Source organism: Amborella trichopoda, chromosome 6, assembly GCF_054954075.1.
Source record: "Amborella trichopoda isolate Santa Cruz 75 chromosome 6, AtrichopodaSantaCruz75HAP2 v2.0, whole genome shotgun sequence".
NCBI classification, from domain to species: Eukaryota; Viridiplantae; Streptophyta; class Magnoliopsida; order Amborellales; family Amborellaceae; genus Amborella; species Amborella trichopoda.
Genome location: NC_142341.1, coordinates 20,487,093 through 20,631,271, shown reverse-complemented (window position 1 = coordinate 20,631,271; position 144,179 = coordinate 20,487,093). Strand labels below are relative to the sequence as shown.

Here is a 144,179-nt window from a genome sequence, read left to right as displayed (position 1 = left end):
TTTTACTCCATTACCTTTTTTTATTTTATTTACTTCATTTGTTTTATCATTTCATTTACCTCTTTATTTTATCTTATTTCATTTACTTCATTTATTATTTCATTTGATTATTTTATTTTACTGTACCTTCTTTTATTTTATTTTATTTATCTTACTTTATTTATTTTACTTTACCTTATTTTACTCTTTTATTTCGTTTATTTTATTTTACTTTATTTTATTTATCTCATTTATTTTATTTTACTTTATCTTATCTTATTTATTTATTTTATTTTACTTTACCGTATTTTTTTTGCCCCTTTTTATTTTACTTTACTTCATTCCATTTTATTTTTATTTCATTTTCGACAAGTCTGGGTTTTCGGGCCCGCTTGTTTGGACATCTCACGTGTATGTCTGTGTAGGAACGCAGAAAAACGAGTCAAGGGAGTTGAAGCCAAACCGGCCTGGGGGGCATTCTTCGTGATCTAAGGGGGTACCCACATTAGCTAACCCGAGCGTGTCACGAATCCACGTGAGGTAAGTCCTGCCTCACAGCCCTAGTTCCTGTCTCACCAGTCAGTACTCTTGCCCGTGTCTTCTTTACATAGTTCCCGAGAGAGCGGTCTCATGTCCTAGGTTCATCTAGAACCCGGAACCACGCCACCAGGTCAAACCGACCTGGAAGGCGAGATCAAGGCATCTAACCCGATGCTTTTGCCCATGGTAGCTGGTGATGCTACCACGCCCCATCATTTTTTGTGTCTTTTTCTTCTTTTTCTTTTGACACTTTTACCCATGGTGGTCGTTCGGGTTTTCACCATGTCTGTCTTTTGACATTTTTATCCACAACTCCCTTTCGGGTTTTCGTCATGTCCGTCTTTTCAGAGAGAGAGATGAAAAGAGGTAGAGTACTTGAGCCCTTGTCTTGTGGTGTGGCAAGCAGTTGAGGCCTCAATCACCTCTAACGGAGTGACGGATCCCTTTTCGCTTCTTAGTCCTTGACTAGTCAGGGGCTCATAGTTCATCGTCCTCATGATGCGATGAGCCTGTTGACTATAGAGACTCCAATCAGGGGAAGTTTTGGCCTCTAAACGGGATGGGTTCTTTGAGATCTCATGTTTGTCATAGCTCCTTGATTTTGGCATAAATCCCTCCTGGGGTTTTGAAGCGGTCCACCTTGGAGGTGCGTCTTCGACTTTGGCCTTCCCTTTTCGCAAGACTTTCAGTTGGTGTTTAAGACCTCGAATTTCCTTTGTTAGCTTGACAAGTGTAACCTAGCTTTGATGGCGGGGCGAGCAATCTTCATTTGGCTTGCCTTCCACTAAGGAATCAGGGATGTGCAAGACTCTTAGAGCGTCGCATGCTTGGGCTGGCCCTTGGGTCAGATGAGGGACATCTTCTTCTTTTAGCGAGGTTGAGATGCTAAGGATCCTGTGGCCTGGCTGTTGTGAGGCTTTTGCTTCGAGGAGTGCAATAGGGATGTGCAAGACTTTCTGCTGGTCTGGCGTATATGACTGCAATACTCCCATGGCTTCCTTGGGCTCGACAGTAACCATTGGTTCAGTAACCAACGAGGGTGACTCTGAACCGGAAGAGGAGGGGAGAACCTTGCCTTCAGGGGAAGCAGGTAACAGTTCAAGGAGAGGACATGGAGTGTTGGGGTGGATAGAGGTCAGAGGGAGGATTTTGCCTTCGCTCTCTTCTTCCTTGAACATGTCTAAGAGCACTCATCCTACATCCTTAGCGTGTTCGTGAGGGGATGGTTCCGCTCTTCTTACAGATCTCTGATCAGCATCCTTGGGTTCTTGGGATGATATCGGATCTATGTAGTAATACTTTGCATCGGCATAATAAGTCTCAGCGATGGGGAACAGTCTTTTGTCAGCATAAACTATGTACTGACTCCCATCCCGGCTGTACTTAAAGCATTGATGGAGCATGGACGGAACCACCCCTTGGTCATGCATCCAAGGGCAACCGAGGAGGATGTTGTAAGAGGTGTCAGTGTCGATCACATGAAACTGGGTGTAATCATTTAATTCACCAATCTTGTGACGAAGGCGAATAGTGCCAGCTAGCTTTTCTCTCGACTGATTGAACCCTTGAACTGTGATGTTCATTGGTGGGAGGTCATCTGATCCTAACCTTAGACAGGTGAAAATTCTTCTCGAGATGAGATTAACTGCTGATCCTCCATCTAGCATAATTCGGCTGATGGGACACACATGTAACTTGCTGGTTACAAAGCGAGTCCGGTTGTAAAACTTTCCACCCAATTGAAGGTCGTCAGTTGAGAAAGTGATAACCAAACAATTGTTTAAAATTGCAGGGTCTACTTCGATGGGCTCTACTTCGGTCTCATATAGCTCAGGGTAGGATAGAGCTTGGACAAGGGCCATACAGTAGTCTCTTAAGAGCACAAGGGCATCATAGACAATAAGAAGGGTAGGGAGTTTCCTCAGGTGCCCAACCACGTCATACTTGACCTTATCATTGTCAACATTTTGAGCTCCTAGACCCACCACGGGTCTGGGTGGTATGGAAGGTTGTGGGGTAGGCTTAGGTAGTGGAGGTTTGTTTTGGGGTACTAGTTGACTTTTTTGTGCAACCGGTATGGATTGGAGAGGTTGTGAGGATTGGGTAGGTAAAGGTTGCGCAACCGGACTTGGTGCCGATTGGTTAAGTTGTGCAGCTGAGCCTAGTGTGGAATGGTTAGATTGGGTGATAGGAGTAGGTGTTGGTGGAATAGAGGTTGATGGAGGTTGAGGGTTTGGAGATGGTTGGGTGTATGGAACCAATGGTGGTCTCGGGTACCTACAGAGTGGTGGATTGGTTGATGTCTTAGGGTATGGGATGATTGGCGAACCAGGGTACTTCATGAGTCTCGGTTTCTGTAAGAGGGGCTGTAATTTCCTGCTTGACCTTAGAAGTGTTGGTCACTTCTTCAGAGATCTGCACCATGTGGCATGCTTCGTGAGAATGGATGCTCTGCGCTATTGACTGTCTCAGCCGTTGTTCGAAGTTTGGCTCGGGAGGCCATTGGGCTCCCTTGGCCTTTGGATTCTTGTGTCGCTTGATGAGCTCCTCAGTAGTGGGAGGAGGCTTCTTGTTGGCTCTAGACGCCATGGCATCCGTGACTGTCAGGAACCTAGCTACTTGGGCCACGGGCTTCTTCAGCTGTTTTCGATGCGGCTTGCTAATGTTCCAACTTTTCAGCTCTTTATCAAGAGCAGCAAAGTTTGGGCATTTAAGGGTTGTACTTGCCAAAGACGTGTTAGAAGACGAAGAAGAAGAAGGGTTAGAATAGTTGGGGATAGAAGATGGGGAAGAGCTTTTAAGGTCGTCTTTCACACCCCCGCCTCCTGCTCCCTTGTCGTACTTGCCGGAGGGTAACAGGGTATGGGACTGCGACCAAAGGTAGCAAATGCCACTCAGGTGGGAGTGTGCTCAATGCTTTTGTAAACAGGGAATCAAAGCAAACCACGAAAGAAAACAAAACTCCAAACATAACCAACAAAGGTTGGGCAAACTAAATCCAAAATATATACAAGAGCTCCAAAATTATTACAAATATATCCAAGGCACTAAAGGCCCAACAACAGTTACATAATTCCAAAACAAAATAACTATATGGCCAAACTACCATCTAAAACCTACAATAAAAAAGAAGCTTCCTCGTCAAGTTCGGGGCTCCAACCTTCAGCTGCGATCACCCAACCGTCCGTCCTCGAACCGCGGGTTATCACTCTACATTGAAGACTCTCAAAGGGATGAGCTATGAAGCCCAGTAAGTATATCAAATCACCAGGCATTCTTGCCTATATACAACCGTTCCCAGAAGTCATGCACGTTTTACAATATGGAGTCATGCATCACAGTTCTTTTTATTAGTAATGTGTTGTGAGAAATTTCTTTTCATGCTGGAGTAAGCAAAAATCAGGTATCAGCTATCACATGAGCTAACAGTTTATCAAATCTTTCCATCAAAATAACATATCAATAATTCAGGAAAACATATAATAACTGTTGGCAATCCTAATATCACCAATTCTTGAAGTAGAAGCCCTATCTGTCAGGCAAAGCCAAATCCCATTGCATAGGACTTCTACCATTATTCAGGAGGGAATACAATGACAAATGGATGACCCATTTTGTAATGTCTTCATACACACACCCAATCCTCAGCATGCTTTAGGGCTTTTGATAGGCGGTAGCCTTGCAAGACATGACCCTCATGTACTTTCTACCTGGAGGGCGTTACACCACTAATGGATGACCCGTTGCGCAGTGCCATTTATACATATATTGGGGGGCGCGACCCTCCCACATGACTCATATCCTAACTCCCTTCCTATCATCGGGAATCAGGGAAAGATCTCAACTGCCGTCATAACTTTCGTATCATGTCATATCACAATATTAATGGATACCCCATTGCATAGTGCTTCATATCACATTTGTGGCATGTCTTATTAAAACCATGTACATTCAATATTTCATAAGCATGTCTTATTACAATCATGGGTAGTCAATATTTCATAAGCATGTGTTATTATAACCATGCACATTCAAGATTTTATAAGCATATCTTATTACAACCATGCACATTCAAGATTTCATATGCATGTCTTATTACAACTATGCACAATCAAGATTTTCATAAGCAGGTCTAGTTGCAACTATGCACATTTGAGATTTCATAAGCATGTCTTATTACACATTCATCACTTCATAGCAGAGCAGTAATTCCATTGTCATAGTCTCATAGAAAAATGAGCATAACTTCCAATCCACAAGGAGTTTGGTAATGGTTCCAAAACCATTTTGAAGATAGAGTCATTCATCTTTCATTTAGAAGTGGTTTGGCCTCATTCTGAGACATTTTGGTCAGTAAAAATTTCTACACAAGACATGTGATAGTATTGAAATATTTAGCTGAAAATCCAGTGATATCCATGCAGAAAAATGAAACTAACATTCTAATCACAGAGAATTTAATCATGCTTCCAGGACTATTTTCAAAATAAATTCATACATATTGCAGTTAGAAGTGGTTTGAACTTATTCTGACATGATTTGGTTAGTGAACAATATTACACAACAACATGTAACAGTTCTAAAAAAAATTCCTGCATTCACAACAGTGACACCATCAAAGAAAAATGGGAATAATTTCCAAAAAGTTGGAAATTTTGTTTTGATTGCTAAATCATATTTGAAATAGAGTAACTCATATTTCATTAAAAATTATTTTGATCTCATTCTAACATGATTTGGTAAGTGAACAATCTTATACAAAAACATGTAAAGTTCCTGGAATTTCTTTTCATAATTCTGGCATGTTTTTAGCATATAGCTCATAACTTTCCAATAAAAAGATATATTGATATAGGGTCTTTTCCCTCTAAAAATAGACTCAAATAGATACTTCTTTACAAAATTTCATAATCAATATAAATAATTTATGTGCTCAAACAATTACTCAAAAAGGGGTCAGAATCCTGGAAAAATGGAGTGCATACCTAACAAAATTTCAGAAGCCGCTTTCAACAATCACATCCATGTCCCTACTCAAATTTCATGCTTTAACAAATACGTTGAATATGCATAAAAAAAGGCATAAAACATGGGATCTTATATCCACTTACCTTCACCAAAAGGCTCAATGATCTTCCACACTGGCCAACCTTTCAGGAAAGGTTACAAGCTTGAAGTTCTAAGTGTTAGAAACGGGAGGTCGTGGGTGAAAGAGAGAAAAATCTTGAGAGGGGTGTGAATGGAGGTACTTATAAGCAAAGAGGGGGAGGCAACAGGTAGGTGGCATGTAGGGGCACACAAGTGGCATACAGTGGCAAACATATGGCATTCAGTGGCATACAAGTGGCACACATGTGCCACATGACACTCATGAAAGAGCAAGCACAGAATTTCCCTGGACTGCTCTATACATTCACTCTTGAAAGTGTCGCGAACAGCAGTGACGCGCACGGTGGCAACAGGCACGACGGTAACACGCACAATGGCAATGCGCACGTTGGCTTCCTCCTTTGCAGCAATGCTCATGACAGTAACGTGCATGGTGGTGTCACACAGGACGGTGACATGTATGATGGTGACGCGCATAACGGTGACGCGCACGGAGGTGTTGCTCATGGTAGTGTCACGCACGGCGTTGACGGGTACACAATGACATGCACGGCTGTGACACGCATGGCGACATCCTCGTCACGCATGGTGGCTTCATCGTCACGCATATGGCCTCCTCGTTACTCACCATGGCTTCCTCGTCACCCATGATGGCTTCCTTGTCACGCACGACGGCTTCCTCGTCACTCATGGCAGCTTCCTCGTCACGCACGACGACTTCCTCGTCACGCACACTGGTTCAACTCTTCCTGTGAATGGTATTGCCACAAAACACAGACCAGAGGGATCTCCTTATTACGCAATACTTGCACTCTTATATCTAGTATTTCAACTGGTTTCTTGATGAAGGTCAGGTCTTCTCTGATTGGAATCGGTTCATATTTCAGAATGTGGGATGGGTCGAGTTGGTACTTCATTAACAGGGATACATGAGAGACACTGTGGACGTTCACTAACTCGGGTGGTAGGGCAAGTCGATAAGCCATGCCTCCAACTCTTTCCATAATTTCAAAAGGTCCAATACAATGCGGGCTCAACTTCCCTTTCTTGACGAATCTCATAATGCATTTAGTTGGCGACACTTTCAAGAAAACCTGATCACCTACCTCAAACTCGAGGTCTCTTCTTCGGTTATCGGTGTAACTCTTTTGTCGACTTTGAGCAGTGTTGAGCCTCTCTGAAATCAAATAAATCTTTTATGAGGTCATCTGGACAATTTCTGGTCCTAAAATCCTTCTTTCACCAATCTCATCCCAACAAGTCGATGGCTTGCACTTTCTTCCATACAGGGCCTCAAAAGGCGCCATCTGAATACTGGCTTGGAAGCTGTTATTATAGGCGAATTCAACCAGGGGTAGCTGATCATCCAAGCTTCCCTTGTAATCAAAGACACAAGCCTTAACATATCTTTCAAGATCTGAATGGTCCTCTCTGATTGTTCATCAGTCTGGGGGTAGAAGGCAGTGCTAAAAGTAAGTTTCGTCCCAAGGATGATCGCAGATTAGCTCAAAATCTGAAGGTAAATCTAGTGTTCTTGTCGAGCACGATGCTGACTGATATTCCATGTGACCCCACTATTTCCTTGATATATTACTGGACCAATTTATCCAAGGTGTACGTTGTGCGGATTGGGGGTAGCTTTGGTAAGCTGATCCACAACGACCCAATACTATCATGGCCAGAACTTGTTCTAGGCAAACCAGAGACAAAGTCCATAACAATGTGCTCCCATTTCCATTCTGGCACGGGTAAGTGATGCAACATTCTGGTGGGTCTCTGATGCCCAACTTTCACTTGCTGGCATGTCAAGAACTTAAAAACAAACTGTGCTACTTCCTTTGTCATATCATTCCATCAGATAGTTTTCTTTAGGTCCTGATACATCTTAGTACTTCCAGGATGTATAGTATAACGAGAGCGGTGAGCTTCCTCCAAAATAGCTCTCTTTACATCCTCATCATTTGGGATATAGACCCGATTATTGAATCTCAACAAGTTAGCACTGCTCATAGAGAAATAATCTTTCCTTCCCAGCTTCATCTCTTCCAAAATTTTTATGACCTGGGGATCCTTCTTTTGTGCCAGCTGGAACTGTTGAAAAAGCTGGGGCTCTATCCTTATGTAAGTTGTCATACTTACCCCATCACCAAGGGGCGGAGCTGGGTGCCATCCCACTACATCCTCTGACAACTTCATCTCTCGGACCATCAGATGGGCCACCGATATTAAGGGCTTTCTGCTTAAAGCATCTGCTACCACATTAGTTTTGCCCGAGTGATATTGGATAGTACAATCATAATTGTTCAATAGGTCAATCCATCTCCTTTGCCTCATGTTCAACTCCTTCGGGAAAAACAGGTACTTGAGGCTCTTATGATCTATAAATACCTTAAATTGGGCTCTATAGAGTTAATATCTTCATATTTTCAAGGGAAATACTATAGCCACAAGATCTAGAAGCATCATGTAGAACATCACCTAAAGAAGGTATGGTGGTAGTTCATCAAGATGATTTTCTTGCTTGTCTTCTTCTTGTATTGTCACCATGTGGGATGCGTCAGCTGCCCCAAATGCCTTATTGAGGCTGTCGAGCTGTATTTCTCCCTTTTGGATTAAGGCCTAAATGTGATCTTTGAGAGTGAAGCAATCCTGAAAAGGGTGCCCCAACATTCTATGATAGGCGCAGTAATTCTTGCGGGTGACAAAATTAACATCTTTTGGCCTTTCATCTCAGGCAAGGCGATCATTTATTGCTCTATCAACATCCAGAGTAAGGTTGGGATCCACTTCTTATTGAAGCTGTAGACCTTCTTTCTCTTATTTGCCCAATAGTCCTCTTTATAAAGGTTTGGAGGTGGATGCACCTTATTATGGGACTGGGGTTTTTGTTGGCTTGCATGAGGTGTCCCCTGAGTATTTGCAGGGTTCAACCCCTTAGAGAAATCCAGAGTTTGAGGAGAGGCCTTCTTGGGATCTGATACAGTGACAATGATACTGATCATTCCTTTCTGTTGATTGCCCCGAGAATTGGGACGAACATTACCGCTGTTTCAGTTGTTTCTCCTGTTTGATGACTACGTCTGGGGCCAACCATGATGCTTGAAAAGGCTTTTTATACGGACTGGAGATCAGATCCGATATAGAAGTTGGGTTTGAAGCTTCAACATGCAGGGAGATCTTTGACCGCATGTTGCACACACATGTTTGGATTGCATCAATTTGAGGCATGGGGGTAGCTTGGTGCACAACTAGATCTCTCCATCCTGCAATGAATTTATCCACAGGTTCATCTGGGCCCTGAGTCAATGTGAGAGCTCAATAGCCTAGACTTTTCTTTCGACGTCATAGAAGCGCTTATAGAACAAGTGCTCCATTTCTTCCCAGGTTTGCACTGAGTTCAGGGGAAGTCGGGCATACCACTTAAATGCGGCCCTCAAGAGTTTCAATAAACTGACGGAGAAGAAGCGTCCCATCAGCTGCTGTCTCTTGACATGCCAAATAGAAATGGGCAATATGCTGGTGAGGGGAACTTGTACCGTTGGAGAGATGGAGTCTCCTCTTTTGGTACGGGGAAACGGGAGCTGATCAATGTAGGAAGGATAGGGCTTCTGATATAGGATTGTATCTTGCACGCCCAGGATATGTCTGCCCCGCAAGCTTTAGGTGACCATAACATTGATGTCGACTTATGAGACTTGATGAGGGGAGGAATGATCATGCGAAGGCGGTGGCTGCCTCAGGACCGGATCTGCTGGATGAGGAGAAATGGCCTCCTGGTGAGATGAGTTTCCAAGGAGCTTGGTACCTTCCATCAGCTCGATCTTCTCCCTCATCCTACGCATTGTATCCTTGAACCAATTCATGCGGTCTTCTTGATCATTGTTGGGTTCCTCAACGACCATCACGCTGATTGTCTCTTCAGGAAGATTGATCTCTTGTGCGGTCAGGGTCTTACGTACCTGTCGGACTAGGTGTGACAGGTCAGTCTGCTGGGGTTCGACATGCTCTGATTGAGCTAAAGCTTTGTATGCTGATCGGGTCAAGATCAGTTCATGACGGTCTTGAGACCCCAGGGGCTGCAAGGTTGGGTCGTCTCCTACGAGACTGACAATCATGCAGGATTCTGACTCTTTCACCTCAGGCTCTGCTGCGGCCTGTAGTGGGTAAAAGGGGTTCTTGACCAGGGAAATAGCAGGCTTGCTTGGTGAGAGTGTCTTGGGTTCGTTTCTCGGCACTATTCGCCTGCCTCGGTCATGCTTGACTCTCAGGCTCTGGTATACTTCTCTCTAGAACTGAGACCAGGATTGTGATTGTGAATGGTCCGCTTTCTTCAAACATGACCAGGCAGTCTCCATAAGGTGAGGCAAGGTATGCGGGTTAGAAACAAGAGTCATCTCGGGCTTCTATCTTGGCTTGGGGAGAGATGGGGGATGGAAGACCTCATCACCCAAGGGAGCCTTGCCCCGAGCTCTTTTGGAGGCTCCAATGGTAGGGTAGGTTTGAAGAGGGTACTGCAAGAGGGTACTCTTAGGTTCGAGTACCAGGTCTTGAGTGGTTTGATCGAAGGAGAAGGGATGAACAAGGGAGGAGATAGCTGCCAATGACCTTTCGGTCGAGAGCTCGAGGTAGTTTGTGGTGCATGTGCGTCCTTTGAAGAAGGATTCCGGGTGACTTGAGGGTCAACCCGGGGTCGAGCAATAGGTCGGGCCTTAGAAGGCCGAGTATCGCGAGCATGTGTTTGTGAGGGATTGGTCTTGTGACCACCCCTCACAGAGTGCGCAGATATGTGCAAAGAGGGACGACGAGAGGGTCGTCTCTTGTGTGCTCAGGCAGGCGCCGCAATAGGGCTGCCTCGAGCAGTGAAATGGACATGCAGAGGGTGTATGGGGCCAGGTCCGAGCAGACCCAAACTCGGACTGTGGTTCTAGGCAGCTTGAAGGTTGCCCCGAGGTGTGACTCGAGTGGATGGACCACGAGCTCTGGTGCGTGTGTGGGTGGCGGTGACCTTTGGGCCTCCTCCTCGATGTGTCGAGCCTCTTGTTACAGGGGCCCGATGTGATGAAAAGTGCGGGTTGGCCTTACGACGACCCGCAAGAGCACTGACAAATGGGCTGCCATTTACTAAAAAGGAAGGGACAACCTTTCAGCTGCCCCAAGCATTGGGACTAGCACGTGACTTGCTGGTAGTAGGGTGCATGCGGTGTGTGGTGGCTAGGGTGCATGCGGTGTGTGGTGGCTAGTGTGCCACTAAGACTAGGAGATGGGGAGTGAGGGACTTTAGATCGCTCCTCACAACAATCTTGGTGAGGATCTGAGAGCGCGACACTAGGCCAACCCTCTGAAGGAAAGTTTGGAACAGGGTTTCTGGAACCTGTTCTCGGGAAGGACTCATGAGTGCGAGGATTAGAAAATCCGGGACTTGGATGAAGGGGTTGAACAACCTTGACAACATGTATGTGTTAGTGAGTAGGAAATAGAAGAAAGAAAAGCCAAACAAGGACGATCCGACTATGGGGTAGCGTGTCCCTAGTGGAGTCGCCAAGCTAGTTAGGTGCCTCGATCTCGTCCTCTAGGTCGGGATGACCTGGTGGCATGGCTTTGGGTTCGAGATGGACCTGGGACTTGATATCGCTCTCTCTCGAACCACGTAAAGGAGATGCGGGTAAGAATACCAATCGGTGATAGATGAATTTTGGTCGTGAGGCGGGACTCACCGTATGTGGGTTCGTGACACACTCGGGCTACTCGTGTAGGCACCCTCTTAGATCATGTGGAATGCCCCCCTGACCTGTGGCCTGTTCGGAATCACCTCCCTTGACCTGTTTCTTCTTTCTTGCAACCACACACATACATTATAATACAGACAAGTGGGTCAAAAGACCCCACCTTGCCTTTGAATGAATGCACACAAGAATGTATAATCGAGGGGAAAATGAGGGAATGACGCCATTGGGTCCATGTTAATTGGACAGCCTTCCAGCATCTTCTCATCAAGGGACCTACAACAGGTGGATGAATGAGGGAAAGGTGGTGAGATGAAGAAAGTAAATGAGGAAAAGGAATAGAAAGAGGGGAGAATAGTGAGGGAATAGGGAAATGAAGAAACAAAGACCAGTTTGGCTTTCATCTGGTTCTTTAGAGAAATAGAGTAGAGAAAGAAAGTAGAAACGAAAGCTAGTTTGGATTTCACCTAGCTCTTCAGAGGTAAAGAAAGAAAAATATTTGTTTTTATAGAGAAGAAGAAGAAAAAGAATAAGAAAGAGGGTGAAGGTTAGCTGAGTTCTTGCTAAACCTTCCAAAAGGGGAAAGAGATGAAAAGAACGGGAGAAGAAGAGAGGAGAAGTGAGAAAAGAAAGAGAAGAGGGTGAAGGCTAGCTTGGCTCTCGCTAAACCTTTCAAAAGGGAGAAGAGATAAAAAGAATGAGAGAATAAAAGAAGAGAAAAGAAGTGAGGAGAAGAGAGAAGAAGGTGAGAAGAAGGGAAGAGACAAATGTCGTGCACGATGGTGTACCCTGCCATGCCAGACAAAGAGAGAAGAGAGGGAAATGTCGTGCACGGTGGTGTACCCTGTCGTGTTTGACAGAGAGAGGGAGAAGAGAGAAATGTCATGCACGACGGTATACCATGTCGTGCCAGACAAAGAGACAAGAGAAAGAAATGTTGTGCACAGTGGTGTACCCTATCGTGCCAGACAAAGAGAGAGAAGAAAGAGAAATGTCATGCATGGCGGTATACCTTACTGTGACAGATAGCGAGAGAGAAGAGAGAGAAATGTCATGCACAGTGGTATACCCTGCCATGTTAGACAGAGAGAGAAGAGAGAAAGAGAGAGGACACATTTGACATGGTGGCCAGACTGACACGTTGGTAAGACTGGCACGACAGCAAGACTTGCATGACGGCTAGTCTGACACGACAATTAGACGGGGCACGGTGGCTAGACTAGCACGACGATTAGATTGGCATGACGGCAAGGTTGGCATCATGGTAAGACTGACACAGCGACATGAATAGCACGACGGCAAGACTGACACGACGGTTAGTCTGGCGCGGCAACTAGATGGGCACGATGACTAGACCGACACGATGGCTAAACTGGCATGACAGTAAGACTGGCACATCGGCAAGACTGACACGACAGCAAGACTGGTATGGCGGTTAATTTGGCATGGCAGCTAGACGGGCACGGTGGCTTGACAGGCATGGCAGCTAGACTGGCACGCGGGAAAGGCTCAGCCTGCCATCCAGTTAAGCAAGCAAAAGAGAGAAAGAGGAGAGGAGAGAGAAAGAGAAAGAAGTAAGGGGAAGGAAATAAAAAGAGAGAGAAAAGAAAGAAGAAGAGAGAAAGGAAAGAAGAAGTGAGAGAAAGGAAAGAAGAGAAGGAGAGAGAAAGGAGAAAAGAGAGAGAGGGAAAGGAGAGGAAGGAAAAAAAAGAGAGAGAAAGAAGAGAGAGAAGAGAAAGAGAGAAATAATAGAGAGAAAGAGGAGAGAAGAGAGAAAGGAAAGAAGAGGAGAGAAAAAGGAAAGAAGAGAAGGAGAGAGAAAAAGGAGAGAGAGGAGAAAAAGAGAGAGAAAAGAGGAAGAGAGAGAAAGTACAGAGAGAAAGAGGAGAGGAGAGATAAAGTTACCTTGGCCCTAAGGGTACCAATCCAAAAATCTTCTCTCTCCTCTCTCTCTCTCTCCAAGTAAAGAGAAACGTGACCCAAGATTCAAAGAGAAGCCTAAATTTTTTATTAAGCAAAGAAGGGCCCATTACATGAGCACATCACGTGCTTAAATAGATTTTAAGTCTAAACATGGGTGGATGCCTAATTCTTAACCTAATAATAGAAAAATAGGAATTAAATGAATTAAAAAAAAAGAAATTTGGGGCAAAATGACAATTTTATCCCTCATATACAAATCCTGAAATTCCAATTAAGTCGCTGTCATGGCCATGCAACCGTTACGATCTTTCGAGATTTGTTCGAGGTTCTTTTGGTCTTCATCCGGCCAAAAGATTATCACTTTCTTGATCAGCTCGAGAAGACAGTCGTTTTGTTACCCATTTCGAGTTATGGATCAAACTTTTGGTCCACAATCATGAGATGTAAAAATCATGAGAAATGTGCGATCTTTGATTCGCCAACATGCCCGTTTCTCTGTGTTTTTCCATGATGTCTTCATTGTATTTTAACGAGCATACCATCATGAGTGTTTGGCAATGAAAGTGGCTCGATTTGGTATCCGAACGACTGTTTTTCAAATTTTGTATTTTGGTTAGAGTTTGGTTCTCGGTGGTCGAAAATTGCAGTAACTTCAACGCCTTATTGTGGTAGATCTGACTATCCATCATGTGTGAGGTTTGGCTCGAATAAAGCTCATAACTTCGTGCTCGCAATGGATCTGGTTTGAGGCCGATCCATCGTGCAAGCGTCGTGATGTGGCCAATCGATCTAGTTGCAATCCTGTTGGAAAATCTACAATCTTGCCTTGAATCACAATTTTCTCTCTAGTTTTTCTCCTGGCTTGGGCCACGACATAGGTCGTGCCACATATCGAAACGCTCGGGTCGACGAGACGAACATGGTCTCAAAATTTGACCTTGATCTGATCTGGGACGAGAGCGATATAGCCTTTCAAAATTTAGCCCAAAACCCAAAAACACAGTTTCCATTAATGGAAACTGGTTCACTGATGGTGCACGGTAATACTGTGTGACCTACCTGTTTTGGGTATTTTGGCGATAACATGGTCCAAAAATGTCTGATCAAACTGAAACTTGGTCCTTAGGGGTTTTTAGACGTTTCGGATCCAATGGAGGTGGTCCGACAGTAATTTGACGCTTCAGTGATAGGGATATAGGTATAAAGTCTATTTTCAAGTCGATAGAGGCCGATTTTCCAAAACTGTTTCTGTGTCTACACTGCCTTAACCTCGTCGGATTGCGATGAAACTTGACAGGTGTTCTTAGGAGACCTTTAGGCACATTCTTGAACCTTCTTGGGCCATTCCTATACTGTAAATTATTGTAGTTCTGGATAAGGGCTTATTGACCTACGACTTCTGTAGTCGATAGGCATTTTGGTACTTGTGGACCTAGGTCATGAATTTCTCTGTCCTTATTTGCATTCGAGGATACAAGTGTTCAAAAATACCTTCAAACATATAGATCTTGGATTTTTCTGAGCCCATAATTTAAGCGACCCCACTTTCTCAACCTTTTTAGAAAATAACTCATTTTTGCTAAGATTTGGGCAAATCTCATCTTAGAGATCGGTGTAGATCCGAGAGTAAATAGACATTCAAGAGTTAAATTGTCACACATTCATGCACACACAACAAGAGGAAGGAAAGAGAGAGAGAGAGAGAGAGAGAGAGAGAGAGAGAGAGAGAGAAAAAAATGGAATGATATAGAAATTGATCCCAACCTATGACAGCCAATGGAACATTAAAACCCCCAATTTTTAATGTATACAAATTTGCAAATTTATGCGATCTAATCAAACCATAGAATTTTGAGTCTTTTGTATTAAGAAATGATCGAGTTTGTGATACCTAAAACGATGTCAAAGTTTGTTAAGACCCCTAATAATGGTGAAATCTTATCCATTCATTTAGATGGAAAGATGAATAATGAGTAGCTAGGATGAAGCTAGCTCTCTCATAACGTCGATGATCTTTATCAAATGTCCATATTAGGGGCACGTTTGGTTTCTTATAAATTATTTTCTTAGAAATAACTAATTTCTCATGATTGGTTTGTCACATGAGCAAGAAATCTTTTTACCCATGAAATTAATTTCCATAAAAAGTGTTCAAAATCTAAGAAATTGGAATCGTACCTATATAGAAACGATTTCAATTTCTTTTAAAATAATCAGTGGGGTGTAAGTAAGGTTGCCATTGGGTCGGGCAGACTCGAGGTTCGGCAAAGCTTGAAAATACTTTTGCCCGCCCCTATAAGACCTGGCTTGAAAAGTGTACCGAAAATCCCACCTCGCCCCTGAATATCCACTATCAAAGCCTGGCCGAACCTAACCCAACCCGAACAGAATATATTGGGCATATGCCCAACTTGACCCATTAAGAAGCCCCCACTTTTTGTTTGTTTTTTTTTGTTTGTTTGTAGTAAGACAAAAATATTTTTTTGAAACTTTAAAAATAATATTGGGCTTTTAGACAAAGAAAGATATATTGAGCATTTGGAGAGAGAAAGAGAGATTAGGATTTTAGAGAGAGAAAGAGATATTGGTTTTTCGAGAGAGATAATGGGTTTTAGAGAGAGGAGTCATTGGGTTTTTAGAGAGCAAGAGAGATTGATTTCTAGAGAGAAAGATAGTCTGGTTTTTGAGAGAGAGATTGATTTTTAGAGAGAGAGATAAATTGGGTTTTTAGAGAGAGAGATTAATTTCTAAAGAGAGAAAGAGAGCTTCGATTTTTAAAGAGAAAGAGAAATTGGGTTTTTCAAGAGAGAGAGAGAATGGATTTTTAGTGAGAGAAAGAGATATTGGGTTTCTAGAGAGAGAATGAGTTTTAGAGAGAGCTCTAGAGAGAATAGATTTTTAGAGAGAGATTAATTTCTAGAGAGAATGGATTTTTAGAGAGAGATTAATTTCTAGAGAGAATGGATTGTTAAACAGAGAAATAAAGATTCTATTTTTAGAGAGAGAATGAGTTCTTAAATAGAAAGATAGATTGGATTTTTTGAGAGAGAATGAAATTTAAATATAGAAAGAGATAATGGGATTTAAAATAGAAAAAGAGAGATTGAGTTTCTAGAGAGAATGTGGGTTTTTAGAGAGAGAAAGAGCGATTGGATTTCTAGAGTGAGAGGATGGACTTTTAAAGAGAGATAATAATTTTTAAAGAGGGAAAGAGTGATTGATTTTTTAGAGAGAGAAATAGAGAATGGGTTTTTTAAAATAAAAAGAGACATTTGGTTTCTAGGGGGAGAAAGAGAGAATGAGTTTTAAAAAGAGAATGAGATATTGGGTTTTTAGAGAGAGAATGGGTTTTAGAGAGAGAAAGAGAGATTAGGTATAGAGAGAGATGGGTTTCTATAGAGAGAATTAGTTTTTAGTGGGATACTAGATGGGTTTCTAGAGAGAATGTGTTTTCAGAGAGAGAAATATGTTTAAGGGTATTTTTTAACACTTATATCCCCATTACGAATAAAAAGAAAAGCAATATGTGACCTAGGTCTGTAAGTACAAAAATTCATGCGGACTATGAAAGCTGTAGGGTATAAGCCCTGATCCATGAGTGAAATTTTCAATAGTTTCAGAATGGCCCAAGATGGTTTAAGAATGTTGATAAAGGTCTTTTAAGAACACCTACTGAGTTTCATCATAATCCGACGAGTTTAAGGCAGTGCAGACGCAGAAATAATTACAGGAAAATTAGCCTCTATCGCCCTGAGATAGACTTTATAACTACAACCCTATCACCAACGAATCTAACGACCATGGAACCATTTCCATTGGATCCAGATCGTCTGAAAACCTTAGGGACTAAGTTTCGACTTGATCAAACGTTCTTGGACCAAGTTATAACTAAATTACCCGAAATAGGTGGGTTACACGCTATTATTGTGCACTCTCAGTGAATCAGTTTCCATTAATGGAAAATGTGTTCATGGGTTTCGATCTCAACTCTAAAAGGCCATATCTATCTCATCCCAAGCCGGATCAAGATCAAATTTTACGGGCATGTTTGTCTTGTCGACCCGAGCATTTTGATATGTGGCACGACCAATGTCGTGGCCCGAGCCTGGAGAAAAACACAAGAGAAGATCAAATTCAAGGCAAGATTTCAGGTTTTCCAGCAAGAGAACACCTCGATCGAGTGGCCACATCATGGCGCTCGCACATTAGACTAACCCAAAATCACACCCATTACGGGCATAAGGTTCGAGGCTTCATCAGAGCCTAACCTAGCACGTGATGGAGGGTCAGATTCGATGCATGACGAGTACGAAGTTGCTGCACTTTTCGGCCTCCGGAAACCAAATTCTGATCAAAAGATCAAAAATGGAAAATGGTCATTTGGGCACCAAATCAAGCCATGTTAGTTGCCAAGCATTCACGACGACTTGCTCATCGATATTCAATGAAGAAATCATCAAAAAACACCGTAAAATGGGAATATTCTTTAAACAAAGATTGCACGTTTCTTGTGATTTTCGCACTTCGTGATCGTGGCCGAAAGTCCCAATCCGTGGCTCGAAAGTGGTATCAAAACGACCATCTTCTCGAGCCGATCAAGAAAAGAATCATCTTTTGGATAAACGGAGATTGGAAAGACCCTGAACTAACCCTGGAAGATCGCAAGAGATTTTGGGCATAATAGGGACTCAATTGGAGTTTTTTGGATTGATGGTGCACGGGCAAAATCGTCATTTTGCCCCATTTTCTTAGAATTTCTTTAATTCACTTAATTGTCAATTTTTAGCAATTAGGTCAACTTTTGATTGTACACTCATGTTTGGGCCCCATTTCTATATAAACGAACATGCACCTCATGTAATGGACCCTTCTTTCAGCAATAAAAAATTACATTTCTTCATTTGAGTTTTGGGTCACGTCTTGGAGAGAGAGAGAGAAGAGAGAAGACTTTAGGCGGTACCCTTGGGCGTAAGGTAATTTTATCTCTCCTCTCTTCTTTCTCTCTACTCTTTCTCTTTACTCTTTTCTCTCTCTTCTTTCTCTCTGCTTTCTCTCTACTATTTTCTCTCTCTTCTTTCTCTCTATTCTTTCTATCTTCTCTATCTCTTTTCTTCTTCTTTCCTTTCTTTTTCTCCCTCATTTCCTTTTCTTTATTTTCTCTTTCCTTTTCTCTCTTTCTTCTTTCCTTTCCCTTCTTTTCTCTTTCTTTTTCTCTCTGCTTCTTTCTCGCTTAATGTTCCTCTCAGTTTGTTGCATGCGTACTGCCAAGCGTGATGTTCTCTTCCCTCTTTGTTCATTACGCATGGCAGTGCAAATGCTAAGCATGACTTTCTCCTCTCTCTCAGTCTGTTGTGTGCGGTAGTGCGTACTGCCAAGTGTGACATTTTCTTCCCTCTCTATTCATTGCGCACGACAGTGCAAATGCTGAGGGTGACTTTCTTCTCTCTCTCAGTCTGTTGCAGTGTATACTGTCGAGCGTGACATTCTCTTCCCTCTCTGTTTGTTGTGCACAACAATGCAATGCCAAACTTAACTTTCTTTTCTCTTTCAGTCTGTTGTGCAAGGCCGTGTAAATGCCGAGCATGACACTCTCTCTTTTGTTTGTTGCTCGTAGCAGTGCATTTTACGGAGTGTGACATTCCCTTCTCTCTCTCAGTCTGTCAATCCATTGCGCAAGACAGTGTAAATGTCGAACATGACATCCTCTTCTTTCTGTCTATTGCGCGCCATAGTGCATACTGCCGAGCGTGACGTTCCCCTTCTCTCTCTTTGTCTGATGCGCACGATAGTGCATATTGCCAAGCGTGATGTCCTCTCTTCTCTTTTCTCTCTGTCACGCGTGGCTGTAAGCAACCCTAAGGGTGACCTTTCTTCCTTCCCATTTCTGCCCTGCATGGCATCACACACTGCTGAGCACAATATTTTTTCTATTCTTTCTCCGTTTTCTTATTTGACCAGTGCGCTGGCTGAACCTTGTGTTGTTGTGTCAATCTTGACGTTGAGTTGTTTGGCCGTTGTGCTGGTCAAGTTCCGTGCCCGTCTAGCTGCTGCGCCAGACTAGTCACTACGTCAGGATAGTCGCTCTGCTAGTCTTGTCGTGGAATAGTCTAGCCATTGTGCTGGTCTAGTTACCGTACCGGTCTAGCTATCACACAAGACCAGTCATTGTGTTAGACTAGTCACCGTGTTAGTCTTGTCGTCGAGTAGTTTAGCCGTTGTGTCGGTCCAGTTACCATGCTTGTCGAGCTGCCACGTCAAATTAGACATCGCGCTAGTCTTGCCATTGCGCCCGTCTAAGCCGTCGGGTTAAACGTCTTCATTCTCTTTCCTCCCTTCCCCTCTGTATTTGGAAGGTTCAAAGAGAGCCAAGCTAACTTTCATTACTTCTCCCATTCTTCCTCTTCTTCTTCTCTCTGCAAAAATTTATGTTCTTTGCCTCTGAAGAGTTGGGTGAAATCCAAACCAACCTCTGTCCAACTTTTCTCTGAAGGACAAGTTGAAAGACATGCTAGCCTTTAAACTCTTCTTTCCTTTTTCTGTCATTTTTTTTATCTCACCCGTTTCTTTCTTTCTTTACTATAAGACCTTACTAAAAGTCCTTCGTCAAGGAGACGGCGTAATGCTGTCAAATTGACATGGACTCTTTTATGTTATTTCTTTCACTTCTCCTCGAGCACACACGCACGTGTGTGCTCACCTTATGATAAGGTGAGGTCCTCAGACCCACTTGTCTATACTCTAATATGTGTATGTGTTTTGCAGGTAAGAAGAAAAATGGTCAAGGGAGGCAATTCTGAACCGGCCACAGGCTAGGGGGCATTCCAACGTGATATAAGTGGGCGCCTATGCGAGTTAGCCTTAGCGCATCATGGACTCATGTGAGGTGAGTCCCACCTTGCGAACCTAATTTCTCTCTCACCAGTTGGTATTCCAGCTCGTGTCTTCTTCACACGGTTCATGAGAGAGCAATCTCAGGTCCCGGGTTTATCTCGAACATGAAACCGTACCACCAAGTCAACCTGACCTAGAGGCTAGATCGAGGCACCTAACCAGCTTGGTGACTCCAATGGGGATACGCTACCCCATCGTTGGGTTGTTCTTATTTGGCCATTATTTTCTTCTGTTTTCCTGCTTATTAACACACACGACACACACGTCTTCTGGGTTGTTTAACCCGTTCGTTCGAGTTGGGGACTTTATGATCCCCACACTCGTGAACTTTTCTCAAGGACAGGTTCCTTGAACCTCACTCCCGACCTTCCTTTTGAGCAAGGACCCAGTGTCACGCTCCCATTTTCTTGCTTGGATTGGTGTGAGGAGGACTGAAAAGTCCCTTATTCCTCATCTTCTAGCATTGGTGGACCCTCCACTAAAGCACCTTGCATGGGTGGCAGACTAGCCACTGCACATAGCATGCACCCTGCCACCGGCAAGTTACTTGTCGTTCCCACTACTCGAGGCAGTCGAAAGGCAATCCCTTCCCTTCTTGCGCATAACAGCCCAGCTGTCAATGCTCCTGAGGGTCACCGAAAGGCCCCCCTCATGTTTTTCCACATCAGGCCTCTATAACAAGAGGCTCGATACATGAAGGAGGGAGTTCTACGGCCACCACTTCCCACACGCACATCAAGGCTCGTGGTCCATCCACTCAAGCCACACTTCGGAGCAACCCTCACTGTCTAGGTTCGAGTGTTCTCGGACCAGGCCCCCTGTATACCTGATGCTGACATATCACACTACTCGAGGCAGTCCTCTGATTGCTCTTAGCCAAGTACAGGAGAGATGACCCCCTCGTTGTCCCTTTTAGCACAAGGCTGCTCACTCTGTGAGGGGTGGTCACAAGGCCAATACCTCACAAACACACGCTCGTCAAACTTAGCCTCCTAAGGCTGAACCTACTGCTCGAGTCTGGGTTGACCCTTAGGTTGCCCGAAATCCTTCTTCAAAGGGCGCCCACGCACCGCCACCACAGATTGCATCGAGCTCCCGACTAAGAGGTCACTAACAGTTGTCTCCTCCCTCATTCGTCCCTTTTCCACCGGTCGAACCTCTCATGATTTGGTATTCGAAGGCCTTTTCAAAGAGTATGCTCTTGCAGTACCCTCTTCCGACTGTCCTGACCTTTGGAGTTCATAAGAGAGCACGGGGTAAGACTCTCTTGGGAGATGAGGTCTTTCATCCCCCGTCTCTCATCAAGCCCAGACAGAAGCCAGAGCTAGCCCCTATCTCTGGCCCACATCCCTTATCGCAAACGATGGAGACGGCCTTGTCATATTCGATGACAGAGGACCATTCCCGGTCTCAGTTTTAGAAGGAGATATACCAGAGCCTAAGAGCCAAACATGACCAGGGCATACGAATAACACAAAGGGAAGAACCTAAGAAGCTTGGGGCAAGCCAGCTTGCTGACCTCCTTGAAGAAAATCCCTTCCACCTCCTACAGCCTGGAGTAGAACCTGGAACTAAATCGTTATCAGCGTCATAGAAGACGACCCACTCATGTAGACCCCATAGTTCAAAGACTATCATGAACCGGTCTTGACCTGATCAACATATAAGGCTCAAGCTCAGTTGGGGCATGTCGAACCCCTATTGACTGACCCCCCACAAGTAGTCCGAAAGGCACGCAAGCTGCTGATCACGTAAGGGACCGATCTTCTTGAGGAAAGGGTTAGTGTAATGGTCATCGACGACCCTAATGATGACTAGGAGGATTGAATGAACCGTTTTGAAGACATGATGCATAGATGACGGACAAGATCGAGCTCATGGAAGGTACTCGACCCCCTGGGAACTCATCCCACAAGGTACCAATTCTCCTCATCCAGTCGAGCCGATCTTGAGGCAGTCATATCCTTCACACGACCATTCCTCCCCTCGTCAGATCTCTCAAGCTGACATTGATGCTATGGTCACCCACAGTTTGTGAGGAAGGTAGATTTCGGGCATACAAAGCCCAACCCTTTATGAGAAGCCCTATCCCTCCTATATTGATCAGCTCCCGTTTCCCCCTAATTACCAAAAGGGGAAACTTCTGCTTTTCAATGGCACGAGCTACCCGCATTAGCACAATGCCCATTGAAAGGGAAGTTCAAGCTATCGAGCTTCTCACGTTGACCCAGGACCTAGATGAACCTGTCGACCAGTTCATTGCAAGGTGGAGGAATTTGGCTGCACACCAAGCAAATCCCATGCCTTAAATTGATGTAGGCCAAACCTGTGTACGCAACATGGGGCCAGAGATTTCCCTGCATGTTGAGGCTTCGAACCCAACTTCCATATCAGACCTGATCTCTAAATCAGTTCGTATAGAGAGCCTCTTCAAGCATCATGGTGGGCCTCAGACGCAATCATCGAATGGGGGAAACAACCGTAGCTCAGGCAATACTCTATCCAATGCCCAGGGCAATCAACAGAAGGGACTGGTTAGTGTTGTCATCACTGTATCAGACCCCAAGAAAGCCTTCGCTCAAACCCTAGAGTTCTCCAAAGGGGTGAACCCTATAAATGCTCAAGAAGCACCTCAAGCAGGGCAACAACAACCTCAGGCTTACAAGAGGGTGCCTCCACCTCCTAACCTCAATGGGAAAGATTATTGGGCAGAGAAGAGAACGAAAATTTATAGCTTCAATAAGGAGTGGGTCCCAGCCCTTCTCCAGATGTTGCTAGATCAATAGATGATCATCGTACCTAAGTCGAAAAAGTTAGAAGAAGCCGATCTTGTCACCAACCTGAACTACTGTGCTTACTATAGAATATTGGGACACCCTGTCCAGGAATGCTTCACCCTCAAGGATCATATTGAAGCTTTGATCCAGAAGGGATAGATACAACTCGAGAATCTCAAGAAGACGTTTGGGACAGCTGAAGTAGATCACGTCGTGATAGTAAAAGAAGAGGACAAGCAGGAATATCATCTTGAGGACCTGCCACCAGATCTTCTCCAAGTGTTGTAATGCATGATGCTCCAAGTTAGGGTCTTTGCACCAAAGTCATCCGTACAGCCCAGGTACCTCCCTCGAGGGACCAGAAAACTGTGGCATCCATATCATTAGATATGAGGTCACGGTCTAGATGAGTGCTTCCCCTTTCAAGCCATAATGAAGGAGAAAGTACAAGAGGAGCACTTCATTGCCATCCCAGACGATTATGCCAGACTGCCGTCACTACAGGTCATTTGAACACATACCTCCTCTGGGAATGCACAGCTTGAGCCTTTTGATCTAGATGAACCTTCAACTTCCCAACCATGGCAAGTCTATCAAGGACAGGACAGAAACAGGTCCATGAGAAGGGAAGCGGTTCACAAAGCAAAGCCAGCTCCTAAATCGCATGAGCTTGATTAGCCTGCCCCTGTTCATGAAAAAGAAGGTAAAAGGAGACAAGTACCAAGGGCCATTTATCAAAAGAAGAAAATTCCTCAGCCCCAGACCATGGTGAAGTTTCTCGAGCCCCTTCCTCTTTTTCTGATTCGGCGGGATTTCTTCCCCAAGTCAGGCATTTTCGCTAATCAAGACTCGTAGTCCAGTCGGGCACACATTCTTAAGCCTTCCTCTTCTCAGGTTCTCAAAACATCCAATAAGGTGAAGACATTAGAAGCACCTCCCAACGGTCTAAGCAGTGTGAAGACTTAAAAGATCCCCTGCACACAACCAATCCGGTAATGACGCTAAAAGCTACCCAGATTGGTCCAATCTGAGTGATGAACTTAAAAGCTCTCCCTCATCCTCTGCTCCCAGTTCCTCTAAACCTTCTTCTTTTTCTTCAAGTACAACTCCTGAATGTCCAGACTTTGAGGCCCTTGATAAGGAACTGAAAGGTTACAACATCAGTAGGCGACATCGAAAGCAAGTAAAGAAGACGGTGGCCCAAGAAGCTGGATTCCTGATAGTCGCTGACGCTTTGGCATCTTGAACCAACGTGAAGCTTCCTCCCACCATTGAGGAACTCAGCAAGCAGTGAAAGAATCCCAAGCTCAAGAGACCCCAATGGCCTCCTGAGACCGACTTTGAGCAACGATTGAAAGAGTCGAGAGGGCAGAGCTCCCATTCTCATGAAGCATGCCACACGGTGCAGATCTTTGGAGAAGTGACCAACGCTGACCTAATCAGCCTAAGGATAGGCAGGAAGTTGTAGCTGCTCATCCAGAGGCCTCTACAGCCCAGACTTCTGAAGTATCCTGGTCCGCCACTCCTCCCATTCCTTAATACCCAAACTAGTCTATCACCACTCCTCAAATACCCGGGACCACCACCGGTTCCATACACCAATCCATTTTCAAACTCTCAATCTCCATCTAACCAGTCCATACCAAGCTCGGCTCCACAACTTAGCTAGTCGGCACTAAATCCTGTGGCACAACCTTCAACCCAAACCTCACAACCTCTTCAAACTTAGCCGGTTGCACTGTAAAGTCAGCTGATGCCCCAAAACAATCCTCCATAACCAAAACCTACCTCTCAGCCTTCCATACCACTCAGACCTGTGGCGGGTCCAGAAGATAAAAAAGCTGACGATGAGAAAGACAAGTATGATGTGGTGGCTGTCTCTTCCCAGTTGACCTGGGTGGCTCACAATTCGCTTTGTACGCTCCCTCTCCTTGAAGAAAACCCTTCCTCGGTCAAACAAGAAGCTGATGCGATTATCATGTTTCATATCATCAAATCCTCATTCGAGGAGGAGATGTCAAGAGCATGGGTACCTGCGTTTGAGGTTAACGAAAAACCCTCGGGATCACCAACTGAGGAGGAGGTAGAAATCTAAGAAGCCCCCAAGGAATGGGAAGAAGGTGGGCAGGCTACAACCAATGATCTCGAGGAGATAAACTTAAGAGATGAAGTTGATTGAAGGCTGACTTTTATTTCGGCCAACATGTCACTGGAAGAGAAAGGAAGTTATACTGCTTTCTTGCATGCAAATCGAGATGCCTTTGCCTGACATTACCACGAGATGCCCGGTCTTGATCCCCAAATTGTGGTGCATTGACTTGGCATGAACTCATCTTTCAAGCCGATAAAACAGAAGTCGAGAAGATTTCAGCACGACCTCTAAATGCAGGTCGATGCTGAGTGAGTAACCTCAAGGAAGCAGGCTTTATCTTGGAAGTCAAATACCCGAAATGGCTCGCAAACATCGTTCGGTTAAAAAGAAGAATGGGCAAATCAGGGTCTGCATTGACTTTTGTGACTTGAACACTGCCTGTCCGAAAGATGACTTCCCGTTGACATTCACAGAAATGCTTATCTACTCTACAACCCATTGCCAAATCTTCTCTTTCATGGATGGATACTCAAGGTATAATTAGATACGGATGGTGCCAAAAGACGAAGAGGCCATCACCTTCCTGACTCCTAAAGGTATCTTATGTTACACGAAGATGCCATTCGAATTGAAGAATGCTGAAGCCAGGTATCATCGGGCAATGACCATCATTTTTAAAGATATGCTGCACAAGGAGGTAGAATGTTACGTTGACGACTTGGTGGTAAAATATAAGAACAAGGAAGTTCACATGCGTGACCTTGAACGAGTGTTCGAACTACTTCGCTAGCACCAGCTAAAGATGAACACCTTGAAGTGCACATTGGGTGTACATTCAGAAAAATTCTTGGGGTTCGTTGTCAGGTATCGAGGGTTGGAAATCGAACCTGCCAAGATCAAGGCAATCAGATAAATTCCACCGCCAACAACACTTCGACAGCTCCAGTCTCTACAGGGCCAGCTTGCCTATATTTGAAGATTCATCTCCATTCTCTCAGGCCGTTGTAAGCCTTTTACACACATGTTGAAGAAAGATTCTACTTTCATATGGGATGAGAGATGTCAGGCATCCTTGGAGGATATCAAAGAATATTTGCTAAGCCCTCCGGTACTCTCTATGCCAGTGTTGGGAAGGCCTCTGATTTTGCATGTGACTGCCCTCAATGAGTTACTTGGTGCACTCTTATCACAAAACAATGAGGTGGGCAAAGAAAACGCTTTGTACTACCTCAGCCGCAACATGCAAGGAGCTGAGAAGAACTACCCAGCAATCAAGAAGATGTGCTTGGCTTTGTTCGTCGCAGTCTAGAAGCTTCGCCAATACTTTCTTGGCCATGAAGTCCAGCTCATTTCAAGAGCCGATCCCATCAAGTTCCTTATGACGTGCCCTTGCTTGTCAGGGGGTCTGGAAAAATGGTTGCTGTTACTGATGGAATTCAACATCATGTACGTACGACATAAGTCCGTCAAAGGTAAAGCCTTACCTGATTTCCTAGCAGCACATCCCCCATTGGCAGAATCCCCCCTGTCAAGTGATCTCCCTGATGAAGAGGTGTTTTGTGTAGAGCAACCTTATGATTGGACAATGTATTTTGATGGGGCCTTTCAGTCTAAACGAGATGGTGCTGGCGTGTTGTTTTTGACTCCTCAAGATGGTGTTATCCCCTTATCCTTCTCTCGCACAGAGACGGACTCACATAATGAGGCCAAATATCAAGTGCTCATAATTGGGCTCAAGATTGCCTTAGACATGAACTTGGAACGACTGGCCATTTTTGGTGATTTTGAGCTGGTGATACGACAATTTAAAGGGAATATACGATGTGAGAAAATATAGCCTCAAGCCCTCTCATGACATCGCTAAAACTTTGATGGCAAACCTCGATGACCTTTCCTTACAGCACATCCTTAAAAGATTGAATTCCCAAGCTGATGTCCTAGCCAAGGTCAAAGCCACCATCCAAGTCTCCCCAAAGGAACCCATGCCCATAGGGGTAGCAGAATGGAGACATGTTTGGCTGGTCAAAGATTTAAATGGGGACAATGAAAGGATTCTCTTCCCAGAATATCGTCCTAATCCATTCAGGGCACTCCTTGCTGCTAAGGATGCTCTTGAAGTAAAAAAAACGGCGAATCGGGATGAGAAACGAGAGGAAGAGACCTTTGATCCGATATGTGCTGAGATTGAGCAGGTTGAGGATTGGAGGGAACCCATAATCAACTTTATTAACACGAACGGCTACCAGACGATCGTATTGAGCGCAACAACGGACAAAGAATGTCCACTAAATACACTCTTCTTGAAAGCAACGCTCTCTTCCGACATTCCTTTGATGGAATCCTCCTCAGATGTATCGGCTCAAAGGGGGGGTAGAACATGTACTAGAAGAAGTGCATGTCGAGATCTGTAGACTTCTCTAGTCAGGACCCAAACTCTATGAGTGGATACGTAGGCTGGGGTACTACTAGCCATCAATGGTCGTAGACTCGTTGGCATACACTTAGAGATGTCAAGTGTGTTAAATGCGCTTGAATCTCACTCACCAGTGGCTGAAACCTCTGCATCGTAAGGTGATGTCATAGCCTTTCTCACATTGGGGCATGGACATTGTAGGACCCATCAACCCTCCGTCAGCATTGGGCCAAACCTTCATTTTGGCTGCCACATATTACTTCTCCAAATGGGCAGAGGCAATTCCCCTCAAGAGTGTCCCTGGGACAGTAGTGGACAACTTTGTTCAACATCACATCATTTACCCACACGGTGTGCATGACCGTATCATGTCAGACAATGGTCCTCAGTTTAGAAGCCAGCATATCAATCGCTTGGTTAACCAATTTTGTTTCGAGTGGAAGTACTCCACTATGTACCATCCTCGGGAAAATGGTTTCGTCGAAGCTTTAAATAAGACTCTTTGCAATGTTCTGAGGAAGTCAGTGTCTAGCACAAAGAAAAATTAGCACAAGAAGCTTCCCAAGGCCTTGTGGCTTATCGTACCACCACTCGGAGTGCTACTGACTATGCTCCCAATTCATTGGTTTATGGAAGTGAAGCGGTACTGCCCCTCGAGATTCAACTCCCTTCGCTGTGCATTGCCGTATATCATAATTTGACCGAAGATGGTCAGGTTAAGCTTCACTACCAACAGCTAGATGCGCTCGATGAGAGAAGATTCGAGGCCCAGCAGAACCTTGAAGTCCTTCGGGGGACGATGAAGAGGGCTTTTGAAAAATCAGTCAAAGTCTGCTCATTCACTCTTGGTGATTTATTCCTAGCAGTAAAATGACCAATCGTTATACATGGGTGATGCAGGGGGAACTTTGAGCCAAAGTGGGAGGGCCCTTTTGTGATCAAGAAAGCCTCGCCAAATAGATTTTGTATACTCACTAATCCTGATGGGAAGGAAGCAACGCCTCCTATCAACGGGTGCTACCTGAACTACCCATGACTTATGGTCTCGGAGGATAGACCTTAAAACATGCCATCAGGTCTTAGCATGTGACCATAAAACACACCATCTCTACGATCCAAAAGGTGTGACCTTAAAAATGCCTTCTTGAAAAAGACTAGCGTGGAGAAAACCCAAAAGGTGCCATGGGAAAAACTGTCCAAAAAGAAACAACGTGGCATGGTACTGCCATCTTCCATCATGAGTAAAAATGTCAAAAGATGGACATGGTGAAAACCCGAAAGGGCATCGTGGGAAAAAGAGTCAGTAGAAGTAAGAATACAAAAAAAATAAGAAATAAATGGGAGACAATCAACATAAAAAAGCAATGTTTCCTTTCAATTAAGAGAAGTTACAAGTTACAATACGCTTAAAATGTAAAAAGGTCGTCAACATTGCTTTGGCATCTGAGGAAAAGAGAACAATTGATCGTCAATGTTGCTCTTGCATCTGAGGAAAAGATAGCAGTTCATCACCAGTGCCGCTCTCACATCAGAGGAAAAAGTGAAGGTCTTTAGATTGAGTATATCAGCTGATCAAAATAGACCCCTCTGGCAAGGAACTAACCTATGATGGAGAGGAACTGGCCTATGATGGAGAGCACGACCTGATTATAGTAGGTACCCTTCCATAGAACAACCTAGAGTTCATAATTGTGCTTGAGGACTTGGCTTCCAACAGACTTTGTCAGCCAGATTGGGTCTCCCCTGGCCGATCGAGAGCCCATGAGAATGCCAGCCTTTGGCAGATTCTCCCTAAGACCTTGACATTCTGCAAGACCTTCAAGCCGCCGCTCATGCCTCTTAAAACACACACCGCTGTGCACGCAACCCTCTGTGTGTACTCACCGCCATGCGTAGGCACTACCATGCACATTCTCACCACAGTGCGTGCTCATTGTTGTGTGCTTACTTATTGCCGAGCACATTCGCTGCTGTGCATACTTTGCTACAGTATGTGCCTCAATGATCTCTACTGATACTGCTGTCGAGCATGCCACCATAGTGCTGCCATGCACAAATTGCTGCCATGCACAGCCCTCTGCTGTTGCACCCATGCCTTTCACATGCCCTTTCATACACGCCTTCCCAAGCTGGTCTGTCTGTGTGCGCACCAGCAGGTTCAGCCCTCATTACCTTTCCATCACCAGTAGGAAACCACTTTTGGTTCCCAATCCCTTAGTGAGTCCACCTCACACAAATGGCGACCCATATGATGATCCAGTTACATGACCTTAAATTGTAGCGATGGTCAAGTTGCATGACCTTAAACTATAGCAGTGGTCTAGTTTCATGGCCTTAAACTGTAGCAATGGTCCAGTTGCATGACCTTAAACTGTAGCGATGGTCCAGTTGCATTACCTTAAACTGTAGCGATGGTCTAGTTGCATAAACTTAAATTGTAGCGATGGTCCGATTGCATGACCTTAAACTATGGCGCTGGTCCAATTGCATGACTTTAAACTGTAGTGCTGGTCCAACTGTATGACCTTAAATTGTAGTGCTGGTCTAGTTGCATGACCTTAAACTGTAACAATGGTCCAGTTGCATGACCTTAAACTATAGAATTGGTCACGATATATGACCCTAAACTATAGTGCATGTCCTAGCCGCATGATGATAAACTACTTTGCACACTGGTCAAGCTATATAACTCTAAACTACGGTGCATGTTCTGGCCGCATGACAATAAACTGCTTTAGACAATGGTTCAGTTGCATGACCTTATATTGTAGTGCACGTCCTGGCCCCATGACTATTTGTAGACATTTTTCAGCACCATGGGTCCTCAATGCGGAATAAAAAGAGAAGCCGTTCAATAAAGCCTAACAAACAGTGGAAATTTTGACAGTCTCAGAATGACCCCATAACTGGTCAAGATCTTCATAAGGACTCCAAAAAGTCTCTTGTCAAGTTTCATCACATTCTAACATGTCTAAGGCAGTGTAGACAAAGAAATAGTTTCAACAGAATCAGCCTCTAGCGCCCTGAAATAGACCCCTATAACCCTACTTTCAGTATGTCAAAAAGTTGTGGGACCACTGTTATTGGATTCAGCACGGTTGAAGACTCAAGAGATCAAATTTCAGCTTAAACAGACACTTAAAGAAGACGTTAGGGGTAAAAGATCAAAACAGGAGGAGCCACACACTATTCTCGTGTAGCTACCCTGCAAGTAATCACCATTAAAGGGGCAGTCACAAACAGTGACTTGCGACACTCATATCTCACTCATCTAAGGTTGGATCATGCCCAAATTTTGTAAGCGTATTTGTCTCGTCAAGACGAGCGTTTCAATATGTGGCACACCCCGTGACGATGCTTGAGTACGAAGGAAAGCTAAAGAGAAGTTGCTTATCCGTGAAGGAAGTTGCAGGAAAATCAACAGTGACACATCTGGCTCGAGTGGCCAAATCATGACGTTTGTGAACCCGATCAATGTGAAACCAGTTGCATTACGTGTATATGGTCCATGGCTATCACTGGTCCAAACCCAACGCATGATTAACTGTCAGATTCCACACATGAAGCCAATAAAGTGGTTGCAAATTTCGGTGTCGAAATTTTAGATTCTGGTAAAAACTCAAAAGTTACGAAATCTTCGTCTGGGCATGAAATCGAGCTGCGTTTGTTGCCACATGATTGTGACGGCATGCTCAGTGTGATCCAACAAAGAAATCACAAAAAAACATCAAGGAACGAGCACACCATCGATTCGAAGTTTGCAAGATTCACTCAAATTTCAAGTCACATGATCGTGGCTTAAAAACATGATCCATGGCTCGAAGTTGGTATCAAATTGATCACCATGCCAAGCCCTACAATAAAACAATCATCTTTCGGACAAATAGGCACCAGAGCAACCCCGAATCATCTACGAAATATCACTCACATTCTAGGGCCGCAGCAGTGACTGTTCTGAAAATTTCCCCAATTGTTAAGAAGAGGAAAATCAGTCATTTTACACCCTATTTTCCTATTTTATTTAATTTAGTTAAATCTTAATTTTCAACAATTAGATTTAATTTTAATCAATCCACCCATGTTTGGGAAAACCTCTATATATATATCACGTACTCTCATTGTACAAGGACCAAACTTTCTTAATAAAATCTCTATCCTTTCTCATTGTTGGGTCACAACTGGAGAGAGAGAGAGAGAGGAAGGAGAGAGAAACATATGGGATGGTACCCCTCAGCTTAAGGTAAATCTTTTTCTCTCTCTTCTCTTCTTTCCTTTCTTCTCTCTCTTCTTCTTCGTCTGAGTTTTTCTTGGAGGCTATGCGCGGTAGTGGAAGCATACCTCTTTCATTCTTTCTTTCCCCACCTGTGGTTTCACAGGTTGTGGATGGCGATGAAAACGCCATGCCGAGTTTCTTTCTCCCTCTCTTCGTTCGTCTATGTTCTCAACAAGGAGTGCAGATGGCGATGTTTATTGCCACCCGCAGGGGTCTGACCCTGTTGTGCGCTTATCACAGACGCTGATGCCTATCGTCGCCAGTGAATGGTAGTGGCAATACCTATCGTTGTCCTCAGGTTTCTCTCGCGCTCACTGCCTAATGCAGACGGCGATGCTTATCGCCACCTGTAAAGGGTCGCAACGATGCCTATCGTCATCCGTAAGTTTCTTTCATACGCTCGACGTCTATCGCCATCCACGAGCTTCCTTCATGGGCTCGGTGTCTATCACCGTTTGCAAGCTTCCTTTCGTGCGTTCGGTGCTTGTTGCCGTCCGCAGGTTTCTCTTGCATCCCACTCCAACCGTCATGTGCTTCATAAGGAACTATCGCCACGCGCTTAGTAGGAGATTATCACAGCGCGCTCCAGAAGAAGCCATCACTGCCACGAAGGGATGTGCTGCCTTCTCGTGTTGTTAACGTCGATGCTTAGTGTCGTCTGTAGTTCACTTCTCACCCTCTAGCCATGAGCAGCAGCGTTCAGTGCCGTCCAAGGGCCGTGACACTGTTACTCCGTAGTTGTGGGTGGCGATGCCTAACGTCCTCGGGACCCCATCTCTTCGTCGACTCACACCTTCTCTTCGTATCTTCTCTTCTCACTTGACTGAGGGTAGGCTTAGTCTAGGACTACCATAACAATCTGGCTGTCGAGCAGTATTGTCGTCTTGCTGGTCTTGAGTACCATGCTCGTCTTGCTGTCACACCAGTTTAGGATAGTCATATCGGCCTTGGTTTTGAATAGCATTATCGTCGTGCCAGTCCTGAGTATCATGCCCATCTTGCTACCACTCTTAGTCAGTCACTGTCTAGCTATCATGCTAGTCTCGTACCTGCATCAAGTTCTCTTCTCTTTTCTACCTTTATTTGAACCTTCCACTTCATCACCCTAACTTCACCATATGAATGTGCATTGCCTTAAGACAAGGGTGGGTCCTTCAGCTAACTTATCTTGCAAGTTAACCATGATAATGTTATACAGAAAACAAGGAGGTTGCAGGTCAAGGGAGGCGATTTCGAACCAGCTGAAGAAGCTGGGGGATTTTCGTCATGTTTAAGAGGGCACCCACATCAGTCCACCCAAGTAAGTCACAGACCCAGGTGAGGTTGATTCCCACCTCACATATCAAATTCCTATCTCACTATTTGGGCACCTGCCCTTGTTCTGCAAACAAGGTTCTCGAGAGAGCGATCTAAGTCCCAGGTCTTTCGAACCCGAGACACATGTCACCCGATCACCTAGATCTGGGTAGGTGAGATCGAAGCATCCGACTAATGACGTCAAACTACTGTCCTTAGCTCCTGGTGGCATGACCTTAAACACGCCTTCATACACATGTGTGGTTAGCGTCTCGGGTGGCAAGCGTCTCGGGTTTCGAGGGAAGACCTGGGACATTTTTGAGATTGCTTTCTCGAGATCCTCATTCAAGAACGGGGGCAGGTGTTACCAACCGGTGAGAAAGGAATTTAAGGTGGGTTCGGGACTTACTCGGGCTAACTCGCTTGGGAGTCCTCTTAGATCACGAAGAAAGCCCCCAATAATAAAACTGGTTCGGAATCGCCTCCCTTGGCTTTTATTCTTCTTGTTTTCTCCAATCACACACATATATGACAAAGGTTATAAGACAGGTGGGTTAGACCTCACCCTTTTCCTCTTTGATGAACGTACACAAGCATGCGCATCCAAAAAGAAGAAGAGAATAAAGACAGGGAAGAGAAGAATTTGACTGAGTGAGAGGATTAGAGCGGTGGCTAAGCTGGTGAATAATTGGCCTGACGTGTTAGTAAAACGGGCTCAGTAACAAAGACAAGCTCACAGGATTACTACTAGACGTCATTACTAGTACTGACTAGCTAAGCATGATGGTCAGTCTGGTGGCAATAAAGCGGGCCACGTAATCATGGCACAACAACAATATGGCTAGATGACAGGACTATCATGAGAGGCTAACCTCAATCCCTCTTATTGGAATGAAAGAGTAGCAGAATGATGGTTATGAGGAAAGGATAAGTAATGAAATAAGAGAAGAAGGGAACACAAAGGAGGGAGAAAAAAGGAAGAGAAGAGTATGAAAGATGAGAGGATAAGCGAGAGAGAGGGAAGGAAGATGCAGTCGGCACTAGGCATTACCTACGGTGTTAGAAGGAAGAGAGAAAAAACACAGTTAGTGCTAGGCTTCGCCGACTGTGCTATAAGAGGAGGAGAGAGAGAATACGCAGTCGACGCTAGACTTCACCGTCTGTGCAAGAACAGAAGAGAAGAAGAGAACTAGCCGACGCTAGGCTTACATCGATTGTGATGGGAGAGAAGCAAAAGAGAGAAATCAAGCAGGCCCTAGGCTTCGCCATCTTTAATAGAGGAGAGAGATAGAAATCTAGTCGGTGCTAGGCTTCGTTGACTGAGAGAGAAGAGAAGAGAGAGAAGTTCAACCGATGCTTGGCTTCACCGACTATGATAAAGAGAGAGAAAACTCTAATCGGCTTTAGGTTTTGCCGATTGTCACAGAAAAAAGGAGAGAGAAATCCAACCGGTGCTAAGCTTGACTGATTGTAACAGAAGAGAAGAGAGAGAAATCCAACCGACACTAGGCTTCACTGGCTCTAATAGAAAAGAAGAGAGAGAGAAATCCAACTGGAGTTAGGCTTCATCAACTATAACAAAAGAGAAGAGAGAAAAATCCAACCGGCGTTAGGCTTCACCGACTGCATTACAAGAGAACGGATGGAGATTGAGATGAGAAGAAGAGAGAGAAAGAGATAGAGATGAGAAAGAGGGGAGAGAAAAGCTAGAGATGAGAAGAAGTGAGAGAAAGAGATAGAGATAGAAATGAGAAAGAAGGGAGGAGATAGAAAGAAGGGAGGAGATAGAACGAGAGGAGGAGAGAGTAAGAGGGGAGGAGAGAGAAAGAGGGGAGGGCAGAGAAAGTTACCTGCCCGAAGGGTACCAACCCTTTTCTTTTCTCCTCTCTCTCTCTCTCATCGGGATGTACTCACAAGCTTAAGAAAAAATCAGACTTTTATTGATTGATCCAAGAAGAATGAATCCATCCTTTGTATTGAGGCATTGCCTGTTTATATAGAATTGGGCTAAAACATGGGTGTATGCTAAAAAACTACATAGAATTGAAGATAATTACAATTTAAATGAATTTAAAGAAATTCTAAAAATGGGTGTAAACTGACTGTTTTGCCCCTACCTAACAATATGTGGAATTCCAAAACAGTCACTATTACTGTCCAAGAACTTGCGTGATCTTTCATGGCTGACCAAGGGCCGTTCTGATGCTCATTTGATCAAAGGATTAATGTTTTCTTGTTGGGGCTCGGCATGACGATCAATTTGATACCAACTTCGAGCCATGAATCATGTTTTTGAGCCATGATTATGAGACTTGAATTTTGGATGAATCTTGAAAACTTCAGATCGATTGTGTGCTCATTCCTTGATGTTTCTTCAAGACTTATTCACTGAATCACATTGAGCATTGCGTCACGATTATGTTGCAACAAACGTAGCTTGATTTTGTGTCCGGATGAATATTTTGTTATCTTGAGTTTTTGACTAGAATCTTGAACTATGGCTGCTGGAATTTACAGCAGCTTTGACACCTTTGTGTGTGAAATCCAATCGTTCATTGTACGCGAAGTTCGAACCAGAGATAGCTTCGGACCTCACACAAATAATGCAATTGGTTTTATACCAATCGGGTATGCAAGCGTTGTGATCTGGCTGCGCGAACGAGGAGTGCTGCTATTGAATTTTCTACAACTTCCTTCACAGATCAACGACTTTCATTTAGTTTTTCTCTCTGCTCGGGCGTCGTCACGGGGCGTACCACATATCAAATTGCTTGTCTGGATGAGACGAACTTGCTCGCCAAATTTGGGAGCGATCCAACTTGAAATGAGTGAGTTATAGGCTCCGAAAGTGACTGCCTGTGACTATAAAAATAGCCACCTTTAATGGTGTTTTAGTGTAGGGTGGCCACATGGGAATAGTGTGCGGCCTACCCTTTTCAGTATTTTACCCATAACTTTGTCTTAGATTACCTGATTAAGCCAAAACATGACCCATAGGAGTTTTTGACCGTGTTGGATCTAATGGCGGTGGTCCCATAGTTGTTTGATGTACCAAAATTATAGCTTTAGCTACGAGGTCCATTTCAGGGTGCTAGAGACTGATTTCGCTGAAATTGCTTCTTTGTGTTCACTGCCTTAGACATGTCTGATCATGATGAAAATTGGTAAGTGGTCTTTTGATGTTCTGATGAAGATCTTGACCAATTCTAGGGCCACTCTGAGGCTGTCATGAATTTCAACTGTTTTGTAGGCTTTATTGACTTGCTTTCTTATCAGGGACCAAGGTGTTGAAAAATACGTTCAAACAGCTTGCCCCACCGAGTGTTGCGCTTCAAGAGAAGAAAGAAGGACAATCATTTAAAAAATTTTCTTCGGCTTTTACTTTTTTTCTTCCTATCCATAGGACCAAGTGAACGCCGAGGTGATTCACATAATGGTGTAACTAGGCTGCTCATATGTAGGGATGCATTGTTCGTGGGTCCGTCTGTGGAGACTTTAAGTGAGAAGAAAATTTTTTAGGGGATCTTGTCGAAGTCCTCACCTTCATGTAGACTATTGGTGTTTCCGAAGCTGAGGATTTGAACGAACCTCATCAGTTAGAATTATGCCCATCTGACAATTGAGTGCCATGTAGAAGGGCATTGTTCCCATGTCTTGGTTCATTTGTTTTATTTTGGTCAGCACTATTTGCTGCTATACCAGGTTTGCTTATGACATTTAAAGTATCACTGTAAGTCTCGTCTACCGAGTCCAGTCGAGGGCTGGTTTATTAGTTGATCCTGAAGGTCTAGGAGTGCCGGCTAGGCGAGCTGAAGTCTTTGGCAGCTTTCACCCTTTCTTTGTCAGTTTCTTGCCTTTGGAGTGTTTATTTCTAGAGTATGTTTGTGACCTCGTGGGAATAATGTTCTTCCTCATGAGACTTGTCTTTCTGTCTTAGCGAGTCTTCTGTCTTTCGAGTCCTTTTGCAACTGGACTCAGGCTGTCAGAATATTTTCCTTGAAGCTCGTATTTTTTATTCCAGGCATTATGTTACCAGGGATTTTCTTCTTTTGAGTGAGGGTTGAAGCCATCTATTAAGGTGAGGGCTGCATCAACTTGTTTATTGGTCCAAGCGTCCTTCATGGATTTTTGTTTGAACTTGGGAAGCGGTGCCATAGAGACGGTTTTCACCAACTTCTTTTTATTTTGGGGCTCTTTTACCCATGATCTCTCGACCATGTCCACCCTTTTCGTCCAGTTTTACTCACGGTGCCCTCTCGGGTTTTCACCATGCCTGGTTTTTTTTATTCACATAACTCTTTTACTCATGGTTTCGTGACCATGCCTGTCCGTCATTTATTCTCATAGCGTTCCCTTGTTAAGGTATACACCATGCCCATTATTCATTTTTCTGTGAAGGCGTGTTTAAGGTCATGCATTTGGGACCTGCGCAAAACAACTTAATGTCATGCGGCCTAGACGTAGACTATAGTGTAAGATCATATAGCTAGATTGCGATGGTAATGAATGACAGTCTGTGGAGGCCACGGAGTGAGTATAGATATGGTTTGGCTCACTTGGGGAAATGGCATTAGGCTACCTATGAACGATGGATGATGTATGAAATGTGAGTGGATGATGGTGACCCACTAACTTATAACAATTATGGATGGCGGGAAGGTTCACCGTTTTGTGAGCACGGGTGAGACTCACTGAGGAATGAGGTACAATGACAAAGTGAATGAACTTACTGGGGAGGTAGTGAAGGTGGCCCACATACACTAACGGGTAGGCTAGGGAAGGCATACGTAAAAGTGGACATAAAGGAGTGTGCGCGTATGTGGGGGCAAGGTTTAAAAGGTCATACCTCCGGGACGAGATCCCCTAAAAACAGTTTATCCCCTAAAAACCTTGCCCCCAAAACAGTTTATCATCATGCAGCCAGGACGTGTACTATGGTTTAAGGTCACATAGCTGGATCTTGTTTATGCAGTTTTAAGTCATACAACTAGGACCGTGCAGTTTAAGGTCGTGTAACTAGACCTCCGCTACAGTTTAAGGTCATGTAATTTGGATCATGCAGTTTTGGGGTCATGCAACTAGACCAGCGCTGTGCATTTTTGGGTCATGTTGCACAGACCGTGCAGCTTAAGGTCGTGCAACTAGACCTCCACTACAGTTTAGTTTCATATAGTTCGTACCATGGTGCTGAGATTTTTATCGTCATGCGGTTAGGACCTAAACTATGGTTTAAGATCATACAGCTGGACCATGGTTATGCAGTTTAAAGTCATATAACTAAGACCGTGCTGTTTAAGGACGTGCAACTAGACCTCTGCTACAGTTTAAGGTCACATAGTTTGTACCATGAAGTTTTGGGGTAGTGCAACTAAACCAGGGCTGTGTAGTTTAGGGTCATGCAGCACAGACCATGCAGTTTAAGGTCTTGGAACTAGATCTCTGCTATAGTTTAAGGTCATATAGTTTGAACCAAAGCTGTGTAGTTTAAGGTTTTGCAGCACGGACCATGGTTATGTAGTTTAATGTCATACAACTAGGACCGTGCGGTTTAAGGTCGTGCAACTAAACCTTCGCTACAGTTTAAGGTCATATAGTTCGGACCATGCAGTTTTGGGGTCGTGCAACTAAACCAGGGCTGTGCAGTTTAGGGTCATGCAGCATGGACTGTGCAGTTTAAGGTTGCGCAACTAGACCTCCCCTACAGTTTAAGGTCATCTAGTTTGGACCAAAGCTGTGCAGTTTAAGGTCGTGCAGCACAAACTGTGATTGGGTCGCCATGTAGGTGGAGTTCCATGGGGAATAAGTCTGTGGATGGCAATCCGACTCCCTGGGGATAAAATTGTTAAGGCCATCCACAAACTGAGGGCTCAGATGGAAATGGTGACTTGATGAAGGATCGTCAATAGAAGCGGACTTCACTAGGGCTTAGGGGGGTAAGCATACTCCTTGGGGTGAAAGATGAGACTCTATGGAGAATAGATAACCCGACTTCCTAGGGATAAGATAGCTTGGTGCGAAACAGACCCACTGGGAATTGAAGAGGTAAGAATGACCCTACCTCCACTACGGATAGTGGGGTGCAGTATGAGTGTGACTCTTACTGGGGGATGACAAACAGTGACTTGCTCCTGACTCCATTGGGGATGATAGGTCACGACCTGGGTACTACTCCATTGGGGATGAGAAGACATGGCTTGGGTACTACTCCACTCGAGATAGTGGTAGGACACACAAGGTTTCAGCGTAGAGTAGGTTACAATAGGCTACTTGAAATACAGCCGGTGCCAGGTGTAGCGATAATGGTTTCTTGTAAGTTTTCAACTGGTGCTGAGTTCTAAAAAACACAACATGTGCTGGGTTGTTAAAAATTTTGTCGGCATTGTGAACAACCCGTGATATTGTTTACACACAACTGGGGCTAAGTTAACCGATGCTAGGGTTGTTTGGAATTCACTTGGTGCCAAGTCAACCGACGCCAGGGTTGTTTGGAATTCTCCCGACCTTAAGTCAACTGACATTAGGGTTGATTGGAATTCACCCGCCACTAAGTCAACCAGCGCTAAGGTTGTTTTGAATTCACTTGGCGCCAAGTCAACAGGTGCTAGGGTTGTTTGGAATTCACCTGGTGCTAGGCATGGATCGATGAGAGTTACCTCGGGCCTCGAGTCAAAGCCCGACCCAGCTGCAATAGGGTAAATGTATTGCTCCAATACAGTAAAGGTATTGCTATATTGGGAAACATAACCGTTGTTGACCACATCAGTAATTTGGTAAGAAGAACCAACCATTATAAAGGGCTTGGTGGTTTACTCTCAAAGTTGCTAAGACACTGGATCAGTGTCGACCGAGTTACTGTTGCTCCAATACAGTAAAGGTATTGCTAGAGACATTAGTAATACCTGGCTTCTTGGGCATGGAGAAGCAGGAATCTCTTTACTAGATCGTCATTTTATTGGAGGTTTCTTGATGATCGGGGCTATGTATGACGAGTTCGTACCCCAGAACTCAGTCATATTCGATGGTGCTAACTTGAGAGATGCAGAGCCGCCTGCCAGTCTTCAAAAGATCTTCGAGGCCTTTCAGTTGATTGCAGACCGGTCCAACAATGGCAGGGTTACCCTCACAGAGTGGGTGAAATTCTTTTACAAGGATTATCTTGAAGGTGGTCAGCGCACCCCAAAAGGGAAAGGGAAGGCAGTTGCAAAGGAGACGCCTCCCGTATATAACCTCGAGACCAATGATGACCGTGTCTTCTTGACCTCATATTTGGCCTTATTTTTGTGCAAATTTTTGCTTCCTGACTGGGGGGACGACATTCATCCAGGCGTATTGTTTGTGGCCTGTGACATGGTTAGAGGGCATGAGTATGCCGTCGCTCAGCCAATCTTGTGCAAGATATACCATGGCTTGGGGGCCATCTCCCGTGGAAAGGACTTCAGAGGGAAAGAGGGAGGGAATGGGATTTTAGGAGAAGAGCCATTTCTCGGGGATTTTAAAACTCCATTCTCTGTGCATTACGTGTACGGGTGCCTAGGGGCTTATTACCCTGACACCTACAACAAGAATCAATGCTTGGGAGAAAGACTGTGGCCCTTCTTGAAGAGGATTTCCAACCAAAGGGCCATCATCCATACCCCAGGGGATGTCTGGGGTCTATTTGGGAATGATTCTTTGAACATGAGGCGGGTCTCCTTTTCGGTCGGGAGCTTCACCGACCGTGCTTTCATTGATGAGTTGGGGAAGGAGCTGGACGGTGCTCCAACAATGATTAAGGAGCTCATGTTCATTCTGAGCATCAGAGCGAGAGTCTTACCTTATGGGACTCTGCACAGTGCCAGTTTAGAGGGGTATTTTGCTCACCGCTGCGCCCGTAAACATGGGCTTGATCAAGGCTGCTCCTTCTCGATGTTTTTCGAAAAGCGCTGGAGTATGGTGAACAAGGGGAAGATGGAAGAGTTTGGAACTTTCCGAGAGTGCTGGTTGCCAGAGCATATACAGACCGCATGGTCTATTTGCTTAGAGATGACAGAAACCAGCAAATATGTGTTACCTCACTTCGGCAGAAGGGTCCGCACGACCAAGGCCTATGTGAACTGGGGGAGAATCACCAGCAAGGGATATTGGGATAAAGATCACCCTTGGAAAGGGGTGAATGGTAACTGGTGCCAGGATACCACGCAAAGGAGACTGGCGGATGCTCTTGCTCCTGGTGCTGTATTCGTCTTAGATTATCCCTCTCACTGACGAGCTTTAGGGCTTCCGCGCGAGATAGCAATTGATGAGGCCTCGCCATAATTTCTTGCAATGAAGACGAGGACTAGGATTGTCTTCGACAATCTTAGTTTCATCTTCGAGTGGGATGAGTGGCGACAAGTCCCTAGTTATGAGAAGTGTCCCCCACAGGACTTGAATGCCCTAATCGGGAGTTGTCCCCATAGTAAATTGGCTGGAGGGCCTTCTCAGGGAGGTGGATCTGATGTAGCTGCTCCTACTTTGGCAGGGGGGAAGAAAAGCAAGCTCTCGACCGCTACTGATACTCATGCCCCGCCTTCAGTTAGTGGGCGTACTCGGAGGCGCAAGAGTGTCAAGCCTTCTATGATGTCCGAAGTAGGAGGTAGCTCTTCCTCTTCTGATCTTTTAAGAACTACTCCAGTATCACCTTCAGCACTCTCTGGACCATCTTCTGCTTCTTGTGAATTTTTTTCTTTTTCTTCAGAAACTGAGGCAGACGACTCCGGCCGTTTTGAGCTCATTATCATTGCTTCTGATCGAGAGGTGACTCCGGATCTTGTGGAGATGCCCTTGACTCCAGGGGTAGTTTCTGAATCAGAGGCGGCTCAGATGGAGACTGATGAGGATGAAGGCCCTAAAACGACTGCTCCAGCTAGGGGCTTTGATGTTGATGTGGACTCCATGCATCAGGAGCTTAGTGCCCCGACTAAGGTAGGGGATATGACTCAAAGAGGAGAGCCTAAAGTTGATGTCATGCCTGAGCACTAAGAGGTTGCTTCCCCCGTGGGCATAGGTCATGAAGATGAGGGAGTTGAACTCTTTGTGGCCGAGGTTCTGGCTGTTGAAGGTGCAAGCCAAATGGAAGAAGCTATGATTAGAGATGAATTGGCTGGCAAAGGCCAAAGAGAAGAGGAAGTTCCTGAACTTGCTAATGCTGATGTGACGATTAAGGAGGATGAAGAGCAAGTAGAGGTCCCCACAAGAGATGGTCAGAACAGCAAGACTGACATTGAGGAACCTAGGTAGATTGAGGCTGGGGCTGCCTATGAGTCCGAGGGGCAAGCTCTTGGCTTTGCCCTTGTTTCAAAGGAGCCAGTCGCTCAGATCGCTATTACTTCAACATGCCCAGTCCTTGAGGTCGAGGTTTCTTCAGCAGTAGTGATCTCAGCAGCACCAACTAGGCCTGCTGTTAGTGATGTTTCTAGCATGATTGCAGACATGCTTAGAGCAGGCCTTCAGGGCTTGCTGCATCTCAATGAGCTGGGCGAAGCTTTGGAAAAACTGAGGGAGTTTGCTGCGACTACTGCGGTCGACAGTTCCCCAGAAGTGCTTTCCCATTTTAATGTAACTCTAAACGAGTTGCAGAGCTGGCGGTTGGGAGCGCTACATAATGTGAAAGAAACTTGTAAGCTAGCCTCTTTAGAGGAGTCGATCTTGCATCGTCGTGAGAAGATAGATGCTTGCATCGAGAAGAAGGCCATGATAACTGGTCGTCAGCAAGATCTCAAGAGGGAGGCACAAGGAAGCTCAGAGGAGAGCTATGGAAGCCTCTTTGGTTGAAGATTTGTTCGAACTCAATGGCACAATTGAGTCGGAAACTGTGGCGATGGCAGAGGAGATTCAAATGGAGGTGAAACTGAAGGAACGTGTCCAGGGCACCGAGACTTCTCCTGCAGTACCCAGTGCAGAGATCAATAAGATGATCGATAGTTTCTAAACACGTCATTTCCTTTTGCCAGTACTTGTAAAATTTTTAACTGATGAATAAAGTGCTTCCCTCTTTTGATTGACTTTGCTGGATGATTTCATTTTCTCCTTACTTTTGCTGCACCTCATGTTATTTCTTATTTGAATGCCTCTCGACACTTTTATTGCCCCAAGAGGCTAATACCCTAGGCCTTGTTTAGCCCCATGGTCGGCGGCCGTGGCTTGGATAGCTTTAAACTGGGGAGTCGTCATTTTTTCTCCTCTTAATGTTTGATTGACCAAGGGCTGATAGTTCATTTTCCTCATGATTTGGTGAGCCTGGTCGCTATAGATAGTCTAGTAAGGAGGGCCTCGGCCTTCATTAGTGGTGCATTTACCTCAAGCTCATCATAACTTTTAGTCTTCGGCATGAACTCCTTGAGACGTTTTGAAGTGATACGCATTACCTCCAATTGACTCCGGAGACTGCGAACTTCAGTTCTTAAGTTTGCTAGGGAATCTTGCTCTTGAGGGGAAAAAAGTTTCTCTTTATTGGGCTGCTCCCCTCCTGAGAGTTCAGGTTTCCGCTGATCACTAGTCTGAGGAGCATCCTCTATACTTATAGCGACCGGAGTTTGAAAAATATTTCACAGCGGCTGTCGCACTGCTTCGGCTTTCAAAAGCGCAATGGGGATATGCAAGTCTCCCATTAGCCGCTATTTCTTGACATGCTACTTTGAATAGGGAAATCTGCTCGTTTAGGGACGTGGTTCCGTTGAATAAAGGAAACTTCCCTTTCTTATAATCTGAGGGAAATGGGATCTGATGAATATAGGGGGGGTATGGCCTTTGATAAAGGGTCGCACCCAGTATCTCTGGGATTTGTCTGTTCTTTAAGCTATGGGTGACAATAGTGTCAATGTCTGTCTAAGAGACGGGATGAGGGACAAAATTTTCGTGTGAGGTAAAAGGAGGGGGCTGTAGTGGAGGTGCACCATTAGAGTGATGGGAATTGACCTCATGATTACTCAACTAGCGTGCAGTGTCTATATGATTGGTATTTTTCATCATTGCGCACACCATATCCTCAAACTTGTTCATGTGCTCTTTCTGTGCTTCACCAGGCTCTCTTACAACGATTACGCTGACCATTTCTCTATGGAGGCCAACGTTAGTGGCAATTGAGGGCTTGGGAACTTGATGGGTCATACGTTGTAGGTCAATCAGTAGGGGGCCAACATGCCCTAAATGAACTCAACTCTTGTATGCTGATCGCGTTGGCTGGGTCTTCTTCTACGACAGTAACCACAACACAGGGCTCATGGAGCTCTTCTTCCGGCTTGATCGTATGAAGGGGGTAGAAGGGATTCAGGTGAAGGGGATTGTTAGAAATTGTTGTTTTGACTGCCTTCGTCACCTCTCTAGTCAAAATTTGCAAACCTCTATCGCGTTTAGCCTTGAGGTTTTGATGGAGCTCGTGTCAAAATTGCGATCTAGGTCGCGGTTGGTCAGCTCTTCTTGCACATGAGAGAGCTGTCTCCATCAGGTGCGGCAATGGATGAGGGCCAGAGACTAAAGTCCTCTTGGGACGGGGAGGATGAAGGACTTGATCTTCCATTAGGTTAATGCCCTGAGCCCTTTTATGAGCTTCAAAGACACGACAAAAGTGGTGGGGTTTATTCAGGATGGTACTTGTGGGGAAAACCTTGAAGTACCATGGTTGAAGGTGCTTGCTTGAAGAAAGAGGAATAGGAAAGAGCAAGATTGAGTCATGGGAAGGCCCTAGTCTAGGGTGAGGGGACTTCTGAGATGGTGATGCATGTGCGCCCCTCGAAGAAGGATTATGGGAGATCTGCAGGTCAGCCCGAGCTCATGCAAGTGATCGGGCCTAAGGAGGCCAAGGACTATGAGCAGGTGTCTGTAAGAGGATAGGTATAGGCCTGCCCCTTCCAGGGTACGCTTGTGTGTGCAAAGTAGGAGGATGAGGAGGTCGTCTCCTATGTACTCGGGTCGGCCTAATGATGGCGTTGCCCCGAGCAGTGAGATGCAGGTGATCAACGTGCGCAGGACCTGACCTTCGATCATGGACACCGACTCGAGGTTACAGAAGGGTTGCCCTGAAGTGTGACTCTAGTGGGTAACCCACAAGTCTTGTGGTGTGTGTCAGGGGTGGAGACCGTGGGGTTTCCACCTCGATGTGTTGAGCCTCTCGAGATAGAGACCAATGTTGAAGAAATGTAAGGGGTAGCCTATGGCGACCCACATAAGCAATGACAACTTGTTTGCCTTTTGCAGAAGGAGACTAGGCAGCCTTTCGGCGTACCTTAGGAACACGACCGGCAAGTGACTTGCTGGTGGCTGGGTGCATGCTGTGTGGGGCAACAAAAGTGCCACCAATGCAAGGTGCCTTGGTGCAGTTTCCACCAGAGCAAAGAGATGGGGAGTAAGGGATTTTTAGGTCCCGCCTCACATCGATCCAGGTTAAGACCTGAAAGCTAGACAAGGGGTCATTGCTCAAGAGGATGGTTGGGAACAAAGTTGAAAGAACTTGTTCCCTAGGGACACTCTCGGATACAGGGATAAGAAAATCCCCGATCTAGATAAATGGGTTAGAAAACCCACAATCCATAATAAAATGTTAAAATATAATGAAAGCAGATAAAGAAGAAACTAGCCAACCAAGAACGATCCGACTAAGGGGTAGTAAGTCCCCAGTGGAGTCGCCATGCTGGTTAGGTGCCTCGATCTCACCCTCTGAATCCTTTTGGGGATTGGGCGACGCGCATCTCAGGTTTTGAGGGAAGACATAGGAAGTTTTTGAAATCGCTTTCTCGAGAACCTCATTCGAGAGCGGGGGCAGGTGTTACTAATTGGTGAGAGAGGAATTTAAGGTGGGTTCGGGACTTACTCGAGCTTACTCACGTGGGCGCCCTCTTAAATCATGAAAAAAGGGCCCCAGTAATAAAACTGGTTCGGAATCGCCTCCCTTGGCTTGCATTCTTCTTGTTTTCTGGAATCACACACATATATAGGAAAGGTTATAAGACAGGTGTGTCAAACCTCACCCTTTTCCTCTTTGATGAACGTACACAAGCATGTGCATTCAAAAAGAAGAAGAGAAGAAAGACGGGGGAGAGAAGAATTCAACTGAGAGAGAGGATCAAAGTGGTCGCTAAGCTGGTGAATAATTGGCATGACGTGGTAGCGAAACGGGCTGAGTAACTAAGATCGGCTCACAGAATTACTATTAGATGTCATTGCCAGTACCGACTAGCTAGGCACGATGGTCAATCTGTCGTGGTAATAAAACGGGCCAAGTAATCCTTACACAACAAAATTACGGCTAGACAACAGGACTACCATGAGAGGCTAACCTCAATCCCTCTTAATCGAATGAAGAGTAGTAGAATGATGGTTATGAGGAAAGGATAAGAATGAAATAAGAGAAGAAGGGAACAAAAAGAAGGAGGGAGAAGAAAGAAAGAGAAGATTATGAAAGATAAGAGGATAAGAGAGAGATACGGAAGGAGGACGCAGTCGGCGCTAGGCATTGTCAATGGTGTTAGAAGGAAGAGAGAGAAATTGCAGTCGGCACTAGGCTTCACCAACTGTGCTATACAGAAGAGGAGAGAGAGAATACACAGTCGGCACTAGGCTTCACCGACTGTACCAGAAGAGAAGAGAAGAAGAGAACCAGCCGGCACTACACTTGCACCGGTTGTGATGGGAGAGAAGCAAGGGAGAGAAATTGAGCCGGCGCTAGGCTTCGCCAACTGCAATAGAGGAGAGAGAGAGAAATTAAGCTAGCACTAGGCTTCACGGATTGAGAGAGAAGAGAAGAGAGAGAAGTCCAAGCTCCACCAATTGTGACAGAGAGAGAGAAAAATCCAACCTGCGCTAGGTTTCGTTGACTGTCACAGAAGAGAGGAGACAGAAATCCAGCCGACGCTAGGCTTTACCGACTGTAATAGAAGAGAAGAGAGAGAAATCCAACCAGCGCTAGTGTAACAATCTTAAAATGTCAAAAAAAAAAAAAAAAAAGGAGAAAAGATGCTTTTAAATAGGTGATGGTCTGTTTGAGTATGATGGTCCTTGGGGACCATCACTATTTTCAAAAGTTTTTACTTTGGTTTAAACTTTTGCTTTTGCCTGCTGCTGCTTGCTGCTTGCCACGTCCTTTAGTGGACGTGGTTTTCGTATGTTAAAAGCAGACTCTTAACGCGACACCTCAGGTATGAGGTAGAGCGTAATAAAATAACATAATAATACGTTATAACAATTTAAATAGGGAAGGTGAGCACTCCCACCCTAGAAAATTTTGAGATCTCTCTCTTTCTGGTCAAAACACAGTGAACTCCTCTCTCGAACAGAATTTTTATTGGAAGCTGCCTCTCAAATATTTGTGAGTAAGTGACATCGTCTTCCTGAAAAATAGTCTGTTTTTAATAAATAGTGATATTTCCGTCCAGGATCTTTATTTTATAAGTTTTGTGTGTAAGTGACCCCATTGTCACAAAAAATAATCCATTCTTTTTAAAAATGAAATGAAATAATTATTTCTGCTTATTATCATAAATTTTAGGCGCGATAAATTTTATGTGCACGTGACCTCATTATCTTGAAAAATAATCTTTTTAATAAAAATTGTGATATTTTATCTATGTTAGAAATTTTGAATGCTGTAAATTAGAAAAATAAATTTATTTATTTTTCTTGTTTATTGTTAGAAATAAATGTGATATTTCTGCTTTTAGTAAAATTGTGATATTTCTTTCTACTGTTTTGAATATTTAGACATTGTAAAATTCATGTGCAAATGACTACCTTATTATTTAAAAAAATTGACATTTTTGCAATTGATTATAGTATTGTTGTGAAATGTTTATTTGTGGATTGATATCCCATAAATTGTGATAATTCCGTATTTTTGAATTTTTATAAGAGTTTTTCTATACATATTAAATTGGCAATTATGCTAGAATGCTTTGCAAACTGCTACCTTTCTAAATTTGAGCCCAAAATATTTGATTGGTTATTTTTGAAATGTTATAGAGAGTGACTGTTATTAATGGTTTAAGTGAAATTCAAATTAATGATTTCAGTGATGTGTTGAGTACATGATTGATATCTTTCAATCATGATTATTTTTAGGATTATGATGATCACTTACTGAGTAGCCAAACTCATCAAACTATGGTAAACATTTTTCAGGATAACTGCGGATTCATTTTGAGTGCTAGTCAAGATCAACCTTGGAAGATACTGTTGTTGTGCTAGCTTTCTTTATTTACTTTGTAAGACCTCGCCACTATAAATTTGTCCTATCAATAGATGTATATATGTTTTGTCTGTCACATATCAGGAATAACAGTATTGTAAATTCTTGGGGTGTGACAATTATGGTATCAGAGCAATAGGTTTAAGATCCTTAGAAAAGTTAAAGAGATTGTACTTAAAATCATATTTATTGTGTGTACAGACCGGGATAAAGTCAAGATCCAGAATAGCTGAAGCCAATAAGGAAGGAATTCACAAAGCCTTGGAAAATACGGTTGCTCTAATGCAACATCAGATGGAAAACAACAATCCACCTAGGCAGTCAGTTACAGGAAATGGTGGGAGTAATATCGAACAATTTAAGAAATTAAACCCACCTTCTTTTAAGGGTGCTGTAAACCCACTGGAAGCCGAGGGATGGATTATGCAATTGGAAAAAATATTCGAGGTTATGGAATGTCCTGATGATAGGAAGGTGGCCTTGGCAGTTTTTATGTTAGAAGTTGAGGCACAACACTGGTGGCGAATGGCAAAAGGAGTATTGGTCAAAGAAAATAAAACCTTGACTTGGGAAGTATTTCTAGAGGCATTTAATGAAAAATATTTCCCAGATTTTATTCGAGACCAAAAAGAAATGGAATTTCTAGAATTAATCTAAGGAAATAGGACAGTAGCACAGTACGAGGCCAAGTTTACTGAATTAGCCAGGTTTGCACCACATATGATTAACAATGAGGCAAGAAAGGTGAAGAAATTTGAAAGGGGTCTCAGGTCAGCTATTAGAAGCAGAATATCAGTCTTGAAATTAAGAACTTATGCTGAAATAGTGGATCGTGCCCAAATTGTCGAAAAAGATTTTGAAGATTACCAAAAGACGAAAAATCAGAACAGTCATGTTAGACCTACATCATCTAATCGACAACAGTTTGAAAGGCCAAACAAGAAGCCAAGGCCCTCGCCATTTCAAAACCCAATAGAACCATATAGAAAATGTGGGAAAAATCATGGATCAAGCCCTTGTTATTGGAATACCGGAGCCTGTTTTAAATGTGGAAAATTGGGACACCAGATTAAACAATGTCCTAGCTTACAGACACAACAGCTTCCAAAGCAAGGAGAGATAGCTCCAAAGCCTCAGATGAAGGGAAGAGTATTTGCGATTACCGAATTAGACGCTCAGGCCTCAAAATCAGTGATCCAAGGTACTCTTACTATCTTCCAAAAAGTAGCTCATGTTTTGATTGATCCTGGATCTACTCATTCATTTGTGTCACAACACTTTGCATGCCACTTAAAGGTAGAACCAGAACAATTAGAATACATTCTAGAGGTAGCCACACCGATGGGAGATTCAATTAACACCAATATAATGTACAAATCATGAGTAATAAAGATAGAAGAAAAGGAACTATTGGTTGATTTAATACTCCTGGAAATTCAAGATTTTGATGTAATCTTAGGCATGGATTGGCTTTCTGCATACCATGCAAGTATTGATTGTTATAAGAAAATTGTTACCTTTAGTATTCCGAATCAACCAGTATTTTACTTCAATGATGTCCAAGAAGACTCCCCATCATATTTAATCTCTTGTATTCGAGCTAATTGCCTCCTTCGAAAAGGGTGTCAAGGCTTTCTTGCCTATATCAAAGAAGATAGGAAGGAAGAAATAAATTTGGATACCACTCCGGTTATCCGAGAATTTCCCGACGTTTTTCCTGAAGAATTGCCAGGATTACCGCCTGACAGGGAAATTGAATTCTCCATTGAATTATTGTCAGGGGTAGCACCAATTTCTAAGGCACCTTACAGAATGGCTCCTGCAGAACTTAAATAACTGAAACAACAATTGGAAGAATTAATAGATAAAGGTTTTATTAGGCCCAGTGTGTCACCTTGGGGTGCTCCAATACTGTTTGTCAAAAAGAGAGATGGGACTATGAGATTGTGTATTGATTATAGACAGTGAAAAATAAGTATCCATTACCTAGAATTGATGATTTATTTGATCAATTACAAGGATCACAAGTGTTTTAAAAAATTGATCTTAGATTTGGATACCATCAGCTTAAGATTAAAAGTGAAGATGTACTCAAGACAGCTTTCAGAACAAGGTATGGCCATTATGAATTTTTAGTCATGCCTTTTGGATTAACCAATGCACCAGCTGCATTTATGGATTTGATGAATCAGATCTTTATGCCCTTTTTGGATAAATTTATTATGGTATTCATCGATGATATTGTAATTTATTCCAAGAATCAGAAGGAACATGAGCAGCATGTAAGAATGGTATTGCAAATATTAAGAGAGAAGAAATTGTATGCCAAACTTAGCAAATGTGAATTTTGGCTTGAACAAGTGACATTTTTAGGACATGTCATATCAAAAGAAGGTCTATCAGTTGATCCTTCAAAGGTTGAAGCCGTTGTTAATTGGAAACAACCAAGTAATGTGACTGAAGTTCGAAGCTTTTTGGAATTGACAGGATATTACAGAAAATTTGTAAAAGGATTTTCTCGAATCGCAATCCCATTGACTCGATTGACACAGAAAAATGTCAAATTTGAGTGGACAAGTGAATGTGAGGAGAGTTTTCAAGAACTAAAAGTTCGATTAACTTCAGCACCTATTTTAACTATTCCTGAGGGGAGTGGGGGATTTGTGATTTATAGTGATGCTTCACATAAAGGTTTGGGCTGTGTATTAATGCAATATGGGAAAGTAGTGACATATGCATCCAGACAGTTGAAAGAATATGAGAAAAAATATCCAATTCATGATTTGGAGCTAGCTGCAATAATATTCGCTTTGAAAATATGGAGGCATTATCTATATGGTGAGCATTTCGTAATATACACGGATCATAAGAGTTTGAAATACCTTTTCTCTCAAAAGGATTTAATCTAAGTAGAAAATCTACGGGAGTCTTAACTCATCTAATGATCCAAGAAATGCGATTGTTAGAGGAAATAGTGGATTGGCATCCAACTCCGTCCATTAATGGTGTGGTAAGTATGATTGCCAATATTAAGGCGGAACCCTAATTAATCCAACAGATTCGATTGGCACATAAGAAAGACCCTCAGCTTATAACAATTATAGAAGAGGTGAAACAAGGAAAGAGAGATGAATTCTCTATATGTAGTGAGGATTTGCTAAGATTCAAAGGTCGGGTTTGTGTCTCGAATGATGAGAGTGTAAAGAAAGCTATTTTAGAAGAAGCACATCATTCTCGTTATACAATACATCCCGGAAGTATTAAAATGTATCAGGACCTGAAGAAAACCTTTTGGTGGAATAATATGAAAAAAGAGGTAGCACTATTTGTGTCTAAATGCCTAACAAGCCAGTAAGTAAAAGCTGAACATCAAAGGCCCGCTGGGTTGTTGCAGCCTTTACCCGTGCCAGAATGGAAGTGGGAGCACATCTCTATGGATTTTGTCTCTGGCTTGCCTAGAACAAATTCAGGACATGATAGCAGTTGCTGAAAAATCAGTTATTGGATGATCAAAGTAACTGTAGTAAAGTACTGAAGGAGAAAGGATCTTTTTAACTCAAAATGCAATAGGTGACTGAATTAGCATGGATAGGGCTTCTTCTAGATACAAAAAATAGACCACTTCACGATTTTCTCAAAAAACCAGTCAAATATGCATTCCGAGATCTTTTGAGAAAATGCATGCTTATGAAAACGTGTTTCCCACCTCAAAAGAGCTTCACATAAAATCAAAAAAATTTTACGAAGATCATACATCACAAAATCAACATTTGGTTTTATGAAGCTAAGTTCGTACTTGATATTATGAAGCATGGAAGCAACAAAACACACTCACACTCTTCCTTCAAGTCAACTCCCCAAGGTAGAGAGACAGTGTGTGATTTAATCCTAGCCCTAGGAAAAACAAATCAAGGGTTGAGAGAAGTCCACAATGTTAGCCTTAATCCATCACCATGCCTTGCCATCATTGGATGGTGATGATTCATCTTAACACCATTAATCACCATGAGTGTTTTTAAAACCATCCATCATCTTAATTGACCTTATCACCACCTATTTCAAATATAATATCATCATAAAGAAAGACAGAAGCCACCATAGCTGGTGCGCAATAGAAAGAAAATCCAAAAATTTCAACAAGTTCTTGACTCCCAATGAGAGAGAGAATTTGAGTTTCACATAATAGATAGTTGTTATGTGAACTTAAAAGACACACAGTTTCTTATATGAAAAATATCTCCATATCCCCTATTTTTAGGATTCATTTCTTCATAAACCCAAGGTTTTAAAAAATATCTTCTAACACCGTAGCAACTTTAAACCTATTTTTTAACCTATACAAATGTGAGAAAGACATACTCTTTCTAAACCCAATCATTTCTCTCTCTTCACTTATATATCTCAAACTTCTCTCTTTCTCTCTCTTTTTATGTCTCTCACTCTCTCTCCTCCTGTGTTTCTCCAAACACCTCTTTCTTCTGCCGATAATCTCTCATCTCCATGAATTCCTTCTCTCTCTCTATAAGTTTGGAAGGATGGCTTAAAAGGAGAGGGTGGTTGGAAAATGTTGTGGCTAACGCAATCACTCATTGCTCTGACACGTACGAGGTGGCTCTGACATGTACAGAGGATGTACATTTGACTAAGACACTTCTGACATTGCACTATTAAACATCCAACTGGCGTTACTCCACCCGGGGCTGCTTCAACTGGCATTACTCCCACTGATGTGCTACTCCACCAGGCGCTGCTCCAATTAGTTCTGCTCCAACCAGGGCACTACTCTCTTCTTATGCCACCGGCGCTGCTCCAATCGACACCGCTCCATCTGGCACTGCTTCAACCGGCGCTGCTCCAACCGACGTTGCTCCAACAGGCACTACCTGACGCCGTTCCAACTGGCGTTATTCCAATAGGCGCGCTACTCTCTTCTTATCCCACCGGCGCTGCTCCACCCAACGCTGCTCCAACCGGCGTTGCTCCAACCAACGCTGCTCCACCCGGCGCTACTCCTTAAACACGCGTGGTAATGCCTCATATGGAAATACTCCATACACCTTTCGCGAGTGGTGAAAATCCTTACGCCTTCTCGCTTGAAATTACATCTCTCTTCTCTCACGGCGATACTAACTTGGGAGAAAATTGTGGCCCTTACATCATCCCCCCCTTTAAAGGGATTTTTTCCTCAATATCATATTAACATTAACTAAAATGGTGGGGGTATTTCTCCCTAATCTCATCCTCCTATTTCCATGTCGATTCTTCCCTTGAATGATATTGTCATTTGTACCTGGACCAGAGGGATTTCTTTGTTACGCAACACTTGTACTTTTCTTTTTAAAATCCCAATTGGTTGGTCAATATAGGTCAAATCTTCCCTAAGCAAGATTGGTTCGTACTCCAATACATGGGACAGGTCAGGTTGATATTTCCTTAGCAGTGATATATGGAAGACATTGTGGATGCTAGCCAGTTCAAGTCGCAGGGCAAATCGGTAAGCCACACTTCCAACTCTTTTCAAGACTTTCAAAAGGTCCAATGAATAGTGGGCTCAATTTCCCCTTTTTACCAAATCTCGTAACACCCTTGGTTGGTGATACCTTGAGGAATCCTTGATCCCCTACTTCAAACTCGAGGTCTCTTTGACGATTATCGGCATAGCTCTTTTGCCGACTTTGGGCTATCTTGAGCTGCTCTCTAATCAAGGCAATCTTCTCATAAGTCATCTAAACCATTTCGTGCCCTAATAATCTTCTTTCGCTCACCTCATCCCAACAGACAAGCGACCTACACTTTCTTCCATACAGGGCCTCGTAAGGTGCCATCTGAATACTGGCTTGAAATTTGTTGTTGTAAGCAAATTCTATCAAGAGTAGATGATCTTCCCAACTTACCTTAAAGTCAGTGACAGACCCTTAACATGTTTTCCAAGGTCTGGATGGTTCTCCCTTATTGTCCATCTGTTTGGGGGTGAAAGGCAGTGCTAAATGTAAGTCTGGTTCTCAATGCCAACTGCAGACTTCCCAAAAATCTGGAGGTGAATCTAGTGTCCCTATCTGACACAATGCTAATGGGCACTCCGTGCAATCTCACAATTTCTCAGATGTACAACTGGGCCAGTTTATTCAGAGTATAGGTCGTGCGAGGCGGTAAGAACTGAGCAGCCTTAGTTAATCGGTCCACCACGACCCAGTTACTATCATGCCCTACACTTGATCTCGGTAATCCAGAAAAAAAGTTCATCTTGATGTGGTCCCATTTCCATTTTGGTATGAGTAGGGGTTGTAATAGTTCTGCAGGTCTTTGATGTTTTTCATTCACTTGCTGGCATGTCAAACACTTAGCAACAAACTGTGCCACATCCCGCTTCATGTTGCTCCACCAGAAGTTCTTTTTCAAATCTTGGTACATCTTTGTACTCCCTGAGTATACCGTATAGCAGGAGTGGTGTGCTAGGACTGCCCTTTTTATCTTCTCATAATTAGGAACACACACTCGACCTCTAAACCTTAACAAGTCATCACTGCTTATATAGAAATCTTCTTTTCCTTCCATTTTCATTTTTTCAAGGATTTTTATCAGCTAGGGATCTCCTTTTTGGGTCGCTCGGATTCGTTGAAGGAGTTGGGGTTCCATCCTTAAACATGGAAACATTCCTTCCCTCGCATCACGGGGCTGAGATGGGTGCCACTCCGCTACATCGTCTAACAACTTCATTTCTCGAATCATTAATTGTGCCATAGAAACCACAGCCTTTCGACTTAGGGCATCGACCACTACATTGGTCTTGCCTGGTTGGTAATCAATTGTACAATCATAATCATTCAATAAGTCTATCCATCTTCTTTGCCTCATGTTTAGCTATTTCTAGGAAAACAGGTACTTGAGACTCTTGTGGTCTATGAACACCTTAAACTGGGCCCCATAGGGGTAGTGTCTCCAGATTTTTAACGTGAACACTACTGCCACGAGCTCCAAGTCGTGAGTGGGATAGTTTTGTTCATGCGGCTTTAACTGTCTGGAGGCATAAGTAATAACTTTACCTCTCTGCATAAGTACACATCCAAGCCCTTTATGAGATGCATCGATGTAAACCACAAAGTCTTCATTTTCCTTGGGCAAGGCCAGTATTGGGGCTGTAACTAGTCTCTTCTTAAATTCCTGGAAACTCTTCTCACACTCCTCTGACCATAAAAATTTTGCATGCTTTTGGGTCAGCCGAGTCAGGGGAAGCATTATCTTTGAGAATCCTTCTACAAATCGCCTATAGTACCTTGTCGTCCCAGGAAGCTACGAACCTCGTTCACATTTGTTGGCCTTTCCCACTTAAGTACCGCTTCGATCTTAGAGGGGTCGACCGTGATCCCAACCTTGGAAATAATGTGCTCAAGGAAGGCCACACTGGAGTGCCAAAACTCCCTCTTGCTCAACTTAGCATACAATCTTTCCGACTTCAAAGTTTGCAAGACCATCCTTAGATAGATTGTCATGATAAGACTGTAACCCTTAGATGCCCAAACAATCCTGAGTTAAATTTCATTAATGTCAAAGATGTTTCCCCTCTGCATTTTATTTCAACTATTCGGGCTTCCCGTTTATTGGCTAGAAAGTGTGTTGGGTATTTAATTTACATAGGGAGAATTGGACTGACCGGTCTAAACTAGAAGAAATACCAGTGGTGAGAGAATATCAAGAGGTCTTTCCTGAAGAGTTAACCTCTTTACCCCAGTCAGAGAAATTGAATTTGAGATAGATGTGGTCCCTGACACTACCCCCATCTTCAAAGCCTATTATAGGATGACCCCAGCTGAACTGAAGGAGTTAAAAGAACAATTACAAGAGTTGTTGGAGAAGGGATTTTTCTAACCTAGTGTGTCACCTTAGGGTGCACCGGTTCTGTTTGTTAAAAACAAAGAAGGGCCTTTGAGGTTTTGTATAAACTATCGTCAGTTGAACCAGGTTACTTTGAAGAATAAGTATCCCTTGCTAAGAATTGATGATCTCTTCGACCAACTCCAAGGGGCCCAAGTATTTTCCAAGAATGACCTTCGGTCAAGTTACCATCAGTTGTGGGTTAAGGAGGAAGATGTCCCTAAGACCCTATTCAGAACTCGCTATGGTCATTACAATTTTTTATTTTTTTTTAATGCCGTTTGGACTAACTAATGCCCCGGCTGTTTTTATGGATCAGATGAACAAGGTATTTAGACCCTTTCTGGATGACTATATAGTATCCCTTCTAGATGACATCTTGGTATACTCAAGAAATCAAGAAGAGCATGAACGACATTTAAGGATGGTTCTCCAGACCCTGAAGACAGAAAGGTTATATGCCAAGTTGGGGAAAAGCAAGTTTTGTCTTACAAGCATGGCCTTTCTCGGCCATGTTGTTTCTAAGGTTGGGGTCGCAGTTGACCCTTGTAAGATTGAAGCCGTGATTAAGTGGGGAAGGCCAACAAATGTGACAGAAGTCCATAGTTTTTTGGGCTTGGCAGGATACTATAGGCGATTTGTAGAAGGTTTCTCAAAGATAGCACTTCCCCTAACTCGCCTAACCCAGAAGGAGGTGAAATTTGTTTTGTCAGATGACTGTGAGAAGAGTTTTCAATAATTAAAGAAAATATTGACTACTGCCCCAATACTGACCTTGCCCGAAGGAAACGAAGGCTTTGTGGTCTACACTTATGCTTCCCATAAGGGACTGGGGTGTGTGTTAATGCCGCACGGGAAAGTTATAACCTATGCCTCTAGACAATTAAAGCCGCATGAGCAAACTTACCCAACTCATAACCTAGAGCTCGAGGCCATGGTATTTGCCTTCAAGTTCTGGAGACATTATCTCTATGGAATCCAGTTCAAGATATTTACAGATCATAAGAGCCTCAAGCATTTATTTTCTCAAAAGGAGTTGAATATGAGACAAAGAAGGTGGATGGACTTACTAAATGACTATGACTACACTATCAATTTCTAACCTGGCAAAATAAATGTGGTGGTCGCCGCTTTAAGTCGAAAACCCTTGATATCAGTAGCTCATCTAATGACCGAGAGTTGAAACTGATAGAAGATGCAGTGGAGTGGCGCCCGACTTGACCCTCTAGTTTTGGGGCTGGAATAATTGCAGGTATAAAAGTGGAACCTCAACTCTTCCAACGAATTCGGGTAGCCCAAGAGGCATATCCCCAGCTTGTGAAAATCCGAATTAAAGTAGGATAGAAAAGAGGATTTTTCTATCGGCAATGATGATTTGTTAAGATTCAGGGAACATGTATATGTCCCAAATGATGAGAATATCAAGAGGCTCATTTTAGAAGAGGCTCACCACTCCAGTTATATTGTAACTCCAGGAAGCACAAAAATGTATTTAAAGAAGACTTTATGGTGGAATAACATAAAAATGGAATGCATGGGGGACAACATTATTAGGGGCTCAGGAAGCATGAGGGGACAAGCATCATTGTGGGTACAACAAATCATTGCCACTCGGCACACAACTTTTCTCTGCCTCGCGCACTCCGCCTCGCACACTTCGCCTCATACACTTCGTCTCACCAGGACTAACCTGGGTTGTCATTGTATTTGGGTCATTGTAGACCGGCTCACTAAAGCTGCTCATTTCTTACCGGTCCGTATTATTTATACCATAGATAAGTTGGCCCAATTATACATCAAGGAGATTGTAAAACTTCACGGGGTGCCTGTTAGTATTGTGTCCGACAGAGACTCCATATTTACTTCAAGGTTTTGGAACAACATGCAATCGGCTATTGGGACCAAACTTACTTTCAGTACAACTTTCCATCCTCAGACTGATAGACAATCCGAAAGGACCATACAGACCCTGAAAGACAAGTTGAGGGCTTGTGTTTCAGATTTCAAGGGAAATTAGGATGATTACTTGCCCTTGATAGAGTTTTCTTATAACAACAGTTTCCAAGCCACTATCCAGATGGTGCCTTTTGAGGCATTGTATGGGAGGAAGTGTAGATCGCCCATATGTTGGGTTGAGGTCGGCGAGAGAAGAATGTTGGGACCAAAGATTGTTCAAATGACCTCAGAAAAAGATCGCTTTGATTCGGAAAAGACTTAGAATGGTTCAAAGTCGGCAGAAAAGTTATGTCAATAATCAGACAAGGGAACTTGAATTTGTGGTGGGTGATCAGGTTTTTCTGAAAGTATCACCAATTAAGGGTATAATGAGATTTGGCAAGAAGGGAAAATTGAGTCCAACGTTTATTGGACCCTTTGAGATTTTAGAAAGGATTGGAGTTGTGGCATATCAATTGGCCCTATCGCCCGAGTTGGCTAATGTTCATAACGTGTTTCATGTGTCATTATTAAGAAAGTATCAACCCGATCCATCCCACATCCTAAAGTATGAGTCGATCCCGACTAGGGAGGATTTAACTTTTTTAGAAAAGCATGTTGAGATATTGGATAGAACAGTCCAGATATTGCATCACAAGGAGATTCCTCTAGTCCGAGTTTTATGACAGTATCACTTGAGGGAAGAATCAATGTGGGAGCAAGAAGATGAAATTCGAGCCTTGTACCCCTATTTATTCAACTAACGATTTGGACGAAAAAATCTTGTTTTTAAGGGGGGGATGGTGTAACGACCCAAATTTTCTCGCCCAGTTAGAAGGCATGGCGAGATAAGGAGCCTGAGACTATGGCCAACGCCAGGGGTCAGGGAGCGGGGTCATGACATTACCTTCACGGCTTCAGGAAGTGGAGTTTCAATGACTCGCATAGCGACCTCTCTAAATCTAGTTATAAACAGGGAAGGAAACTCGCCCAACTTCTGTTTTGTGGAAGTTAACTCACCAAGGGTGACGGGTCTTGGCCTTCCTCATTTCGTTAGGAGTTGCTTGAAGGTCCTCTTTCATGAATCTTCGGTGCCACATCAAGGGTTCTTCTTTTAAGTTATGCGAGAACATGACCTTAAGTTGGTTGGGTCGATCTCGCAGTGTGTGGACCATCAATAAGTAGGCGTTGATGTGTGCCTCAGGATCCTTTTTCCCTGAAAATATATTTATGAGCTGTGGCATCACAAACCCCACTGGTAAATCTTCTAGGTTTTATAGAATTTCTTGTACATAAGCTTAAGGAGTTGAAAAATCCCATATCCCCATTTTCTCCAAAGAGTCTTGGAGGTGTTTCATATGACCGACTTGAGTAGTTGTTATAGTTGTGAGCTGGCTCGGTTGTATGGTCTGTTGAGTCTGAAATTGCGATATGTAACACTGGGCCTGAGGAATGTATTGAACTTGATGTGTCGGTGTCCAGCTTGTAGGCTCACCTAAGTTAAATTAGGTCAGAGCATACCCATTACTCGGAGGATTGCCGGTTAAACCCTATGTCTTGGAGGATTGCCCTTAGCCTAACCCATTGACTATTCAAGATATTACGAACCTTATTAACCTGCTGGCTAGTGACTACTAAAAGGTGTCCTTGAAGGCGACTTGGATGGCTAGGTTTGGTTCTATGCGAGTCGAGAGTCGGCTCACTGACACAAGTGCTATGGATGATCTGTGAGGGAGCACTGTGACGGTGCCTCTCGGATGTTCTCTTGATCTAGACTGAGCAAGGGCCATAGGGTTGGACTTTTCTCTGCCATGGGTCATAATTCCTAGACTTGGTGAGATCTAAACTCACTCCCTCATGATAGACCTACTATATATATATATATATATATATATATATATATATATATATATATATATATATATATATATATATATATATGGTGAAATAATCTAAAACAGAGTAAATCAGAATAGTGCAGACAAAACAGTAAAATATATTTTTTGTATTTTTAAAAAATTTATTTTACTTTGAAATTTTTTGAGCAGTCACAAGAGAGTCCCAGGACCCAGCCTGCAAAATTTCAAAACCATCTGACTTGGGCGACAAGGGGCACCAGAGGGCGTGTTGCCCTGGACCTGGGCAGCACGGCCCGTGTCGCTTGGGCGGCACGCCTCGTGTCGCACAAGGCAAATAGGGTCGCCCAAAAAAATATTATTATTATTATTATTATTATTATTATTATTAGATATATTTTTATCTTGTTAATATTGGTGAAATAAGACTACTTTAAACTTGGAGGAAGTATGAAAAAAAATTATTTGTGATGAAATAAATTAAAACAATCAAGTAGAAATAGTCTAGACATAACAGTAAAATATTTTTTTAGTCTTTCCTAAAAATTTTATTTTGCTCTAAAATTTTGTGGACAGTCACAAGAGAGTATCAGGACGGAGCCTGCAAAATATTCAAAATAATCTGACTTGGGCGACTAGGGCACCAAAGGGCGTGTCGCCCTAGACCTGGGCGGCATGGGCGGTGTAGCCTGGGAGGCACGCGTCGCCTGGGAGGCACGCCTCATGTCGCACAAGGAAAACAAGGTTTCAGAGAACCAAAAACCTGGGTCCTTGTCACAGCCGGGTTTTGTACCATTTTTTAACTGAAAATAGTGAACAAAAATCGTAATTTGGCGCTTGGATCAAACTTGAAATGCCCCACGATGGGCACCAAACTAGTTATGATGCAAAATCTGACAGATCTAGGAATGAAGATCACTCGGAACTTGACACCTTAAACTGATAAAAATAACTTAAATGCAGTGGTAAGAAAGCGGGACAAATCGAATTCAGATATGAAGACAGATCTGCCTGGAAATGAGCAGATCTACTCTCAGATATGAGGTAGCGCCAGCATGATCCAAGACAATACAAAATAAGATTTTTAAGTAAACAAACAGATGAAAATAAAATGAAAACAATAAAAGCAAAAGAGATAAAATGGAAGAAGATGATATCGAACAGGGCCGGATGGCCCAGGATTGTTGAGCCTTCTAGGGCTTGCCTATATCGAAACCGTTCATCTTTTGTCTCTCCGATCTGGATATTAGCCAGCAAGTCTCTTCAGTATAGGGTGGTTGTGCCCTATGGATGGTTCTAGGTGCCCTATGTCTAGGCTCTCTCAGGATTAAGGGTTGTAGTTTCAGGAGGCTCGGGGTTTCCTGAGGCTATCTCTAGGGTTTCTAATCTCTCTGAGGTTCTATGGTTTCCATCTCTATCTCTCTAGGTTTTTCTCTCTCTAACTCTAATCATAGTATGTGTCTCCCTCCCAAATGACCGCGAAAAGGGTCCTTATAGGGGTCAAAGCTTGTTGGGAAGGATACACATGCATAACAAACAAATCCCTAGGTCAAAGATGCACTTTTTGAGGGTCACGGTTTTGTGCGGCATAGGTCGTGTCGCCCAAATAAATTGAAAAAGTCAAAATTTGATTTAGGGCTGATTAAAACTGGGCGGCGCATGTCATGTCGCCTGGGCAGCACGCCCCATGTCATACACATCAATTTTAGTTGAAATTGAGATTTTTCACATCATGTGTGTTCCTCAGCCTCTTGTGAAGCTACCAAAAAATATTTGGGTCAAAAAGAAGTTTTTTACTATTTTTAATGGTTGTTTTGGTAAAACAGGGCAATTGCATGAAGACTTGGGCGACATGCCCTCTGTCGCCTGGGCGGCATGCCCCGTGTCACCCAAACCAAAACTTGTCCAAATTTAAATTTTTTTAATTTGGATGTCTTCCTCAGCCTCTTGTGAAGCTCTCAGAGAAAATTTGGGTCAAAACATAGCTTTTTACTATTTTTAATGATTTTTTGGGTAAAACAGGGCGTTTACAAAAGTCTGGGTCAAAACAAAGTTTCTACAACGTTCCCGGCAGGCAAACTGATTCTAACTATGGATTTGGGATTACTAGGTTAAGTGTGATCCTAAAGGTTCAGGAATCAATAGAATTTGTCAGATTCAAAACGGGGTGTCTACAATGTGTGTGCACAACAAAGTTTGTGATAGTGCAGTTGTTATAATTTGTCTGCATCTAGATGATATGTTCATACTAGGTAGCAATAGTGCATGCATAGAGGACACAAAGAACTTATCATCTTCTGAATTTAATATGAAAGACATGGGGCATGCTGATGTGATATATGGAATAAAAATAGTGAGGAATCCATTTGAGTATGTTTTAACCCAGAGCCAATATATAGAAAAAGGGCTAAAAATATTTGGTCACTTTGATTCTAAGCCAGCTTCAACCCCTTATGATGCTGACATTAAATTCAAAAAGAACCGTGAAGGACCTGTTTCCCAATTGGACTATGCAAGAGTCATTGGATGTAGAAATGTTTGTAATTATTATATGTTTTTTTTGACATACCTGTATCCCCAGGGTGAATAAGGAGAGAGACAGTAGTAACTTGGTCCCGCCGGTGCCCAAAACGCTACAAGACCATGCGAACACAGTAGTAATAAGCCTAAAATTGGGTGACCTTTGAAGAAGTGTTAGAATGGCCTCAAATTTCATGAAAGGGTATTTTTCGATACCCTAAGGACACCCATAAATTTTCGTCATGTTTTGATTAGTTTTGATATGATTAGAACGAAACTTGGTTTTCAAATCCGGTTCCTATCATGTTGAAAGTGAACCCTATGACTATAGCCTTATTTTTTGGGTCTCAAAACAGTATCAGACCACTTCCATTAGATTTGAACCATAGAAAAAACCCTAGGTACCAAATTTCGTCTCAGTTGGACCCTCTGGGACCATTCTAGGCCTAACTTACCATAAAAAGGTGGGTTTTACACTAATGCGGTGCTGCCTCGGCAAACCAATTTTCATTTACGAAATTTTGTTTGCTCATTTTGGAATGATTTTTCTTATAACTTACTCGTTTTGAGTCCAATTAAGCTCAAATTCGGACACGAGCTAGATCTCGATGATATGCTTGTTTTGACATATGATGCGCATCATGGCGCGACCCGAAACGAGAGAATTTCTAGAGACAAGATGAGCACGAAACATGAAAATTCAGATTTTAAAAAATAAGAACATCTAATTCTTTGATAAGCAATAGCTCAAGATCCTGATGTCGGATCGTTGCACGTATGGGTTCGTTTGAATTTCCAAATCAGCTCAGAACGTTCTTGATTTCTGCTTAACGGGCTTGGAAGATGGGTCAATCCCCAATCTGTGAACTGTAACTCTAGGATCAAGGCCCGATATTTCTTCATAATTTTAAGAAAATACATCTCAATTGGCTCGTAGAAATTTGGAATATTCCTTCTTTTCTTAAGGGGGCATAATGGCTGAGATAATAGTGGGCCTTGGGTAAATTTCATCACCCAAATTCACTTCTTTCAAGTCATTGGCCGTGGCTTGAACACCATCTTCCAAGACTTATGGAGCCTTTTCGATCCCTTCCTCGCTGAGTGGTATAGAGTCAGTGGTCTACTCATGCATTTCGAGGACCTCAACTGTTCGCTTTACAGAAGATGGTTCTTTTTGTTTATGGATGTGAGGTTCATGGGAAGTGGCCTCTTCAAAAATAAGTTCCAAAGGAGGTGGTGACAGTTCTTGCAATACTATCACATGTGTGCTTTTATCGACAAAGAACGACCACAGAGGTAGACTTGGGTGCCCCGAGTAATCAATGCCTTCTTTTTTAATATATTGAGATGTTGTAGTCTCGATGGCAGCGGAGGGTGCTAGCAGCCCTTTACCATCATTCAAACCCTGGTTATTGGACAGCTCGTAATCTATTTTCCTCATAATTTGATTTGCCATGAGACTATAAAGATCTCATTTGGGCATGGATGCGGCATCTAGAAGAGAGTTATTCTGAGGACACTCTTAAACAGTTGTTTCTCGAGTTTCTGGGGTGAAACCTGTAAAGGAGTGGGAGCGGGTCTTAGTGGGAAAACCTCTTCCATCCTGACCTATCTTTTTTTTATAACCTCCACTTGGCTGAGCAAGTCTTGTACCTGTTCTTTGAGCTATGCAATAGAGGCTCGCCTTTGTGCTTCATACTGTTGTTCAGGAGTGCCCATGAAGTTATGGGTCGGGGACGAAGGACCACTCAAAGCTTCCTGATGGGTGATTCGAGTTTCCATCACTGGGGTTGGGAACTGCAAGACTTCAGGGATTTGCAAGACCTTATGGTTATCTTGTTGATTGCGAGAATTCAATGCGAGGAAAGCAATATCTTCCTCCCTTTCATGAACTGGGATATGTAAAACCTCAGAGATTTGCATGACTTTAAAGGCATCTTGCTGATAGAGAGAAGCCAGTGTGTGGTAGGCAACATCTTCATCCCTTTCAGCGACTGGTGTCACACCCCAAGTTTTATAACACTAAAATTCCTTAGATGTGACAGTTTATTATTAAATAACAAAACAAATTATAAATTTTTACTATATATTGTTCCAAAACAAATTTTCATTCACAAGCTTTCATACTTGTACAAAGTCTATTTCACAGCTTATAATAACATGAGGATATATATATATATATATATATATATATATATATATATATACAACTTCGATCGAACAAAAGCTACAAAGGAGAATTTATCCATGACTACAAACTTCTTCCAAACTACTCATGTTGCACATACGAACAATACAGCAGTGATTAACTCTGGAAAGTTTCACAGTAGCTTGATGAGTTTGGCTACTCAGTAAGTGACCATCATTATACTTACAACATGGTTAGAAAGTGTAAATATTTTTTAAAAGAATGTATACTAAGCATAATTTTGACGTATTGATTTTATGCATTTTAATACATGCTATTAAACAGATTAATTTCTAGTCTTACACATATCATGTATTCCTTATTAGACAAAGCAAATAAGCATTATACATAAGCCATATGCACATGATTCATATCAACATCAACATTGAGTATCGGATATAATCAAACAAGCATTCACAACAACATATGTCTAGCAGTAGAAGCACTAACCTTGAGTACAAGGTTAGAACTTCTACCATCTCGCAGGAAGAAGCACCACCAATGGGTAAATCCGTTGCATAGTGCCTCCTACATGCACACAATCCCAGCGCGCTTTGGGGCTTTTGAGAGGCATAGGCCTTGCAAGACACGACCCCCCTCTCATGTGCATTTGTGGCGAGAGAGCGTTACACTACCAAAGGGGTTCCCTCACATAAGTTTTGGGGGAATGACCACCCAAACACATACACTTCTAACTCTCATCCTATCATAGAGAGTTAGGTAAAAATCACAGCTGTCGGTACAAATATTCTCATAAGCATGTCTCCATGCGCCCATATCTTATCAAATCATGTTGCCATGTACACATAGCTTATCAGAAGCATGTTGCCATGCACACATATCTTTTCAGAAACATGTGACCATACACACATATCTTATCAGGAGCATGTTACCATGCATACATATCTTATCAGAAGCATGTTACCATGCACACATATCTTCTCAGAAGCATGTTACCATTGACATATATCTTATCAAAAGCATGTTACCATGCGCACATATCTTATCAGAATTACATCTCATATGTAGCCACAACAAACATCAACATGTCCATGTTATACATGTAGTCACAAGAGACATCACTTTGTCATATTCTCATGCATATAACTTCAAAAGACATTATTATGTCAATTGCAAGCCATATATCAATGTAGTAGATATCAGGAAACCATAATATCGTATTTTCAAAATATAATTGAAATTATTAACATGAATTCACATGAAATAATTTATAGTAATCACTTGCACGTAGCACTAACATATCGCAGTTGCACATAACACTTGCACATAACACTTACACATAAATCTTGCATATAACACTTGCTCATACCAATTACAGTATTTTCAAACAATCACGTTCCATAAACACGTAAAACGTATAGCGCAGAGACCCAAAATTTTAAACAATTGTTTTTCAGGAAAAATAAGGCCACTTGCACATAACACTTACAATATCTAAAATTTATATTGGAAATATTACAAATAAATACAGAAATATGTAAAACTTACAATATCAAAATTATTTCAATTAAATACAGAAATATCTCATGGAGTATTATAGAAATATCAGTTTTTCAAAAAATGAATTTACAGAAAAAATGAAGTCACGCATGAAATTTACGATATCTAAAATTCTAACAATAAAAGAAAATCTTACAATTTTATTGAAAGAGGAAATACCATAATTTACAGTATCTAAAATTCATAATAATAAACAGAATATCACAATTTCATTAAAAGCAGAAATACCAATTTTCAAATAATTATTTTACAAGACAATGAAATCACTTACATACATGTTACTCTGAGATGGATATGTTATTATCATTACCGGAGAAGAACTGAACTGGGATCAAAGGTGTTTAGTGTAGAGAGAGCTCATTGTTGCCTGTTACTGTTACCTAAGCCCGTAAAAGGGTCCATAGAGAAAGTATGCTTCTTTTATTAACGAGAGTGTGAGAGAGTCTAAAAATTGGAGAGAGAGACTAACTTAAGAGCTCAAAATACGTTGTAAAAAATAAGAATGGGGTTTGGAAAGTTGCCACGCAGGTGGTTGTACCAGCGACCTTTAAGATAAAAGCTTTTGCAAAACATGGTCGACCAAAGGGCCACACTAGCAAAATGGATCAGCACAGTGGTTTTGTAGCACTTTATTTTAACAAAAAGCTAACAATGCCTCACTTGATTTCAAAATAACAAAGACCTCTTTCCAAATATATCAAGAAAGATAAAAAGAATGGTTCTTATGGTGAATTAATAACACAATGAACCATCACTCAAAATCATTTTTTTATATAAGTATTTTATTTTATTTTTATATTATTATTATTACTATTATTATTATTATTATTATTATTATTATTATTATTATTATTATTATTATTATTATTACATTTATTATTACTATTATTATTATTATTATTATTATTATTATTATTTATTTTCAGAAAAATTTTAGGATCACACATTCTCCCTCCTTATAGAAATTTAGTCCTCTACATTTTTTGTACCTAATTGCTGAAAAAGATGGGGATATTTTTCCCGGATCTCATCTTCCCGTTCCTAGGTCGACTCCTGCCTCGAAAGATACTGCCACAATACACAGATTAGAGGAATCTCCTTGTTACGTAACACCTGCACCCTCCTATCTAGTATATAAATTGGTCGCTCAATGAAGGTCAAGTCCTCTCTGATTGGTATAGGCTCATATTTCAGGACATGGGTGGTTAGGTGCCTCAATCTAGCCTTTCGGATGGGGTTGACTTGGTGGTGTGGTTCCTAGTTCGAGATTGACTCGAGACCTGAGATCGCTCTCTCGATAACCGTGTGAAGAAGACACGGACAAGAATACCAACCGATGAGAGAGGAATTAGGGTTGTAAGGCAGGACTCATCTCACGTGGGTCCGTGACGCACTAGGGCTGCTCGTTTGGGCGCCCTCTTAGATCACGAAGAATACCCCCTGGCTTGTGGCCGGTTTGGAATCGCCTCCTTTGACCTGTTTTCTCCTTTCTTGCAAACACACACACACACATTAAAAGTATAGAGATGTGGGTCATAGGACCCCACCTTGTTAGAGAGTGAGTGCATACGTGTGTGTGTACTCAAAGAAGAATGAAAAAATAACATAAAAGAATCCATGTCAATCAGACAGCTTCACGGTGTCTTTTTGATGGGGGATTCTAGTACATATTTTACAGTAAAGAACGAAAGAAAAAGGGTGAGATAGAAAGAGCGAAAGAAGAAAGAAAGAAGAGTTTGAAGACAAGTTTGTTTTTCACCTAATACTTCAAAGAAATAAAGAAAGAAGAAATTGAAGACTGGTTTGATTCTCACCCAGTACTTCAAAGGTAATAAAGAAAGAAGAAATTGAAGACTGGTTTGATTCTCACCCAGTACTTCAGAGGTCATGCGCGTGTTGGAAAAGAATGAATGCTAGTATGTCTTTCGACTAGCTCTTCAGAGAAAATGTAGTTTTGATAGAGAATGAGGGCTATTCTGCTTTTCACTTAGTCCCTCATAATTCAAGTGAATAAAGAAAAATAAAGAGAGATGAAGCTAGTATGATTTTCACCCAGCTCCTCAATAGAATAGAATAAAATGAGATAAGAAGGTTGGTTTGATTTTCACCCAACTCTTCAAAGATGAGAAAGAAGAAAAACAAAGTATTTGTTTCTGAGAGAGAGAAGAAAAGGATTAAGAGAAAAGGTGAAGGTCAACTTGCTCTCACTAGACCTTCCAAATAGGGAGAAGAGACAAGAATGAAATGAGAGAGAGATAAGGGGTGAAGGTTAGCTTGGCTCTCGTTGATCTTTCCAAAGAGGGAAAAGAGACGAAAAAGAATGATAGAAGAAAATAGAAGAAAAGAGGGGAGAGAAGTGAAAGAGAGAGAAGAAGTTTGATTGGGCGACTAGACTGGCATAGTGACGAGACTAGTACGGTGGCTGGTCTGACGTGGCAGCTAGACGGGCATGGTAACTGCACCGGTGCAACGGCTAGATTGCTCGACGACAAGACTGGCGCAGCGACTGATCTGACATAACGGCTAGTTTCACACGGCAGCTAGACGGGCACGGTAACTAGACCGACACAACGGCTAAACCGCTCGACGATAAGACTGGGACGGCTAAGCCTTGGCGGCACAAGGCTTAGCCTGCCCTTTGGTCAAACAAGCAAAGGAGAGAGAGAGAAGAGGTAAAGACTAGCTTTGCTCTCGCTAGATCTTCCAAAAGAGACGAAAATGAAATAAGAGTGAGAATGAAATAAGAGCGATGGAAAATGAGATGAAATGAAATAAAAGAGATGAATAAATAAAATTAAATTAGAAACTGGAATTAGAATAAAACAAAATAAAATAAGTAAAAGAATAAATTAAAATAAAATAGAGTGAAGTAAAATAAAATAAAAGAGAAGGAAGAAAATAAAATAAAATAAGATAAATAAAATAAAAGAGCTAAATGAAATAAAGTATAATAAGTAATTAAAATAAAATAGGATGAGATTAAGTAAAACAAATAAAGATAAAATGAAATGAAGTAAGATAAATAAAAATAGAGCAAGATCGAATGAAAAGAATGGGTAATGAAATAAAAGAGGGTGGAGGGAAGAAAGTAAAATATTATAATAATAATAAAATAAAGACGATGATGACGATAATGATGATGATGCTCTTCCTTGAGAGACAAAAGAGACAAAAGTGCGGTGTTGAGTTTTTTAAGATTTAGAGAGAGAGAAAGAGGGGTGGTTTATTGGGTCATTGGGTGGGAGAGGGTAAAGTCACGAGAGGCTTTTGTTTGAGTAAGGAAAGTTGGAGGGAAATGAAACGAAAAAGGAAATAAATGGGTTTTCGTTTGGGGAGATTTTTGAGAGAGAGAACGCAGTAAGGGGATAGAAGAGAAGGGCGGTGGTCAGTGGGATTTAGAGAGAGAGAGCAAGAGGTCGCTGTGGGGCGAAGGAAAGAGACAGAGAGAGGGAAGAGGGTTCTGAGTGGAGCAGAGAAAATACAGAGAGAGAGAACAGGGAGGAGGCAACGTGGTGTGGAGATGGTGGCAAAAATGGGTGGAAGTGAGAGGCGGAGATGTGTGGAAGAGAGAGGCGAGGGAAGGTGAGGGAGATTGGCTGCTGGTCGAAGGTGGGTTGCAGCAGGGTGGAGAAAAGGGCGGAGGAGAAGGTAGCTGGAGAGAGAGGGCTGCGAGAATAGATGGGAGTATAGGGGCAGCTGGCTGAGAAATTAAGTTGGAGGAGGAGGCGGAGATGGCAGCTGTGTTGGTGCCTGGTTCAAGTTAGTTAAGAGAGGGACAAGGGAGGCAGGGTTGCAGGCAGCAGAGCATAGGAAACCTGGTTGCAGGCGGTGCTTGAGGCTGAGATGAGGGCCCGGCCAGGAAGGTGGACAGCAGAGTGGTTGAGGAAGAGAGATGGAGATCCCGCAGGTGGAGAGAGAGGCGAAGATGGGGCTCGGCAGTGAGAGGGGTGGCGCACGGCAATGGTGGTGCACGTGCTCGGCAGGTTGAGAGCACGACAGGGTGAGGGAGTTGCGCACAGCCGGCTATGGTTACAGGTTCGGAGGTGTGTGAGCTGGCTTGGCAAGAAATGGGTGGCGCACGGTAATCGGGTGGTGCACGGCAGTGGAGGGCTTGACGAACGGCAGTAAGAGGTGGCACACAGCAATGGGAGTACGCGTGCTTGGCACCGTGGTGGCACGACAGTGAGTGCACGTGCTCTGCAGGGCTCAGGGAGCATGGCAAGGAAAGGAGGAGAAGAGGTGGACTTGAGGGGGCACAATGGAAGAGGAAGAGAGAGTAGACCTGAGGGTGCACAGGAGAACGGAAAGAGAGAGTAGACGTGAGGGTGCACGAGGAAACGGAAAGAGGGAGTAAAGCACAAGGAGAGAGCAGAAAAGAGTGGACACGAAGGAGCAGGGAAAAGTAAAGGTGTTTAAGAAAAGGACATATCGTGAGACCGAAAGAGGAGAGAGAGAGAGAAAATGAGAAAAGAGAAAGGGAGAACAGAAATAAAGTGAATGAAGAAAGGGTATAGAAAGAGAAATGTCGTGCTCGACGTGTACTGTTGGGCCAGATAGAGAGGAGAGAGCGAAAGAGAGAAGAAAGAAAGAGAACAGAGACAAAGAGAGAGTGAACGAAGAGAGAAAAATAGAAAAAGAGAGAAAAAGAGAAGAGGAGAGAGAAAGAGGAAAGAAAAAGGTCCTTTCAAAAAAAAAAAAAAAGAGAGAGAAAAGAGAATAGGAGAGGGAAACAGGAGAGAGAAAGTTACTTTTTGATGTATAGAGGAGTGCTGTTCAAAATTTTCTCTCTTCTCTCTCTCCCGACCCGAAAGAAAGATGGAATTTTATTAAACCAAAGTGGGTCCTTGATATAATGCCATCAAGTGATGATATGTATAGAGTTCAAGTCCAAATATAAGCGGACAATCAAATATTGACTTAATTGCTAAAAATTAATAATTACGTGAATTAAAGATATTTCAAGAAAATAGGGTAAAATAATGATTTTGCCTCTACGTCAATAATCCATGAAATTCCAATTGAGTTCTTGCTGTGCTTAAGAACTCTTGCGATCATGCCAGGTCTGTTCGGGGTCTTTCCAGTCTCCGTTCAGTTGAAAGATAATTCTTTTCTTGATTGGCTCAAGAGGACAGTCGTTTTAATATCACTTTCGAGCCACGGATCAGGTCTTTGGGCTACGATCATGAAGTGCAAAAACCACGAGAAATGTGCAATCTTTGTTTCAAGACTACGCATGTTTCTTGATGTTCTTTGATGATTTCTTCGTTGAATATTGACGAGCAAGTCGTCGTAAACGTTTGGTGACGAACGTGGCTTGATTTGGTGCCTGGACGACCATTTTCCATTTTTGATCTTTTGGTCGGAATTTAGTTTTCGGTAGTAGGAAAGTGCAAGGAAAGTGCATCAACTTCGTACACGTCGTGTGTCGAATCTGACCGTCCATCACGTGTGAGGTTCGGTTCTGATGAAGGCTTAAACCTTGTGCTCGTAATGGGTCTGATTTTGGGTCATCCGACATGCGAGTGCCATGATGTGGCGGCTCGATCGAGGTGTGCTCCTGATGGAAAACCTGCAACCTTGCCTTGAATTGTGGTCTTCTATTGTGTTTTTCTTTCGGCTCGGACCACTACATGGGTCGTACCACATATCAAAATGCTCGAATCAACGGGACGAACACGCCTGTAAAATTTTAGCTTGATCCGGCCTGGGATGAGAGAGATACGGAACTTGAGCCCAAAACTCATGAACACAATTTTCATTAATGGAAACTAGTTCACTGAGGGTGCATGGTAATAGCGTGTGACCTACCCATTTTGGGTAATTTGGCCATAATTTGATCCAAGTACATCTGATTAAGTCGAAACTTGGTCTCTAATGGTTTTTAGAAGTTCCGGGTCCAATGGCAGCAGTTCCACAATCATTTGATGCTCCGGTGATATGCCTGTAGTTATAAGGTCCATTTTAGGGCGATAAAGGTTGATTTTTCCAAAACTGTTTCTATGTCTACACTGCCTTAAACTCGTTGGATTGCAACGAAACTTGGTAGGTGTTCTTAAGAGAATTTTATCAACATTCTTAATCCTTCTTGGGCCATTTTGAGACTGTTGAAAATTTCGCTTCTGGATCAGGGCTTATTATCCTACGGCTTCCATAGTCCGCAGTCATTTTGGTACTTGCGGACCTAGGTCACAAATTGTTCTATTTCTTATTCGCATCGGGGATACAAGTGTTAAAAAAATACCATTAAACAATGGGATTGGTCGGGCTAATACTTTCACAATAAAGATACGTGGAAGACATTACAGATGTTAGCCAACTCGGGCGGTAAGGCTATATATGCCATGCATCTGATCCTCTCCAGGATCTTAACGGGCTCGATGTAGCGCAGGCTCAGCTTCCCTTTCTTTCCAAACCTCATAATGCCCTTTGTTGGCGATACTTTTAGAAAGACCCAATCAACCACCTCAAACTCAAGTTCTCTCATTTGGTTATCATTGTAACTCTTCTGCTGACTCTGAGTTATCCTAAGCCTTTCTTGAATCAATGCTATCTTATCTGGGGTTCCCTGGATGATCTCTGACCCTAAGAGCCTTCTTTCACCAACTTTATCCCAACAAATGGGTGACGTACATTTCCTTCGATACAGGGCTTTGTATGGTGCCATCTGAATATTGCCTTGGAAGTTGTTATTATAGGAAAACTCAATCAGGGATAAATGGTCATCCTAGCTTCCTATAAACTCAGTGGCACAAGCCCTTGGCTTATCTTCCAAGGTCTGAATGGTCCTTTTGATTGCCCATCAGTCTAGGGGTGAAAGGCAGTGCTAAAGGTGAGTCTCGTCCCCAAAGCTGATTGTAGACTAGCCCAAATCTAAAGGTAAATCGAGTGTCCCTGTCGGATGCAATACTAATCGAAATTCCATGTAACCTCACTATCTCTTTGATGTACAACTGGGTCAGTTTGTCGCGACTCTGCCCCTTGACCCCTGACCCCTGCTAGAGGGTGACAGCGAGCCGGATTGCGACCGGAGGTCACGAATATCGCTCAGGTGGGAGTGACTCAACGCATGAAAACACAGAATCAAGAGCAAACCATGATAGAAAACGAGAATAAATCCATAGAACATACAATTATCTAATCAAAATTACAATCATCTCATTCATTCATTATCAAAAGTCTTTACATTTTCCTTCAAGGCACTACTGGCCCAAAATACATAGAATAAAGCACATATCACAATACTGAAACAACCAAATCATAATGTGAAGGTCCTCGGAAGACGGCTTTACAAACTTACTAATTTCAGGCTTCAACCCCCAAACTGTCACCCACCTTTAGCACAGATGGCACCACCCTTCGCTCTACAGTTATGAAATTTAGATGGAATGAGCTAAAAGCCCAGTAAGCGGATCTACACCAATGCATCCCAACTAACATAATAGTGACAACGGAATGCAATGCACATAAAATCACCAGGTATCAAATGAATCCTCCAATATGCTTCTTATCATTCTAACAGTAATATGATAAAAACAGTTTAATATACAAAGCATGGTTCACAATCACGCTACTTAAAGTAAAACAGTAAGGACAACGTATCACAGTCATAAAACTAGTAGAGCCTACTCTCGAAGTAGAAGTTATATTACTCAGGTTATACCAATCCTGATGCTTAAAACCTCTACCCTCATTCAGGAGGGAGGACACTGACAAGTAGGTGCCCCACTACGTAATGCCCTCACACACACACACATCCCCAGTATGCTTTGGGGTTTTCGATAGGCAGTGGCCTTGCAAGACACGACCCTCTCCTTATGCCTTTCTGGCAAGAGAGTGTTACACTACTATTGGGTGGCCTAATGCATAGTACCCATATAAATTTGGAGGGCGCGACCCTCCCAATTTTTCCCATCCTAACTCCTGTCCTATCATGCGAAGACAGGGGCAGATCACAGCTACCGACACCATCGTTCACACAGGTGCCCATTCACACATCATATAAGCAAGCACGATACACTCATTCACACACTAGGTACCCCTTCCTCATATCACATAAGCAGATGATACCATCATTCACACAGTAGGTATCTATTCAAAGCAACATGATACCATCATTTCCACAATAGGTATCCATTCACATATCACATAAGCAGCATGATATCATCATTCACATAGTAGGTATTTATTCACATATCACATAAGTAGCATGATACCATCATTCACATAGTAGGTATCTATTCACATATCACATAAGCAGCATGATAATAACATTCACACAGTAAGTATCCAATCACATATCACATAAACAGCATGATACCATCATTATGACGATGTCACTATCTCATCATGACAACAGCAATATCACATTTTGATAATGGGATATCACACTTAAGAAATATCACAATGAAAGTACCATAGTAATAATGACATTATTCCAGTTAAGCTTCGTCGTTCAATTCCCTACAATCAAGGGACATGCGCTCACCCTTAGCGTCGTAACTTTTAGATCGTTTAGAGTTTGAAGATGATTTTAAAACCAATTTTGTAGTGATCACACCTTCCCTTCAAATGGGGGTGGTTTGAATACAATTGGACCTTATTTGTCCCCCTAAAGGTTCAAGAGAAAGAGGGCCCATTTGTTGTATCCTGCTGTGTGCATGGAACAGTGACGTACCCTATTTCACAATACCATAACTTTTGAACCATGAAGAGTTTTGAGAAATTTCCAAAATCAAAGTTCATATCAAGACATATATCTTTCTAAGAAGGTCAATTTGAAAGAATTTGGATTCCATTTGGTTGTTCAAACGTCCATACGAAAGAGGGTGATAGTTCAGGATTTCATCAAACTGTCCACAGGGACATATCTTCACAAAATGATGCATATCATTCAATTTATGAGTAATTTAAAAATAATTATGGATGAAAATTTTAGGCCTTCCAAAGATCTTTCAAATGGCAGTGGTTTGGTAGGAAATAGAAATCATTTGGTTGGTGAAAATCAATGATTTCAGTAGGGTTAGTGCAAAATCCAGGAAAACAGTCAAACAGTGACCTACCCACACATTTCAAAATATATCTACATTTTCGTAAAGAATTTCGATAGGGGACAAACATGAACATTTTACTTGACTCGCATATTTTTCTAATGGCTATAATTTGAGGTCAATCAGACCCCATTTGATAGTTTAAAAGACTTTTTCAAGAACACACATATTCCTGGAATTTCATAGTAGCATAGAACAAGTCTCAAGAATACATTCCATAACCTTCCTTTCATGGTGAAGAACATGATAACTACCATTCTCTCATGATGTACACATACAACATGAATTTTTTACATAATCTAAGAATCATACCTTCATTCACAGCATCCACCATTATCAAAGAACAAAAACCCCAAATTTTCAGTGAAAAAGGCATAAGGATTTCTACCTCACTCACACATTCATAGGTCATCTTACGAACATAAGGTTCATGCATCGTTATGACTATAATGCACTGGTGACAGATCCACTTTCATGAACAGTAATGGTGCCCTCTCACCAAATCTTCTTGCACAGCTCACACCACTCAACAATCGATGCGCACCAATCTTTCCCAGAACAGGCCAAGATTTTCAAAAGTCTCATGCCAGGTTTCGTCGCATTCCGACATGTCTAAGGCAATGTAGATTGAGAAATAGTTTCGACAGAATCGGCCTCTAGCACCCTAAAATGGACCTTATAACTAGATCTTCATTTTTGATGTCTCAATTTGATATAAGAGCACCACCATTGGATCCGGCACGGTTGAAAACCCTTATGGGTCAAATTTCAGCTTAAACGGACACTCCAGCAAGAAGTTATAGGCAAAAGAGTGAAACAGGAGGAGCCACACGCTATTCCATTGCCGCTACGTACCTTCTCTCCTTCGGGTCTGTCGCCGTGCACTTCACTGCGCCTACCACCACTCGCTCGCCTACTCTGCCGCATGCTCCTATCACCGCACGCCGACCGCCACGTGCCTCTCCTGCCACGAACAACATTGTCGTGCGACCTATCGTTACTTCTCTCACATTGTCGCGCGCCCCATCGCTGCGTGACTCTTCTCTCATTCTATTGCCATACAGCCCACACTCTACTTATCCCATCGTTCACTCAACCCGTTATATAGTCTGGGTCCTTACATAGTCGGTCCAAAGTATATGTTGTGTGAATCGGAAAGAAGTGGGTAACTTTGGTCAGCCGGTCCATAATGACCCAAATGCTGTCGTGCAATGAACTCGTTCTAAACATGCCGGAAAAAAAATCAATGGAAATGTGCTCCCATTTCTATTATGGCACGGGTGAGGGCTACAACAACCCAGTAGGATTTTGATGCTCAGTTTTCACTTGCTAGTATGTTAAGCATTTAGACACAACTAGTGCCACCCACCTTTTCACATCATTTCACCAAAAAGTTTTCTTCAAGTCTTGATACATCTTAGTACTTTTGGGATGTATGGTATAACGAGAGTGATGTGCTTTTTCCAAGGTAAATTTTTTTATACTCTCATCATTCGGGACATAGATCCGACTTCTGAATCTCAATAAGTCATCACCGCTTATAGAGAATTCGTCTCCCTTTTCCAGTTTTATCTCTTCTACAGTTTTTATGAGATGAGGCTCCCTCTTTTGTGCTAATCGAACCTGTTGAACTAGATGGGGTTTTGCCCTTATGTTAGCAACCATACATACCACACCATTAAGGGGCGGAGCTAGATGGCAATCCATTAGTTCTTTTAATAACTTCATCTCTTGAATCATCTGATGAGCCACTGATGCCATGACTTCCCTATTCAACGCATCTGCTACTACATTAGTCTTGCCTGGGTGTTATTGGATGGCACAATCATAATCGTTTAACAGGTCCATCCATCTCCTTTACCTCATGTTCAACTCCTTTTGGGAGAACAAGTACTTGGGGACTTTATGGTCCGTTAACACCTCAAATTTGGTTCTATAAAGATAATGTCTCCAGATTTTCATGGAAAATACTAGAGCCGCAAGCCCTAAATCTTGTGTTGCATAATTATGCTCATACGGCTTCAATTGTTAGGATACATAGGCAATGACCTTCCCTCGCTGCAGAATTACACATCTGAGTCCTTTATGAGAGGCATTAGTGCAAACTGCGAAATTCTCATTTCCTTCAAGTAAGGCCAGTATCAGAGCCGTGGTTAGTCTCCTTTTAAGCTCTTGGAAGCTCTTCTCAAAGTAATATCCTCTTAACCCCAAGAAACTATGGACCTCTATAACGTTTGTCCTTTTTTTCCACTTGATTACAACCTCAATCTTAGAAGAGTCAACGACAATACCATCTTTAGAAACAATATGCTTAAGAAAGGCCACACTAGAAAGCCAGAACTCACACTTGCTCAATTTGACATATAACGTTCATGACTTTAAGAGTCTGAAGCACTTCTCTCAAGTGCTGCTCATGCTCCTCTTGACCCTTTGAATACACCAAAATATTATCAATAAAGACCACCACAAATCTAACCAAGAAGGGTCTAAATATCCTATTCATCAGATCCATGAAAACAGCTCAGTCAACCAGAATGGTGGATAAAGGCTCAGAAAGGAGTTTTAAGTAATGGTGCAATAGATGGATTCTCTTCAGAAGAGACTAGGTCTTCCATTTCCTAGACCTCCTTGGCCCAGTGAACTATTGTTTCCATCTTCTTTTAAAATAGACCAGTGCATGGGAGATTGAAGTTTGTAAGGTTCTTCACCAACTTCTTCATAAAGAATGGGAACATGGCTAGCTCAGAGAAGTAGGCATCACCAAAACGTTGTTGGGTGGATTTGAGAAGATCACGTCCTATTTCCATCTTGCGAATATCAGAACAATGACGATTAAGTCTCTTGACTTGATCAGAGAAAGGCAATCTCACATATGCCATAACAAGTCCCCCGCAGATACACCAATGAAAGGGATGGATAATTGGCCAGGAGTTAGAGGCAATGATGGGGATTGGACCTTCTCTTGGTTCCCCTTGCATTGTAGGGGCAATAATTCTCCCTACTTCCCTTTGGATTGTTAAAGGAATCACCTCTTTAGAGTCATCAGGGATGATAATTGAATCCACTGGAGTTCGATTCTTCTTATTCCAAAGGACTAAAGCCCTACTCAAGCTTCGAGTGGTCATTCTACAAGGGAATGTGACCACAAAAAAGAAGCACAAGATAAATAAGTGAGAAATTGATCAAGACGACAGTTCAGAACGATATGGGTTTTCAAGTGGAAGAAGAAAAGAAAACATTAGGAATTTTGTAAAGTTTCGGCAGCATCTCCCTAATGTGTAGAGTTTTGACAAAGAAGGTATTTGGCTAGTCCAAAGGTCCTGGGAGATTCTAAGAAATCACAAGTTCGTGGATCAAATGCCCATCACGAAAAGTGACCCTGAAGAGCTCCCTTTTCTATCAAAGAAAAACCTAAAAATACATAACTATGCATGACAATGCTTAGAAGTGCATGACTATGCTAAAAAATGCATAACTACCCATGAAAGTGCTCAAGGGAAGCATTATGGTGCATAATTGTGCTCGGCTATGCTTAACTACATTAGAAGATGCATGAAATTGCATAACAATGCTTATAAGTGCTCAAGGGAATTTTAAGATTCATAACTATTTAGTGGAAATGCTTAAAATGCCAAATTGAGATGCAAAAAAGCACTTGAAAGATAGGGAATACGTGAAGATGCTAGAACGATGCTTGGGATGCGAAGGCATGCATAAAAGCATATGAGAATGTGAAAAAGTTACATGAAAATATGCTTCAAAATGGTCATGAATATCAGGGACATTGAAGGTGCTTAAAATAACACATTTGGGGGTGTGCGAGAAACATTTGGGACGTTAAAGAAACATTCGTGATGCGTAAGACATATCCTTGATGATCAAAATTGATGCAAGATGCATTAAGATTCTTGAGATGATGCACGAGGATGCAAGATGCACTATACATGATCAAGAGATGCTCAAAAGATAATCAAGTTATCAAGGTTATTCTAAAAAGAGTGTTCAAGCGTTTAATAAAAATGGTGTGCAAAGAGGAAATAAGAGAAATTGGAAGAAGAAGAATCATCAAGAGCACACAAAAGAAAGAAAGGGACAGGAATTACCTTGAGGGTTAAAAGAGCTAGCCATCGTCCCCCAAGAGTATTCTCTTGAGGATCACTTTTCACTCCAAAGAGGGGGTCTCTTTCACTCTCTTTCTCTTTAGGAAGGACAAAAAGAGATGGGTGAAAATGCACCCATCCACCTTTTTAAACAGAAGCTTGGGCCGACTGTCCCCTTCTCTGTCTCGCGCGTGAAAAAATTAAGGTCCGTGCCTAGGGCAGACCCATCTCTTCTTCCCTCTCTCATCACTCTTCTTCTCTCTCTCTCACAACGAAAAACCTCGGGTCTGTGCCTAGGGCGGACCCGTCTCTTTCTCCATCTCTTGTCTCTCTTCTTTACCCCCTCACGTCAAAGAGCACTCGGTTCTGCGCCTAAGGCTGACCCATCTCTAGCTTCCCACCCTCATATCCTTATCTCTCCCTGACTTGCATAAACACAGGGACCCGCTGCTAGGGCGGGCCCGTCACCTATTCTCTCCTCATCTCTCAGTCTTATTATCCATTGCACAAATCTATGCCTAGGGTGGGTCCGTCACTTTCTCATTCTATTTTCTTCTCCTCTCTCTTTCATTCACTTAAACACATGGACCCACGTCTAAGGGCGGGTCCATTACCCTCTCCCACTTCATTCACTTGTCAGGGAATTTCTCTCTTATATGTGAACTAACTCACACGAGCCCATGGTTTAACTATGAGCTCATCACACACCTATGCACATTTGTCACAAGATGGTCAAAGAGGCTACGCTTCGCATTCTACCTACACACACTTACCCCTAGTGGGTAACCTTGAGCCATGTAGAGTCTAGAACGCTGAGCTCGTCAGCCCCATTTTTGCAAACCCACTTAGATCTATTAACCCAATGAAACCCTGGGTTCAGTGTTAAATTTTTTATGGATCCACATTACCAATCCAAAACCCACTTTCAAACCCATTAAATTCAAGTACCCTGAAAATGATGCGCTACATCCATTGTTCGTAAAATCGTCCGATCTAACCGCTAGTTGCCCGGATAGATCGGAACTGGCCAAAGGCCGGTTCCAGTTTTGAGCGGTTAGCGTGATCAACCGGTATTTGTCTAAAAAATTTCATAAAAATGAATATAAATTCTAAAAAATAAGGAATTTGATTTTTAATGCATTTTTTAAATATTATTTACATTATGGTAAAGATTAAAAATTATTTTGGTCATTAGTACTCACTTTTATATTTTCCCATCTTTTTTAAGAAAATTTTAAACATAGCCCTTGGAAAATATAAAATGGTTTAAAATCCAGTTTTTTCATTAATTTTCAACTTCATTTGAATGTTTTTTGTTTTAATCACTCTTTACATGCTTTTCATAATTTAGTAGATTTTTTTTTACTTTTTTCCAATACTTTTTTTACTGCACAGGACTTGCTCGGTTAGAGCGGTTGAATCGGCCGGTTTACCGGTTTAGCGGATTAAACCGCTTTCAGGCCTATGTCCGGTTAACCGTTCTGGTTTGATTTTGCGAATACTGGCTGCGCCCAAGTCATCATTATTGTTAAGGATATTGTCTATCCTTAAAAGCACTTGATTCTCAGCAGAGACACATCCTTCGTATGTCTGATACCCAATGAAAATATATTGAGCAATGTTGTAAGGATATTCTTGTCCCTAGCATGTTCAAACACTACTGGAGATATACCTTTACATAAGACTTCAAATCTGCAGTCAAACCTATCATTTGGTTGATGCATGGTTCGCAAGAAATCATGACTTCCACTGAAGATCGTGATGACTCATATAAACCATGGGAGTCCCAGTTACCCCATGAGCTTGACATCGTCCCCATGTGTCAGAAATTACCCTTTTCATTGAAATTCCATTAACTAGCTCAAACATTATTAAAAACCATCCTATAAGCCCTTTTTACTTGGGCTTCACTTCAGAACTCCATTATCCCCATGGAGCTAAATGAAAACATACCCCACTTACTTGAGCCTTCATAAGATCTCATGAGTAATACCATGCTAGAAGAGTCATAAGAACCCTTGATGGTCCATCACCACTAGTGGATCACTCTTCCGATAGACCATCACCCCAATAGTCTGTAACACCATTGGTCTATGGTCCCCAGTGATAGGTCATCATCCTTAGTGAGTCGCTACCGCCAGTGGTGCGGATACACCTTACTAGTCTTTGGAACATGTTATACCTTCATCACCCAAGGAAGCATTTCAATCCCTAGGGAGGTAACTATTTCTTTAACTTGAAGATACGTATTATCCCTAGGGACTTTTTCATACACCAGTCATCTACTGGTCCACCTAAAACCCCTATACCACCAGATAAGTGTGAGTCATTCATCATCGTGCATAACCCAAAGATATCTCCAGTGATTTTCACCTTCCTAATAAAAGTCTCACTCGTGGTATCCATTACCCCAGTGAGCCTTGTAAACATCATCAAGGGAGGGATTCATCTTTTAAAAAGAAAGAAGCCGAGCATGATGAGCATCCGATGAGGATTATCATGAGTAAAAGTGAGAGCATCCTTATAGAAGTTCTTACCCTGGTTTTGAGGGTAATCGTCTTATTAAGTTTCCCATCTACTGGCAAACTTAGACTTTCGTGATGGCCATTAACAAGCCATCGACTAAGCCCCAATATGATGGAAATTTCAAATCCCAAAGAGATTGTCTTACTAAGGCTTCCATTGCCAATAGGTTTAGACTTTCAAGACAGCCACCAAAGAGCCCCTAACTAAGCTCGGTATATTGGGTGTAAGCCCCCAAAGAGACACCCCCTATTGCATCAGTTTAAGTCCTAGTGAAGCAATTCATATGCCCCATTAAGGGCTCTCCTCGGTTGTCTATTTAAAGCAAAATAGACAGACCTAAGGTTCAATGTAATAGGGGAAGGAAGCCCTTAAATGGCCCCCACTGGTACCCTTTCAAAAAAAAAATCAAAGGTTTAGTGTAAAAGGGGAAGGAAGCCCTTAAGTAAGGACCCCCACCACTAGCCTTTCAAATAAAAAATCTGACAAATTAGAAATGAAGTCTCTAAGCAAGGTTCCCAATTGCCAGACACATCTGGATTATGATAATATAGGGAAGAAAGTCCTTAAGCAAAGACACCAGTTGTTGGAACAAAAAATACTAGTAGATTGGGATCAAGCCTCAAAGGCACCCACCAGTTGGATCATTAGGAAGTACTGTTGAGCTGGGAAAGTAAGCCCTTCTACAAGGCACCCGGTCAGCATGCTCCCTTAGGGAGCAGATGCTAGCAATATTGTGTTTATTAAGCCCTTGAAAGGCCCCCAATCATTAGAATCCACTTTGATCATCCTTAAAGAAAGAAGCTTGACACGTTCTTCCCCTCAAGGATCATGTTGATGTCGATGATCAATACGAAAAAGATTGTTGAGAGATAATAAAAGTGTTTTAGTAAAGATTCGAAAGATGAACTTTGGTGAGGTTTTGTTCTAAATGTTACACTTCTCGCTTCTCTCAAAAAGTAGCAATCAGAGGGGCAAGTTATTATACATCATTTATGACGTACTTGTATCCCCGGGGTGAATAAGGAGAGAGCCGGTAGTAACCTGATCCCACCGATGCCCAAAACGTCGTTAGACTAAAATTGGGTGACCTTTGAAGAAGTGTAAGAATGGCCTCAAATTGCATGAGAGGATATTTTTGGATACCGTCAGGATACCTAAAAGTTTTCATCACGTTCTAATAAGTTTTGATATTATCAGGATGAAACTTGGTTTTCAAATCTAATTCCTTTCATGCTAAAAGTGGACATATAACTATAGCCCCATTTTCTGGGTCTCAAAACAATATCAAACCACCTTTATTGGATTCAAAATATCTAAAAACCCACAGGTACCAAATTTTAGCTCAATCGAAGGCTTTGGGACCATTTGGGCCTAACTTACCATAAAAGGGTGGGTTTTAGACTATTGCGATGCAGCCTCGGTGAATCAGTTTCCATTTATGAAAAATGTATTTTCCCTTTTCAGGATGATTTTTCTCATAACTTGCTCGTTTTGATTCCAATTAACCTCAAATTTAGACATGCACTAGATCTCGACGATGCGGTCATTTTGACATATGACACGCATCATGACGTGACCCGAAAAGAGAGAATTTCTAGAGAGAAGATGAGCTCGAAACATGAAAATTCAGATTTTTTAAAAGAAGAACATCCAGTTAATTGTGAGGTTATAGCTCAAGATCCCGATGTCGGATCGTTGCAAGTTTGGGTCCATTGCGGCCGTACTTCGAAGAGCTATATTTTAATATAATTTTTGTGAATGATTGAAGGCCGGATGATCCAAATTTTGAGGTCAAAGATTAGATACTTTTTTGATTGCTGGAATCCCATTTTCAGACGACTTCCCAAAATTGGAACATGCTCAAACGGAGACCAAAATAGACGAAATTTATCAGAAAATGATCGTGATAGTATCCTCTTCAATTTGTGATCAAAATGAAGGCTTGGAATGTCATAGATCGTACTAGATTGATGGTTGAAGAATCAAAAGTTTATGGAATTTGGTCGGATTTTGGGTTCTTCCTTAAATATCCGTTTCAAGACGACCAAAGGGTATCAAGACGTGTGTAATAGTTCAAGCATTGATTCTACGATGATTGATTGCCCGAATTACCACTGTAAGTGTCTGAAATAGCTCCTGAGGCCTAGCAATGGCAAGAAGCCCCTCATGGAAGGATGGTTTTGTTATTTGTTGAAAAGTGCTTGAGGATATTTTGGTCATTTGGTCTAAAAACGAGATAATATTTTAATTGATAAAATGTGTATAATTTGACAATTTTAGTAGTTTTTTAGCATTCCACCCTTGTTTGTGGTTGTTCTATATAAGGAACTTAAGTCATCTGTAATAGAACTCTTTAGCTCTTCTTGAACTCTGTAATACTTGGAGTAAATTCTTGAATTCTTGCTTGCTCTTTTCTTTGATTTCAAGTTGAAGACTCAAGATGGGTGGAAAGAGAAACGTTTCCTATAGAGAGAAAATACCCCTAGAACCCCGCACTCCTTAGAAATCCAAAATCCCACCTTAGAATCCCAAAATTCCAACTACTTTAGGATCCCCAACTCCTAATTCCACCCCTAGCTTCCAAGCCTACACCATACTCCCTACACACTATACCCTTGCCTACACCATTCACCTTAGCTAGCCTATACCTTAGCTTATCGTATAAACCTTAGTTCCTATACACCATAGCTTAACCCAACCCATGTAAGCTAGGTACCTAGACCTCTAGATCCTAACCTTGACCCAAAGCATAAAACCTCTCTCTCTCTCTCTCTCTCTCTCTCATGTGCATGCAAAGGGACCAATGAAGGTGCACCTATGTAAGGACCGACGTTTTTTTTGCTTGAGGTAGTGCACGACAATAAGAACATAGCAGTGCGCGACGAAGAGAGAGGGATGCCGCCATGCACAATGAAGAGAGAGGGATGCCGCTGTGCATGACTTGGATAGAAAGGAAGCGTGCAAGGGATGTCGCCATGCGTGACTTGGATAGAGAGGAAGCTATCGTGCATGCAAAGGATGACATCGTGCATGACTTGGACAAAGAGGAAGCCGTCGTGCGTGCAAGGGATGCCACTGTGCGTGACTTGGACAGAGAAGAAGCCGTCGTGTATGACTTGGACAGAGAGGAAGCCACTGCGCGTGTAAGAGAGCAAGCCGCCTTGCACGACGAAGAAGGAGAATGCCACCGAGCACGACACTACCATGAATATTACTGTCGAGCATGGATGCTTAGGGAATGTTTATGCATGTCTGCCACTTGGATGCAACAGTAAGCCACCTAAATACCACTTGTAGCCCCTTAGTTTCCACCTACTAGCTTCCTCCCCCTCTTGATTTATAAATACTACCGTTCTCACCCCTCAAAGGACTTTTGCTCAATCTCACTCACGATCCCCCTTTTCACACACTTAAAATATCTACCTCTTGGAGTTATTTTTTGGAGCTTGGGAAATTGGTCTTTGTGGGGATTTTGGGATACTGTTGGGTGCATGTAAGTAGATCTAACTTCATGTCTCCATATTTTTAGCTATAAACTTGATTTTTGAAAAAGGATATGGCTGCATGTTATGAAATTTATATTAGAATATGCCTGTTTTTCAAGGACTGTGATTCTTATTAGCATGATAAATTGAGTATTGAAATCATTTATGTTGGATATGAAAATTTGTTAGAAAGTAACCTTGTGCCTCTATTTTAATATGAAAAAGACCTTGTGTAAATATTCATCCTAGTTTGGAAATTATAGGTCATTTCCTAAAATATGCCAAAACTGTGAATACATTTCCAGGAAATTTGCATGCTTTAAATTGAACTGTTACTGTCCTAATAGTGTCTAAACTATTTCAAAATACTTTTAATGAAATATGGGTATGTCTACTTTAAATTTGGTATTGGAACCATGTTGAAATTATTCATGGTTTGGGAATTGTGCCACTGTTTGTATGAATATGTCACTGTAGTGAGTTGCAGTGAATTTCTAGAACTATTACACATTTTTTACTGAACAGTTTACTGACCTAATAGTGTCAAAATGATCTCAAACCACTTTTAAATGAAATATGGTATGCTTACTTCAAATTTAGTTTTGGAACAATGTTGAAAGTTTTTATGGTTTGGGAATTATGCCTCTGTTTGTATGAATATGTCACTGTTGTGAGTTGCAGTGAATCTCAAGAACTATTGCACGTATTGTACTAAATATTTTACGTAGAAAATGGTGCTCAAATGACCCTAAACCACTTTTACATGAAATATGGGTAAGTCTAATTAAAATTTTCTTTTGGAACCATGTTTAAATTCTTTATGGTTTGGGAATTATACCTTTGTTTGTATGAATATGTCACTGTTGTGAGCTGCAGTGAATTTCTAGAACTATTACAAAGTTTGTACTGAACTATTTACTAACTAAATGATATAAAAATGCTTTTAAATGAAATATGGGTATGTCTACTTCAAATTTTGTTTTGGAACCATGTTGAAATTCTTTATGGTTTGGGAATTATGCCTTTGTTTGTATGAATATATCACTATTGAGAGTTGCAGTGAATTTCTAAAACTATTACACATTTTGTATTAAACTGTTTGTTAAGAAAATGGTGTCCAAATGATCTGAAACGACTTTTAAATGAAATATGGTTACGTACACTTCAAATTTTGTTTTGGAACCATATTGAAATTCTTGATGGCTTGAGGGAATTATGCCCTTGTTTGTATGAATATGTCTTTGTTGTGGTTGCAGTGAAATTCCCGAATTTTTATATGTTTTATGAGAGACTGTTCATTGACCAATATGTCTCTGACTAAGGCTAAACTAATTCTAAATAAAAGGTGGATGAATCAATTTTCAAATTGGTTGACAAATATCTTTATGGATTGTAAGTTAAGCCAAATTTTCTAGGAGGTTATCATACTGCAAACTATGTTCTGTTATGAATTACTGAATATACATAGTTGAAATGAGGCATGCTTATGATGTAGTGAATGCTCATGAACTCTTGAATAATTGTGATGAGTCATGCTTGAGCATGAATGAATGCTTATGAGATATGCATGAGCATGATTGTAATAAGATATGCCTATGATAAGAATGTGATATGAAAATACTGCGCCAATGGTGGTGGATCTGATATAATAAGACTGTGATATGAAAGCACTACGCAATGAGATAGTATTCTTGGCGTAGAAAGTCTTAGAAGTGTCTTTAGAATGGTTTTTGGATAGGCTAGTAACTGGGAGTACCTGTTTTAGGTCCTGATGACAAGGACTTGTACCAACAATGTGAGTTCTAGTAATGAGAACACTGCGGCCTTCGGAGTATTCTTCAAGACATTAAGGGCCATGACTTAGATGATGAAAGATCATATGCCGGCCCCAGCTACCCCTGCCCCTGACCAGGCTGATAGTGATCTAATCGCGAGATTTAGGAGGCTAGCAGCTCTGGCGTTCTTGAGGCATGGGGGAGTGGAAAAAGCTGAGCGATGGAGGAGATAGGTGGAGAATATATTTGATGTATTACATTGTTCTCATGAGCAAAAGGATAGACTGGGGACCTTCATTTTAGAAGGGGATGCTAAGCACTGGTGCAGTTCAATGAAGCAATCCTCAGAGGAGTTAAGGACCATGGCGACTGGGGAAAAATTTCTAAAGGCTTTTAATGAGAAATACGTCTCTGATTCAGTTCGAGAGAGAAAATAAGTGGAATTTATTGAGCTGCAGCAATGAAAACTATCAGTGGAATAGTATGCAGCAAAATTTCCAGAGCTCTTCCATTACGTGCCACACATCATCAATAGAGAGGTACGTAAGGAGAACAAGTTCGAGAGGGGCCTCATGCCAGATATAAGATGGAGAGTATTTTCATCCAACCTTGAGACCTTCTCCCCATTAGTGGACCTCGCTATGAAGATAAAGAGGGATTGTGAGGAATTTCGATTAAGGAAAGAAGGGAGAGTGCGGCCCACGCTGTCAGGAAACTTTGGCAGGAAGATTCGACCACCTCCTAAGAAAGTTTAAGGGGGAGAAACAATTAGGGCAATACAAAAATAAAAAAGGACTTCCTAGGCGATGTAAGGGATAATCGGTGCCCAATCTGCTCATACTGTGGGTTGAGTAACCATTCTGCAGCTGAATTCTATAAGAAGGCGGGATCATGTTTTTTATGTGGCAAGCCTGGCCATACTCAAGGTTGGGTGTTTGCCCTCGCAAAGTATGAAGCCAAGGCGTCTACCTCTGTAATCTGAGGTACGCTCTCTGTCAGTGGTATGGAAGATATAATCTTGATTGATCCTGGATCTTCTCATTCTTTTGGTGCACCTCACTTTACATTCCATATAAATGCTAGCCCTTCACTTCTTGACTGGACATTGGAGTATGCACACCTATGGGGGATTCTATAGAAAGTGATATGGTATATAAACAATGTGGGGTTTTTCTTGAAGGGTGTGTCCTGCCTATAGACTTGATGCATTTGAATATTCAGGATTTTCATATTATCTTGAGCATGGACTGGTTGTCCCAACATCATGCTACAGTTAATTGTTACAATAAAATGGTGACCTTTAGACGCCCAAACCAGCTGGAGTTGCACTTTGTTGGTATTAAGGATGCTCCACCTTTACACCTTATTTTTGCCCTTCGGGCTTCCCGTCTTCTGACTAAGAGATGTATTGGGTACTTAGCCTATGTGGTAGAGAATTGGGATGTCCAGTCCAAGTTAGAAGAGAAACCAGTGGTAAGAGAATACCCAGAAGTTTTTCCTAAGGAATTGACCTCTGTTTGAAATATATGTGGTCCCTAGTACGGCTCCCATTTCCAAATCCCCTTATAGAATGACCCCAACAAAATTAAAGGAGCTGAAAGAGTAATTCAAGGAGTTGTTGATGAAGGGGTTCATCCGACCCAGCGTGTCACTTTGGGGTGCACCAGTTCTGTTTGTGAAGAAGAAAGATGGGTCCATGAGACTTTGTTTAGACTATAGGCAGTTGAATTAGGTCACAGTAAAGAACAAATACCCCCTCTCTAGGATTGAAGACCTCTTTGACCAGCTTAAAGGGGCTAAAGTATTCTCTAAGATTGATCTTCGGTCAAGCTATCACCAACAGCGGGTCAAGGAGGGAGATCTTCTCAAGACCGCATTCAGAACCCGATATGGCCACTATGAGTTTTTAGTAGTGCCATTTGAGTCGACCAATGCCCTAGCTGCTTTCATGAACCTGATGAATAGAATTTTCATACCCTTTCTGGATACTTTTGTTGTGGTCTTCATAAATGACATTTTGGTATATTCAAAGAATCTAGAAGAGCATGAGCAGCATTTAAGAGTGGTCCTTCAAACTCTGAAGTAAAAAACGTGGTATGATAAGTTGAGAAAGAGTGAGTTTTGGTTTCTTAGCGTGGCCTTCCTTGGGCACGTTCTTTCTAAGGATGGGGTTGTGGTTGACCCTTGTAAGATTGAAGCCGTACTTAAGTGGGGAAGGCCGACAAGCGTGACAGAGGTCTACAGTTTTCTGGGATTAGCAGGCTACCATAGACGCTTTGGAGAAGGATTTTAAAAAATAACACTTCCTCTAACTCGTCTGACCCAAAAGGAAGTAAAATTTGTGTGGTTAGATGATTGTGAAAAAAATTTTCAATAACTAAAGAAGAGACTGACCACCGCTCCAATATTGACCTTACTTGAAGGAAATGAGGACTTTGTGGTTTACACCGATGCCTATCATAAAGGGATTAGTTATGTGCTTATGCAACGAGGGAAGGTCATTGCTTATTTTTTGAACGCATTTTCTAGCACCTTAGTCCCCAATGAGGAATAGAGAGGAAGCAGGTCAATAAAGGTTACAAAAACAATGAAAATTTCAATAGTCTCAGAATAGCCCCAGAATCGGTCAAGATCTTCATCAACACTCCAAAAGTCCACTTGCCAAGTTTCATAGCGATCAGACATGTCTAAAGTAGTGAACATAAAGAAACAATTTCGGAAAAATCGGCCTTTAGCACCCTAAAATGGAGCCTGTAACTAGAACTATATTTTTGGTGCATGAAATAACTATGGGACCACTTCCATTGAATTTGACACGATTGAAAACCTCTATGGGTCAAGTTTCAGCTTAATCGGCTACTCCAAGACAAAGTTATGAGTAAAATACCGAAAAAAGGTAGGCCGCACATTATTCCCATGTGGTCACTCTGCACCAAAACACCATTAAACGTGGCTATTTTCACAGTCACAGGTAGTGACTTTCGGGGTCTATATCTTACTTGATCCGTGTCAGATAACGCTCAAATTTAGTGAGCGTGTTCATCTCATTGAGACGAACGTTTTGATTGGTGGTACGCCCTGTGGTGATGCCCGAGTAGGGAGAAAAACTAGAGAGAAGTTGCTGATCCATGAAGAAAATTGTAAAAAATTCAGCAGCAGCAAGCGTCACTCGAGCGGCCAAATCTTGACGCTCGCATACTCGATTGGCACGATCCCAATTACATTATGTGCGTGAGGTCCGTGGCTATCTCTGGTCCGAACCCCGCAGACGACGAACTACTGGATTTCACACATGGAGGCATCAAAGCTGCTGTAAATTTCGACCGCCAGATTTTAAGATTCCGACAAAAAACTCAAGATGACGAAATCTTCATCCGAACATGAAATCGAGCTGAGTTTGTTGCAACGTGATCGTGACGACATGCTCAGTTTGATTAAGTGAAGAAACCGAAGAAAAACATTAAGGAATAAGTGCACTATTGATTTGAAATTTTCAAGATTTATCCAAAATTCAAGTCTCATGGTCATGGCTCAAAAACATGATTCATAGCTCGAAGTTGGTGTCAAATTGATCGTTATCTCGAGCTCTACAAGAAAAATAATCTTTCGATCAAACGGGCATTAGGACAACCCCGGATCAGTCATGGAAGATCACACAAGTTCTCGAGCAACAGCAGGTAATGTTCTGGAATTCCACACATTGTTAGGCAGGGGCAAAATAGTCTTTTTGTATTCATTTCTAGAATTTCTTTTAATTCAATTAAATCATAATTATCTTCACTTCTAGGTAGTTTTTGGTCGTCCACCCATATTTGGACCCAATTCTATATAAGCATGTAAAACCAAATTGTAAAATCCCCTTGGGTTCATTATTAAAGATTCGATAAAGACTTTAGTTTTTCTTAAGCTTGTGGGTGTGTCTTGGAGAGAGAGAGAGAGAGGAGAGAGAAGAAAAGGGATGATACCCTTCGATATGGTGACTTTCTCTCTCCTTCCCTATTTCTCTCTTCTTCTCATCTCTCTCTCTTTGTTTCTTCTTCTCATCTTTATCTCTCTCTTTTTCTCTTCTCTATCTCTCTTTCTCTCTCTTCATCTTGTCTGTATCTCTCTTTCTCTCTCTTCTTCTCATCCTTATCTCCTTTCTATTCTACTTCTTAAAACATCGTCGTTAATGCCTAGTGCTGACTGTGACTTGGTCTCTCTGCTCTTCTTAAAACACTGCCGACAATGCCTAACGTCAACTGTGTCTTTCTCTCTCCGCTCTTCTTAAAACATAGCTGGTAATGACTAGCATCGACTTGGTCTTTCTCTCTCTGCTCTTCTTAAAACACAGTCGGCAATGCCTAATGCCGACTATGTCTTTATCTCTCTACTCTTCTTAAAACACAGCCGGCAATGCCTAATGCTGACTGTGTCTTTCTCTCTCCTCTCTTCTTAAAAAACACAGCCGGTGATGCCTAACACCAATTATGACCTTCTCGCCCCCTCTCTCTATAACACAGTTGGCGACACCTAACACCGACTGTGTCCTTTCTCTCTCTCCTTGCCCCCTCTCTCTAACACAGTCAGTGATACCTAGTGCCGACTGTGTCCTCTCTCTCTTCTTCTTCTAACATAGCCGGTGATGCCTAGCACCGACTGTGTCCTTTCTCTCTCTCCTTGCCCCCTCTCTCTAACACAGGCAGTGATACCTAGTGCCGACTGTGTCCTCTCTCTCTTCTTCTTCTAACATAGCCGGTGATGCCTAGCACCGATTGTGTCTTGTTACTCTTCCTCTTCCAATACAGCCGGTGACACCTGGCACCAACTGTGTCCTTCTCCCTCCTCTCTCCTTTCTTCTCTCTTTTCTTACACTCTTCTCCTTTTTTTCCCTTAATCTCTTTCTTTATCTTCTCCTCTTATTCTCTTACTTCTTATTCTCTCTTTTTGATTTCAATGCCTTCATTTGATTAAGAGAGGTTGAGATTAGCTTCTTATGGTAGGCTTGTCGTCTAGCAGTAATGCTGTATTGCCAGCATTACTGTGTTCGCTTTATTTCCACGACAGACTACGCATCATGTCTAGCTTGTCAGTATCAGTATTGATGTCTAGTAGCAACTCAGTTGGGCCGATCTAAGTTATCAAGCCCGTTTACTGCCACGTTAGACCAATTACCTACCTGCTTAGTCACTGTTTTGATCTCCCTGCCTAGTCAAATTCTTTTCTCCCCCACCTTTCTTCTCTTAATCTTCTCTTCTTATTATGAATGTGCACACTTGTGTACGTTCACCAAAGAGGCAAGGTGAGGTTTGTTGACCCACCTGTCTTATAACATTTGTCATATATGTGTGATTGTAGAAAATAAGAGAATACAAGACAAGGGAGGCGATTCCGAACCAGTTTTACAACTGGGGGGACTTTCTTCGCGATCTAAGAGGGTGCCCACGCAAGCCAGCCTGAGTAAGTCCCGAACCCACCTTAAATTCCTCTCTCATCGATTGGTAATACATGCCCTTATTCTCGAACGAGGTTCCCGAGAGAGCGATCTAAAAAATATCCCGGGTCTCCTCTGAAACCCAAGACTCGTGCCGCCCGATCATTCAGATCCGGAGGGCGAGATCGAGGCACCTAACCAGCTTGGCGATTCCACTGGGGACTTACTGGCCCTTAGTCGGATCATATTTGTTTGGCTAGTTTCTCCTTTTTATTTTCTGTATTCACACATCACTTATGGCTTGCGGATTCTGTAACCCATTCATCCGGATTGGGGATTTCTCATCCCCGCATTCAAGAGTGTCTGTAGGGAACAAGTTCTTCCAACTTCATTCCCAACCATCCTTTTGAGCAAAGAACCCTTGTCCAGCTCCCAGGTTCTAACCTCGATCTATGTGAGGAGGGACTTGAAGGTCCCTCACTCCCCATCTCCTTGCTCTAGTGGAACCTCCACCAAGGCACCCTGCATTGGCAGCACGTCTGTTGCCACACACAAAATGCACTAAGCCATTGGAAAGTCACTTGTCGCTCATACTGCTGAGGTATGCCAGAAGGCTACCCAGTCCCTCTCTACAATAGGCAAGCGAATTTTCATTGCTTATGTGGGTTGCCTTAAGGCTTCCCCCCACATTCCTGCACCACCACGAGTCTCTATTCCTTGAGGCTCAACACATAGAGGCAGAGGCCCTGTGGCCTCCACCTCTCACATACACCATAAGGCTCGTGGGTCACCCACCCGAGCCACACCTCGAGGAAACTCTTATGTTACTTTGAGTCCGTGTCCAGAATCAAACCTCCCAAGGCCAGGTCCTGCACATGCTACTCATATGCATCCCACCACTCAGGGAAATGCCGTCATTGCGCCAACCCGAGTACACAAGAGACAACCTCCTCGTCCTCATACTCAGCACACACAAGTACACCCTGTATGGGGCAGGTCTCCACTAGTTCTCTTACAGACACCTGCTCGCAATTCTTGGCCTCCTAAGGCCAGCTTACTTGCTCGAGCCCGGGCTGACCCTCAGGTTCCCCGTGATCCTTCTTCAAGGGGCGCACACGCATCACCCACACAGACATCCCCTTGCCCTCGACTCAAAACTCCTAATGAGTCAACCATGCTCCTTCTTGCTCCTACTTCTTCGAGCAAGCATCTTCAGACTTGGTATTCGAAGACCTTCCCCAAGAGTACCATCCTGAACCAGCCCTGTCATTTTGGTCGTGTCTCTAGAGCTCACATGACAGCTCGGGGCAATGACCTAATCGAAGATCGAGTTCTTCATCCTCCTCGGCCCAAGATGACCCTAGTCCGTGACCCTCATCCTTTGTCACACCTGATGGAGACAACTCTCTCTTGTGCAAGAAGAGCTGACCAGCCGTAGTCTCGATCACAGTTTTAGCATGAGGTCCATCAAAGCTTCAAAGCTAAGCATTATAGAGGTCTACAAATTCTAACCAAGGAAGTGACCAAGGCGGTCGGGGCAACCAGCTCTAATAACCCTCTCCACTTGAATCCCTTCTACCCTCTTCAGATGACAAAACCTGAAGAAGAAGGCCATGAGCCCAGCACTGTGGTTAGTGTCGTAGAATATGACCCAGCCACTCAGTAGCCATGGTCCCATCATCCTCGAGAACCGGTCCTCACACGATCGGCATACAAGAGTCGAGTCCAATCAGGACACGCAGGCCCCCTACTGATCGATCTCCCGCACATGACCCGTCAAGTTCGCAAGCCCTCAGCTGCAACTGAAGCTGACCTCCATAGAGAAATAGTCAGCGTAATGGTTGTAAGAGAGCCTGGCGACGTGCAGGAAGAGCGCATGAATAAATTCGAAGAAATGGTCCGCTCGATGATGGAAAAGATTGATCGTATAGATGCCACACGCCAATCAGCTAACCATGAGGTGAATTCCCATCAATCAGATGGTGCACCTCTAAGGCAGCCCTCGCCCTCTTCCTCACAGAACAATTCTGTCTCTCACCCCATCTCTCAGACAGACATTGATGCTATGGTAACCCATAGCCTAAAGAACAGACAAATCCTGGGGATACAGGGTGTGACACCTTATCAAAGGTCGTATCCTTCATACATTGACCAGGTCTCGTTTCCCTCAGATTATAAGAAAGGGAAGTTTCCTTTATTCAACGGAACCGCGTCCCCAAACCACCATATTTCCCACTTCTAGACTGCATATCGAGAAACAACGGCTGACGGGAGACTTCTTCTCCATCAGTTTGTTGAAACCCTTGATGACCCATCCTTTTAGTGGTATGCTCGACTTCCCCCAAACTCTGTACATACATGGGGAGAGATGGAGAAACTATTCTATTAGCACTTCTATGAGGTCAAGAGAGAGGTCCAAACTATTGAGCTCTCACCTTGACTCAAGATCCCGATGAGCTCGTGGACCAATTAATATAAAGATGGAGAAATTTGGCCGGTCGCCATCCTAATCCTATGCCAGAGAAGGAAGCAGTCCAAACTTGTGTGCACAACATGCGACTTGAAATTGCTTTACATATTAAGGCCTCTAATCCAACTTCCATGTCAGAGCATATCTCTAAATCAGTCCACATAGAAAGTCTATCATGCCACCACGATGGGTCACGACAGCAGCCTGCAAACTCTGGGAACAACCAGGGCAATGGTAGCTCTCAGAACAACACATGGGGCAACCAACAGAAAGGAGTAATCAGTGCAGCCATCACGATCACTGATCTAAAGAAACCTCCCTCCCAATCTTTGGACCTCTCCAAAGGGGTAAGCACAACAAAGATAATGCCTCAGGCAGGCAAGCAACAACATCCATACAATTGACTACCCCTGTCGACGAATCTTAATAGAGATGATTATTTCACCAGGCATAGGAACAAGGTATACCCCTTTGAGAAGGAATGGGTCCCTGCACTATTCTGATTATTATTGGAACAGAATATGATTCAGGTCCAGAAGCCAAGTTCCCTGAGCAAGATGACCTTGACACTCAAGCGAATTATTGCGCTTATCACAGATGGATCAATCATCCTACAGATAACTGTTACACGCTAAAAGATATTATCGAGGCCAGATCCAGAAGGGTCAAATAAATCTCAAAGACTTAAAGAAGGCCTTTGGGGCAGCAGAAGCCTCCCATGCAGTAACCATCCAGGAATAAGACGAAGCCCCTAGTATCCTTCACGCCTTCTTTGTTATAATGCTTCATGAAGGCACAATCACGCCGAAGCCCGCAAGGCAACCCCAATGCCTTGCTCAGGGGACTAAGGACTGTTAGTTCCCGTATCACCTATTAAGAGGTCATTACCTGTGGGAATGCACCAGTTTTCATGACATATTTGCAAAGAAAATGTGGGAATGTTAGGGGTTTTACTATGTTCTAGTAAGTGATCCCCAAGCCACTGCTCCATCAGTGCAAGAGGAAGACCTCCCAACACGAGACCTTCCTAATAATGACTCAGACTTTGCTGAACCCTTGACTTTCCATCCATGGATAGTCCCCCACGGGCAAATAAGACTCAAGCCCTTGAGGCGAGAAGCAGTTAACCAAGCTAAGGATTTTCACAAGCCTAATGAGACGAATCAAACACCACCTCAGAAAACAAGAAGGAAACGAGCACCAAGGGCTGCTCACCGGAGAAACAAGACGGTTCAATTGCCAATTGAGCAGGAATTTCTCAAGCCCTTCCCCCACCGCCAACCTTACTGGATTTTATCCCTAACACAATCCTCCTTCCTTCTCATCAAGAGGACGTCCTTGTGCCATCTTCCACTCAGAGCACGTCCAATGAGGGTGACGACGTTAAAAGCACCCCCCAACGGTCTAAGTAAGGGAAAGACCTAAAATATTCCCTGAGCTTGTCCAACCCTAGTGATGACATAAAAATCCGCCTATATCGGTCTGATGAGGGGATCAACCTTAAAAGTCCCCCACCTTCTGACCCTTCTTCTTCTTCTTCTTCTACTTCTCATTTCTTCTCCTATGTCTCTTGTAGGTACAACTTAAAAATGTTCGGACTTTGAGGCTCTTGACAGAGAATTCGAAGGGATCAACATAAGCAAGACGCAACATAAATGATTGAGAAAGACACTGGCACAGGCAGCAGGATTCCTAACAGTTGTTGATGCCCTGGCAGCTAAAGCCAAGGTAGAGCTACCATATTCAAAGAAGCATAAAAATTCGAAGCCAAAGAAACCCCAGTGGCCCCCTGAGCCCGACATTGAGCAGAGACTGAGAGAATCAAGAGGGCAAAGTTTCTACTCTCAGGAAGCTTGCCACATGGTGCAAATCGCAGAAGAATCACTCATCACGGGGTAGATAAATCTCAAATCGGGGAGGATGCTGCAACCTCCACCGCAGAAGTCGGGCACCTTGAAGTTTCTTAGCCCGCCACTGTCCCCTAATCCAAATACTAATCTGCCTATCTTATAGGTCTCTGCACTCCTTCTCAATCCCAATACCTCAGACAATCCACCCATTCTCCAATTCCTTGGTATACCCCTGACATAATTGCCTCTAAACCTCAAACGCCCCTCACAAAATGGGAAGCCCTTCTGCATCCAAGGAAAGCCAAACGACCAAGTATTGACCCGAGGCTAGAGGCAACTCTCATCGCCTTCTGTAAAATTCCAATAAATGGGATGAATCGGGTCTGGCTTTGACCCAAGGCCTGGGTAATGTTTCATTTGCTGCCTCATCACATGCCATACAACACAAACCAGAATCAGGTCGGGCTCAGTTCATGGCTCAAATATCAATCCATACCAAGCGCCGACTACATGGTCGAAGTGACGTAGCATCGACTATGTTTCAACAACTATAGCACCGGCTATGTTCTCGGCAACTCAGTGCAGACAGTGTTCCAAGCACGTGCCGTCCTCAACGTCAACTGTGTTTTTAACAATCTATCACCGGTTGTGTTTTTAACAATCTAGTGTCGACTGTGTTTTTAACAATCTAGCACTTGCTGTGTTTTAGCAATCTAGCGTCGGATGTGTTCACATGATAGCACGGGCTGTCCTCAGTGCCGACGGTGTTTTCAACAAGTTCAGCTCCGACTGGGTTGTTGCGAAGCAGTGGTTGTCGTTTTCAACGCCAACTATGTAATTAACAAATTCAGCATTGGATGGGTTGTTGATAAGCAGTGTTGGTTGTTTTCAGCGCCAGTTGCGTTTTCAAAGACTCATCACCGACGGAGAACTCACAAGAAATAATGGTTGTTGCACCTGACACCGACTGTATTTAAGCATCCTAGGACGAAGCCGTGTGTGTCCTATTGATATCCCCAGTGAGGTTGCACGTTCACTCTAATCTATTGAACTTAAGTCGATCAAAATCAGGTGATGAATTCTCATCCCTAGTAGGAGAGCCACACTCGTACTATAGTCTATTATCCTCAATGGAGTTAAGGTAATTTTTGCTGCTGCAACCCCTAGTGGTGCCTCACAGTTATTTATTCTTTCCACATTTGTCTCCTAATCCACAGTGAAGTTCACTTCCGTTCTCCATCCCTGGTTGGGCCACCATCTCCATCTGAGCCCTCTGCTTGTGAATGGCCTTAACTATTTTATCCCAAGGGAGTCAGATTGCCATTCATAGACCTATTTCCCGTGGAGCTCCACCTACATGGCAACCCACACAATGGTCTAGATGCACGACCCTAAACATCATGATCCAAACTATATGACCTTAAAATGTATCGGAAGTCTAGTTGCACGACCTTAAACTGCATGGTCCTAGTTGTATGACTTTAAAACTGCATAGCTATGGGCTAGTTGTACGAACCTAAAATTATAGTACACATCTTAGCCGCGTGACATTAAAAGGCTCAGCACCATGGTCCAATTTGTATGACCTTAAACAGTATCGGAGCTCTAGTTGCACGACCTTAAACTTCATGATCCTTGTTGCGTGACTTTAAAACTGCATAGCTATGGTTTAGCTGTATGACCCTAAAACTATAGTACAAGTCCTAGCCGCATGAGTTAAAAGGCTCAGCACCATGGTCCAAACTATATGACCATAAACTATAGCGAAGATCTAGTTGCACAACCTTAAACCGCATTGTCCTAATTGCATGACTTTAAATTGCATAGTATGGTCCAAGCTACGTGACCCTAATCCATAGTGCACGTCCAGATCGCATGACGATAAACTGCTTTGCATAGGTCTCGGAGGTATGACCATAAACTTTCCCCCGGGTACATGTGCACACCTTTTTACGTGCATCTTCATGCACATCTTCCTTAATCAACCCATGCGTGTGCACTACCTCCCCAGTGAAGCCTTTCACTTCATCATCCTTCATCATTCCCCAGTAAGTCACACCCATGCTTACAAAATGGCGAACCATCCCACCACTTATAATCTTTGCAAGCTAGTGGGTCACCATTTTTCACCCACCTTTCATAACTTATCCATCTTTCATAGGTAACTTCGTGCCATCTCCCCAAAAGTGAGCTAAAACCACTATCATACTCACTCCTTGGCCTCTATCAACTATCATCCATCTTCATTATGGTCTAGTTGTATGACCTTAAACTATAGTGCACGTCTTGGCTGCATGACATTAAAAGGCTTCGCACAGCTCCCGAAGTTATGACCTTAAACACGTCTTCACTAAAAAAAAAAATGAAATAACAGGCATGGTGTATACCTTAACAAGGGAACACCATGAGTAAAAATGACAGACGGCAATGGTCACAAAACTATGAGTAAAAGAGTTCTTTAAATAAAACCCGGGCATGGTGAAATCCTAAAAGGGTATCGTGAGTAAAAATGGAAAATAAGGGTGAACATGGTCATAAGATCATGAGTAAAAGAGCCCATATGAAAAGAAGTTGGTGAAAACCGTCTCTACGGTGCCTCTCCCCAAGTTCAAGTGAAAATCCACAAAGGACGCTTAGACTATTAAACAGGTTAATGTAGCGCTTACCTCATCAGACGGCCCTCACTCAAAAAAACAAAAAATCCTTGGTGTTATAATATCAGGGTCCAAAAATACGAGCTTTAAGGATAAGATTATAATAGCCTGAGTCTAGTTGCAAAAAGGACTCGAAGAACAGAATACTTGCTAAGATGGCAAGACAAGTCTCATGAAAAAGAGCATCATTTCTAGGAGGCTATGAAACACACTCCCAGATGCCTTGAGAAGGCTAAGTCAACCATGACTTTGGAGCAGCAATTAGATGATTGTCGTAGCTGCAAAGCAGTGGGTAGGGGTGGTAATACTCAAAGCTGGTTATCTAGAGAAATTGAGGTAACGTACCCTCCAAGGAACAAATGATGCATGACGTAGACGAGCGCCAACAAAAGGCTCTTCAGCAGAACAAAGAAACAAGAAAGTCACTATGACGAACCAAAGATGCCCCAAGAAGGCTAATTCAACCATTACTTTAGAGCGGCAATCAGATGATTGTCGTACTGGCAGCAGTGGGTAGGGGTGGTTATACCCAAAGCTAGTTATCTCGAAAAACTGAAGTACCCTACCTACCAACGAACAACTGATGCATTACGCAGACGAGCACCAACTAAAGGCTCTTTTCTTGTCTAGTTAAGATGAAGAAACCCATGTCAAATGGGAACAATGCCTTTTGAAATGGCACTTAATTGCCAAACGAGCCTGATTTTGACTGACGAGGTCTGTACGAAATCCTTAGCTTCAGAATCGCAGACAGTCCACACGAGGGTGAGGACTTCGATAAGATCCCTAAAAAAGGTTTCTTCTCCCCCTTAAGTCTCTATGGACGGACCTGCGGACAATGCATCCCTACGTCTGAGCATCCTAGTTACACCATTGCGTGAATCTCCTCGACGTTCATGTGGTCCTGTGGCTAGAAGGAAAAAAGTAAAAAGGCCGAAGGGAATTTTTTGAATGTTGTCCTTTTAACTTCTCTCAAAGTGCAATATTCGGTAGGGCAAGCTGTTTGAACTCATGTTTTGGCACCTTGATCCCGGATGCAAAATAAAGAGGAAGTAAGTCAACAAAGCCTACAAAACAGTGGAAATTTTGATTGTCTCAAAATGATCCCAAAATCGTTCAAGATCTTCATCAATACTCCAAAAGGCCACCTGCCAAGTTTCATCGCGATCAGACATGTCTAAGGTGTCGAACACGACGAAACAATTTCGGTAAAATTGGCGTCTAGGACCCAGAAATGAATCCCATAACTAGAACTATATTTTTGGTGCGTCAAATAGCTGGGAGACTGTCGTCATTAAATTCGAAACGGTTTTCAACCCCAATGGGTCAAGTTTCGGCTTAATCGGCCACTATAGGATAAAGTTATGAGTAAAATATTGAAAAGGGGTTGGCTGCACACTATTCCCATGTGGCCACCCTACACCAAAATGCCATTAAAGGTGGTTGTTTTCATAGTCACGGGCAGTGACTTTCGGGCCTATATCTCACTCGATGCGGGTCAGATTGTACTCAAATTTGGTGAGCATGTTTATCTCATCTAGAAGAGCATGTCGATAGGTGGTACGCCCCATGACGATGCCCGAGCAGGGAGAAAACCCAAAGACAAGTTGCTGATCCGTGAAGAAAATTTCACAAAATTCAATAGCAACATGCCTCACTTGAGCGACCAAATCATGATGGTCGGATACCAGATCAGCACAAAATCAATTACATTATGTGCGTGAGGTCAGTGGCTATCTCTAATTTGAACCCCATGTACGATGAACGGTTGTATTTCACACATGGAGGTGTCAAAGCTTCTATAAATTCCAATCGCCGGATTTCAAGATTTCGAAAAAAACTCACGACAACGAAATCTTCATCTGGACACGAAATTGAGCTACGTTTGTTGCAAAGTGATCGTGACGGCATGCTTAGTGTGATTTAGTGAAGAAACCAAAGAAAAACGTCAAGGAATGAGTGCACTATCGATCTGAAGTTTTGAAGATTCATCTAAAATTCAAGTCTCATGATCATGGCTCAAAAACATGATTCATAGCTCGAAGTTGGTGTCCAACAGATCGCCATGCCGAGCCCCACAAGAAAAAATTAATCTTTCAATGAAACGGGCATCAAATTAACCCCGGATCAGTCATAGAAGATCACACAAGTTCTCGGGTAGCAATAAGGACTGTTATAGAATTCCACACATTATTAAGCAGGGGCAAAATAGTCATTTTGCATCAATTTTTATAATTTCTTTTAATTTAATTAAATTGTAATTATTTTCATTTTTAGGCTGTTTTTTTGGTGTCGACCCATGTTTGGGCCCAATTCTATAGAAGCATGTAAAGCCAAATTGTAAAATCCCCTTAGGTTCATTCTTAAGGATTTAATAAAGGCTTCATTTTTTCTTAAGCTCGTGGGTGCATCTTGGAGAGAGAGAAAAGAAAATGGTCATTACCCTTCGATAAGGTAGGTTTCTGTACTTTATCTCTCCTCTCCTCTTTCCTCTCTTCCCCTCATTCTCCCTCCTCCCCTCTTTCTCTCTCTTTCTCTCTTCTTCTCATCTCTCTCTCTCTTTCTCTCTCTTCTTCTCATCTCTATCTCTCTTTCTCTCTCTTCTTCTCATATTTATCTCTCTTTCTCTCTCTTCTTCTCATCTTTATTTCTCTTTCTCTCTCTTCTTCTCGTCTCTATATCTCTTTCTCTCTCTTCTTCTCATCCCTATCTCCTTTCTGTTCTTCTTAAAACACATCCAGCAACGCCTAGTAACAACTGTGTCATTCTCTCTCCGCTCTTCTTAAAACACAACTGACAATGCTTAACACCGATTGTGTCTTTCTCTCTGCACTCTTCTTTAAACACAGTCGGTAATGCCTAGCACCGATTGTGTCTTTCTCTCTCCTCTCTTCTTAAAATACAGCTAATAATGTCTAATACCGACTGTGTCTTTCTCTCTCCCCTCTTTTTAAAAACTACCAGTAATACGTAGTGCCGACTGTGTCTTTATCTCTCCTCTCTTCTTAAAAAACACAACCGGCAATGCTTAATGCCGACTGTACCCTTCTTGTCCACTCTCTCTCTAACACAACTAACGATACTTAATGCTAACTATGTCCTCTCTCTCTCCTTCTTGCCTCCTCTCTCTCTAACATAGCCGACGATACCTAGTGCTGACTGTGTCCTCTCTCTCTTCTTCTAACACTACCGCAATGCCTAGCGCCGACTGTGTCTTCTTCCAACACAGTCGACGATGCCTGGTGTTGACTGTGTCCTTCTCCCTCCTCTCTCCTTCCTTTTCTTTTCTCTCACTCTGTTCTCCTTCTTTCTTTCCCTTCCACTCTTTCTTGCTCTTCTCCTCTTATTCTCTTTCTTTCTTGCTCTTCTCCTCTTATTCTCTTACTTCTTATTCTCTCTTTGTGATTTACATGCCTTCTATTATTCTTTCGTTTGACTAAGAAGGGTTGAGATTAGCCTCTTGTGGTGGCCTTGTCGTCTCACCCTAATGTTGATGTGCCAAAATTATTGTGCCCGCTTTATGGCCACGTTAGACTAACCATCATGTCTAGCTAGTTAGTATCGGTATTGACGTATAGTAGTAACTTTGTGGTGTCGATCAAAGTTACCAAGCCCGGTTTACTGCCACATCAGACCAATTACCTACCAGCTTAGTCACTGTGTTGATCTCCTCGCTTAGTCAAATTCTTTTCTGCCCCATCTTTCTTCTCTTACTCTTCTCTTTTTCTTATGAATATGCACACTTGTGTACGTTCTCTAAAGAGGCAAGGTGAGGTATGTTTACCCACTTATCTTATAAAATTTGTCATATAAGTGTGATTGCGGAAAGCAAGAGAATACACGCCAAGGGACGTGATTCCGAACCAGTTTTATGATTGGGGTGCTTTCTTCATGATCTAAGAGGGTGCCCACGTGAGCCAGCCTGAGTAAATTTCAAACCTATCTTAAATTCCTCTCTCATCGGTTGGTAGTACCTGCCCTTGTTCTCAAACGAGGTTCCCGAGAGAGCAATCTCAAAAATGTCCCAGGTCTCCCTTGAAACTCGAGATGCTTGCCACCCGATCATCCAGATCCGAAGGGCGAGATCGAGGCACCTAACCACTTATGCCTCAAGACAATTAAAGCTGTATGAACAGAATTACAAAATCTGGATACACTACCTCTATGAGGCCCAGTTTATGGTATTTACGGACCATAAGAGCCTTAAGTACCTATTTTCCAAGAAGGAGTTGAACACGAGGCAAAGGAGATGGATTGATCTATTGAATGATTATGATTATACCATCAATTACCACCCATGCATGACTAATGTGGTGTCAGATGCTCTAAGCAGGAAGCTCGTGACATCGATGGCTCACCTAATGGTCGAGAGATGGGACTGTTAGAGGAGGTAGTGGAATGGTACCCAGCTCTACCTCTTGGTGATGGGGTAAGTATGACTGCTTGTATAAGGGTGGAGCCCCATCTCTTTCAACATATCTGAATGGCACAAAAGAAGGATCCCTAGCTCATGAAAATTTTGGAAGAAAAAATACTAGGAAGGAAAGATGATTTCTCTATATGTGGTGATGACTTTTTATGATTCAGGGATCAGGTCTGTGTTCCGAATGATGAGGGTGGGAAGAGAGATATTTTAGAAGAAGCCCACTAGTCCCATTATTCTATACACCCCAGGAGTACTTAGATGTATCAGGACCTGAAGAAAACTTTCTGGTGGGATAACATGAAAAGAGAAGTAGCACTGTTCGTTTCGAAGTGCTTGACATGCCAGCAGGTGAAAGCTGAGCATCGAAAGCCTGCTAGATTGTTGCAGCCCCTGCTCATGTCAAAATGGAAATGGGAACACATCACTATGGACTTTGTCTCTGGTTTACCTAGAACGTGTACTGGACATGATAGTATTTAAGTCGTTGTAGACTGGCTGACCAAAGCTTTCCATTTCATACCGGTCCACACAACCTGCACCTTGGATAAATTGGCCCAGCTATACATCAAAGAGATAGTGAGGTTGCATGTAATACCAGTTAGCATCGTGTCCGATAAGGACACTAGATTTATCTCGAGATTTTGGGCTAGTCTGCAATCAACCTTGGGGATAAAACTTACTTTTAACACTACTTTTCAACCCCAGACTGATGGGCAATTAGAGAGAACCATTCAGACCCTAGAAGATATACTAAGGCCTCGTGTTACTAATATTAGGGAAGCTAGGATAACCACTTGCCTCTGATATAATTTGCCTATAACAACAGCTTCCAAGCCAGTATTTAGATGGTGCCTTTTGAGGCCCTGTATGGGAGGAAGTGCAGGTCACCTATCTGTTGGGATGAGGTTGGTGAAATGAGACTTTTAGGGTTAGAAATTGTTCAAATAACCTCAAAAAAGATTGCTTTGATTCGAGAGAGGCTCATGATAGCTCAGAGTTAGCAAAAGAGTTACGCTGATAACCAAAGAAGAGGCCTCAAGGTTGAGGTAGGTGATCGGGTATTTCTAAAGGGGTCGCCAACTAAGGGCGTTACGAGGTTCTATAAGAAAGAAAATGGAGCCCACGATATCTTGGACCGTTTGAAGTTATGGAAAAATTTGGAAGCATGACATATCGACTTGCCCTACCACCCAAGTTGACAAACATCGACATTGTCTTTCATATATCTCAGTTAAGGAAGTACCAGCGTGACCCGTCCCATGTCCTGAGATATGAATTAGTTCCGATCAGAGAAGACTTGACCTACATCGAGCAACCTATTGAGATACTGGATCGAAGAGTGCATGTGTTGCACAATAAAGAAATTCCTTTGGTCCATGTTTTGTGACAATAGCATTCACAGAAAGAATCAACCTGGGAACAGGAAGATGAAATTTGGGATAAATTCCCCCATTTGTTTAATGAGAAGAAATATGATTTTGAGGAAAACATCCTTTTAAGGGGGGGATGATGTAAGGGCCGAGATTTTTTTGGCTTGAGGAAGTGCGCGACAATAAGAACATAGCAGTGCGCAACGAAGAGAGAGGGATGCTACCGTGCACAATGAAGAGAGAGGGATGCCGCTGGTGTGACGTGGATAGAGAGGAAGCCACTGTGTATACAAGGGATGCCGTCGTGCGTGACTTGGACAATGAGGAAGCTGTCATGTGTGCAAGGGATGTTGTCGTTCGTGACTTGGACAGAGAGGAAGCCGCCGTGTGTACAAGGGATGTCATCGTGCGTAACTTGGATAGAGAGGAAGCCACCGTGCGTGTAAGGGATGTCGCCGTGTGTGACTTGGACAGAGATTAAGCCATCGTGCATGTACGAGAGCAAGCTGCCATGCATGACTAAGAAGGAGAATGCCGCTGAGCACGACACTACCATGAGTGTTACTGCCGAGCGTGGATGCTTAGGAAACATTTATGCATGTCTGCCACTTCGATGCCATAATCAACCACCTGGATGCCACTGAATGCCACTTGTAGCCCCTTGGTTGCCACCTTCCAGCTCCCTCCCCCTATTGATTTATAAATACTACCCCTCTCATCCCTCTTAGAACTTTTGCTCTCTCTCACTGACGAGCCCCCTTTTCACACACTTAGAATCCCTTACATCTTGGAGTCATTTTTTGGGAGCTTGGGAACTTCGACTGTGTGGGGATTTTGGGAGACTGTTGGATTCATGTAAGTAGATCTAAAATTCATGTCTCCATAGTTTTGGCTATAAGCTTGATTATTTAATAAGGATATAGCAACATGCTATGAAATTTATATTAGAATATGCCTGTTTTTCCAGGATTGTGATTCTTATTTGCATGATAAATTCAGCATTGAAACCATTTTATTTTTTCTTTGAAAATTTGTGGGAAGACCCATGTGACTCTATTTAAAGATGGAAAAGACCTTGTGTCAATGTCCATCCTGGTTTGGAATGGGCCATTTCCTAAAGTATGCCAAAACTATGATTTCATTTCTACGAACTTTGTATGTTTTTAAATTGAACTATTTACTAGCATAATAGTGTCCAAATGATCTCAAACTAATTTTAAATAAAATATGGGTATGTATACTTCAAATTTGTTTTTGGAACCATGTTGAAATTCTTTATGGTTTGAATATTATGCCTCTATTTGTATGAATATGTCACTGTTGAGAGTGGCAGTGAATTTCCATAACTATTGTACAGCTTTTACCAAACTGTTTTTGGACCAAATAGTATTGAAATAATCTCGAACCACTTTTAAATGAAATATGGATATGTGTACTTCAAATTGGGTTTTGGAACCACATTTAAATTTTTTATAGTTTGGGAATTATGTCTCTGTTTGTATGGATATATCACTATTGTGAGTTGCAGTGAATTTCAAGAACTATTGTACATTTTTCACTGCACTTTTTACTAATCAAATGGTATCCAAATGATCTTAAACTATTTTTAAATGAAATATGGGTATGTATAATTCAAATTTGGTTTTGGAACCATGTTGAAATTCGTTATGGTTTGGGACTTATGCTTCTGTTTATCTAAATATGTCACTATTGTGAGTTGCAGTGAGTTTCCAAAACTATTATGCATTTTGTACTGAACTATTTACTGACTAATTGGTGTCCAAATTATCTTAAACTACTTTTAAATCAAATATGGGCATGTAAACTTTAAATTTAGTATTGGAACCATGTTGAAATTCTTTATGGTTTGGGAATTATGCCTATGTTTGTATGAATATGTCACTGTTGTGAGTTGCAGTGAATTTTCAAAACTATTACACGTCTTGTACTGAACCTTTACTAACCAAATAATATCCAAATGATCTCAAACAACTTTTAAATGAAATATGGGTATGTCTACTTCAAATTTGGTTTTGGAACTATGTTGATATTCTTGATGGTTTGAGAATTATGCCCCTGTTTGTATGAATATGTCTATGTTGTGGTTGCAGTAAAATTCTAGAATTTTTATGTCTTCTGAGAGTGTTCACTGACCAATATGTCTATGATTAAGGCTAAATCAATTTTAAATAAAAGGTGGATGAATCTATTTTCAAATTGGTTTTGGGACCATGAAAAACTCTTTATGAATTGGAAGTTAGGCCAAAATTTCCAAGAGATTATCATACTGAAAAGCTTTGTTCTGTTATGAAATACTAAATATGCATAGTTGAAATGAGGCATGCTTATGATATAGTGAATTCTCATGAACTCTTGAATAATTTTGATGAGTTATGCTCGAGCATGAATGAATTCTTATGAGATATGCATGTGCATGGTTGTAATAAGACATGCCTTTATGATAAGAATGTGATATGAAAACACTACACATTGAGACATGCATTGGTGGTGGATCTGATATGATAAGACTGTGATATGAAACACTATGCAATGGGACATCGATTGGTAGTGTGATATGAGATACTGAGACTATTGAAGGAAGCAATATGCAAGGGGTCATCCGTTGGTAGTGTAATCTGTTGTTATATAATATAAATGTTATGTCAGCAGTTATGATCTTCCCCCAACTCCCGATGAAAGAAAGGAAGTTAGGATGTGAATATGAATGTTTGGGAGGGTCGCGCTCTCAAATATTTATGGGCATTACGCATTGGGTTACCCATTGGTAGTGTAACGCCCTCTCACCAGAAAGGCATAAGGAGAGGATCGTGTCTTGCGAGGCCACAACGTATCAAAAGCCCCCAAAGCGTGCTGAGGATTGTGTCTGTGTGTGAAGACATTACGAAATGGGTCATCCATTTGTTATTGTCTTCCCTCCTGAGTTTGGGTAGAAGTCTCAAGCAACAAGATTGGCTTGACTTCTACTTCGGAAGTAAGCGATACTAGAATTTCCTGTATGAACTATGTGTTTTGCATGAATTACTAATTTGTTATTTTGATGAAAAAATGTGATAGACTGTTAGCTCATCTGATGTATGATATTCTGACATTTGATTTACAATTCTTCCACCATTGTTAAAGAATTGTGCTACATGACTCCATGTTATGACCCTTGCATGAATCTTGGGGAATGTTTATGAATAGCATTGTATAGGCCGGAATACATGATGTCTGATTTGCTTACTGAGCTTTATAACTCATTCCTCTGATTTTCTCTGTGTAGAGCGATAACCTGCAGTTTGAGAGTGGGCAGCTGGGTAAATGGTGTCTAGCGGTTGAAGATTTAGGCTTGGCGAGAAAAGCTTTATCCTGATAGTAGGTGTTTGATGGCGATCTCCATATAGTTATTTTATTGAAGTCTTGTTTTTTATTGTTGGGGCCTGTAGTTCCTTGGACGTGATTGTAATAAATTTTTGGAGCCTGTATATATAAATTGGTTTTATTTTGTCCAGCTCTTTGCACCCTTGTGCCTGGGTTTTTATTTTCTTTTGTGGTTTGCTTTGATTCCGTCTTTCTAAAAGCATTGAGCGCACTCTTATCTGCGTGGCATTCGCTACCTCTAGTAGCGGTCCCATACTCTGTTGCCCTACGACAAGTGCGGTAGGGGTCAGTGCGGTAGGGGTCAGTGGGCAGGGTCGTGACAACCTAGGCTCAAGCCCATTCTAGATCCACTCTCTGTCCTCTCTCTCTCTTCTCTCCATCTTCTATTTACTCTTCCTTTTTGTCTCATATTCGTTGTCTTCTTTCCCTCTTGCTTCTCTTTCTGTTTCTCTCTTTTTCTTTGTCTTTCTCTCTCTTATTCTCTTTTTCTTACCCTCTCTCTCCTCCTAACTCGGATCCAAGACGGGTCCGAGCCTCCCCTCCCTTCACCCTTCTTCCTTCTCTCTCTCTCTCCCTCTTTGTCTCTCTCTCACGCTTAAACTCCTGGACCCGAACCTAGGGTAGGCCCGACACTCCCTTCCTTCCCCTCTCTCAATTCTCTCCCTTACTCTCTCTCTCTCCCTCTCACCCGTGACACGGACCAGGGCCATAGGCAAGTCCTCCCCTCTCTCACTCTCTTACTCTCTCTTCCTTTCTCTTCACTCTCTCCATCTTCCCCTCATCTCCCTTTAATCCGTCGTCCCCTCTTCTCCGTTTGCCCCTTTCTCACTCTCTTATTCTCTCTTCCCCTCTCTCCTCTTTCTCCATCCACCCCTCATCTCCCTTTTCTCCATCTGCCCCACCTCTCCACTCTCTCCATTTGGCCCTCATCTCCCTCTTCTCCATCCGTCCCTCTCTCCACTCTCTCCATATGCCTCTTATCTCTCTCTTTTCCATCGGCCCTCTTCTTCTCTCTTCTCTATTTGCCCCTCTCTCCATTCTCTCCATCCGCCCTCTTCTTCTCTCTTCTCCATCCACCCCACTTATCACATTCACCAATCTTCCCCTCTCTTTCATGTTCTCTCATCTCCTTTATCCTCTCTTATCCCATGGAACTTGGACCCGCATCTAAGAGGGGTCCATCCTTCCTTAACCCTCTTCTAACCCACTTCCATCTCCTTTTAATACACTTATCCATCTCTCTCTAATTCATAAACTCATTTTTTTCATTTTTATTTTTCTCTATCATTTTGTTATTCTCTCTTCTACTTGTTACTTCTCTTACTCCCGAGCACTCAATTCGGGCTCTTCTTGAGATAGTTCCCTAGTTTGCTAACTATCGGATTGTTACTCTAACGATCAGCTCGTATAATGTAGTCAGGTTATAAGAGACTGATTCTCTTACACTCGGTCACTCGGGTTGGTGTCATCCCGAATTAGCTTTCTTTAGAGTTCTAACCCTTTCACTACACCAACCACCGAGTCACACAGTGTTCGGGTTGTGAGAGGCTTTCATCTCCCTCTTTCTCTCTCTCTCTCTCTCTCTCTCTTTCTCACTTTCTTCTATCCCTTGATCACTTTTAGGGGGCTCTTTGGGTTGTTGACATAGTTATAGGCTCAGTCCTGTAACTCCACTTTCCAAATGCTCCGGGTACCAATGCTTCAAGCCTGATACTTTTCCCTGTCTCTGGTAATACCTCTTAGGAGTGGTTACACCAGGAGGTTGCCTTGATTTTTTCTGATCATTCTTTCACTTTTTCTACGTGATCATCTTCTTCTTCTCTTTTCTAAACCAAGATCACATTAACTCATTCTTATTCCCTTCTTTATTCTCTCTCTTTCTTTTTTCTTTAACCCCCCTACCCCCAAAACTAGAACCATTAACCCATAAATCGTATCAAGAAGGATTTTATTATATTTGGATTTCATTAGCAGTTTTCAAGTGAGAGTCCAGGTGAGGTGTTGAGTTTAGAGATGAGGTCGAATTCAAACAGCGCTGATGGACAATCGGAGGGCTTTCGTTCATTGATTTAAGAGGGTTATAGCCTGACTTATCCGACGAACTCAAACTGCAGTGAGGTAGGTGTTTGAAGTTATTTTTCGGCACGTTTGTCCCCGATACGATTTAAAGGGAGAAGCTGGTCAATAAAGCCAAACAAAAAGTGGAATTTCTGACAGCCTCAGAATATCCCCAAAACTGGTGACGATCTTCATAAGGACTCTCAAAAGTCTCCTGTCATGTTTCGTCACATTTCGACATGTCTAAGGCAATGCAAACTGAGAAACCGTTTCGGTAGAATCATCCTCTTGCACCCTGAAATTGACCCTATAACTAGAACTATATTTTCGATATGTCAAATTCCTATTGGACTGCCGTCGTTAGACCTGGTGCAATTGAAAACCCCCATGGGTCAAATTTCAGTTTAAAAAGACATTCCAGGAAGAAGTGATAGGAAAAAGAGTGAAACAGGAGGGGTCGCATGCTATTCCCGTGTGGTTACCCTGCAGCTCAACTCCAATAAGGGACAGTCACGAATAGTGATTTGTAATGGCCATATCTCAATTGTCCTAAGTCAGATCATGCTCAAATTTTGTGAGCACTTTCGTCTCGTCGAGACGAGTATTTCAATAAGTGGCACGCCCCGCGACGATGCTCGAGCGCGAAGAAAATCTAGAGAGAAATTTTTTATATGTGAATAAAGTTGCAAGAAAATCAGCAGCTTTGCACCGCGCTCGAGTGGCCAAATCAGGTTGCTCGCCCGATCGAAGTAAAACTAGTTCCATCACTTACGTAAGGTTTAGATCTATCTCTAGTCTGAACCCCGTACATGATGAACAATCGAATTCGACATACGAAGCCGACTACAAATTTCGATCCAGAATTTCAGATTCTGACCAAAACTCCAAAGTTGTAAAATCTTCGTCCGGAAACAGAATCAAGCTGTGTTTATTGCCACGCAATCGTGACGGCATGCTCAGTGTGATTTAGTGAATAAATCACAGAAAAACATCAAGGAACGAGCACATTATAGATCCGAAGTTTCAAGATTCATCTAAATTTTAAGTGGCATGATCGTGCCCTAAAAACACTATCCATGGCTCGAAGTTGGTATCAAATCGATCTCCATGCCTAGCCCTACAAGAAAACAATCATCTTTCGATCAAACGGGCATCAAAACAACCCTGGATCATCCATGAAAAATCACGCACGTTATAGAGCAGCATAGGGATTGTTTTAGAATTCCACAAATTGTTAGGAAAGGGCAAATCTATCATTTTGCACCCTTTTTTCTAATTTTGTTTTAATTCAGTTAAATGTTAATTTCCAGCAATTAGGTTTAATTTTGAATACTCCACCCATGTTTGGGCACAACTCTCTATATACCACGTACTATCATTGTACGCAAGAGGCTTGAACCCTTCGCCAAAATAGAATTTTTCCTTAATAGAATTCCCTTTCTTTCTTATTGTTGGGTCACATTTGGAGAGAGAGAGGAAGGAGAGAGAAAATTTTGGATTGGTACCCCTAGACTCAAGGTAAGTCTCTCTCTTCTTTTCTTTTCTTTCCTTTTCCTCTTCTTTTTCTTCTTCTCTCTCTTCTTCTTCTTTTTCTTCTTCGTCTGAACTCCTCTCAAAGGCCATGAACGGCAGTGGCAGTGACGTGTGTGCCTCTTTCTTCTCTTTTCTCCCTCCTGTAGTTTCACAGATTGCGCATGGCGATGATAGGGCCATGTACGAACTGCTGGTCCGGTGCCTCAATCTCGCCCTCCGGATCATTTTTGGGATCAGGCGGCACGCGTCTCATGTTTCGGGGGAAGACCTTGGACATTTTTGAGATCGCACTCTTGGGAACCTTGTTCGAGAATGAGGGCACTTGTTACCAACCAGTGAGAGAGGAATTTAAAGGTGGGTTTGGGACTTCCTTGTGCTGGCTCGCGTGGGCACCCTCTTAGATCACGAAGAAATCCCCCCAATAATAAAACTTGTTCGAAATCGCCTCCCTTGGCTGGTATTTTGCTTCTTTTTTGCAATCACACACATATATGGCAAAGGTTATAAGACAGGTGGGTCAGACCTCACCGTTTTCCTCTTTGATGAATGTGCACACGCATGTGCATTCATAAAGAAGAAGAGAAGAAAGACCGGGGAGAGAAGAATTCGACAAAACGGGAGGATCAGAGCGGTGACTAAGCTGATGAATAATTGACTTGATGTGGTAGTAAAAGTTGCTCGGTAACTAAGACCGGCTCACACGATTACAACTAGACGATCATTACCAGTACCAACTAGCTAGGCACATTGGTTAGTCTGTCGTGGCAATAAAGCGGGCCAAGTAATCCTTGCACAACAACATTTCTGTTAGACGACAAGACTACCAAGAGAGGCTAACCTCAATCTCTCTTAGTCGAATGAAAGAGTAACAGAATGATGGTTATGAGGAAAGAATAAGTAATGAAGTAAGAGAAGAAGGGAACAGAAGGAGGGAGGAAGAAGAAAAGAAGAGAAGAAAATAAAAGAGAGAGAGGGAAGGAAGACGCAGTAGACGCTAGGCATTGCTGGCTGTGTTATAAGGAAGAGAGAGAAAATGCAGTCGACTTTAGGCTTCGCTAACTGTGTTACACAAAGGAGAGGAGAACTTGAGCTGGCTCTAGGCATCGTCGACTATGATAGAAAATAAGAGAGAGAATCCAGCTGGTGCTAAGCTACACCGACGGGCTTCAAAAGAGAAGGAGGGAGAGAAATCCAACCGGTGCTAAGCTTCACCAACTAGCTTCAGAAGAGAAAGAGAGAGAAATCCAATCGGCGCTAGACTTCGCCGACTGGCTTCAGAAGAGAAAGAGAGAGAAATCCAACCGGCGTTAGACTTCGTCGTCTGGCTTAAGAAGATAAAGTGAGAGAAATCCAACTGGCGCTAAGCTTCTTCTATTGGCTTTCGAAGAGAAGGAGAGAGAGAAATCCATCCGGCACTAGACTTAACCATGCTGGCTTACGAAGAGAGAGAAAGAAATCCAACTGAAGCTAGGCTTCGTCGACTCGCTTCTGAAGAGAAAGAGAGAGAGGAATCCAACCGGTACTAGACTTCACCACTGGCATCAAAAGAAGAAAGAGAGAAATCCAACTTGTGCTAGGCTTCGTTGACTGGCTTTAAAAGAGAAGGAGATAGAGATGAGAAGAAGCGGTAGAGATAGGAACGAGAAATAGGGGAGGAGAGAGAGATAGAGACAAGACAGAGGGGAGGAGAGAGAAAGAGATGTAGATAAGAAAGAGGGGAGGAGAGAGAAAATTACTTGCTTGAAGGTTACCGACCCTTTTCTTCTCTCTCCTCTCTCTCGCTCCAACACATACTCACAAAGCTCAAGAAAAAATTAGAATAAGGCAGTGCCTATTTATATAGAATTGGGCTAAAACGTGGGTGTACACCTAAAAACTGCCTAAAACTGAAGATAATTATAATTTATTTGAATTTATAGAAATTCTAAAAATGGGTGCTAAAGGACCATTTTGCCCTTGCTTAACAATGTGTAGCATTCTAAAACAGTCCCTGCTGCTGCCTGAGAACTTACGTGATCTTCTGGGACTTAACTGGGGTCGTTCAAATGCTTGGTTGATCGAAGGATTATTGTTTTCTTGTAGGGCTCAGCATGGCGATCATTTTGATACCAACTTCGAGCCATGAATCATGCTTTTGAGCCATGATCATGAGACTTGAATCTTGGATGAATCTTGAAAACTTTGGATCGATTGTGTGCTCATTCCTTGATGTTTCTTTGTGATTTCTTCATTGAATCACACTGAGCATGCCGTCATGATCACGTTGCAACAAACGTAGCTTGATTTCGTGTCCGGATGAAGATTTTGTCGTCTTTAGTTTTTGACTGGAATATTCAGTGAAATCTAACTGTTCATCGTATGCAAGGCTCGGACTAGAGGTAGCCTCAGACCTTACGCACATAATGCAATTGGTTTTGTGTCGATCGGGTCCGCGAGTGTTGTGATCTGGTTTTTGGAAGGCGTTCTGCTGCTGAATTTTGTGCAACTTCCTTCATAGATTAGCGACTTTCATTTAGTTTTTTGCTCTTCTCAGGCGTCATCATGGGGCGTAGCACATATCGAATTATCTGTCTTGATGAGACGAATAAGCTCATCAAATTTGGGAGTGATTCGACTTGGAACGAGTGAGTTAAAGGCCCTAGAAGTGACTACCCGTGACTATAAAAACAACCACCTTTAATGGTGTTTTGATGTAGTGAGGCTACACGGGAATAGTGTGCGGCCTACCCCTTTTCTATAGTTTTCCCATAACTTTTTTTTGGAGTACCCGATTAAGCCGAAACTTGACCCATGAGGGTTTTCGACCTTGTTATTTGATGCACCAAAGGTATGGTCCCGTAGTTATTTGATGCACCAAATGTATGGCTGTAGTTACAGGGTCCATTTCAGGGTGCTAGAGTCAGATTTCGCTGACATTATTTCTTTGTGTTCACTGCTTTGGGCTTATCTGATCATGATGAAACTTGGCAGGTGGTCCTTTGAAGTGTTGATAAAGATCTTGACTAATTCTGGGGCCATTTTGAGACTGTCAGGAATTTCCACTGTTTTGTAGGCTTTATTGACCTGCTTCCTACTAGGGACCAAGGTGCTAAAAAATACATTCAAACAACTTGCCTCACCAAATTTTGTAGTTCAAGAGAAGTGAAAAGGACAATCATTTGGAAAATTTCCTGCGTCTTTTACTTTTTTTACTTCCTAGCGATAGGACCACATGAACGCTAAGGAGATTCATGTAACAGTGTAACTAAGATGCTCAGACGTAGGGATGCATTCTATGGACTTCTTAAAACTTTGATTACTTATTTAACATTTACTTAATTTTTAAAAAATTTTAATATTTCTTGTTTTTTCTACCTTTTTTTTGACATATGTACTACTTGACTGAGTCCAATCAGATTTGACTGTTTTTTTGGGTAAGTAAGTGGGGAAGAAGGCCCCTTACCAGTTTTCTCATTAATAAATAAGGAAGAAACAATTCACTGTTTTACAATCCTATAATAGGGAAGTTGCACCAAATCGTGAAGTAAAAGCCAGGAAGTAAAGTTTGTCGGTCGAGAGACTCATATTTGAATCGTACAATGATGAATACTAACCCAAGTTATGTTTAAAAAACCTCGGCCATAAAAAGCAAAATACATTGTGAATAACACTAAAAAGGCACACGCTTTTTACCTTTCTCAATTTAGTTAGAGTCGAACTAGGTCCAAGGCAAGTTACTCGATTAGTCCCGAGTCCAAGTTGACTGATCGGGGTAGCATACTTAATAAATGATAAAAAAGAAAATTTGGAAAAGGTCCCCCCCGCCCTTCTTTTTTTTGTCCGTTTTGCTTGTTGTCAACATTAATATTTTCTTTTCCTGATTTGCCTTCGGTTGATATTAACTTAGGGCATTCCGATGATCACGTTGCAACAAACGTAGCTTGATTTCGTGTCCAGATGAAGATTTTGTCGTCTTTAGTTTTTGACTGGAATATTCAGTGAAATCTAACCGTTCATCGTATGCAAGGCTCAGACTAGAGGTAGCCTCAGACCTTACGCACATAATGCAATTGGTTTTGTGTCGATCGGGTCAGCGAGTGTCGTGATCTGGTTTTTGGAAGGCGTTCTGCTGCTGAATTTTCTGCAACTTCCTTCATAGATTAGCGACTTTCATTTAGTTTTTTGCTCTGCTCAGGCGTCATCATGGGGCGTAGCACATATCGAATTACCTGTCTTGATGAGACGAATAAGCTCATCAAATTTGGGAGTGATTCGACTTGGAACGAGTGAGTTATAGGCCCTAGAAGTGACTACCCGTGACTATAAAAACAACCACCTTTAATGGTGTTTTGATGTAGTGAGGCTACACGGGAATTGTGTGCGGCCTACCCCTTTTCGATATTTTTCCCATAACTTTTTTTTGGAGTACCCGATTAAGCCGAAACTTGACCCATGAGGGTTTTCGACCTTGTTATTTGATGCACCAAAGGTATGGTCCCATAGTTATTTGATGCACCAAATGTATGGCTGTAGTTACAGGGTCCATTTCAGGGTGCTAGAGACCGATTTCGTTGACGTTATTTCTTTGTGTTCACTGCTTTGGGCTTATCTGATCATGATGAAACTTGGCAGGTGGTCTTTTGAAGTGTTGATAAAGATCTTGACCAATTCTGGGGCCATTTTGAGACTGTCAGGAATTTCCACTGTTTTGTAGGCTTTATTGACCTGCTTCCTACTAGAGACCAAGGTGCTAAAAAATACGTTCAAACAACTTGCCTCACCAAATTTTGTAGTTCAAGAGAAGTGAAAAGGACAATCATTTGGAAAATTTTCTGCGTCTTTTACTTTTTTTACTTCCTAGCGATAGGACCACGTGAACGCTAATGAGATTCATGTAACAGTGTAACTTAGATGCTCAGACGTAGGGATGCATTCTATGGACTTCTTAAAACTTTGATTACTTATTTAACATTTACTTAATTTTTAAAAATTTTTAATATTTCTTGTTTTTTCTTCCTCTTTTTTGACATATGTACTACTTGACGGAGTCCAATCAGATTTGACTGTTTTTTTGGGTAAGTAAGTGGGGAAGAAGGCCCCTTACCCGTTTTCTCATTAATAAATAAGGAAGAAACAATTCATTGTTTTACAACCCTATAATAGGGAAGTTGCACCAAATCGTGAAGTAAAAGCCAGGAAGTAAAGTTTGTCGGTCGAGAGACTCATATTTGAATTGTACAATGATGAATACTAACCCAAGTTATGTTTAAAAAACCTCGGCCATAAAAAGCAAAATACATTGTGAGTAACACTAAAAAGGCACACACTTTTTACCTTTCTCAATTTAATTAGAGTCAAACTAGGTCCAAGGCAAGTTACTCGATTAGTCCCGAGTCCAAGTAGACTGATCGGGGTAGCATACTTAATAAATGATAAAAAAGAAAATTTGAAAAAGGTCCCCCCCGCCCTTCTTTTTTTTTCCCGTTTTTCTTGTTGTCAACATTAATATTTTCTTTTCCTGATTTGCCTCCGGTTGATATTAACATAGGGCATTCCGATATTTCTAATGTAGGATCGGTGGGAAATTAATCATTCTTCTATTTTCTATCGAGTTAAAAAAAAAATAATTTCTATTTATTTTTATTTCCTTTGTAAAATTTATTTATTTATTTTTGAAATTTTAAAAGAATTATGCCCAAATTTTAATAGCAAGACTGAGAAACTTCAACACATAGTTATTAAAATCATAATTTCTTGATAATTATACTGTTATCATTAACGTATTCTTCAACCACAAAATTCCTAAGACGATAAAATTCCATTCATTAGGGTCGTCCAAAGCGATTGGAGATGATAATGACTTCGTGATTAGTCCTTATAATTAAAATTTGTTCTCTGTTTGCACACCTTGTTTAATTGATTTGAACCATCCATATGATTACATATCGATCAAGAAAGATTTACGAAAGAAAAGGTTTATATAAGGTTGAACCCTAAACAATCAAATTAATGCACACTTCAAAAATTCAATGAAGTTTTTTCAATATGGAAAAACCCTCAAATCGATCTTCTCGTCCTTGAAGTTTTTTCAATATCGAAAAACCCTCAAATCGATCATCTCGTCCTTTATTTGTATAGATGTGAAAAAAACCAGATTTAAAGTCTAGGAAATGGTGCATCTTATAATGCATTATCTGGGCTGTCAGTTATCAATACTTTCAAGTATTTATAGATCTTCTCAATCTACAGTATTTTTTGAAGCTTTAAAATTTATAATTAGAAATAAAAATAAATTTCAAGGCCATCACAAAGACTTTTGCTACAAAAAAAAATCATCTTTTAATACTATTTAAAAATACGCCTTACTTTACGGGCAAGCTTTCTATGCTTTTCCTATAACATAAAACTTATGTGTTTCCCCTTATCCAACTCTCCATTCTAAATGGAGGGCTAAGATTCCCTCAATCACGATATCACGTCTCCACACTATTTCATTTTTAGCATTTTTTTTTTATAAATTATTTTGATACCAAAATTTGTACGTCCAAATCTCTATTAAACACGCACTAACAAAAAATATAAAAAAACTATTTCCAATAAAATAAAATGACTAAAATACCCTTGAAAGATCCAAGGGGTATTTTGGTCATTATATTTTATCAATTTTATAGGTGCATACCAATGAGACGATAGCACATACCAAATTTCATATTCATACAATTTTTATAAAAACAATTAAAAATAACATACTTTGAGATGTCGGATCTAAGATCAAACGGTGAGTTGCTCTCTTGATCAAAATTGGACAGCTAGATGATAGGGAAACATAGATCTTCTATGCTGTAGGGAAGTATAAAAACTTTTCCTTTTACTTTAATTGTTTAGGGTCTCAACCTAATACAAACCACACCCTTTATGAAAATAGGAAAATGGGGAATGTCTTTTATTGGAATTTATCTCTCATTCTTATTGTTTCCAAAATTAGCCATTATGCGGCATATGCCGGATCATCTAGAGAGAGAGAGTGAGAGAGAGAAAGAGAGAATCAAGGGCACTTTGGCTTGCTCCCTAGACAGAGAGAGAGTTAAGGGCACTTTGGCTTCCCCTCCTTAGTCTTCATATCCCTATAGCAGGGGCACTCGTCCTTGTGACCATAGGTACCGGAGGGCACACACAAACACCTCGTGCAGCAATACATGCAATATGTCATGCAGGCCTTGTGGTATTGCGTTGCTGAGCACCGTGTCTCGCATGCCGGCTCACATTCTACACAGCCCAATATCCCCCACCAAAAAAATAAAAATCATTAGTAAACATAAGTGTAAACATTCTAATGTCTTAAAAGACATAAAAAGTTTTTCATTATAGATAAAAAAAATTATATTAAAATACTAAATATTCAGAAAAAAATATTATAAAATATATATAAAAAAAAAACCATAAAAAAGGCTTCTTAATTGGCCAGGCAGGGCTTTTCAAACGCAACTTTAAGGCAGACAGAAGCTGAAGTAGTTTCGGGCTTTACCGCCCCCCGGCCGGGCCAGTTCGGTGGCCGCCCTAAATGCATGGGCGAGATATCGACCATACCAAAGGGCGGAGATTGACTACAGCTAGCATTACTTGTGAAACTATAATTTATCTCCACCATTTATCATGATCCATTATGCGGTCCACCATAAGCTAGTGATGTATGGTGTATTTTTAATAGCAACATCTTGTACTGATGGGAAGAACAACATACGTTGTGGCTGCAGTGACCCGTCTCCTCCTGTCTGCTTGCATGAACAAAAAGGCAATAAGAGAAAAAAACAAATAACTTAAAACAGAAATTATGCTATAGATGATAAAAAAAAATTAAATTAGGGAAAATAGGCTTACCTGAAGATGTACTGCTTGCTCACCATGATGCCCATGAATTTCAGCCTGCGAAAAAAAATAGGCACTATTATTAGATTTTTAAAATTTTCAGCCATACCCAAATAGTAAGGATAAGACTTAGATGATGATGATAATTTTTCATGCTTTACTCTCCACAAAAAAATACATTCTAAAAGCAACTTACCTGGAATAAGTCGAAGGTGAAGAACACAAAGACAAGAAAGATGGTGGATACTAAGCCCATTGGAGCCAAAGGGGAACACACAAAAAATAAGGCCTGTGATGTGAAAAGAGGTTGGATATATATAGTGCAGGGGTGCTTTGTGTCGTCTCACCATTTTAGTAGGTTCGGAATCCCTGGTGCATACAGGTCCAAAGTTTTTGAGACATTTACTAAAAATATATGTCCCAAAATTAGCAATCTGACATTATGCAATTTAAGTTGCTCAAATACCAAGACTACTTTCTATGAAACTTACCCTTTCTTGTCTCACTTTTTTTCTCAAATTCCACTTTTCTATACAAATACTTCCAACCAAATAAAAAATAAGAAAAAGAGTAAATTACTCTTCTTTTTACTTTACCCTTCCGTACTTTACTTTATCCTCAATTTTTAACGCACAATTTCCCCCTCTATCTCTCTCTCTCTCCTGACCCGAGCTTCCTCCCACTCTCTCTCTCCCTCTCCTGGCCCGAGCTCCCTCCCTTTCTCTCTCTTCGCCCGAGCTCTCTCCCTCTCCCTCTTCAAAGGATTGAAGGCCCGCCCTCTCTCTCTATGAAACGGCTTGGGCTCTCAATTTCTTCGGTCCGGCAATGGAACACTTTGGAGTCACAAGGTTCCTGCACTGTGTAAGTACAGTTCGGTAGTGGAGCACTTAGAGTCACAAGGCTCTGACACTATGTAAGTGCGGTTCAGTAGTGAAAGACTTTGGAGTCACAGGGCTTCGACACTGTGTAAGTGTGGTCCTGTAGTGGATCAAGCACTCTGGCACTATGTAAGTGCGGTCTAGCATTGGAACACTCTGGAGTCACAGGGCTTTGGTACTGTGTTAGTACGGTCCAGCAGTGGAACACTCTGGAGTCACAACGCTCCGGTACTGTGTAAGTGCGGTTCGGTAATGGAACACTCTGAATCACAACGTTTTGGCACTGGGTAAGTGCAGTGCAGCAATGTGCTACTAGGGTCAGAAAGTCAATGTCTAATCTGGCCAAATTCATTTTTGTGTACTCGAAGGGCATTTCTGTCGAAAAAAATGAATGTTTTCCCTTAAGGGTGTATTTGCATAGAAAGTTTGCTTCGGAGAAAAAAGTCAGAGAAAAAATTAGGTTGGGGTAAGTTGCATAGAAACTTTAATCTTGAGGGTTTTTTGTAATTTTCCCAAGGTTCTTTACACCTTGCCAAAATTGGTATTCTACCGTGGCCAAACTTAATTAGCGTTTTTCTTTTCGTCTTGTGAGTTAATTTTGTCAAACTTCACTTTTCTTTAAAAAAGTGAGAAATATAAAAAAACAAAACAAAAACATAGAAATATAAACATTTTGTTGGATTAATGTGACATTTGAGGAATAAGCACAAGGCTAGGTAGTCAAGGTGGTGGACCGGCATGTCACATTATCTTTAGTTCTATTCCTAAGATGGATTGAGAACCCAATCACACTGAACTACAAAAAATAATAATAATCATAGTAATAGTAATAGTAATAGTAATAGTAATATAATAGTAATAGTAATAGTAATAGTAATAGTAATAGTAATAGTAATATAATATTAATAGTAATAGTAATAGTAATAGTAATAGTAATAGTAATAGTAATAGTAATAGTAATAGTAATAGTAATAGTAATAGTAATAGTAATAGTAATAGTAATAGTAATAGTAATAATAATAGTAATAGTAATAGTAATAGTAATAATAATAATAATAATAATAATAATGATAATAATAATAATAATAATAATAATAATAATAATAATAATAATAATAAAAATAATAATAAATAAATAAAATAAAAACAAAAAAAATGTCGCATGGTGTAGAAGGGTTAGACCTAAGGTTGTTGTGCCCCAAATCTAGTTTTGATCTAGGGTTGTTGTACCCTAGGTCTAGGTTTTCTCAAGCTTGGGGGTTAGGGTCTCAGGAGGTTAGGGTTTCTGTCTTTCTGAAGCTCTAAGGTTTCAATATCTATCTGTTTCTTTGTGTTTCTTTCCGGTCTGGAGGAGAATTTTCTTAGTTTTCTAAAAGTTTTTGATCTCTAGAGGTTGAATATGAATTCTAATATTTTCTCTAATTTTTTGGGAGTTTTCCTAAATTTTTATGAATTTTCTGAGGGTTTTTCCTCTATTTGTTTCTCTCTATTTCTCTCAGGTCTGGGGGAGAATTTCCTTAGTTTGCTAAGGGTTTTGTGATCTCCAGAGGTTGAATATGAATTCTGAGATTTTTTCTAAATTTTTGCGATTTTGGGTATTTTTTCTAAATTTTTAGGGATTTTCTAAGGGTTTTTTCTATTTTTGGTATTTTTGGATAATTTTCCTACTTTCAAGAATTTCTAAAGCTTTTTTGGTCTCTTTTTTTTCTCTCCTTTTAGGTGTTAGGGAGAGGGGGTATTTATAAGATTCAATTGGTTATTTTTTCTCATTTTTTTTGGAATATTTTCGGAATTTTTTGGATTTATCTTGAAGTTTTAGCCTTATATAATTAAAGAGAACATATTTACTGCATCATCAGATGCGTTCACTGCACTAGCCGCCCCATGTCTGGGCTTGTCGGGCTTGTTACAGCTCATCCCGCGGCCTGACAGTTGGGTCTCATAGGAACTAAATTGCTATTTGTTATATCGTTCAATTCGTAGGTCCGATTCAAGCGATTCTTAGACCATTGGAAAGCTCTTGGGCTCTACTTCAAATTGGTATAGGATTTGGGTAGTTTTGGGATAATTAAATTGGGTCTACAAGGATAATGTGGTTCTAAAGGTTAAAAAAACCATAGGATTTCCCAAGGTGCACACTGTGACAGATGTTGGTGAGACAGAGAGCGAGTAATAAAATTAGGGTCCTTGGGATAAAGAGATTTTTTCGCCATCTAAAATAAAAATGCTAACACATAATTACCAAAAGAATTATCTTAAATTTTGAAAAGCTTGAAATTTTAAATGTCTCAAAAGAGATAACCACTCCAAACAGAGTCAAAATGGGCCCAACAAGTTTATTAGTTTGGAACATAGTTCACAAAATCGCCCGATCTAACCGCTAACTGTCCGGTTAGATTGGAATTGGCCAGTGACCGGTTCCGATTTTAGGCAGTTAGGGTGATCAACAGGTATTTAAAAAAATAAAATTAAAAAATGTACATAAATTCCCAAAAATAAGGTTTATAATACATTTTTAAGTATTATTTACATTATGGTCAAGATTAAAAATTGTTTTGGTCATTAATACTCCCCTTTATATTTTTCCATCTGTTTAGAAAATTTTAAAAATAGCCTTGAAAAATATTAACACGATAAAAATAGAAACAAAATAAAAAAAAAATTGTTTGGGCGATACCAGCCACATCGCCCACCATGCAAGGGCAACACCACTAGTGCTGCCTGAGCGACACCACCCGTGTCGCCCAACTGCAAGTGTCCCAGAAACATTCTGTGGCCCCACAGGACCATTCCAGGGTCTTTTGGGTCCTTGTTGACCAATGTTTGACCTAAAATAAAATTTTTAAAAATATAAAAAAAATATTTTGCTTCAAATAGATATGTTATGTTTCAGCCCTTTTGATTTTATTTTAGTTTGTTAATTTTGATTGAAATCATATTTTCCCTAATTTCACCATGCTTAGTTTAACTGTGTTTCATCAAAATTAAAAATATATAAATAATAATAATAAAACAAAGACATTAGGGTTGGTTACCCCTCCAAACCTAGACCAACTCTTTGTCCGAGCCGAGACTCATGCAGCATCTGGTCTAGATCTTAGTCTAGGTTTTAGTATAGGTCTAATCATAGAGTTGCCTCTAAAGCTAGACTAGGCTTACCCTAGTTCAGAGTCTGAACCAAAATCCATTGAGCAAGCCTAGGTTTTTGTCTAGTCTTAGCCTTGGTCTTAGTTAGGGTTTTTTCCCGTAGATTCAAACTAGGTCTACCATGAGGCATCAAGTTTAGATCTCACCGAGTCTAGGAATCATGACTCAAGATCATAGTAGAGCAAGGTCCAGCCCTATGGTCCCAGCTCAGTCTAGATCTAGAGAACCTAGTCAGTCCGAGAGGCACCATCACAGTGCTCCCTAATTAATCATCCATAACACTCATGTCATACCATGAATAGTCAAGGGGTCAGGCCGAGGGAAATCCTCCAGAACATAGGGGTTAACCTCAAGTCCAGTCGGCACAACAAGAATAAGGCCCCGACCCAAATATTTGAGTCAGTTGATCTCAGCTGTGTGAACCTCGATCATCAATTAGCAACCCAACATTCCAGTCTTGGCAATCAGCCAATTAGTGGGCGAGTGAGTTTGCATACAACTAGGGAAAGTCTACCCAAACAACCCATCTCTAATGAAGATCAGGGTTTTGACCAAACTCGATATAAAGACAATCCTATAGTGCATGCCTACTTTCAAGACCTACTCAATAGAGGATACATCATCCAGCACACTCAATCCATGAAAGTCAGGTCAAAAGCTCAAGCCTTAAGCTAAGTTCAACATTTTGGCTCAAACTAGGATAATCCTAAGGCTGTTAGCCCGCCAATCCAACCCACTACAGGCTAGAGGTCTAGTTCTAATCATCACTCGAGCCCAAGACTACCTAGAGGGCAGACTCCATCTGGTAGTAGATATAGCATTCCTTCACTCTTTCAGTCCAATGCTGAGGCAAGAGAATACCCTAACCTTAGGGATAGATCATTCAACCAAGGTCGGAGTCAGGTAGACCTAGCCACCCTAGGTCAAAGGTCTAGTCATCATAACAGCTTGAGTCATCCAACCCAGTTAAGTGGTGATCTTATCCTGCAGGCCCCCTTGCGTGGCTAAGTTGTGCAACCTCTGAGTAATAGGTATACTCTGACCCAACTCATCTCGGGTGAGTCTACAAGCTGACAATCGGCAGTTCAAGTTCAACCTCAAGCTCAGTCCTTGGGGCAACCCGCTACATGGGCCCAACAGCCAGTTTATACGAGCCACATACCACAAAGTCAGGTTCAACAGACCATACAACCAAGCCAGCTCACAGTTATAACGATGACTCAATTCGCTCGTATGAAACACCTTCAAGACTCTTTAGAGAAAATGAGAATCTGAGATTTCTCAACTCTTAAAGCTTGTATACAAGAAATTCTAGGATACCTAGAATATCTACCAATGGGATTTGTGATGCCACAGTTCAGAAACAAATTTTCAGGGAAAGATGACACATCAGCGCCTACTTATTGATGGTCCAAACACTGCGAGACCGACCCAACCAATATAAGGTCATGTTCTCGCATAGCTTATTAGAAGAACCCTTGATGTGGCATCGAAGATTCATGAAGGATGACCCTCAAGCAACTCCTGACGAAATGTTCAGGCAATTTTCCTCCCGCTATAGTGGATGAAGAGCAAGACCCATCACCCTTGGGGAGTTAACTTCCACCAAATAGAAGCCATGCGAGTCTCCTTCCCTATTTATGACCAGATTCAGAGAGGCCACTATGAGGGTAACTGAAACTCCACTCCTTGAAGCCGTGAAGGTAAGCCTGACATTAGAGAACATGACTCCAAAATATGTCACATTCTTCAGTGTGGGGGCAGTCCCTTACTCATTTAATGCTATTCTTGAAAGAGTATTGCGGTATGAGTGAACTAAGGAAGATAAGGCCACAGTCGAAAAACTTTCTCAAGAAGGAGAAGTGAAAATTATAAAGAAAAGCAATCCTTCTGCAAACCATTCACAAGAAAAGACTAAAATTCATTCTACCACATGGAGAATGTAGACTTCTACACCAAGGGAATTCACTCTCATTGATGAGCCTATGACCGATGTCATAAAGAACTTACTTAAGGCAAGACTCATAGAATTATTGATAGAAGCCAAGATTCCTCCTTTCCATGGAGGTGATACATCTTAATGGTGCGATTGGTATCAAAACAAAGCCCATAACATTGAGAAATGTTGAACTTTCAGACATAGAGTTCAAGACCTCATTGATAATGGCATGATAAGTGTCAAAAAGAAAGAGGCCGATGACATAGAAAAACCAGAAACTCTAGATGCTTCGACAAACATCTTATGTCAACCTGATTAACTCAGGAGAATCACAAGTTATGCCCAAACTCGAAGACCATCCACAATGGACATGGAGTACAAGAAGAAATCAACTGGAAAGTCCAATAGATGTAGAACAAAAAGAGCATAACCTCACCCAGAGTTAATGACTAAAGATCAAACTAACGAGGATGATCTTAGCTCCAAGCCCATAACCGAAGAAAGGGGAAAGCAAGGGGTATCCCATATGGAATTCCACTCCAATATACACTCCCAAAAGTGGTACAAGAAATTCCCATCATAGAGAGCCACACTAGGGCATATGAACCCTTCAACACGTACTTCCAAGTTAACATAATAAAGGGTTCACACGTGTGTGGCAACGAATCAAACTCGTAAGAGCACATTAACTCAAGCATAAGCTCAACCAAGGTTTTGAATCTATGGATTCCCAAGCTTATGACGCCAAAAAAAATCTTAATTCTGGGACAGTAACTCATGAGGGGGCAAATAAGCAAGTGCTAAAAGGAAGCCCTTCACCCCACAACCTTGACGACCCACCTAAGAGGGATCAATATGATGAGGACGATGTGTTAGAAATTGATGTGATCCACATCAACGAGAAGGGATCATCTTAAAAACAAGGGGTCAACACCCCAAAGTCTCTCATTATGCTTCCAAACAAGGGGCCAACACCTCAAGTATTAAAAGAAGTCGAACCTTTGGAAATTCTAAGGGGCCCACCTGTGTCACCTTTACCAGACTTCTTCACCAACCCAGCTATATGGGATGAGGAGCCAAGCTTAGAAGATTTAACCGAGTCACCTCTCGAGGTAAATCCAGTTATAGATGATGGAGAAGCAAAGAGCCCAAATTTGACTATTCCCAAAGATTTAGCCTCTTCACTAGAGTTGATAGAACTCAAACCTTTGGAAATTCTAAGGGGCCCACCTGGACCACCTTCACAAGATTTCTTGAATGATCAACCAATCTGGGATAAAAAATTGGATATTGAAAATCCGACCATGTTACCTCCTCAAGAGATAGGCTCTCTAAAAGTCATTAACGACATGAGTACAACTCTGATAACCAGAGCACCACCATATCAAGAGAATTCATCATGTGAAGAACAAGTTCCCAATGGAACAGAGAGCCCTGCAGGGGCAACCCCATAAAAATATTAAATAGGGGCAAACTCCTTTCATGAAGAGGATACAATAGGGGCTAATGAGATTGAGCCCTTCTTCATTGACTCCCAATATGCAGTAAGGCCTTCTAATACCAACTTAATCACTCTTCTGGTGCGAGAGTCTCACCTAAGCAGGAGTCTACTATGGAGTTAACCTCCAAAAAACAATGAAAAATTTGCAATGAAAAATATTATCGAAAAGGAGTTGGGTGATCACTCACCCTTTCAAATAACCAAATGAGCATTCATGCCTCATATTTCAAAATTCATTAACGCCTAATGTGTAACATAAAATACTCCATTAACGAGAAAAACCTGATGAGTCTATCCGTCCCTATAGAAGACTGAGGGATTAGGAAACTGAGAGTGATTTGCAGTCCCAATATCAAGGTTCAAGTGGAGCAGTTTAAAGGAAAAGTTCAACGGAGACTCAGCAACCATTGTCAAAGAGATTTTAGACGCCAACCTGGGTTAAGGGAAATCAGAGGATGATCGCTATTTGAACCTCCCTGCCACTTGGAGGAGGAAAAGATGATCAAATCTTGCATGATCTTAAGGTGAGTTGCTAAAAAAAACAAAAAAGGGGGGGGCGAAGGGGGGGGGGGGGGGGGGGGGGGGGCACATTTTGACTCTTCTTCTTTCTCTCCTCTTCCTTTGTCATTGTTTTCTTCTTAAAGAAAAAAAAAAAAAATCTGCTTGGCTGAAAATTTGAAAGGAACCCCAAGCGTTGGAAAAAAGGCTATTGGGCTGAACACCTGAAAGGGATCCCGGAGTGATTTAAAAAAAAAAAAAAAACAAAGAAAAAAAACAAAAATCTACTGGGCTAAAAATCCTAAAAGAACCCCAAGTATTGGGAAAAAAGGCTACCAGGCTGAAAACCCAAAAGGGACCCCGGGCAATGGCAAAGAAGAAGTTCTCTCTTTCCTTCTATTCTGCAAAGTCTTTTCTCTCTAAACAACTTCTCTTCCTCCCCCAGAGTCAAAGTGGTATTAAAAAAATATCAATAAAAATTAGCCTGACGGAACATTGTTAAGAACCTAGATCATTTGAAACTTTGAAAGGTGAGTGGTGGGGGAATGAAATTGAAAATCCAAAGAGATTCTGAACACTCAGGGGCAGTATCCTGTATTCTCAAGACTATGTTTCTCTCAAAACTCCAGAGAACTCTTATTGAATTGTAATACAAGAGATGAGGTTGGAAGATAAAGAACTACTTGATGATTCCTCGTTCTGAAGATTCAAGCATGGATCCTATACGCTCACATAAGGACCACCAAAGGGGCCACATGTGGCAAATTTGTAAGGCACGTCCCTTTTAAAAGCACTTTTTCAATCTGATTGTTAAAAAACCCTCCATTTTCAAAACCCTTTTAGAAAGGACTTCCTTCATCATTACAAGACATCTCATGTCGAAAAACCTAGTAGGAAAAATTTCCTAGGTGGGTGAGCTCAGTGAACGTAATGACTTGGAGGTATAGTTGGTGTACCCCCTGACCACGTGACCTCAAGAAGAAATTCAAAATGTCTTCTTTATCTTTGATGTTTATCTGCCCCTAGAAGGATAGAGAATGCCAAAGTGTCTACTTTCTTTCCAGTCACATATCCCTCGAAGGATAGGGAGTGCCAAAGAGGGGCAATAGTAGACACCCCATTTTAAATCTGGTAAATTCTAGGGTTTTTTGAACCCTTAGGACCATATTATCCTAGTCGACCCATATTAATTACCCCAAAACTACTCAAATCCTATCCAAATTAGAAGTAGAGCCCAAGAGCTTTCCAACTGTCTAAGAATCGCCTGTATTGAACCTACGAATAAAAAGATATAACAAATAACAATTTAGTCCCTATGAGACCCAACTGTCGGGCAGCAGGCCAAGCTGTAGTGGGTCTGACAGGCCCAAGCGTGGCCTGCCGATGCAGTCAACGTATCTGATGACGCATGTTGGAAGGTATTTTTCATCAATATGGGGCCCCCGCTCAATAAAGGCTTAGCAAATAGTGGAAATTATGATAGTCTCAGAATATCCCCAGAACTTGCCAAGATCTTCATGAGGTCTCTCAAAAGTCTCCTTCCAAGTTTCGTCGCATTCCGACATGTCTAAGGCAGTGCAGTCTGAGAAACAGTTCCAGGAAAATCGGCCTCTCCTGCCCTGAAATGGACCCTATAACTAGAACTACATTGTCAGTGCTTCAATTTGCTATGGGACCACCACCATTGGAACCGACATAGTTGAAAACCCTTATGGGTTAAACATCAGCTCAAACAGACACTCCAGGAAGAAGTTACAAGCAAAAGAGTGAAACAGGAGGGACCGCACGTTATTCCCATGTGGCCACCCTGCAACTCCGCGTCAAGGAAGGGACAATCACAAGTAGTGACTTTTGACATCAAATCTAACCCATCCCAAGTCGGATCATGCTCAAATTTGGTGAGCATGTTCATCTAGTCAAGACGAGCGATTCGATATGTGGCACACCACGTGACAACAACAGAGCACAAAGAAAAGCTAGAGAGAAGTTGCCGATCTGTGAAGAAAGTGCAGGAAATTCAACCAGGCATCAAAATGACCCCAGATCATCCATGCAAGATCACGCAAGTTCTAGGGCAACATAGGGACTGTTTTGAAATTTAACAAATTGTTAAGAAGGGGCAAATCTGTCATTTTGTACCCTATTTTTTTAAGTTCTTTTAACTTAATTTAATCTTAATTTTTAGAAATTAGGGTTACTTTTGATCATCTACCCATGTTTGGGGCAAATTCTATATATACGTACCAGCATTATATGTAGAAAAAGGACATACACATCGGATCCATATCCTTGCAAAAGAGAGAGTTTTTACTTAATATTGTTTCTCTTTCTTCCCAATATTGTGTCACGCTTGAGAGAGAGAGTGAGGTGAGAGAAACTTTCGATCGGTACCCCTAGGTTCGAGGTAAATCTTCTCTCTCTTCTTTTTCTTTTCTTCTCTCTCCCCTCTTTTCTCTCTTCTTCTCTTTCTTCTTCTTCTTCCTTGTCTGAGCTCTCCTCAGAGGCCATGCACGACAGTGGTAGTGCCGTGCATGCCTCTCTGGTATCCTCACAGGTCGTGCATGGCGATGGCAGTTCCATGTGCTCGTCTCTTTGTCCCTCTGTTTTATCTCTTTTGCGAGGCCTATAGACGGCGCTGCTCAGCGTCATCTGTAGACGTATCCTAAGTGCCTCAGCGAAGGACATGGGTAACGAAGCCTATCACCTCCTGCAGGGGCTTCACCCTCTCGCGTGACGGTTGCAGATGACAATACCCAACGCTGTCCGCCAAGGGTCGACGCGCTGGCTTCTTCCACACTTCCCTATGCCCATCGCTGTGTGCCCTACGAGAAGTAGTCACCGTGAGACCTATGAGAAGTTATCCCTGTGTGCCTCATTTACAGCCATCACTGTTCGCTAGAGACATGTCTCCTCCTCATGCTGCCAACGGCGATGCCCATTGTCATACGGATTCTTCCTCTCTTTGTTGTCTCTCTCTCTTCTCTTCATCCTTTTCTCTTCTAACTTGACTGAGGGTAGATCTAGCTTAGCACCCCCATCTCGGTCTTGGTTTTGGGTAGTATTGCCGCCGTGCTAGTCCTGAGGACCATACCCGTCATGCTACCACTTCGAGTCGATAATTGCCCGGATGTAATGCTAGCTTCTCCTCTCCGTCGAGTTTTTCTTCTCTTTTCTATCTTTATCTAAAACTTTACATTTCATCATGTTCTCACATGAACGTACATTACCCTAAGACAAGGGTGGGTCTCCTTGACCCACTTGTCTTACAAATTAACCATAGAAGTGTTGTGCAAAAAACAATAGGATTGTAGGTCAAGGGAGGCGATTCCGAACCAGCTAAAGCAGCTGGGGGGACTTTCTTCCTGATCTAAGAGGGCGCCCACACGTGCCAACCCAAGTAAGTCCCAAACCCACCTAAAATTCCTCTCTCATTGGTTGGTATACCTGCCCTTACTCTCAAGCAAGGTTCTGAGAGAGCAATCTCAATCCCCGCGTTCACCAGAAATCCGATGTACATGCCGCCAGATCATCTAGATCCGAAAGGCGACATGGAGGCACCTAACCAGCTTGGTGACTCCACTGGGGACTTATTATCCCTTAGTCGATTTGTTCTTGTTTGACCAGTATCCTCTTTTACTTTCTGCACTTATTTCTATGGCATCTGGGTTGTTCAACCCATTTATCTGGGTCGGGAATTTCTTTATCCAAGCACTTGTGGCTGTTCCGGGAAGCGAGCTGCTCAAGCTTCCTTCCCCACCCTCCTCTTGAGTTGGGACTCAAGGTCTGGCCCCCAGGTCCTCAACTGGATCAGTATGAGAGGGGACTTAAAGGTCCCTGCCTCCTCGCTCTCTCACCCTGGTGGACTCTCCACCAAGGCCCCTTACATGGGTAGCACACCTGTTGTCGCGCGCCTTACTACTGGCAGGTCTACTGCCAGTCATATTGCTGAGGCATACCAGAAGGCTGCCCCCGTCACTCTCGTGAAAGGAAATCAAGTTACCATCGCTCCCGAGGTTCACCGAAAGGCAACCCCTTATGTTCCTTCATCACCCCAAACCTCCACACCTGGAGCTTCAGCATATAAAGGCAAAGGTTATAGGATCTCCACCCCTCACACACACCCAAGGGCTCATGGTTCATCCACTCGACCTGAACCTCGGGGTAACCCTCATGTTGCCTTAAGCTCGCATTTAGAGCAAGGCATTCTCGAGCAAAACCCTGCATGCGCCATGCATTTTCTTTCCATAACCTGGGCCAGTGCTAGCTCTATGCCACCTTGAGCACATCAGATTCGACCACTCCGTCCCCCCTCCCAACACACACAGCTTCACCCTGTGAGAGGTGGGCTTCTGCCTCACCCCTCACAGACACAAGCTTGTAGGTCTCAACCTCCTCAAGTCGAACTCATTAACCTAGCCCAGGTCGACCCCCAGGTCACCCGGATGGCTAAATCTAAAGGTGCACACATACTGTCTTGGCAGGTTCCTTCCTGACCTCAACTTAGATGGAGTCCTGAACTGGCTCCTTTCTCTGTTGTTCTCCCGACACCAGGCAAACACTTCGTGCCCTGACACTCTAAGGTTTTCCCTAAGAGTACCATCTTGAGCAAGCCTAGGGTCAGCCGTGCACATGCGCCGCACAAAGGAACTCGGGGCAACGCTGTGGTGTTAGACACAAGCCGTCAGCCTCCAAGGAAAAGACTCAGGCTGCCTTCCGTCCTTAGACCCCACACCCTGCTCTAGCTCATAGACACTGCCCTTGCGTGTTCGAAGAAGGCAGGGCAGTCCAGGTCTTTGGCCTGGTTCTGGAGGGAAGTCCACAACTGGCTCAGGGTTAAGTAGGAAAGAGGTCTTCAGATTCTAACCAAAGAAGCCTCCAAGGCAGTTGAGGCCACCACCTTTGATGACCTCCCCTACTTCCCTCTCCAATTGCCAGAGCCTGATCGAGTCCAAGACTATTGATGGGTCGTCACTACTCAGAATCCACGGTCCTAAAACTGTCAAGAATCGGACCCCATGAGATCGACATATAAGTCTCGAGTCCAGTCGGGGCAGGTTGAACCCCTCCAGACTGAATTTCCATGCCCCACTCGACGACCTTGGCAGTCCGTTGTCCCGCTAAGTGCTAACCTTTTAAAAGAGACGATCAGTGTAGTGGTGATCAATGACCCAGACGACACTCAAGAGGAACGGATGAACAAGTTCAAGGAAATGATGAAGATGGAACGCTTAGATGCCTCTAAGTCCCCTTCTTCGACCGATTCCTATTCTGGTGAGAACACAGTTCCTAGGCAAACTCCTCCATCAGCCTCTCAAGAGAGTTCTACCTCCCGCGGGGTCTCCCAAACCGACATAGATGCTATGGTGGCCCATAGCCTCAAGAACAAGGTCCCAGGCATGCAGGAGACACTGCTCTTTCAAAAGCCATATCCTTCCTACATAGACCAAGTACCCTTCCCTCTGAACTATCAAAAGGAGAAGCTCCCGCTGTTCAATGGTCTACGTTTCATCACTAGCATACTGCCCATTTCAAAGCGACCTGTCGGGAGGCAACCACTGACGGACGACTCCTCCTCTGCCAGTTCCTCGAAACTCTCGAAGGACCAGCCTTCCAGTGGTATGCTCGGCTGCCTCCCGACTCGGCACACACATGGCAAGAGATGGAGAATATGTTCTAACAATGCTTCTACGAAGTTCAAAGGAACATGGAGACCATCGAACTCCTTACCCTGATGCAAGAACCTGGTGAGCCGGTTGACAAGTTCAGCACCCGCTGCAGAGAGTTGGCAACCTTCTATGCGACTCCCATGACCGAGAAGGAAGCGATCCAGACCTGCATACGGAACATGCTTCTTGAGATCTCTCTACATATCGAAGCATCCAATCCTCCCTCCATGTCAGAGCTCATCTCTAAGGCAGTTCGTATTGAGGGATTATTCATGCATCACGGCAACCCTCGTCAGCAACCTACCAGCTCTCCAACAGTCGGGGCAGCCAAAAGGCAGTAATTAGCGAGGCCGTCACCGTGGTCGACACCAAAGGCACGGTTCCTCAAACCCTAGGCCTTTCCAAGGCACAGGCGTCTCAGTCCGGGGGCAAGCAGTAGTCCTACATCGTCTAATTAGGTGGACATCCTCGAGTCACCAACAGCTCGAGATTCCCCCAATATGGGTGACGATGCTAAAAGCACCCCATGACGGTCAAACCTGAGGCAAGACCTAAAATATCCCCTGGGCACGTCCAACTCCAGCGACGACATAAAAATCTGCCCGAAACATTCTAACCCTTCTTGTCCTCCCTCCTCATCTATTTTCTCCACATGTGAGCTCGACGGTGCCCAGACTTTGTCGCTCTAAACAAAGAATTCGGAGACACTAGCCTCACCCAGGCACAACAAGAGCGCCTCAGAGAGATGCTGGCTCAGGCAGTTGGATTCTTGACAGCCACTAACATCTTGTCAACCCCAGCACAGACTTAGTCATCTTCAGGCTTCTGTTCAAAAGAGGCCTCCCACATGCTGTAAATCTTGCAAGTACCAGCCAACGCAGGGCAAATGGGCTTAAGATCGGGAAAGAAGCAACAACCCATTACTCTTCTGTTTTTTTGTAGTCACACACATATATGGAAAATAGTATAAGACAGGTGGGTCAGACCTCACCCTTTTCCTCTTTGATGAACATACACAAGCATGTGCAATCAAAAAGAAAAATAAGAGAAGAAAGACAAGGGAGAGAAGAATTCAACTGAGTGGGAGGATCAAAGCGGTGGCTAAGCCGATGAATAATTGGCCTAATGTGGTAGTAAAATGGGCTCGGTAACTAAGATTGGCTCACAAGATTACTACTAAACGTCATTACCAGTACCAACTAGCTAGGCACGATGGTTAGTCTATCGTGGTAATAAAGCGGGCCAAGAAATCCTAGCACAACAACATTATGGCTAGATGACAAGACTACCATAAGAGGCTAACCTCAATCCTTCGTTGTCGAATGAAAGAGCAAAAGAATGATGGTTATGAAGAAAGAATAAGAAGTGAAGTAAGAGAAGAAGGGAATAGAAGGAGGGAGGGGGAAGAAAGGAAGAGAAGAATATGACAGGCGCGAGAATAAAAAAGAGAGAGGGAAGGAAGATGCAGTCAACGCTAGGCATTGTCAGCTATGTTAGAAGGACACGAGAGAAACACAGTCGACATTAGGCTTCATCGACTGTGTTATACAGAGGAGAGGAGAGAGAAGATGCAGTCAGTGCTAAGCTACGCAGACTGTCATAAGAAGAGAGAGAAAACACAGTCGGTGCTAGGCTTTACCGACTATGAGGAAAAGATCTAGAAAATGCAGTCAACACTAGGCTTCGCCGACTGTTAGAAGAAGAGAGAGAAAGAGACCCAGCCGCACTAAGCTTGCGTCGGTTGTGGTGGAAGAGAAGCAAGAAAGAGATCGAGTCGGAGCTAGGCTTCGTCGACTGTGACAGAAAAGGAAAGAGAGAAATACAGCTAGTGCTAAGCTTCACCGACTAGCTTCAGAAGAGAAGGACAAGGAGAAATCCAACCGATGCTAGACTTTGCCCACTGACTTTAGAAAAGAAAGAGAGAGAGAAATCCAACTGGCACTAGGCTTCGCTGACTGGCTTTAGAAGAGAAAGAGAGAGAAATCCAATTAGTGCTAGGCTTCGCTGATTGGCTTCAAAAGAGGAGAGAAAGAAATCCAACCGGCGCTTGATTTCACCGATTGGCTTTAGATGAGAAGGAGAGAGAAATCAAAGCGACGTTAGGCTTCGTTGATTGGCTTCAAAAGAAAAAGAGAGAGAGAAATCCAATCAACGCTAGGCTTCATCGACTTGCTTTAGAAGAGAAGGAGATAGAGATTAGAAGAAGAGGGATAAAGATAGGAACGCGAAACAAGGGAGGAGAGAGAAAGAGAGAAAAAAAGTAGAGGGGAGGAGAGAAAAAGAGGGGAGGAGAGAGAAATTTACCAGCTTGAAGAGTATCAGTCTTTTGCTTCTCTCTCCTCTCTCTCTCTCTCCAAGACGTACTCACAAGCTCAAGCAAAAATCCAAATTTTATTAATTGATCTAAAAAGAATGAATATGTTCTTTTGTACAATGAGGCAGTTCCTGTTTAAAGAAATTCTAAAAATAGGTACAAAAGGACTGTTTTACCCCTACGTAACAATGTATGGAATTTCAAAACAGTCTCTACTGCTGCCCGAGAACTTGCGTGATCTTCCATGGCTGACCCAAGGTCATTCTGATGACTATTTGATCGAAAGATTATTGTTTTCTTGTAGGGCTCGGCATGGTGATCATTTTGATACCAACTTCGAGCCATGAATCATGCTCTTGGGGCACGAACATGAGACTTGAATCTTGGATGAATCTTGAAAACTTCGAATCGATTGTGTCTCAGTCCTTGATGTTTCTTCGTGATTTCTTCATTTAATCACACGAGCATGTTGTCACGATCATGTTGTAACAAACGTAGATTGATTTTCTGTCTGGATGAAGATTTTGTTGTCTTGAGTTTTTGACCGAAATCTTGAAATCCGAGGGCCGGACTTTACAACAGCTTTGACGCCTTCATGTGTGAAATCCATATGTTCATCGTACACGAGGTTTGAACAAGAGATAACGTCGGACCTTACTCACATAATGCAATTGGTTTCATGCTGATCAGGTATGTGAGCATCATGATCTGGCTATTTGAACGAGGCATGCTGCTACTTAATTTTCTGCAACTTCCTTCACGGATCAGTGGTTTTCATTTAGTTCTTCCCTCTGCTCAGGCGTCGTCACGGGATGTACCACATATCGAATTGCTTATCTTGATGAGATGAACATGCTCACCAAATTTGGGAGCGATTCGACTTAGAACGAGTGTTTTATAGGCCTCGAAAGTGTCTGCCTGTGACTATAAAAATAGTCACCTTTAATGGTGTTTTGATGTAGTGAGGCCAAATGGGAATAGTGTGTGGCCTACCCCTTTTCGGTATTTTTCCCATAACTTAGTCTTGGAGTTCCTGATTAAGATGAAACATGACTCATAGAGATTTTTCGATCTTGCTAGAGCTAACCAAAAGTATGGCTCTAATTATAGGGTCCATTTCAGGGTGCTAGAGACCGATTTCGCTGAAGTTGTTTCTTTGTGTTCACTGGATTAGGCATGTCTGATAGTAATGAAACTTGGCAAGTGGTCTTTTGAAGTGCTGATGAAGATCTTGACAAATTCTGGGGCATTATGAGACTGTCAAGAATTTCCACTGTTTTGTAGGCTTTATTAACCTACTTCCTATCAGGGACCAAGGTGTTGAAAAATACGTTCAAACAACTTGCATCACCAAATGTTGTGCTTCAAGAGAAGTGAGAAGCACAATCATTCAAAAAATTTCGTTCGGCTTTTACTTTTTTTCGTCCTAGCCACAGGACCATGTGAACGCTGAGGAGATTCACGTAACGGTGTAACTAGGATGCTCAAAAGTCGGGATGCATTGTACGTGGGTCCGTTCGTGGAGACTTTTAGGGGAGAAGAGACTTTTTTGGGGATCTTGTTGAAGTCCTCACCCTCGTGCAAACTATTGGTGATTCTGAAGATGAGGATTTTGTACGGACCTCGTCAGTCAGAATCAGGCCTGTCTGGCAATTGAGTGCCATGTCGAAGGGCATTGTTCCCATTTGTTTGAGTTTTGGGTATATCCTCTGGTGTTGAGCCACATTTTGAGGATTACTTGAATGGTATGCTGAAAGGCGCCGTTTGCTTCGTGCATCAGTCATTCTTTGGCAAGTAGGGTACCTCAGTTTATCGAGATAACCACTTTGGGTACAATCACCCCTACCCACTGCTTTGCAGCTACGACAATCATCTGATTGCCTCACAAAAGTTATGACTGACCAGTTATTCCTTGGCGAGTAAGGTACCTTAGTTTGTCGAGATAACCACTTTGGGTACAACCACCCCTACCCACTGCTGTGTTGCTACGACAATCATCTGATTGGCCGCTCCAAAGTCATGGTTGGCTTAGCTCCCTTGGGACATCTCTGGCATCTTGAAAGTGTGTTTATAACCTCGTGGCAATGATGCTCTTTTTCATGAGACTTGTCTTGCATCTTCTATCTTCCAAGTCTTTTTTGCAACTAGACTCAAGCTGTCGGAATCTTTTCCTTGAAGCTCATATTTTTGGAGTTCTGGCATGGTGACACCAGGGACTTTCTTCTTTTTGAGTGAGGGCTGATGCCGCTTGTTGAGACGAGTGCAGGATCAACCTGCTTATTGGTCCAAGCCTCCTTTGTGGATTTTCGTTTGAACTAGGGAAGCGGCACTATAGAGACGGTTTTGACCAACTTCTTTTTATTTTGGGGCTCTTTTACCTATAACATTTCAACTATGTCTACCCCTTTCATCCATTTTACTGACGATGCCCTTTCGGGTTTTCATCGTGCCCATTTTTTTATTCACAGAACTCTTTTACTTATGGTTTCTGGACCATGGCGGTCGGTCATTTTTACTCATGGCATTCCCTTGTTTAGTTATACACCATGGCCATTATTTTTTTATTTTTTTTGTGAAGGTGTGTTTATGATCATGCCTCCTGGACCTGCACAAAATAGTTCAATGTTGTGCGACCTGAACGTGCACTATGGTTTAAAGTCATACATCTGGACCATAATGGAGATGGATGACAGTTTGTAGAGGCCATGGAGTGAGTATTATGGTGGTAGTTTGACTCACTTGGGGAAATGGCTTTAGGCTACCTATGACAGATGGATGATGTATGAAATGTGGGCGGACAATGATGACCCAGTAACTTGCAACGAGTTTGAATGGCGGGATGGTTCGCCATTTTGTAAGCGAGGGTGAGACTTACTGGGGAATGAGGTATGGTGATGAAGTGAATGGACACACTGGGGAGGTAATGAAGGTGATGCATGCACACTAACAGGTAGATTAGGGAAGGCATGCGTAAAAGTGCACATAAAGGTGTGTGCGCGTATGTGGGGGGGAGTTTAAGGTCATGCCTCTAGGACTTGTACAAAATAGCTTAACGGCATGCGGCCAGGATGTGCACTATGGTGGTTAGGTGCCTTGGTCTCGCCCTCCGGATCCCTGAGGGATCGAGCGGCTCGTGTCTTGGGTTTCGGGGAAGACCCGAGACGCTCGTGAGATCACTCTCTCGGGAACCTCATTCGAAAAACGGGGCAGGTGCTACCAACCAGTGAGAGAGGAATTTTAAAAGGTGGTTTTGGGACTTACTCGTGCTTACTAGCATGGGCGCCCTCTTAGAACATGAAGAAAGCCCCCTAGTAATGAAATTGGTTCGAAATCGCCTCCCTTGGCTCATATTCTTCATATTTTCTGCTCTCTGCAATCACACACATATAGGGTAAAGGTTATGGGACCGGTGGGTCAGACCTCACCTTTTTCCTCTCTGATGAGCGGACACCAGCATGCACATTCTAGAAGAAGAAAGAAAGATGAGGGGAGAGAAGAATTCAACCAAGCAAGAAGGTTAGAGCAGTGATTAGACTGGTGGATAGTTGACATAGTATGGTGGTGAAACGGGCTTGGTAACTGAGACCGGCTCACAGGATCGCTACTAGACATTATTGCCGATATCGACTAGCTAGGCATGATGGTCGGTCTATTGTGACAGTATAGCAGGCCAAGCGAACCTGGAGTGACAACATTACGGTTAGACGAAAGGACTACCATGAATTGCTGACCTCAATCTCCCTTGGTCTAACAAGAGAGTAACAGAGGAATGGTTAAAGAAAGGAAGGGGATAGTAGGAAGGAGAGAGAAGAATGAAGAGGAAATGCAGTTGGTGCTAGACTTCAACAACTATTTCATGAGATAGGAGAGAGAGGAAGTAGTTGGCGCTAAACTTCACCGACTGTGTCAAATGACAAGAGAGGAAGGGAGGCAACTGATGCTTAGTCTCACCAACTGACAGAAGAAGAGAGGGAAAACCAGTTGGTTCTAGGCGTTGCCGAATGATAGAAGAAGAGAGAGGAGACCAACCGGTGTTAGGTCTTGCCTACCTATAGAAGGAGAGAGAGGAGACAAACCGATGCTAGGTCTAGCTGATTGGTAGAAGAAGAGAGAGGAAACCAACCGGCGCTAGGTCTCTCCCACTGATAGACGAAGAGAGAGGGGACCAATCAGCGTTACGTATCGCCGACTAATAGACGTAGAGTGGGGGGACCAACTGGTGCTAGGTCTCGCCGACTGATAGACAAAGTGAGAGGAGACCAATCAGTGCTAGGTCTTATCAGTTTATAGAAGAAGAGAGAGAAAGTCAACCAGTGCTTGGTCTCACCAGATGACAGAAGAAGAGAGAGAAAGCCAACTGGTGTTGAGTGGCATGTGGATGCACATGAGTTGCGTGTTGAGGATCTGGCCTTGGAAGGTTTGATCTTGGACATGAACTTGAGGTAACAGAAGGGTTGCCCCATAGTGTGACTCGATTGGATGACCCATGAGTCTTGTGGTGTGTTTAGGGGTGGAGACCGTGGGGTTTCCACTTCTCTATGTTGAGCCTCTAGGGATAGAGAACTCTGATGTAAGAATGTGGGGGGTAGCCCTATGGTGACTCAAAGAAGCAATTGAAACTCGCTTGCCTTTTGTAGAAAGGGAATGGGCAGCCTTCCGGTGTGCCTCAAAAAAATAATCGGTAAGTGACTCACTGGTGGCTAGGTGCATGCTGTGTGGGGCAACATAAGTGCTGCCCGTGCAAGGTGCCTTGGTGGAATTGTCCAGGTTAAGACCTGGGGTCTTTGCTCAAGAGGATGGTCGGGAACGAAGTCGAAGGACCTTGTTCACTAGGGACACTCTCGAATAAGGGGATAAGAAAATCCTTGATTTGAATGAATGGGTTATAGAACCCAGCAACCATAAGTGAATGTAAAAAGATGTTGAGAGCAGATAAAGAAGAAACTAGCCAAACAAGAACGATCCAACTAAGGGGTAGTAAATCCCTAGTATAGTCACTAAGTTGGTTTGGTGCCTCGATATCGGCCTCTGGATCCCTGGGGGATCGGGCGGCTCGTATCTCGGATTTTGGAGAAGACCCGGGATGTTTGTGAGATTGCTCTCTCGGAAACCTTGTTCTAAAACGGCGGCAGGTATTACCAACCTGTGAGAGAGGAATTTTAAAAGGTGGGTTCAGGACTTGCTCAGGCTGACTTGTGTGGGCGCCCTCTTAGATCACAAAGAAACCCCCCCAGTAATGAAACTGGTTCAGAGTCGCCTCCCTTGGCTCATATTCTTCTTATTTTTCGCTTTCTGTAATCATGCACATATATGGCAAAGGTTATGGGATAAGTGGGTCAGACCTCACCTTTTTCCTCTTTGATGAGCGTACACAAGCATACGCATTCAAGAAGAAGAAAGAAAGACGGGGGGATAGAAGAATTCAACCAAGCAAGATGGTCAGGGTAGGGACTAGACTGGTGGATAATTGACATAGTGTGGTCGTGAAATGGGCTCGATAACTGAGACTGGCTAACGGGATCGCTACTAGATGTTATTGTCGATATCGACTAGCTGGCACGATGGTTGGTCTGTCGTGGCAGTAAAACGAGCCAAGCGAACCTGGTGTGACAACATTATGGCTAGACCACAAGACTGCCATGAAATGCTAACCTCAATCTCCCTTGGTCGAACGAGAGAGTAACAGAGGAAGGGAATAGACGAAAGGAGAGAGAAGGAAGAAGAGATGCAGTCGGCGCTAGACATCGCTGACCATTTCAAGAGATAGGAGAGAGAGGACACAGTTGACGCTAAGCTTCACTGACTGTGTCAGATGAGAAGAGAGGAAGGGAGCCAACTGGTGCTTAGTCTCGCAAACTGAAAAAAGAAGAGAGGGAAAACCATTTGGCTCTAGGCCTTGCCAACTGATTGAAGAAGAGAGAGAAGACCAACTCGTGCTATGTCTCACCGACTGATAGAAGGAGCGAGAGGAGACCAACTTGTGCTAGGTCTCACCGACTGGTAGAAGAAGAGAGAGGAAACCAATCGGCTCAAGGTCTAATTCACTGATAGAAAAAGAGAGAGGGGACCAACTGGTGCTGCTCTCGTCGACTGATAGATGAAGAGAGAGGGGACCAACCTGCACTAGGTCTTTTCGACTGATAGACGAAGAGAGAGGAGACCAACCAGCGCTAGGTCTTGTCAGTTGACCGAAAAAGCGAGAGAAAGCCAACCTGTGCTGGATCTCACCAGTTGACAGAAGAAGAGAGAGAAAGCCAACCGGTGTTAGGTCTCGCCAGTTAACAGGAGATGTGAGAGACGACCAACTGACGATACGTCTCTCCCGTTGATAGAGAGAGAAGAGAGATAGAAGAGAGAAAGAGAGAGAGAGAAGATAGAAGAGAAAAGAGAGAAGAGAGAAGACAGAAGAGAGAGAAAGAGAGAGAAGAGAGAGAGAAAGAGAGAGGGGAGGAGAGAGAAAGTTGCCTGCCCAAAGGGTATCGACCCTTTTCTTCTCTCTCCTCTCTCTCTCTCTAAGACATACTCAATGTCTCAAGCAAGGAATCAAAATTTTTTATTGAATCTTCAAAGAATCCACTCAAGACCAAGAGGTTGTGGGGGGGTTTGCATGCTGTCCTTTTACATGGAGGCAGTGTCTGTTTATATAGAGTTGTTCCTAAACATAGGTGGATTGTTCAAAATTAAACCTAATTGCTGAAAATTAGGATTTAATTGAATTAAAAGAAATTCTAAAAATAGGTACAAAAAGAATGTTTTGCCCCTGCCTAACAATGTGTGAAATTCTAGAACAGTCCCTGTGGCTGCCCGAGAACTTGCGTGATCTTTTGTGGCTGACCTGAGGTTGTTCTGATGCCCATTTGATCAAAAGTAATTGTTTTCTTATAGGGCTTGACATGACGATTATTTTGATACCAACTTCGAGCTATGAATCATGTTTTTGAGTCATGATCACGAGACGTGAAATTTGTTTGTATCTTGGAAACTTCGGATCGATAGTGCGGTATGTCCTTAATAGTTTTCTGTGATTTCTTCATCGTAGGGCACTAAGCATATCATCACGATCGCATGGCAACAATCGAAACACGATTTGGAGCTCGAACAAAGATTTTGCAACTTTCAAAGTTTCATTAACTTCATAGGCTTTGTGAATGGATTCTGACCATCCATTACATGCATGGTTCGGTCCAATGGTAGCCTTGAACCTTACGCACACTATGGAATTGGTTTTGCATCGATCGGTTGTGTGGGCGTCGTGATTTGGTTCATCGAGCAAGGTTTGTCACTGCTGAACTTTCCGCAATTTCTTCACGAATCGGTAATTTCTCTCTAGCTTTTCTCCCTGCTCGGATAACGTCCCTAGTCGTTCCACATATCGCGTTGTTCATCTTGATAAGATGAAGACGCTCACCAAATTTGGAAGCGATCCGATTTGGAGCAAGTAAGTTACGGGCCACGAAAGTGGGTGCCCGTGACTGTAAAAACGACCACCTTTAATGGTGTTTTGGTGCAGTGAGGCCATACAGGAATGGTGTGCGACATCTCTTATTTCAATCTTCTGCTCATATCTTTGTTCTAGAGTGTTTGATCAAGCCGAACCTTGGCTCATAGGTGTTTTCGATTGTGTCGGATTCAATGGCGGTGGTCGCACAGTAATTTGAGACACTGAAAAATGTAGCTCCAGTTGTAGGGTCAGTTTTTGGGCGCTAGATGCCAATTTTCCAAAAACTGTTTCTTTGTGTTCACTGCCTTAGATATGTCTGATCGTCACAAAACTTTGCAGGTGGTCTTTTGAAGTGCTAATGACGATCTTGAGCAATTCTATGGCCATTTTGAGACTATCGAGAATTTTCCTCTGTTTCGCAGGCTTTATTGACGTGCTTTCTACCAGGGACCAAGGTGAAGAAAAATACGTTCAAAGATATGATTTTAAGGTCATACAGCTTGACCTGGTTAAGCTGTTTAAAGTCATATAACTAGGACCGTGCAGTTTAAGGTTGTACGATTAGACCTCCGCTACAGTTTAAGGTCATATAGTTTGGACCATAGTGCTGAGCCTTTTATCGTCATGCAGCTAGGACATGCACTATGGTTTAAGGTCATACAGTTGGACCATGGTTTTGCAGTTTAAATTCATACAACTAGGATCGTGCAGTTTAAGGTCGTGTAACTTGACCTTCGTTACAGATTAAGGTCATATAG

The 144,179-nt window shown here is 42.5% G+C and overlaps 1 protein-coding gene across 1 annotated transcript; it reads right to left on the bottom strand.

Annotated features, from left to right (window-relative positions):
* Positions 1-119,101: 119,101 nt before the first annotated feature.
* Positions 119,102-120,324, bottom strand: LOC148781663 (peamaclein-like). Its single transcript, XM_088870920.1, has 4 exons — positions 120,234-120,324; positions 120,050-120,094; positions 119,913-119,943; positions 119,102-119,437 (listed from the first exon to the last, which is right to left on the bottom strand). Exons 1-4 carry the CDS (start codon positions 120,291-120,293, stop codon positions 119,256-119,258), a joined length of 318 nt encoding a protein of 105 aa, XP_088727046.1. The 5' UTR covers positions 120,294-120,324; the 3' UTR covers positions 119,102-119,255.
* Positions 120,325-144,179: the final 23,855 nt, after the last annotated feature.

Excerpts from the sequence above, each read along its gene's own strand:
- LOC148781663 (XM_088870920.1), bottom strand. The coding sequence starts at position 120,293 with ATGGGCTTAGTATCCACCATCTTTCTTGTCTTTGTGTTCTTCACCTTC. Across the intron at positions 119,944-120,049 it reads AGCAAGCAGTACATCTTCAG|ACAGGAGGAGACGGGTCACT; the intron begins GTAAGCCTATTT and ends TCATGCAAGCAG. Across the intron at positions 119,438-119,912 it reads CGGGTCACTGCAGCCACAAC|AATGTGAGCCGGCATGCGAG; the intron begins GTATGTTGTTCT and ends TGGGCTGTGTAG.